Source organism: Anarhichas minor, unplaced genomic scaffold, assembly GCF_050575085.1.
Source record: "Anarhichas minor isolate MPS153535 unplaced genomic scaffold, ASM5057508v1 ptg000017l, whole genome shotgun sequence".
Classification (NCBI taxonomy): domain Eukaryota; kingdom Metazoa; phylum Chordata; class Actinopteri; order Perciformes; family Anarhichadidae; genus Anarhichas; species Anarhichas minor.
Window position 1 is genome coordinate 7270227 of NW_027466463.1, and position 133745 is coordinate 7403971.

A 133745-nucleotide genomic window follows, 5' to 3' on the forward strand; every position below is an offset into this window, starting at 1 on the left:
ACCGTGGGCACGTTCCTAGGAGCAACCCCTTTCATGCGTCACACAGTCATTTGATTTATTATACAGAGATGTTAATAAGTGCAGATTTAAAGTCTCATTTCTTTATATAATTGGCCCTTGTTGAGCTCCACTGTCCAATGTGAAAAGAAAATGCTGAATGCAGAGGCGGCTACACTGCATGCTGATTAGTGCTAAAGCGATGTACACCATGTTGTGCAGTGGGTTGTTACTGTAAATGAAGCTGTATTAAACAGTTACACCTCTCACTGTGTATATCACTTAAAAAAGTATTCACACTCCCCCGTTTTTCATGTTTTATTGCTTTACAACTTTGAGTCACAGTTCCGCAGAATATTACAGACTTTTTCCTGAACCAACAAAACATGATGTACTTTTTTTCCTAACTTTTCCTACACTTTGGTTGTGTAAGCTGAGGTAGTGACACAGATTGTCTTGGACATTTTGGGATCGTCCATCCATCTCTCTCATGTGTCCGCCTCCCTTTATACAGAATCTGATTCAAATAGACACAAACAGAACTAAGACGGGTAGAGTGAGAGACAGCTGTGTCTTCTTCCTCAGTGTCTGTGCCATGGTTGTCTGTTCGCATTCACTCACTCGACTCCCCTGAATAGTCTACCACGGGGGGGGGGGGGGGGGGGGGGGGCGTCAACCAGAAGGTGTCACTCAAAGAGATATCCGCTAAGAGCACAGCTCTTTTCCTCCTCATGCTGATGGACCGGTGGTTTTGGAGACTGAAAGGTGGAGGGAGGTAGAGAAAGAAACAGGATGAGAGAGCTTGTTGGCATGGTGATGTTTCTCCTCACGCCAAACTGAAGAGGAAGAAGACCGTCTACAACTGAGATGGCTTCCTTTACATGCAGCTTTGGTATAGACTGTGGAAACGGAGTGTTGAACACCATAAGCTCCAGGACTATTCCATTATTCGCTTACAATCGGGACTGAAAGTAACAATAGAGAAAAATGGATTAAATGCTCCGTCATTGTATTAATCAATACCACTCATTTATATGTGTGTGTGTGTGTGTGATATTAAGCTATAGCTAGCAGCCGCTAAACTAGAGATGTGAGGTTAGATATGGTGGACCAGTAATAATCTGGTCATCTCACTCTTTGGCAAAAAAGCCCCAAATTTTTTTTCCCAAAATCTCGAACTAGTTCTTTACGTAGATACGTATAAATAAATAAATAAATAAATGATGTATACATAATTTAGGGGGATTGCATCCTTGCGTGTTCTTTGTATTTTGCCTACAAAAAAATGCAATAAATAGTGTTTTGTAAAATGAGACTCGTCATATTTTTCCTTCTACAAACGGTGTTACGCAGAGGATGCACTCAAAGCTTCAAATGCTTTTCAGTCACATTTGACTAAAAGAGACATTTGAGTATATAATACGCATCCCTTCGATGTCTGTACGGAAGGGCTGCACAATATGAGGGAAATATGCAGCATGCAATAACGTTAAATACTGTAATACTTGCGATAAATAAACGGATGTACTGCTTGTTGAATTAAAAAAATTATAATGAAAGGAAATTATTTTGAAAATATTTTTATTTAACATATTGGACTGAACACAAAAGCAACCATTTAAAACTAAAATACTGATTGCTACATTTCTTTTTTTAATTTTCTTCCTTAAAATCAATTAAAACCAATCATCATCTCCTCATAAGGCCTTGCAATGACAAATCATGGTACTCACTGTAGGTGAAAATACAAACGTTTATTGACTTAAAGCTAGGGTAACACCTCTGTTGTGTCATTTCTGTGTAGTAAACAGTAATACTGAGTAGGACAGGATTCACGTGTGTGTAGGACAGGGCAGTTAGTGAGTGTGAACTGAAAACTCTTTTTCTATGTCTCCAGGATGCTGAGGGAGCAGTGGATCAGAGCCAAGTACGAGAGGAATGAGTTTGAGTTCATCGAAAAACAGGAGCCTTACTCTGCAGGTACCCGCATAGCGACATGTGTCACATTACTACACCTAGTGAAGACCCTCATCAGGGTCCACTCTGATGGAAATACGACACAGCCACACTACTGGAATGATTATTAATGGTCTCCTCTATGTAAAAACACTATTGAAGGAATAGTTTGCTAGGTTTCACGCCTGCACAAGCACACTAGTAGACAGAGTGTTTTTTTTAAAAGGATACAAATTGGAGGGTCTGTTGTCGTGCCAATCTTGTGTTTTTTACCGTTCGATGAGCAGAACCTTGAAAACACCTCGGACAAACATTTCCCAGTGGATGCCACTCGCTGGAATTCATGACACTAATTGTCACTGCCAGAGAAGAGAGGTGTGTGTGTTTGGTTGGTCATGTGTGTGTGTGTGTGTGTGTGTGTGTGTGGATGGGTTTGCAGTATTTTTGTGTAGGGTGGATGTGTGTGTCTCTGTGTCAACTAGTATACATTTCACGCTGTTAAGACGGAGCTTTGTGATTGGCTCGCAGTGACCTCATTCGTTTATTGTTACGGTGGAGAACCGTGCACACACACACACACACATAGATGCCATAGACCCCATAATGAGTAATGAAGAAAGGATGAATGCAGAAATAGAGATGACAGAATGACTCATATTATTGCATGTGTGTGTGTGTGTGTGTGTGTGTGTGTGTGGCTGAGATTGACTGTTGGCAGTTACACGGCCTCCACCGCGGCCAATGTTAATATTGATCCGGTATGCAAAGGATAGGAGGAAGAAAAAAAGAGTGTCGGGGAAGGAGATGAGGGTGGGGACAAGGAGGGCTATTGATCGATGAGGTAATGCCAGTGTAAGTGAACGTTTCATGTCAGAAAGTCACAGCCGCAGAGACACGCACACACACACACGTACACATGGATGGAGCGGAATGCAAAGGGCGAGAAGACAGAGGAGAGGTAATCAATGGCAGCGGGCATTTAATATGGAGAATGTTGCAGTAGAGGAAAGAAAGTATTATGATACCCAGATTTTTATTCTGGGTTTTTCTACGCAATCATTCGGGGGGGGGGGGGGGGGGGGGGAATGAATGAACTCCTCTCTCATCTCACACTCATCACTTTCAGTTGCAAGTTTTATTTTCGAGAATATGTGCTCCTTATAAATCACTCTGCATGTCAGCAGTGCGATCACCAGTCGGATGGCTAAAATGTATATCAGTCACCTCATTATGCTGAGTCATCTTCCGCCCATTAAGCCCCAAAAATAGATCGGGATTAGAAAGACAACACGTCAGAAATAGAAGGGAGAAGACAGAAAGGAGGCAGCGTATGCAGAGCTTGTTACCAAAAATAGACAGCATCACAGGCTATGAATAGCACGGCGCATCATTAACATGGAAAAGGATGTTCTTTGGTCTTTGGACACAAATAACATCCCTCTGTTTGCTGTCTCATGCTGCATCCCCTGCTAATGTCGTCCCTCTTTTGTCTGTTTGTGTGTTTTCTGTCTCCCCCGTCTCCTCTTTTTCTCCCGCGTCTTCTAAATGCAATTTCAAACGATATTTGATTTGTGCTTAAACGAAGTTTCATCTTACCACAAGCCAGTCACAACACCTCACTGTTACCGCTACAGACACCCTTCCTCTGTTTAATCTCTCCTCCAAAAACCTCAAACACTTTCTTTTTCTTTTTTCTCTTCCCTCACTCTCTGCCCAGGGTACAGAGAGGGGTTTCTATGGAAACGAGGAAGAGACAACGGTCAGTTCCTCAGCCGAAAGTTCATCCTGTCGGAGAGGGAGGGGGCGCTGAAATACTTCAACAAGCAGGACGTGAGCGAGACGATGCCGCTGATTTCAAAAGGGCTGTTTGAAAAACCATCAAGGCACGGGGTAACGAGTCCTGTTTGTTGTCTCCCTCCTATAGGCCAGGGATCCCAAGGCGCTGATGAAGATCGAGACCCTCAACGCCACCTTCCAACCGGCCAAGATTGGCAACCCCTGCGGCCTGCAGATCACCTACCTGAAAGACAACAGCACAAGGAACATCTTCGTCTACCACAGTGATGCTAAGGTACACCGTTCAAGCACAACAACTACAACGCTACTTCTTCATTTTAGTACTGTACACTAATACAGGGTGAGTAGTACAACATGCATGCTTTGCTCATCACACTTGGACTTGGAAATGTCACAAAGTGTTTGGGTAGTGACAGAGTTTGTGTTGTTTTGGCTCCGAGACAATGACTACTGGGGTGAACCGCTGACATTCAGCTTTAATTCAAAGGCGTCCACATCCACATTCAGGGAGGAGGGTGAGAATTGACTCGCTGTTCACAAATTGGAGGGCTTTGGGGAGGGAAAAAAAAGAGGCTGCGACTGCTGCAGTGTACACCAGTATGGACGCGAGTGACCTCAAACAGCCTTAAAGCTGAGACTCAGCACTTTAACCTTCATTTCATTTTAAGATCAAAGCAGAACGCGACAGAAAATGTGTCGCAGTCCTGCTTCATTCAGACCGCACCGTATCGTCTCACGTGAAGTATGTTGTTTTTGTTGCATTATTTTGGCTTTCGTTTTCTTAAATAGATTTGAATTTAATCATGAGAAAAGCCCCACGTCCCCCCTGTAGGGTTCGAGTGGACCTTCCCTCTCCCCGCTGTGCTCAGCTTGGTCCCTCCACGTGGGGAATGATGAAGCCAAATGTCAGCGCAGTACATGAGCTGACTGAAATACATACAAAGTATTTTACCATGTCTAGTGTGGGGGGGGGGGGGGGGGGGGGGGTCAGCAGCAAACCTTTGAATTATTTGCAAACACTATTACAACACTTGTAACACCCATAATTGCCATATCATTTCCTGGAAAGTTTCCTGGAAAGGATCATTTAGTGCTAATGATGGGGAAATAGAGACAGATGTTCTGAGCATTTACACTAACTACTCATTTATTTTGGTTTTTGAATAGATTTTATAAACAGTTTAAACATATATAGCCACGGGGCAACTGTGGCTAAGGCAGTATCAGAGGGTCGGCGGTTCAATCCCCGGCTCCGGCTCTGCTAGTCGCATGTCGATGTGTCCTTGAGCAAGACACTTAACCCCAAAATTGCTCCCGTAGTTGAGCCTACGGTGTAGAAATGTGATAGACTCTGAATTGTAAGTCGCTTTGGATAAAAGCGTCTGCTAAATGACTGTAATGTAATGTAATGTAATATATATATATCATATATATATTTAGAGAGAAAGAAAGAGAGAGTTAATGGGACAGAAACAGCGCTGCTCCCCCTGCTGGCGGACTGACGTTCCTGCAGGCTGTGACGGAGAAAGAGAGAGAGAGAGTTCACTGAGTTTCTTCAGTGTCACTGTGACTCTTCTTCTGTGGTGGAGTTATCGACAGCTCTGCAGCATCCACACAGCACAGATGCCTTTGACTACATCTCGCTGCTGCCTTCACTGGCATCGGGAGAGAGGGGGGGGGGGGGGGGGGGGGGGAACCCATCAGCATGACTTTTTCTGAGCCCAAAGCGCTTACCGTGGAAAGAAACTGTGCGCTTTCAAGCAGGACAGGTTGCCACTGAGGGGTGTGTTTGTTTTGTGCAGGAGATGATCGACTGGTTCAACGCTATCAGAGCGGCCAGGTTCCACTACCTACAGGTGGCCTTCCCTGGAGCGAGCGACGAGGAGGTGAGGATTTGTTAAAGGTGATCACGACGCATCATTGTGTTTCATATGACGTGCATGCTTTTACTTCATGTCTTCTGTCTTTTCTCCTCCAGCTGGTGCCCAAACTGACCCGAAACTTCATGAAGGAAGGATTCATGGAGAAAACAGGACCAAAGGTTTGTGCTGCCTGCAACCCCTCAACACTTTGAATAGCTGTGGATACATTTATTTGAGCTGTTCAAAGCTAAGCCATTCAAGTGGGGCTTCATTTTGGTCACACCTCTTACGACAAGTGACTCCCTGATTGTCTCTGTTGCTCTGCCGCAGCACACAGAGGGCTTCAAGAAGAGGTGGTTCACTATGGACGACAGGAGACTCATGTATTTCAAAGACCCTCTGGTAAGACGAGACCTCACCGTCCGTCCTTTTTTAGTTCCGACTGATCACCTGGTCTGTCCACAGGACGTCCCGTTCAATCCTCTCTGTCTGTCTCCCAGGACGCCTTCGCCCGGGGCGAGGTGTTCATCGGCAGCAAGGAGAACAGCTACACCGTCCTGTCCGGCCTGCCCTCCTCCACACAGGGCCACCACTGGAACAACGGCATCACCATCGTCACGCCGGACAGGAAGTTCCTGTTCGCCTGCGAGACCGAGGCCGAGCAACGGGATTGGATAGCTGCCTTCCAGAGGGTCATCAATCGGCCAATGAGGCCGCAGGAATACGCAGGTGCGGAACGTTTTTGCAATTCCGATCCTTTTTTAATGTTGCACTGTAGAGCAATGTTTTTAAGAGTGGGTCTCGCTTGGTTTGTATCTTGTAAAGCCCACGGTACAAACCAAGCATTATAGTGAGAAGCTTTTCATCTAAAAAAAAAAAACCCCAACATGCTCCCATATTTTAAGACAAATCGGCATCCACTTGAAAAAACTTTAAGCATGGCAGTGTGGGAACTTACGTCATCAGAACTCCATATTTGTAAAACTCCGAAACAATCTCCTTTTTAGTCATTTTTTTCTTTTTAGCTTCTTAACTTTTGAGCTGTAATCTCTGCTGTCTGCTGTTTGCTCCTCTCGCTGTTATTACACACGTGTCTGAGCTAACCGCCATCTCTCGACTCGCTCATAACCTCGCCTCCTCTGTCGACCCGAGACGTTCATTTTTTTTCATTTTGGCACAATGTCACAGTTTTTGTCTCAAGTTTCTCGACTCCGACAGAGCTTTAAGGATTCTCCTCCTGCTCTAAACAAGTGGGCAGTTCGTGTAATGGTATGTTATTTCAAACCACATGTTGGGATTCACGTAATGTTGCTTTAATGGAACTCGCTGTATTTCTGGAGAACAAGGCACTTATGTGGTGTGTAAAGCCCCAGTGGCCTAACGGACAAGGCACCAAAGCTAGGGATTGTGGGTTCGATACCCGTCTGGGGTGACAGAGTGTAAGGTGGTGCGGTGGAGGAAGAGTGCTGTTCATGACGTACCTGCCTCTCCCTGGCCCTGTATTATGTCACTTTCTTTTTCATCTCATGCATGTGTTGAACAGAAGCTATGATAACTGATAAGTTGTGAAAATGTAATGTTTGTCAATTCGTGATGGAGGTAATTAGAAGCGCTTTCCCCACTTTAAGACAACTTTGACTCCAGTGTTGCTCCTCCAACAACACATGCGTCTGTTGCTCTGTACACCAAAACATTTCTTTTGTGTGTCTTTGCAGTGGAGGCCCATTTCAAACACAAGCCTTGAAGACCGCAGGACGACCACAACTCAGCTGGACCAGCCCAGTCTCATTCAGATCCGAGACAACAACCCCAGTGTGTGAGCAGACACCATGGCTGGAGGGGGTGGGGTTTACGGGGGACAGGGGGGGGGGATTTGGAGATGAGAAAAGATGATGAAGAGGAAAAGACAGAGGGACTGGAGCCTATCTATGTGTGGAGAACTTGAACTCTTAACGGGGACCGAGGGCCCATCGTGGGGTTGAGACGTCGGCGAAAGGGTAGATGATGTCATCACTATTGCGCCTACCTAACCTTTGTGCTATACATTTATCACCATACCTTTACCTCTGCCATGTGGACCCTTTCCCTGCAACAACCCCCCCTCCCCCTCTCAGATTTCGTCTTGTGAATGGTTCATTCTCCCTGTAATCTAATGTAATTATGTATTCTAGAGTCATTTCACTGGTCGCTTAACAAAGACGATGCATTGTTAATTTATTGAATGTACAGTTTTGATGACAGTGGCTTACTGTGTGTGTGTGTGTGTGTATGTGTGTGGAATCGTGATGTTTTTCGTTGAGGACGCTGTGAGGTTTGAACCTCTGGCACTGAGACCCTGTTATAACCTGAAACCTACAAAGTGCTGTTAACAACAAATATGCATAAACAAAACACACACACACACACACACACACACACAGACACAGACACACACAGACACAAACTCTCAGTGATCACCGTAGCTGTTAACGTAGCTGGAGGTGGCTGATCTGCATCCGGGCAGGGTTCTTTAACGACCTCAACCTCGACAGCTGTTCTCTTATTTATTTGTACCGTCGACAGTTATCGCTGCTTTAAAAGGATTGTAATGTGACAGGATTGTAATTTATACAACACTTCTACTCTCCAACTGTTTTTATTTACATCGTGCATCTTGTTTTTTAAAGACACATTGTTGTGTTGACCCTTCGAATCACAGTGGCGGTTTGTTTCATCATGAACATCATAACATGAATACAGATGAACCTGAAATCAAGCGGCATGTGGAGTCTGATTTTTCTGCATATCGGTGTCATCTTTAAGGCTCCATACTGTACACATGTGATACTTTTTAACTCCAGGTAGGTTGATTATTCGGGTGTATTACAATTTGGGTCTAATTTCCATAATTTTGGCCCTCTAGTTAATTGTAACCAAACTGCAATTAATTTGGTTCAACACCAAAGCTGAAATAATTATAAATGATCCTTTATTAAAGTGTAAACCCTGTACTGTGCAGTTACGTGCATTTATCCAGCAGGTGGAGCTCTTCTGTTACTTCCAAATGGGAGTTCTCTCACCGGACAACACTTACACAGACAGGTGACAGGATTAGTTAATAAGGCATTGTGGTTAGATGAGGAGTGAACTCACTATCAACGTCTGCATTGAAAGGGGCTCCTATAACGTTGTCAGACTTACAATGGACAATCATTATTATAATCGACGCAGCAGGATCAGAGATATCGTTTGTCTTTTTCCACACATTCTTCTTCCCTGTCAAAGCCTGGCACCCGCATTACCCACAATGCAACTCAACCGCAGACAGAGGATCAGGTGTGTTATGCAAGTATAGCGCAAGCCTCAAGGTCACTTCTTTCTGATTTCAAACCACCAGGTTATTGTCTTTAAAAAAACAAAAAAACTTTTAGTCATCAAGACTTCAAGCATCTTCTGGAGTCACAAGTCTTTGTACAACTTTTTTTTTCCACACACACACACACACACACACATACGCTGTAGTCTCCAAAATATGTGTTATTTAATGCGCTTTAGAGGCGCTGGTAGGCATATAATCTATGCTATGCTAAACTAATCGCCTTCTGGCTCCGCCTCCATTGATTTTCTAATCAAACTCAGAAAAGGGAAGGATATAGGTGAAGTTCCCAACATGTTAAGCTATTATTATTTTTTATTTTAAGAAAAAAAGACGTGAATAAATAATAAAAGTCCACAAAGCAAAACTGCATCAGGTGCAGCGCTCCTGTGTTTTGTCTGTAAAGGCCCAGCTGTGTTCACATATTCTATGTCCCAGCAGATGGCGCTCATCAGTCACCCGCTCAACGAGATCACCACGTGTGGAGAGCGTGAGCTGGTCTGCTGGTGTAAAATGTCACCTGATGATCTCGCCACTCTTACACAAACGTCCACACTGCTGGCTCCGGGGCTCCTCGCGGAATTGCGCGGAAAGTCAATGTTGCCTCTGTCTGGCCCTTCTTGTTGACGTTGGCAACCATGGTTGTCGTGGTAAACTGCCCAGACAGTGAGGCACTGAGCTGAGGCAGGTGGGGGACCCACACAGGAAGTGTTTTAAAAGCGGTTGGGACAGCAGCCACCTTGTTTGTCCTGTAGATATTGTGGTCGGTGAGGTGCCGGCACGTGTAGCAAACATTCATGAATAGTAAAGCTGCTGCCTCAGGTTATTTCTTTTTTTTGGGGGGGGGGGGGGGGGGGGGTTCTATGTTCGAACCATTTGGGGATTACACGCTATTATGAGTTATTAGAGTGTTAACCCTTTAGATACATTTAAAAACAGTCCGACTGGATTCATGCCAACGAGTCAACGCTTTTTTTCTTCTTCTTCTTCATGTGTCATAAATCAAAGGAGCATTTCTTGTTATGGTGCGTGGAAACCCCAATCCAGCTGTCCCGTCCCGTCAGGGCCCCCGCAGACGACACCCCCCCCCCCCCCCCGACCGGAGCTGCGACTGTGAAATTAGCTTAATCTCCGCACAGGAAACCCAGCAGGAGCAGCTGCTGGGTTGGAAACCAACTGGTGATGCAGCAGGAGAGAGGGACAGGTCGGCGGCAGGAGCAAGAAGGTCCGATTTGAAACGTGTACTGTCTGCCGAGTGGTGGGACTCTTGACACGTGCATTCCTTTATTTTAGCGCCCCTGTAATGTTGAGCGCTTTTCTGATATATAACCGGGATGGGTAAACCATATACATGATCTCATAATACCGGCAAGACAAAGTGTTTGAGAGGTTGAACATGAGTTCCATTTCACCCCCAAAGAGGACTTAGACTTGGGTTTAGGTTCAGGTTATTAAGACTACATTTTATGGATTAATTAGAGAGCGGCTATAATTTGTATTTTTTTTAAATAATGTGTCAAATGACAATGTGAAAACAAAGGGGTCGCTCGTAGTGATGAACCCACAGAGAATGATCACATGCTGCCTGAGTGGTATCAAGCTTCCTATCTAAGTATCGGCACGAAAAGCATATATAAGTGTGTTTCCCAAAATGTCAAACAATTGCAATCTTTTTTTAATTTTTTTCATCAGATACCCTACATTGCTTAGAAGAAGACACAATCCCTCGGCCTCGATACGGTTCAATACAACTTCCTGCTGGCTCAGAACTCCTCACAGAATAATGCACACCCCTTTACATAATTCTGCCCAATAAAAGGAAAAAAAGAAAAAGGAACACATTCAGATTCAGTCAAAAATGCAACACAGTTGGCTTTGAACCCCATCGATGTGAAGGTGAGGGTAAAGAAGCACTTGTGCTCTTTCGGTGGAAAAAACTGCTCCTAAACCTGAGACGCCCCGTCTTAAATAGGTGCTGCTCACATACCAAAATCTCATTAGTGTGGAGTTCAGATGGAACCTTTTCGTGTCCAGTGCAGGTTTTTAAACGTCACGCCTCAGAAAAGAGAATCTTTGTTAATCTCATGAATTGCTTTCCATGGAAATGAACAAATGTAACTAATATATTGACGCACAATATGAAGCTTTGGCCCAACAGATATCAGCGCTGTCCTTCAGAAATCCACCTTCAGGAATGAACTCTTTCAAGTCATCAAATCTCTTCAAAGTCATGAAAGCGGCTACTGTTCTGCCCCGATCTGAGTAGTCATTAAAGTTTTTGTCCATATAACCAAACACTTGAGGGGGGGGGGGGTTTCTTCCTCTTCAAGGCCTGCTGAGTGTTGTGTAGATAGGCTGCTCCCAGCCAGAGGGAGGACTGTGTGGAGGCGGCGCCAAGGCCAGGCTGTTGATAAGCGGTGCGGAATAAGGCCTGCGAGAGGAGTGAAAGTACGGGTACTGATACAGACTGGCAGGGTACCCGGAGAAGGCGCTGTAGATACTGGAGCTCTGGAGGTCGGTGTAGTCGGATTGGTTGGCGGAGGATGAGGAGGGGGAAGCGGAGGAGCAAGCGGAGGAGCCGAGGGACGCGTACTCGGGTTGTGGCGGAGGCGGCGGAGTGGAGGAGGAGCTGCTGTAGTGACCCGGGCTCATCTGCTCGGTTTTAATCTGAAGTTTTTGGCCGGACGAGGACGATGGCGGCGTCCCAGTGGAAGTCCCACTCTTGGGTGTCCAAGTGGGGATGCTGTGGGAGTGGGAATGGATGCCGGGCGGGATGAAGGATCCCGGCGGGGGTTTGCCGTGTCCGTGGGCGCCGTCTGGTGGGGTCAGGAGAGCGGAGCCGTGGCTGTTGGGGGGGAGGTACTGGTCGAACTCGTGCACGTCGAATCCACCGATGGTGCTGATGACGTCGGTGCTGAGCTCTGACATGTCCACGTTGCTGAAGTCAATGTTCTGGCGGCCGGTGGGAGGGGCGGAGCCGGAGCTGCTGTCCAAGGGCCGCAGGCCCTCCTGTTTGTTCCCCATGTGGAGGTCGGTTTTAGGGGTTGTGGGAGGTGTTGGAGGTCCATGAGACTGACCTGGAAACCAAAACCAAAGGAAGCACCAATCAATATTCCCATACTGAAGCAATAAAGGTATAAAAAAAATTAAATAAGTGGCAACACATGCACTTTTAACAAGGGTAGTCATCTAACCTGTCCTGTCTGGTTGGTAATGATGGTGCACTTCCCCCGTGCCAGCCAGCCCGCCCCCCCCTGGTTCTGTTTTAAACAGGCTCAGCTGCTGCTGCTGCTGCTGCTGCTGCTGCTGGACCAGTCCGGGCTTACAGTCCCCCTGCCCGGGTTTGGTGGTCTTGCGTCTCCGAGGCTGGTACTTGTAGTCCGGATAGTCTTTCTTGTGCTGCATCCTCAGCCTCTCGGCCTCCTCAACGAAGGGACGCTTCTCTGTTTCAGAGAGGAGTCTGAGGAAGAGAGTCATCGGATTATTAAAAGGTCCTTTTAAACACCAGCAAGTGCAGAGGCCGTATGCGATACAGTACACGTCCCCATGTGGTCCGTGCTCACTGTTGGATTCTCTTGAAGACCAGACCGGAAAATGAGAAATAAGAATCATTCTTATGACTTCGTGACATTTTGTGCACATGTGCTCTTTACTCCACCACAATTCAGAGTACTTTTTACTCCACGATCTAACAGATCGAGACTTAACACACAAAACATATGATGAGCTAATACAGTTTGATGGATTGTTATCGATCAAACCACCCAAGTGTGTAAAAATAGTTAGAATCACTCTTATGCAACAACAGAAAAATGCTACATACACATCAATGCATCAATGATAATAATCCAAAAATAGGATATAGTATATCACATATAGGGTCTTATTTCTGTATTGTCAGTGCTGGTACTTTTGATACTTAAAGGGCACTTAGCTAATTATACTCACATACAGTTACTTCAGTAACGTTTTCAGTGCAAACTATGTTTTTTCATTTTTATTTTCATTAAAAAAAAAAAACACTCTCTGCATGCGTTCTAATTCTGCATCACTTTTTACAAGTACGTTCTCATACATGTTTTTTATTGCAGTTGTGCAAAATTTCGGCCAATTAGTGGGATAATTTCAATGCTTAATACCTTCATTAACACAGTTAGATGCATGGAATACTAAGTGCTCTTTAGTTGAAGTTGAGACTCTGTGGTGTAGATGCAGGACCCACCGCCACAGTTTGCCCAGCGTCTTGCTGAGCTCCGCGTTGTGCAGGTGAGGATACTGGTCCGCCAGCTTCCTCCGCGCCGCCTGCGCCCAAACCATGAACGCGTTCATCGGCCGTTTCACGCGGGGTTTGCTCTTCAGCCCTCTCTCCCCATGAGAGGGCACCGGTAAGAGCGACCAGTCGTAACCCTTCAGCACTTGCGACACGGCGTCGCGGATACAGAGGGGGAAGCGCTCAGCCTCCGCGCCGCTCTCCTTTTTTGGCGTAATCCCGGGCGGGCGCGCTGCCTCCCGCGCGTCGGACCCCGCCGGAGAGGTCGGCGACTCTGAATCCGCTTCATGCCGGGACACGGAGCTGTCGCTGCCTGCTGGACTGCAGGGGTGGTCTGTGAAGGACCTGCTCTCTTCCGTCATTCTTGGCGGGTAAAACGTTGCTTGGTGGCTCGATTCCCGAGGAACTCTCCAAGTGCGTATATGCGCACGGCTCCGCAGGAAGACTGTTTCACCCCGAAATCACGATATATCCCAAATATCTCGTCTTGAACTATTCCCTCTGCGTCCTCCACAGTTTGACCGGTCTATATTTTCCCTTTAGTACTTTCTTTTCTAGCCCACGTGCATCTCTCCACCCCTCGTGTCCCATTGGCCTTTGCAAAAGTTTACAACCACAGTTCCTCCTAGTTTACCATAACGGAGCAGGAGGAGTCGATATTATATTGAAAATTTAAAACAAAATTGTATGTTGGTTCGGATAGTAGCAATTCGACCTGGGTTTGATTTTCTCCACGTTCAGAGATAGAAAATGTGTACTTTGCTTAAGTATTTAAATGTTATGTTATTTTATGATAAACACTTCTAGGCCTACCTCACTACACTTAAGAGACAAATAATATACACGATTCTTCTAAATATACGTAGGCCTATATAGTTAGTAGCCTATACATTTATTTCTTTATTTGTTGTATTTCTTATATACAAAAGATGATCTCACAATGTATCATACATTGACACTGCAACAGGAGAGTATACATAAGTACTTTAAATTAGCTCCATCTTGAGCAAGTCTAACATAAAAATCCTGTCAATGCCTATTATTATTATCATTATATTATTTATTTATATTACAACAGACCCCGAAAGTAAGAGTTTTTCAATAATCCCATTTTTCTTCATTCTTCATCTCGTTTATTCAGTTATGATTTCAATTGCAAGAAATGCTAATAATGCCAATACTAATAATGATGATTTTATTATCTTTAAATGAATAGTAATAATAATTATTATTATTATAACACACTTCCGCGTAGTAGTAGTCACGTGACCGTGGAGCCCCGCAAACATGGCGGCCACCGGTGGCACTTGTGAGAGCTCCGTGAGGAAGAGACGTGTTGACAGCAGAAAGACGGAGTCAAAGTGTGCCGACAGCAGCGAGGAGCATGGAGCGGACAGCAGCGAGGACACGGAGGAAGAAAAGGGACCCCGCTCGTTACAGACTGGGACTTTCTGGCTCACTCGTATCGTGCTGCTGCGCTCCGTCGCCTTTATTTACTGTAAGCACGTTGACGTTTAACGTTACTGGTGGGGCGCTCATTAGCAGTGGGTCATTTCCGCTAAAGTCCACAAGAGATGCGGAGTCGTTATTTTAGTTATAGCTAGCTAGTAAATAAGTTAGCGCTTTGCTCGTATTCTCTTTTCAGGGTGCTGGTGTAGAAATGGTGGCTTACTATCTTCATTTGAAGCTGTCACCTGTCCCAATGTTCTGCAATGTTAAAAGTGCACCATTCGGTCTGTAGCACCAGTGTTAATTACCAGTGGTCATTTAGTGATGGAAGTGTTGCTTTTCATTAGCAATTAAATATATAATTTTTTTCCATTTTTTATTTAGGTAAAGTAGTAAAACCCCAGTGCAGAAGTCCTGCATTTACATTCACATGAAATAGTCTAAGAATGTTAGCATTCCTCCACCTCGTTTGGAGTATTCCTGTGCTCCCTGGCCAGCTGGAAGATGCAAATCCCTCCACGGTTTCCAAGGTTTGTCCTGCAGTCTCCTCCCAATCAATAATGCCCGGGGGCCCCTGAACGATATGCTGCCTGGGGTCTTACCTTTGTGGGCAAACCATCTCAACGCTCAGTGCAAATGAACTTCCTGTTCAGGAATCCCAGCAGCCCCCTGTTTCCATGACCTAGACAGATCAGTTATGTTTTGCATGGATAAAACCCCGTTCTCTGACTTGCTGTAGCTGATCTTCCACCCGACCACATCTCACCCACTCACTCAGCAGCAAATGATTACAGTGCTCGATCGGGAGTTACGGTCCAGTGAAGCCAGAATGACATCATCCACAAAACACAGCTCAATTTCTCTTAAATTTGACCCTTTTCTGACCTCAGATTTGCCTCAATACAGGAGAAGTGACCATGCATGAATTGAATGAATCATGGAATCTTATTTGTTTGTGTGTGTGCGCCCCCCCCCCCCCCCCCCCGTCTCCTCTCTTCTTTGCAGTGGTGGCGTTCAGCATCGCGTACAACCAGAACAAGCAGCTGATAGGCGAGCGCGGCCTAATGCCCTGCAAGAGCTACCTGAACAGCGTGAAGCGCTACGTGGGAGGAAGGATAGGCCCGGCCGCCTTCGCCTACACGCCCTCCGTCCTCTGGCTCTTAGACTGGAGCGACATGGATGCCAACCTGGATGGGATCGCCCTGGGGGGGATGGCGCTGTCTGCGTTCGTCCTCGTGACGGGAATGGCCAATATGGTGGTCATGGTCACGCTGTGGGTGCTTTACCACTCCCTGGTCAGCGTGGGACAGCTGTGGTGAGTCTGGGACGTGCACAAACATAAACTGGGATTATATGTGGATGACAAACTGTGTAACAAGAACTCTATGTATACAATTTTGCTAAATGAAATGGCCAGATTCAGCTTTCAAAAACCCATTTAAAGTCTTTAAACGTTGCACATTAATTATTTTTTTCTTTTGTTGCATGAAGGAGTGCATCAAAGTGTTAATTTATGCCAGACACACCCTTTTGTCAGAGTCTCCTGCCCACGTTGAACATACTAGAAAAGATGAACACGCAAAGTTGCTTTAATTGCCATAAATAAATGAGAATATTCTTGGGAGAATTGGTTTACCATAATAACTTTATTAGGTTATAAAATGTCAGATTTTTTTAATATTGCCGTGTCCTTTTTGTTTTCTTCTCTTTCTAGGTACTCCTTCGGTAAGTGATCAACACGGTCGGCACCAAGTGCCTCAAAGCTTTCAACCGTAACACAAAATCCAGGACCGCTTCCTTTCTTCCTCCACGTTAAATAGAAGTCGTGAAAGTAAGGGAAAGCATTTACGTGAGACACTCAGGTTTGGATACAATTTGAGTGTGTTTATAGAAACATATATACCGTATTTTCCGCACTATAAAGCGCACCGGATTATAAGGCGCACCTTCAATGAATGGCCTATTTTAGAACTGTTTTTATATATAGGGCGCACCGGATTATAAGGCGCATAGAATAGAATAGCGTCGTAAGCGTGTCTCTTGAAAGGTGCCATTTTGGGGTCTTTATACACACAAGTGGTGTTGAACTAGGAGTAAGCACAGTACTGGTGTTTACCGCGGTGCGGCTTTGTAGTTTACCAGTCGTACTGAAACATTTTGACATTTGACAGAGCGCCGTGTACAACCAGTATGGATCAACCAATTAACCAATTGATCCATATATAAGGCGCTCCGGATTACAAGGCGCACTGTCGTTTTTTGAGAAAATTAAAGGCTTTTAAGTGCGCCTTATAGTGCGGAAAATACGGTATGTATAAAATAAATCTATCCCATCCTATTATTTAATTCCAGTAGGGTTGTATGATTTTATTGGGAATTAACCTCAAAGATTAAAAATAAAAACAGCACAATCACAGCATGAATCTGCTTTATGCTTCTGACACTCTCAGCTTTCTCATGACTGTTCCCCAAATAGTTCACAGCCAGTTCTTTGGTTAAAACGCAGTCGCTGACAGTATGCTGATCTACTGATGTGCAGGCCAGTGCCTATTTACACAGTGAACCCAATAAACTCTCATGAACGCGATAATAAAGAGGGGGGGGGGGGGGCAGAAGGGAAAGACTTAAGAAAGTATAAATGGGAGGTTGTACGTAGGGCTCCGGCCCAGATAAGTGGCGAGGTCAGTGGCAGCTCTGTGATTGGCTAATGACACTTTGTAGTCAGAGACGCTGGGCCAATGTCTGTGGTTGGGGATTGTGGGCTTCTGTTTCTCTTTTTTAAAAACTCTCACTGTCTTCCACCCTCACTCCGTGTTTTCTTTTGGACCTATTATCACCCTGTAGCTGACAGTGCAGCTTTAAGTCTGCAGACTTAAGCTCCAACAATTGTTTCCAAGTCTAGACTAAAAACCAGAGGACATGTTTGTTTTGCTGTTGTGGACATTAGTCTCTGGAATAGCACGCTTTACAGAAATTGTGCAAGTTAAATAATCTTTACACAAGGTACCCATAATTCCTTCTGGGGCTTTCAACCATATAACATGGTCGTCATCAGCAGATGAAGTTTGCTCGGTTGTAATCAAACTGCAGATTTCAAACTTTCCATTCTGCTCATCACTTCTAGTGTGATTTCTTGCCAAGCTAGCAGCATGGCTGTAGGAATGGCAACGTTGCTCCGTTGGTCCAACACTTTTGGACCAGGCGGAAATATTTCAACAACTGTTTTAAAGATGGCAGTGGATCTCTATACAGACATTCATGGTCCCCAGAGGATGACGCCTACTGGTTCTGGTGATCCCTGACCTTTCATCTAGCGCCACCAGCAGGTCAAAGAGTTCAGTTATCATGTGAAATATCTCCACATCTACTAGATGGATCGGCGTAAAATCTTGCACAGACATTCATTGTTTCTACAGGATGTATCCTAATGACGTTGGTTTCTTTGTTTTTCCAGCGCCATCTAATTAGCAAATGCTAGCATGCTTCTATCAACCCTGCTAAACATCAGCATGTGCATTGCCATTGCAAGCACATTATCCTACTGACATGAGCATTTAGTTCTAAGGCAATAATGTTAACATACGCTAGTGCCACGTTTGTAATGATTAACAGTTTTAAGCAGCTCCAAGCAAAGTGTGCTGTGTAAAAAAAGCCCGTCCACCACTGTTTACCTTAGAATCAACCTGTTTATTTACAGTATATCATATTCTGCGCTGAGTTATGAACAACTCATAGCCAAAAAAAATGCATGTCTGCGGTTTAGCTTGAGTGTTCGGTGTGCAGCTAATAGCATTCAGCATCATTTACTCTGTGACAAATTGTCCCTTAGTCTAGAGGAAGTTTTACAAATGATGCTCTGATTATTTGTCCAGGCTGGGAGAGCCAGCTGTTGGAGACGGGATTTCTGGCCATTTTCCTGTGTCCGGTGTGGACTCTGTCCCAGGTCCCCCGCCGCTGCCCCCCCTCCCTCATCTGCATCTGGACCTTCAGATGGCTCATCGTTCGCATCATGCTGGGAGCTGTGAGTAAAGCCCTTTACAGTTACATACACAGGTAGGCTGCATCTCTCGGACTGAAACAAGAGACTGTTCTGATGCAATGATATCATTTTTGGATGATTTTTTTATTTTTTTTTTGCATAGAACTTCTCAAAGCAGCCGTTTAACTTGTCAAACACAATAACACACAATTGATTGGAGTTGACTCAGAACATGTCTTATTCCTAAAACCCATTCACTGCCACCAGCACCTCGACTAACACATTTCCTGTGGGGAGACCCAGCACAGACATTAATAATAGTCCAGTCTAAACAGAAAGGCATGTACTTTATACACACACACATGCACACAAACGCATACCTGAATACATCCAGCAAGCCAACATGGAGAAATAAAGCCAGTTTGCAACAGTTTAATTCTCTTGGGCATTTCAGTGTTTGTCCTCCTGACTTCAGATCGTTTCTTTTGGAGCAGTGCTTTGCTACAAAACACTGCCAGTATTTAGAAATCCAACCCAGATATATGGTCGGCTGAACAACATGTCTGGTTGTTTGACAGTCTCCATGGTGAATTTTAGACCACCGACTTGGTTTGATCTGCCAATCACTGCAGCCGCCACAAATCCAGCAGGGTTTTTCCTACAAGGACCACGAGGAGAGCTGAAAACACAAGCGGAACCACCTCAGCCCTGTTTGACTGGAGAGACCGAATTTCTGTCAGCAAGATGCAAATTCAGTGAGAGTTTAGTTGTAAAGTTAGAAAGCCCCCATAGTCACCTCGACTATGGTATGCTGGACTGCATTGTATGTTGTAAAGGGTGGAAGGAAACGTTGAGTCGACAAAAATGATGAACTAAAAGAGTTCTTGGCCGATAACATAATACTTTTGTTCCCAGAAATATTCAGCAGATTTTGGAACGGAAATCTACATGTATACATATTAACGTATGTTTCTGTTTATTTAAAATTAGAAGCTTTAAACTCAATTAGACAGTAACAGCAGCTGAACACAATTCTCTCTCTATATATATATACATATATATGTATATATATATAAATATCAGCTTCTTGAATGTCAAAACATGCAGCTTTTTCATGTCTTGCATTACCATAAATTGAATTATGTTTGTCAGCCAAAACAAGATATTTAACATCACCTTGGGCTCCAGGAAATTATGAATAAACTAACTTATATTTTCGATACTATAACGTATTAATTGAGAGAATAGTTGACGATACAAAATAATCTTTTGTCGTAGTCCTAGTGCACGCAGTATGTCTGCTGTTTCAGCATAACATTCACTTCATCTGTTCATTACCGTTGGCTGCTATCTTACTTGTTTCCTAATTTGAATTGAACCCAACGTTATACTTGACGAGATATTGCATTACAATGCAAGTTCTGCTTGTGTTTATTTTAGATTTTTGAATGTTTGAATGGGTTCATCTCCTCCAGTGGAGATGATGTCCTCGCATCTTCCCCTTATCCTTTTAACCAGCTGTTGAAATAATTCAACACAAATGCTAAAAATATGCATTAATGAGATGCTGTTGTGGAAAAGTATCCCATTAATATCGAAGGAATCAAAGGCTCCTGTTTCCTTGGTTACCTTCGATAATAAACTCTGCTAAGCTAGATAAAGCACCACCTCATATAAGAATGAATTGGCTCACCAGAACAGCACTTCCAACACACACACACACACACAGTATTGGCACAGCAGGTTGCCCAAACATAACAATTTCCAACATGTGGCTGCAAAAATAGAATAAAAATATCTGCTGACCATATGTTATTCTAAGCAAGAGTCTTCACATAGCTGTATTTGCTAATTAATAGGTGAATTGGTGTCCCCACTAGTATAGCTGAATGTGTTCGTATGTCATGTGACTTGTGTTGGGACATTAAGCAGCTGCCGTGATTTGTGCTGCAGCAGCTTGTTTGCATCATCAGCCTGTCCGGCTAATCGGGCGATAAACTATGAAAAAGTGTAGCTAATGTGGTTTTATAGGACCGTGGTGGATTACAGTAAATATTCTGAAATATTATTAATCATGTTTACATTAGGGCAGAGCGGAAAAGTAGTGCAGATGGATATGCAGCCCTATAGACCTTCTTTTTTTTTTTTTTTTTTTTATATATTGGCTTGAGGTTTCAGTGGACGTCAATGTAGCAATAACCCTTTAAGATGTGGTTCCGCTATTTAATTATTGTGCTGGGGTGATAGATTTTCGTGTGCTTGTTTACAGGCTCCCCAGCCTCTCACCATCTGTCCATGTCACTGAAGTTCTTCATCATATTAAAGCCTCTCAGTCTACTCAATGGGACTTAGTGCTACAGTGAATTAATTGTCCCAGTAAAGCCCTAACAAATATAATAATGGAAGCATCTTATTTGACCTGTTCTCGTCTTTTGCTGTATTCCATTTACCTGTTAGGAATGACTTCACATGTGAGTTGACTGCGTCCCAGGAGCTACAACAAGTCGTAAAGTGTTATGGGGTTTGCTCCAGCCAGGTTAGCCATTGTTAGCAATAACAGTTGATACTAACGCAGTTGTACAGTTGACACAAACACTGTAGCAACATGCCCACAGAAAGAAGTTGGACAGTACTGACTGACTGATCTAATGAGATGCAAGATGAGACAAAAGTGCTAATTAACAGCATAATACTGTAGCTTTTATACTGTTGATGCGCTTAGCGGCCGTTGGTAGGGTTCACCCTAGTCGGAAATCTGACTTCAGGTGGTTTTCCAGTTGAAATCTCGTCAATCTCAAATGGAACAAAGCATATTTACCTGGGGTTCATTTCTAACATGCCGCCAAAAGTTTTACAACAGGCTGAATTAATTAAAACAAATCACCTATTTTTACTTGCTAGCCGTTTACTGATAGCATAGCATTTGCTAGGAGAAAAAACATTTTAGGAAATATGCTTGTATGCTTTTTCATGATCACATAAGAAGGCACATATCAATTTAATCTTTGTTCATCTGGTACAAAGATATGTCCAGAACGTGGTTAGCATCGTTTTAGCTTAGCACAAAGATTGGAAGTGGGGGAGAACTGCTAGCCTTGCTGGGTTAGGGTGTTTAGTGTTTATTACTGTGACTGGTTTAGCATTCATTTTCCCTTACTGAAAACCTAATCGATGAATCATGTTGTTTAATAGATAATAAAGCCTGTGAATATGGGCTTCTTGATGTTTTAACTAATCACAGAATGAGTTGCCTGAGGACATTTCTTGTGAAGAAACAGTTAAATGATTAACTTCTCTGGTTTTCTGCTAATGTTTACGAGCTTCCTGTTTAAAGCGCTAACGCTGATATTTTGAATTGGATTACACATTTCACTGCTGGCAGAAACATCTGCATTAAACACTCCATCAGTCGGAAATGCCACGCTAGGTGTGGAGTTCGGGGTGTTAACTGGGATTAGAGTAGGCGTGTGAATGTGTTTTGTGAGTGCGGATTGGATTGATTTTGGGATTACGGGTGTTGCTGGCGTACTAACTCGTCCGGGGTGTTGGCAGACAACTGTCCGACTGGAATAGACTGGTGTGTCTTGACTAATATGATAAATATCTGGAGTGACCGTGACTTTGAGGTACACGTGTAGTTGATGATGAGGTCCTGTGGTGCTGGTTTACTGCTGCAGCACAATGCCTCTCACCTGTTTAGAAAAATATAGTGTTCCTCTTTTTAACCTATGAGAAGTTACAAGGAACAGTCTGGTAAATAACTGGCATATAAAGATAAGCGTTTTGTTTCATGGTTGCTCTAATGTGATTATACTTTCAAAGATGAATTATCTGGAATACTAAAACCAGAGTGAACAGGATAACAGCTTGAATAAAACATCCTTTCCTTCCTCCATTTGTCTTCCTCTCCTATGTTTTGAAATACAAAATCTAAATGGATTTCCTAAACCACAAAAAAAAACATCAAATGATCTGAAATGATTACAGTTAATCTGACGTAACTAAACCAACTGATTTTGTGGCCACTTGGGTGCAGCAGAAACAAGCTGCAAACACAACTTTGACATATTATCACCTTTAGGGTTGATATGGTGAACATGTTAGGAAACAGGTGCTTATTTTCACACCCATCTGAGGTGAAGAAACATTAGCATTCGTGTTTTGCCGATAACGGCTGTCTACTTTGGCTGAAAACGCAGATGGGAGCTGTGAGAATGAAGAAAAACAATGAAGTTACGGGTCGCAAAACCAAAACAATGAGCTGAAAAACGCTAAAACACACTAAACTCAACGTTATGGGTTTCTTTTTGCTGGATACCGGGAGATTTACTTTGCATGATTGGCCAACGCTGTGTTAGCATTCCGTTGCCATAACATGAGCTAGCTTCTCTTAGTCCGGATGGTTGGGTAGTTTTTATTTGGCTTGTAGATCTGAAGGTCCCGTACATTGAACATGGGCATTTTCAAATTTAAATTATTTTAATTGCTGTTGCAAACACGGGATCAATGCCCGTAATGGGTGCAATCTGTCAAGGTTCTTTGACCTTTTTGTGTCTCCTAATTCGTAAGGATTGATGTCATTCCCTACCTTCAGTGATAGCACTCCTTTGCTTCTCTATATATGGGCTGTTGATGGACAATTCACAAGAAAGACCGGTGACAGATAATGACAGGCCAACGTTTTTTTCCCTACGGATGGCAAAACCATGACCTGCTCTAGTCTGCTGCTGAATCTACACACGCTATCCTCCAAAAAAATGGCAGCGCTGCTGCTCGATTTCCATTCCCGAAGTCTCCGTTTGCCCGGAAGACAGAACTTGTGATCTTTACCTCACTTGTTCTGGAAGTCGAATCACTTCTCACTGTGAATTATTGGTATGTCATGCTGACAGAATTTGTCATGGCCTCTTTCAGTGATGAACATTGAGAATTTACCTCTTTTTTTTTTCCTCTTCTAGCAACCGGTTTGTATATATTTTAGAGTATCAAATTAGTGTGGACAAGTATTTGTTACTCTCTTAATATAAATCTCAGCGTTCTTCCTGGAAATTTGCTAAACCTCCGTCAGTAATCCTTTCCCCCAGAGCTCTGGGCTCTGTTCATGTCGCAGGTCTGTCAGCTTGTAATTGTTGACATTTCAGGGTCTCATGACTGAATTGGATTATCAGCAACATCTACGGCCAGCAGCTGCTGCAGTCAACAGCCAAGCTCATAATCAGGGTGAAATGTTTTTTGTAAATCTGGTTAGAGGAGTTAGCAGATGATTTATTCTGCATTCCGTACGGCCGGCTGATGTGTCAATATTGACGGTCTCGTGTCCTGGATAGCTTTATTTAGTTCATTTGGTGAAAAACAGGCTGGGAGCCGAGGACACATTCAGTGTTTGCCAATAAATTCCGTGATAATAATGGGGGTAATTACCTGTGTCATCTACCTCAGTTAGTGATTTCATTCAAGTCCCCAAAATGAAGACAGACCTGGAGCTACAGAAGCATTTCTCTTCAGATTTTTAGAAAGTGTTCAGATCCTAACACCCTGTATAGTATTTAGTGCTTATTGCCTATCTGTGTGTACCTCTCTGTCAGTGGGACAGAGTGCTACTGGGTGCTGAAGGCCAGAGCACCTCATGATGTGTTCAGACAGCAAGCTGATTCAATTTGTTCTTGCAGATTTGGTCTTTAAGGCAGACTGTCCACTTTGTAGCGTGCAGGTGATCAGAGTATCAGAATAGTCTTCCCTCAACGACAAAGAAAAGATTATCTTTCCTATGTGACCGCAGGATTAACCCTTATCACTGATGAGGGCTGCTAGATTTATAGCACTTGTTGTCATTAAACAGTTTGTCATTAAATTGTTTCAGTACCGTGAGACAACGTTTTGGCTCTATATTTGATAGTCTAGGACTCCAAGAAAGAAAGCATGGAGAGGAAAGGAGTACAGCCGTTGGTGGAGAAGTGAGAACGAGCAGACGTCTTGCATTTGCGGAATCCCATTGTCAGCTATTGGATTGTATTTCATTTCTAAATGCAAGAATGTTGACTGTAAAATTGTTGACGTTGTGCATGATTAGGCCCTGACCTTCGTGAACCATAAACTGTTTGTATGTTTTCTGTCTTCTTCAGGGTCTCATCAAAATCCGAGGCGACAACTGCTGGAGAGACCTCACCTGCATGGACTACCACTACGAGGTGCGTGCACTGTTTCATGCTATCGAGTTAGCCAGACAAATGCAGTACGTGAAGCAGATGACCGCTCTCCATCTGCCGCGGCCGCAGCTATGAACTGATTAAGCTGACCAACCTTTTCGTCAGCTGTTCAGGCTTTCCTATGAGAAGCCTGAAAGATCTTTCGTGCTTTCCACGGAAAAGGAAACCAAATTTGTAGTTGTTCACTTGCCAGTCGCTTACTCAGCAGTTCGGCGAGGTAGTGTTCAGTGGGTTTATCTGCGCTTTCTTTGGCTGAAAACAGCTGCTGCCAGAAATGACACCGATGAGAGCGGTGAGACTCAACCAAAACCGCAAAGTCGTGGGCTGTAAAATTAAAAAACAATGAGCTGATAGATGTTGAAACGCTCCATATAGAACTGCAGAGTAATATTCTCCTTTTCTTTGAGTTCATCACTGCAAGCGACACCTTTCACAATAGACTTTGTCATCTGGCCAAATATTGACATACAAGTATTGATTAGAGCTGCGCTAAGATGTACTTAGTCCAACAAAGCTTTAACATTTTATGAGCAGGGTGGTTATCGTGAGTCACAAAGGAAATAAGAGTAGCTGAACTTTACTGAAGGTAGAATATCAAGGCTGCTTGTTGACTTTTGGGAAATGCAGTGCAGTAAATACCAGACATCGATGAGCCATGAGCACCAAAGATTCCTAAATAACTTAGAAGATGACTCTCTAAATTTCCCAAAAGCCCTGTTTTCATTGACAATCGCAACATCTTAAGACTGATCCAGATATGCAGAACATATTGTGCCACAGCTGTGTCTCCTCAATCAGACTAACCACACCAGGGCAACACATTACAGTAACCACGCTGTCGTGGGTTTCAATAAAACGGCCTCGTATGCGGACCGCGAGGTTGTGCAAATCCCACTGTTACCGAAGCCGCAGAGGCAGGCAGGCGGGCCGGCTTCTGTAATTAACACAGACGGGAATACGCTGTCTACGCTCTACAATGTAGATACTCGCACAGTCTGGAATTCAATGGGCATGGAAGATGGACTGCAATACAATGGCTCCTGTGGGTCTGCATATCTGGTGCCGCTGGAGATTATGGAAACTTGGATTACTTAAAGAAGGGAATCGGGAAAGACATGCCTCATTATATGAACTGTTGCAGTCAGGGTTTCTGCCTTTCCATTTATTTGGTTTGCTGGTACACTGCATTGTAAATCTACTGCAATTCAGTGAGTCACAAAGCCGGTACATTTGCTTTGTTTTAAGGGATTATAAACTGGGGTTTCTCAACAATTTGATGACCGAGTGTCAATTTAGGGAGCCAGTGTATGATTGAGGGCCGAGCAACTATGTTATAAGCAAAAGAAACGGATACTTCTGCTTAGCTTTGCAGGTATTTGGTCATAAACCAAAGTATTGGATGAACAGAAATTTGATGATGGCGGTAGATGGAAGGTCAAGGGGTCAAAGTTTTTACAATTTATCCTCATTCATGTCACGGCAATCCATCCAGTAGTTGTTGAGATATGTCAATATTTTAAAAAAACACCTCCTGGTGGTGCTGGAGGAAGAGTCAGGATCATCAAGGTCAGTAAGATTCATTGTAAGGGGGGCATACATGTCTGTACAAAATGTGATGCCAACCCATGTAATAGATGTTGAGATATTTCACAGGGTCACCAAAGTCATGACAATTTATCCTCTTGAGTTTCATTAACTTTAATATCTGTCGCAAATTTCATGCATCCTGTACTTGTCGAGACATTAAAACAGAAAAATGTCAACCTCATGCTGTCGCTAGAAAAAAAAAGTGATCACCAAAGTCAGTGGGGTTCATCCTCTGGGGACCATGAATGTCTGAGGACATTAAAAGTCCTCTCTGAAACCAGCCTAAATGACTGTAAGGCAGAGCGACCCACTGTAATTATGCAGTGGTGAAGGAATCTCTGGGGCACATCGAGTCTTTCAGTGAAAGTTTACTCAATAAAACAAAACGTAACTGATGCATTCATTCCAAATTCCAATGGCTAAAAGGAACCAAAGACCTAATTGTGTTGTCTATGTTGTTCATGTTTAAAATGGAGCAGCAGTGGTTAGTGGTCAGCATTACCACTAACTTACTTGATGTAATATAATGAGGAGAATCATGTGTAACATCAAAACATAAGCTGGATATGTTCACATGTAAGTCAGTATGGTGTGGCTTTCAATGTACTCTACTGTGATTTATATACATATCTGTGTCTCATGCCTGTGTGTGTGTGTGTGTGTCGTGCTTTGCTTTATTGTGTCCTTGTGCACGTCTGTCCTACTTGTAATCCAGCTATACAGCAGTAGGCGTCTACAGGGTTTTGCCCTTTATTACACATTCAGCAGATTAGCATGTCCACTTTACAAATGGAAGTCAAATACTACATTTCAACATTTACCCTCATCCTTGAATTGCCGTGCGTGGCCACATTTACTTCCAAAAGCCACATAACGTGGCCATCACGTTCAGCTCAACTACGAATTCACCTCTGAAATGCGAAGGCGATTCTTTTTAACTGCACGCTGACAGGTGTTTAGAATGCAGAGAAATGTTGTGTGTTTCGAAGATGTTGTCGCCTGACAAATCGTATTTCATGATGGACCTTATTCCATGCTGGGTCAGTTTCTCCGACCTCAACTGTCAACGGCATTGGGGGTAATGCAGATTTACAGGCACCCACACACACACACACACACATATACGGAGAGCCGGAAGCCGCTGGCGCCAGGTGAGGCGTTATTAACCCCCTTCTGACACACTGCTCTCTTTCAGATCCCCTCCTGCGTTGGGTGTGTTTCGGCACAGGCGGCGTTTTGTTTGCTTGGGTTTGTTTGTTGTAGTGCAGCTAGCTCGCGGGCCAGGTGGGGGTTGTTTGGTCGCCTGTGGTTGCAGGCTCCTTGCCCTTAAATTTCCAGGGGTGGTTCGGTGAGCTACAGGTTAAATACCCCCCCCACCTCGCCATTTCTTTTTCTTCCATTCCATAAAAAACAATTAGAGTACAGACTAGTGTGCCAGTGTCTTGTTTTCTTTTCCACACCACCTATTTCTGTGCCGTATTTATTTTTCACCACCTCACCGGACACTATTTGCATGTCCAGCTATTACACGGTTTGCGTGCGACCGCCTCTCTCACACACACACACACGTAATCATACGTACACTGCACAGCTCTGTGCGAGGGTTTTTTGTATGTGTGTGTGTGTGTGTGTGTGTGTGTGTGTGTAGGTCGGGTTGCCTTCATTTACATAAAGTTCCACCTATATTTAGACATGGAAATGTTTCCTCTCTCCATCCTGGGCTCAGGCAATATTTCATCGCCAAAGTAAAGCTGAGAAAACGTGCATTTTTTAAGCAGTAGAAGAAGTCCACGTTTAATAAAATGTTTGGAACAGGTTTTAAACTTTTATGCATACATGCATGGAACTAAAACCCTCGGATTGAAGGACATGATATTAACAAACTCCTCATTTTCTGACACTTGCTGCTACAAAGGGCCATCTCTGGCACCAGCAGAAGCTTAAAGATAGTCTGGGTTTTGCATTTCTCTCCTCTGACTGTCCTCCATGTTCATTCTCTTTCCCTCCGTCTCCCAGACCCAGCCAGTTCCCAACCCCATGTCCTACTACCTGCACCGCTCCCCGTGGTGGATCCATCGTTTCGAGACGCTCTCCAACCACCTCATCGAGCTCATCTTCCCGCTCTTCACCTTCTTGGGCAGGAGGATGCGAATGTTCAACGGAGCAGTCCAGATCCTGTTCCAGGTAACTCGCACTTTTCACCCATTCGCCGTCAATGACGGCGTCTTGTGAGGGAAAGCCTGTATTTCTACAGAGCCAGACATTGGATTGAGAGTTTTACTGCTCTGCCTTTTGGACGTCTTCGTTCTTGCTTTAGGACCAGTCATAGCATTAAATGTTAATACATTAAACATGTTTACTGGCTGATTAAAGGAGATGTTTTATTACATTTAACCATTTTTTAAATTGAATTATGTGTCGCTGTGCACTTACATTTAACGTGCTCATCATGTGCAGTGGGTGTGAGAGCTCATGTTGTTGTAGTTGACTTTGCATGGCTCAAAATAAGTCGGTACCTAACTTGCCTCATACTGCTAAAGTGATGCAATGCAATGAATCCACCAGTTATTTTGTTGTGATGTTTTCTGTACCACCTGTGTGTCTCTCCACTCGGCCTTGTCTCTTGTGCTATAGGTGGTTCTGATAGTGAGTGGGAACCTGAGTTTCCTTAACTGGCTGACCATTGTTCCCAGTCTGGCCTGTTTTGATGACGCATCGCTGGGCTTCTTGTTTTACTCTGGAGGTGGAGCCAAGAGGACAGTGCTCGAGTTGCAGAACGAGGCTTCAGCTGGACGCAACCCCAAACCCACCAAAGGTACTCACGAAACAACCTGAGGCCAAAAGTAGGGAGACAACTCCTCAAAATAACGCACATGTCTGTCCTAGCTTTAGGACTCCTAGATGTTATTAGTGTGAGAGTAATTCACAAAGCAAAGTGGCCATTTAAAGCGATAGTTCAGCTTGTTTTGTAGTGGGATTGTGTCACTCTTTCACCAGCACGTAAGCTAAGCAATGTGCTGTTCCAGCAAAACATATTTCAGCCACCTAAAAAAAAAAATCAGTTTAAGTGTAGAATCACTGCTTTACCTCGCCATCAGACGGCCCTTTGCTCTGTTCAAAGCCACGGGACTCCTTTGACAAAAACAGAATTTTTTGCTGGTGTACCGCTGCCTCGATCGGTGAGTTAGTTAGTGTTATTGTTTGACTTTGGTGTTTTGAAGGGTCAGTTCAGATTCACCAAAGTCCCAAAATAACACAACCTAACTAACGGATCGAGGCAGTTCCATTAGCAACTTCATGGAAGCAACATGAAAGTTGCCACTAGCAACTTCCATGTTCTGCGACGTAAAAATGACTGTTTTTGTCAAAGGAGCCTTGTGGCTTTTGAAGAGGGCATAGATAACGGCTTCCCCATCGGAAGAACTGTCCGACGGCAAGGTTAAGTGGTGTAAATATTCTAAACATAGTCTACACTTAAACTGATATTAACTTTTCTTTTTTTTCAATTTATTTTTAGCCAGCGTTTGTCAATACCAGCCGTCCCGTGATCCAACAGCTCAAACCCCTTCCACCGAGGGAGTGTTGAAGTCATCACTTATACATATACGCACACAGACTTACACGCTTAATAGCACTAATTCTGTTCACATGCACGCAAACCAGCCAGACACTGACACACGTATGTCGCCTTGATGTAAGCTGTAATTTCTGTTTTTCCCCTGAGCCCCTCAGTCTCATTTTGAAATGGTGGACTGGAAACGTGAGATGGAATGTTTCTCTAATAGTCAACAAAGTAAACAAAATGCTGTAGTACCTTCTTCAGGCAAAACAAGACCTGCAATTTTGTTCAATTTGTCTCAGAGCAGTGTCTAGACAGAGTGTGATGACTAATGTTGCAGTTTGTCCATTGATTCATGCTATTCCACTCTTTGTATTTGTGCGTGTGTGTGTGTGTGTGTGTGTGTACGTACATACTATATGCATTACAGGTATGTTGATACGCCGGGTGGTGAACATCTCTTTGGGCGTTCTGATTGGCTGCCTGAGCATTCCGGTGGTGATGAACCTGTTTAGTTCCAGGCAGGTGATGAACACGTCCTTCGACCCGCTGCGCATCGTCAACACCTACGGGGCCTTTGGCAGGTACGGGACGCTCAGGTTCATGAGGTTGGACTAGGTATCTGTGGATCGGCCTGAAAAGCAGCTGAAATGAATGTTATATATTATTTTTCTAGATTAGTGAGATTATTATCTCATTATTCTAAGAAAAGTCTTCTCTTGTTTCTCTGAATTGAAGAGAATAATATCTCAGAATTCTGAGAAAAAGGTTTTCATGGAAGAACCCCTCCCCACCCAAAGCTAAGAAAAATTAGTGTGGGGGGATGCAACAAACTGCAGCTCTGAGGATGGAGATCAGACCATTATGCCACATTCCTGCTGCCATTACACACGTCCTTTTACACATTTGAAAATTGTGCACGTAAAGGCATCTGCACTTTTAAATGCTGTCCTACATGTCTACAGTCTTGCATACGTACACATCCACTCTGCAGCCTTCTACCCACTTCCCCTCGGTTTATGAAGCGTTTAGTGTTGTTTTACAAATCGGCGTCCGTACTTTAACCGAATTCCTCCCCAAACATCTGTCCAGCATCACCAAGGAACGGACCGAGGTGATTTTCCAGGGCACTCTGAGCCGGGACCCCAAGGACCCTGAGGCGCTGTGGGAGGAGTACCAGTTCCTGTGTAAGCCGGGGGACGTTTACCGGCGGCCATGCGTCCTATCACCGTACCACTACCGGCTGGACTGGCTCATGTGGTTTGCTGCCTTCCAGGTGAGACACTGCGGGAGTTGATGTGCGGAGTGAATTCTACCACCGGCCTAAAAATCAAAGTCACTTGGCTGTATTTTTGTACGTGGACATAGGATTTGGCTGATATTAGTGCCAAAACGGATGCCATTAATCAGTACCTTTTTAGATGTAAGATTTCCATTTCAAAAAACACCCTGTTGCCTCTGATAATATGAAGTTAACTAGGAAAAAACACAAATAGAGGAATGAGTTTAGCTGGTCTATCATCCTATGTGGCATTAAGCGTGTCAAGCCACTAGGGGGCAGTAGTGTCAGGTACTAAAAATAAGGAGACTTTTGGAATAGTCAGTCTATCTGTTTTTCTCTGTTTCTTATCTTCTGTCAGTCTCCATCTGTCAGTTTATTTATCCTCAGAGACTCTTACCACGCCCTCCGTCTCTCCCTGCCTCCTTAAATCCACATCTTTCACACCCTGTGTCTCCTCTGTGGCTCACTTCCTTTCCTTTAACACCTTGTCTCCGTGTTTCCGTGCAGACCTACGAGCAGAGTGAGTGGGTGATCCACATAGCGGGACGTCTGCTGTCCAACGACAGCGCGGTCCTCTCGCTGCTCGACCGCAACCCCTTCCAAGGCAGAGACACTCCCAGGTAAAGCCAGAGCACACAGTCGCAGCGAAAAGATCCTTCTGCAGAGCATAAAGCACTTCATGTCCACATCAACCTCACCTCAGCAAACATTTGTCCTATTTGTGATCAAGCTCTGGTTTGCTACCTGTTGTTAAATGTTGGCAGCAATCAAATGACAAACTCATACTGCTCATGAGTTATTCTCTGTGCTATAGCGCCCTCTGGTGAAGCAATGAGCACATAGTCCCTCTTTTGCTCCTGTACAAAAACTGAAATAAGTAGCTGAATTTGTTAGGACAATATGCTGTCTACCTATAGTTAGAAATATTAATAATAGTGTCATCATTTGTCCTGAGAGGGAAAAAAAACTGGCTTCAATGAGACCAGATGATGATGGTTGCAATGCCTTTTTGTTTCACGGGACACCACTCCTCTCCGTGTCCTCCTCCTCCTCAGGTGGGTTCGAGGGGAACATTTCAGGTACAAGTTCAGCCAGCCGGGCAGCAGCAGCGCGGCTGAGGGGAAGTGGTGGCTGAGAAAACACATCGGAGCCTACTTCCCTCCCGTGGACCTGGAAGGACTGAGAGGCTACTTCCAGTCCCGGAGCTGGCCCCACCCGCACATAGCGCCAGGCAGGAGCTAGAGCCATGACGCCTGACTACAGTATCAGGGGAGGGGGGGTGGACCTGAGGTCTGCAGTGGTTGAGGTTGGAGAGAGAGGTCGTATTCAGTGCGGTGTCGCTGGTGTGGAACACAGGTTTAAAGGACCACGGATGCCATCAGGTGTTTTTTTTTTCCATATGTCATGAAGAACTGCTTCATAAAACCTAATATTTACTCAAATAATGTGATGCTTTTCAAGGTTTCATTAAAGGAATGAATCCATGAATCACAAATGCATTACTGCCCCGTGTATCTCACAAAAACAATGTGAGTATTGAATGTGACTTGACTAACGTTTCAACATTAAAGCTGCTTCAATTTAAATTGTGATTTCCCTTCAACCTTTCCCCTCCGATGAGTGTCACCTCGCATTGACCCGCTCAGCTGGGGTTTAGACAGGGCTACGTTAGCCGCTGCTAGCACAACACGCACACCACATTTTCAATGAGGTGACAGAACGTGTGGAACAAAGAAGAAAAGATCTTTAGTCTTCGTGAGTCTATGTTTTTAGCCGTTCAATGCTAAATTGGAGGAATACTCTTTTGATGGAACGTTCCAGACGTCGACTTTCACCAGGTGCACTCAGTCTGTTCCACCTTTTCCTCACATCAAGCCTCACCTGTCCCTCATCAGCCCCGCTGTGTTCATACACTGGCCTCTCTTCCTTTGACACATTGTCCGTTGTGCCGCTGCAGCATCCTGCCTCTATTCTTGTGTGCTTGCCTTTTTCATGATTCCTGCCCTCTTCTGTTTTCTGGATTTCTTTACCCTCACAGACTGTTTACTGTCTTCCAAGTTGAGATCAGTTGCAATTGAGGGTGTATTTAGTTCAATAAGTGGGACTTTACCCTCACAACTCAAACTGGATCATAAAGGGATCATTTACATCAAAGGTGAAACTGATTTCACGAGTAGACACTAGTGTACTCAAATGTCACGTTTCCATATCTTTGAGCTTTTTGATGCCCGACAGGCTGTTGACATCCAGATATTTATCAATTGTCTCTGAAATGGCTTTACAAAGGGAATTTGTCTCACCAGCACTATTTATACCAACCAATCTCTAATCATCACAAGTACTGATATTTAGATTAAATATAATCAGTCCTAGGCAGATGTGTCTGGAATCAGGTGAGTATATTTGACAATAAAGCTCATTTAAATGAGAAGGTTTGAGTTGATTATGAAGAAAAAACAATCAGAAATTAAAAATAAAAGGAAAAGAATGTGTACGAAATGTTTTCATTAACATGGAGTTCTAGTGACGGGAGGAGGACACTGGATGGTGCCTTTCTCCAGCTCATTCACCTATCTGGGCTTTGTGGTTCACTGCCGCATTCATCACTGCTCCTCAAAGTTAACCGACCTGCACTGAGTCTGGTGTTGTGTACGTCCCTTCTGTCCGTTATGCCAATAACATTTTACCCAGCAAAACCATATATATTTGTCCCAAATAAGGTCCAAATATTAATGTGTCTGCAAATATATGGAAACATTTTGAATATTTGTCTTCCTAATTTATCAAACCCTCCTCTGACTCGTGAATGTCTCTGATTTGATATTGTTCTACCAATGGGTGCTTGCTGGCTTAAAGGAGCCACGTGTAGCGTTTAGTAGGGATCTATTGGCAGAAATGGAATATATAAATGCATGTTTTGTGTTATCACCGGAAATGGAGCGGCTCAGCGTCATGGAATCCGCCATGTTTCTACAGTAGCCCAGAATGGACAAACCAAACACTGGCTCCAGACAGGGCCATTTGCGTTTTCACATCAGCCGCACGGGAGAAGTTTCCATTGGTTGCAATGTGCAACCCCACCGATATCACTGTCGCCAAATCCCACACACATGATTATTTCTTAATGTGTTTATTGATTCAATATTGAACTCTAGGGCTCCGTGATCATATGAAGTGAAAAATGATCCGAAGGGTAAACAAACAGGGCTAGGTTCCGATCACTATCATCAGTGGTGGATGGGTGTGCGTGGTCCTCAGTGTTGTTTCGACGATGCAGCGCTCTCACAGTATGGGCTTTTTTTAATAGCCTCCTCATCAAACGTCTCTGCGTCCCGTTTGTTGTGCTCCCCGCCTTCGGACTGCAGATACATTTCCCCCGCAGAATCGCTTTTCGCAGCTTTCGTGTGACTTTGATGGTTGACTTACAGATCACGCACGCCGGATCACCATTTTCCCTGTTTTCCTCCGAGATAATATTAAAAGTGTGGGCGGCAGCAGTGCTCAGAGACTGGTTTGATCACAGCCATCAAAGACAAATCGACAAGTCAGTCATCCGCCCAATGGCTGCTGGTTGTACAGGGCAGCGCTCAGGTGTGGAGGCTTCTAACTAAAGGGGGGATTGTTGCAGAAGAAGACGCTCCAGTGAGTCACCAGTGCAGTGGACAGACCGTCCTCTGTTCGTGGTTGCGTGGTTTTCTGTTAAAATGTAAAGTCGGTGCCTTCCACAAGAGGTTGGGCTCTAAATTAAAAGAAGTTTTTTTTTTTTTCCCTTTAAACCTGCAATAACATTTGTTTGGCCACTTGGAGACAGGAAACTCGACACTGACATATGTTCACCGTTTTATGTTAATGCAGCGAACTTCTTAGTGAACGGTTTCTTCTTTCCAGAGGTAATAATATAGCAGCAAACAGCTATTTGCTTTGTAAACACTGTTAGCGCCGCTGGCTGCTCAGCCGTTGCCATGTTTAGGGCCGTGTGGAGGTACTAACGAATGCGTTAGATTCCGTAATGAGGCTTTAGCACATTTGATATTCGTGTAAAGCATGCACCTGTTGGCCACACTGGAAACACTCCAATGATCTTTAAAGGCCCTCATTTTACAGCACGCCTGCCTGCTGAACGTCTGCTGCACTTGTGCACCGTTACCCAGAAGGCAGAGGGAGCAGTCTGGATATTGAGGACTAGAGAGTAATGCAGCATTGTATTTCAAACTGTCTGGAGAAAATGCAAAGCTTCCCATTTACACGCTGACACACAGACCTGCGCCTTTAAAAGAAAAATACACCCCAACACTAGAAATGAAATTGTTTTCTATTATACTGCATAACTCAGTTTTTACATAATAGATTGGGCAGTGATGGGATCTACATACCAGCCGCCAGACAGTATATTTTGAAACATGGAGATTGTCAGCTGATATTTATTTGGATTTAGAATAATTATACATATTTACTGTCTACCAATCGTTGATTATCATCAAAACTGTGGTATCAGAAATGTCACATCGTCAGTTGAGTGTTCTTATCCCCAGCTTAGAGAGACAGTATTTTTTGGGGGGGTATTAACTGATTGTAAAACATTGTTGTAAAAGTATATTATTTCCGTTTTAGGGTGGATTTTCCCTATAAACGCACTGAAACAACCATGCCTGCATGCGCTCCCAACATCACAATACGAGAGAGGGAGGAGTGAGAGCTGTTTACATTGGGAACCAGATTTATAGTCATCCAGCTGCACCACCGGGACAACAGCTGTTTCGAGTTCTAGCCAGTATTTGTCCGTTAAACCGTCTCCAATTTACGCTTTACGCACAGTCATGATTTTGACGCACAGGTGAACTTATTTCGCCTCGACCACAACTCCGAAAAGGAAAGGTGTTTTGAGAACGTCTCGTGCGTTTCGAACTCTCCTCCTCACTCTCCCATCGGAGCCGAACAGGTTGTCGGAGCCATGTCCAGGAAGAAGGCAGTGAAAGGCAAAGGGAGCTCCAGGAGCCCCAAGGCGTCGCCGGGCAGCGGGAGGACGGGGAAAGGTCTGGCCGCCGCCGCCGCTCCGTCTTCCGGACTGGTTTATCCCAGCAGACCGTCCATCAGCAACAGCGGAGAGTTTTACGACGTCGCCTTCAAGGTGAGCGGACAGCTCGGGCTTAAGTGAGAGGTTCTGCGAGGGTGCGTTCAATCAAGTAATCAATTAGTAAATGAACCGCAGGTGATAGGTTAGAAGCGGCCAATGACAACAACACTTTCAATTCACGCCTTTAAAAGCAAGTCGAATCCCAGTTGATACATGTTCGAAGTTGAAATTCTACTTATTTTGCAGGGTAGTTTCCATAATTTAAATGTGTGCGCGCGTGTGTGTGTGTGTGTGTGTGTGTGTGTGTGTGTGTGGAGCTGAATTCGAAGTAAATGATTAAAGCAAGGTGCGTTAGGTTTCATAATTAGTTGTCCTCTTTTGTAAACACGTTGTGAACGTTTTCAGGGACGTGTGAGACCAAGAGAAAAGAAAAGAAAATGCCTATAGCTCCATGAAAAGTTTGACGTGATAATAACAAAAAAACGTGCTCATGGTACGTCAATATGTTGAACAAGTGTCATGATTTTGACTGAGAAAGTAAAAATTTGGACTTAAGTATCTTATAATATTATAGTTGTGTTGCACTGAATTCAAATTGGACACATTATTTCATAATTGTGTCTTATATTGTGACTTTATGTATATAATGGGACTCAACATGCATGATTTGTATTCTTTATTCTGCATAGCTTTCTGCTTTCACCTCCATAAATGTGCCTGTGCAGCACTATGTGTATACTTTAACCATTATTTCCCACCGATGGCACAGTCCCAAAATGAATGATAAAGCACATTGTTTTGTCCCATGTTCAGTCTCAAAACTGTAGAATACAGTGAGGTACACTGTGTCTCTACTCTGGTCCCTGCAGATGCAAAAGTTTAGGAACCGCAGCTGTATTGTGCAACAGGAACATTACGTGCTCCACAGCTATAATCCGGTGCAATAACACAATGAGATGGTGCAGAGTGTTTTCTGTTATGCATGAGATCAATTAGCCCTACCAGCAGCACAGGAGGTGGGCTGTTTTGTGCTTTTTGGTTTTGTAGCAGTGGACATGGGGACAAAACATCTGGCTGATTCTCCACTCTCCCAAAATGCATCAGCCAATTTCAGCTTTTTTTTTTTTTTAACAAACAAATACATTTTCAGGACTTAAAATGTGTATATATATAAAGGAAAATGATCATAAATAAAAGTAATCATTTACTTGATGGAATGCAAAAAAATACACACTTTATGTCTCTGCAGGGATTTTATAAAACCATACTGTGGCTAACAGGTCTTTTAATGATCCAAAACTGCCAAATATTTTCTTGCATTTTCACTTTTTATATTCAACAAATGAACTGATAATAAAAATAATCATTTGTTGCCGCCCTATTGGCTGTATAGCAGCGACACAAAGAGTATAATCCCCCCCCCCAATAAAAGTGTCAGATGGACATGACGAAGACTAATGCTAATCTGCATCGTGCATATGCAAATCAAAACTTTCATCATGTGGGTGGCAGCTGGTATTAATTCTGCACCCTGATTAACAACTGCTCCGGTATGACAGGCCTGCCAAAATCACTGCTCCGTGTCACAGTACCACCTCTGCTCATGGCAACTATTAAACCTCCAAACCAGAGCCTATTGATGCAATAGATAGATACTGCCGACGTATCGACTGGCACAAAAGAGAACAGAGTCTTGTGTTGTCTGATGGCAGAAAAAAGGAAAGCAAACAAACTCTGGGTCCCACCTCTCTCTCTCCCATTGGTCTGTACAATCTGCTCTCTCCCACTGCACTGAGTGTGACGCTCTGTTTCATCTGTAGATGGGAGTTTGGAGAGTGTGTGTGTGTGTGTGTGTGTGTGTGTGTTGAGTTTCCTTAACACTCCTGTGTATTTGTAGATAAGTTGTCACCTGAGCTGTGTCCTTCCCCCTATGTCAAATACCCACACACACACACACACACACTCACAGGACTTTGACTTGTAACATCCGAGCCATTCTCTTCCTCTCCTGTCTGTCTGTCTGTCTGTCTGTGTCTCAGGTGATGCTGGTGGGGGATTCAGGTGTTGGGAAGACCTGTCTGCTGGTTCGCTTCAAAGATGGAGCCTTTCTAGCCGGGAGCTTCATCTCCACTGTGGGCATTGACTTCAGGGTAAGGACACACACACACACACACACACACACACACGGTCAGAGGAAACGTGTCCCAATCCGCGCAAGTGTAAAAGAATCACACACGTGAATGTGTCAGAGTGTCATCCGAGTACGCTAGCTTACATGCAAACGTGGAGCAGCATGATTTTAGGATGCCCAGGACGCTGTAACACTGGCTCCAAGCCACTGCTGTAGGTAGGGGTGGGTGATATATCCAGCATACTCGCTGTATTGCGGCTTGTTCTACGCTGGATGTAGTAAGGGACTCTATCACGACCACAGAGTACAAATCATGTCTCAGGCACAAAAAGAAGTGAGCACGTGTGTGGAGTGTGTTTTTGTCTCTGGAGGGATCGGAGACAAAGTGTTTGTACTGTATGTGTTGAGTCTGGAAACAGTACTGTCAGCCTCCACTTCGAAAGAAGACAGTCAAACTACCCTTCATGTTGTTTTGCGGAACAACGAAGGTGATAGGCAATCTCACAATCATTCAATAGTCAATAATAAATACATAAACACTATGAATACATATTAAACAATAAAGAAGATAATTCAACAAAAAATACTGCCTGCAAACTGTATTTCAGAGAGAAAAGAAAATCGAGGACAAATTGTGGGAATAGTTGATCAAACTTAATGAGAAAGATGTCCAGAGAAGAATTTCACTTTTAAAATGGTAGCTGACCTCCTTCAGACAAGAGGACATTCTGATATGGAATTTCAAAATGAAAGCCCTCCAAAAATGTCACATACGAGCTGTGTTCCCTCACGAACTGCAGGAAGGATCAGAGGGAGAGAAATGGTCTGTGGCCACCACCTGAAAAACCATTCGCCTTTTTTGGGCAGATGTCTTGCTGTTGCCTCTCCTGTCCACCTCTTCTCGCTTTCATTTTGCACCAAAGCGAGTGAAATTGATGGACAGATCGAGATCATAGAGGTGATGATTAAGTGTTCCCTTAATTTTGAGCAGTGTATATCGTATGTCGAGCCATATCCTAAACATATCAAAATATTATCCATATCGCCCAGCGCTAATTGTAGGTAGTAAGCTAGTTAGCCTGATATACAAACATTTGCAGCTTATATTCGAGTAGATTCACCTTTTGCACTTTTGTTTTGGAGTTGTTAAATAAAGATGAATGACCCTCCACATCATTGTGATGGCGAGTATCGCTCCATGTTCCGTGAGCCATAAAGATTAAGTGAGGCCAACAGGGCAAATTGACAACACTGGTGCTTCCCTACTCTAATAAGACAGACCGTGCAGCTGCAACAACTGAGCATTAAAAGTCTATAAACTGGCTCCCTTCCTTTGTCTCCGCGCTCATAAGGAGGTGACTTGTGAGGTGTTTAAACCCTGCCGGCGACCCCACATCTCCCCAATGGGACAGGACACACTTTCAACTGAATCAAGCTAAATTAAAAAGGTAATTTAAAGTGAGGTTATTTATTGACGCTCTAATCCTTCGTTTACTCCCAATGGCTGACCCATTCTCTGCCTATTGTGCCCTGTGGGGGAATTCCAACGAAGGTTACGGTGCCGTTAAAAACAGCTTTACTTTAACAGGACCACACCGTTATTCACTAAAGAATTCAGAAGAGTCTTTTTATAGGCAATCAACGTCAAAACAAATAGTCAAAATATCTTTCATCTGTGTACATGGAGCAACGTTTTTGCAAACTTTGCATGAAGAACTGCTCATTATCACGTCCTTAAACAAACGGAGTGTATTGAGCATGCACATCCAACATCTTTTTACAGGCATCGGGACAAAAGACTTTATTGTTCACCTGCCAAAGCTCAGTGTCTGTGAAATGCTACTTCATTAAATGTGTTGGAAGCTGTTGGTGTCATGCGGGGCTGCTTTGTCTTGTTTCTGCCCTCATTATCACTCCTCCGGTCCACCGTGGGACCGTCCTCCCTGGTGCAATACTGAAAGGTGACACTATGAGCAGATTTCTGTGATGAATAATTGATTTGGTCATTTCACAGCCACAGCATACATAACTGTAATCACACATTTTCTTTGTCGTTTTCTCTATTTTCCAGCGTACAATTAGGTCAGCACTCGCATACACACGTTTGTACTTCTATACTTGTAAGTCCCTTAATATTTTGCGCCAGACACTTTTGTGTATTTCGCTTTGTTGTTCAGACTTATATGAGACGATTCATGTCACTTTCATGTCTGTATGATAGATATGAAACTAGAGCCATTATACTGTAAATTTAGCTTAGCATAAAACAGGCTAAATTGGGTCTGACCCCCCCCCCCCCCCCTCTCTTCATTCATAACGCTCACATGTTCTAAATCAACATTTGAATGCTGATCAACTTTTCTTTTTCTTTCAACGATTTTTAATATCTAAAGTGTTGTAAAGTCAAAATGTATTGGAAAAAAAAATAGATGTAATCATTTCCATAATCTCCAACATGTTTTAATCTCTGGTTTAATTCATGTTACGCCAAAAACACACTTATGATTTTTTTTTAAGAGACTAAAGACAACTCCTTTGCCCCTTGGGCCTTACTATGTGCCCAGATTACACAGCGTGTAACGAGCAGCAGTGGAGTTGGACACGATCTAAATGCACTTCAGGCCATGGTCTATTGATCGTTTAAATAGGGCCCATAGGGTGTTAATTAGTGGACTTTCGAGGTCCTTCTGTTTCCAGTCTTTATACTAAAGCGAACCATCTCCTGCTTTTAGCTTCATATTCAGCCTGCAGATCTAAAAGGTTTAAAATATAACAAGGTTTCTTAAAAAGATAGATATACACGAGAGAGCACACACGCACGCACACACACACACACACACACACACACACACACACACACACACAGTCACACTGTGCTTCCTCAAGCTGGCTTCCCTTTAATCTCCTGCTTTTGCACATATCTCCTTTAATGTCTGTGCAACAGATCTGTTGGTTGAAAGAGTTTTATTTTTAGAAACTCTTGGGCCACTGAGACTGCAGAACGCCGTCGCAGTCTTTTGAAATCGGTCTGCTTCGTCAGCTTACTTAACATACGATCAGGACATCATGCACGTAGACATGAAAAGGATCTGCACGGTGAACACTTCAGTAGCGGCTTTGTTTTTGTAATAATGATATAGTTTTACTTTTTTTTTTTTATGTTACCCACCTTGAGAGAGACGACGTGTGATGGAAACGTTGACGAGCTGCAGCCAGCTTCATGGGTGCTTGACCAGAGGGCAAAAACCCCCCGAAAGTAAATTTCTGTTATTCGTTCTGTTCGGGGATATTTGAGGAGATGTAATTCATTTTTCGGCGGTGCATTCGTAGCCTGCAGCCCACACAGTGTATCTTTGAGCTTAATTAAAATGGAGGGGAAAAAACACTTTTATCTGAAGTGCAATGTTCATATAGATAATATGTCACAAAGTAAACATCAAGAAAAGGCTTATTTGTTGCTTAAAGCCGGCGGGCAGGGTTGTAGAGAACATCAGGATGTACGTATAACTTTTGTTTTTCAAAGTTAAGTATGGACAGTCTCCGCTTACTCTTCTCTCTGTTGTTAAATTACTTTGTCAGTAGTTTTTATAGGTACTTTTGTCTGACTGTGTGAGAAGCTAAAGCTGCAAAGTTCTGACTAAAATGTACAAATTGTACTAAAGTACAAAATCCTATCAGTTGTGGAACAAAACAAGCTTGTTGTCCGTTCACACATCGACCAGAGTACCCCGACTCTTCGGCCTTGTAGGAAATAAACGCACCTCCAGCCTGATTTCTCACAGTGTGGACATGGTGTCAGACTAAATTGCCGGAGCTGTTGTGTCCGTAGGGTGCTGATGTTGCATTTTTTTTTAAAGATAGCAGCAGACATACTGGGACAGAAACGCTGAAAAATATCTGCAATATGCTGCTCTTTAGCTATAAGTTAATTTTGCTGCCGCATTAAGAACCTGCATCGTTTGCAACGTTGGGAATGCGCAGCAGTGTGACCGTTTACACTTGATAACAATATTTCTTGGGGGAAGAGTTCAACTTCCCTTCAGCTTGCTTTTGTTCATCTATTTATATTCCTCCTGACTCTTTCCAGTCCGTCCCTTTGAGTAGTTTGTTAGAATCTCTGTTGAGTCTCCACCTGATTAGAATAGCGGGGTGTGTTTCTGCTTCTCGTCCCCCACTGTCCGTGACGTGTGCATTTAATTATGTGTGCTACCTCTCATTTCCCTTTCATCACCTATTCACTCCGCTCGAAGTGATGCAGCACAGCACCGGGCCGCTTGATCATTAAACAAACGGCTCGCACTGACGCACATGGTTTGTGTGTGTGTGTGGCCTGTCAGAGCATGACGGGAGGATCCTATTGACCGCCCTTTACAACTAATTGCCATGTGGCTCGGTTATTTTTTTTTTTTGTGTGCGTGTATGTATGTGTGTGTGTGTGTGTGTGTGTGCGCTAAAACTTGCGACCTACTCTGTCAGCAGTAACAGCTTTGGGAAAACATCCTCACTCAGAATATTTAGGGTTTTGTTGTTTCAAATTCCTGCAATAACATGGCCCATTAGCATTAGCGGAATGAGTTTAAGGGTTCAGCATGTTGGTTTTAAACATCAGTAAATATGCACACATTGCATAGTCAGCCTTTATGGTGCAATTTAGATTTGGAGAAAAAATATGCTGTTTTGCTTTATGGCTCAAAACGAGTTATTCCTCCAGAGCAAATGGAGCTAAACTTTTGAGTGCGATGCCAGATGGCGGAAGGAGCGAGCGGATAATAAAGAAATCTCTTCTCAACATGTTTATCCTCTTCGGTAAAGACAAAGAGGAAGAACCAGCAGTGACAAGCTGCTCTGGGAATGATCAGAAAACGTCACATTTCTCACAAGACGATGATTCATTTGAGGTCTACAAGTTTAGTTTAGTAGCTTATTGATTTTGAAAGGCGGTGAATTTAGTTGCCCTAAATTGTTCCCGTGTTGCATTCTTACTGTTAAAATGTTGCAAGGAACATGAAGCAACAGTGTGTTCATGGGAAATGTGTTAATTTCAGAGCTGGCAATCCTACTGGTGCAAGCCATGGTCTTGATAATTAAATCCATTATTTCGATTTTTAGAAATAATATCTTCACTACGTGCTTCCTGCTTGGATCACTTTTTTCCCTCTCGGCCCCCCGGCCCCCCCACATCAACAGGGATCCTTGTACCAACCTGTACCTGCACGCATGTACATCTGTAATTCTACACATTTTTGATGCAAGCGTACGAAGTGTACTCGGCACATGTGTGTGCCTGTTAGAATGGGGCGGCCTTGATATGCTGATGGTCAGACCCCCAATCAGGCAGCAGAGGACTGATGATGATGATGATGATTGCAGTCCCTCCGTGGCTCTTCAGGCTCCCAGATGTCGTCCATCGATCCTGGAACGCTTTTTATTTTTTTATTGTGGCTGTGAATCTTAACTGTCCCGGTAATGACTGTAGCTCTGCAGTCAGATTGCAGGCAAATCGAATGATTTCTTTCAAAACGTCGGTCCGCTCGACTGTCCGCTTTGTAATTTACCGCTGACCTCACTGGACAACAGTGATTGCCACGGTAACGATGCACAGGTACTCCCCAAAGGCACATTTTTTTCCCTGCCCACTACATGGAAGTTAGTCTACATCATGCAAGCACTGCAACGTTCACACTCAAACAGACACAGATTGGATCTGTAATTCACACACACACACACACACACACACACACACACACACACACACACACACACACACACACACACAGTGGAAATGCTCTTCTGTCATCAGCTCCATATTGTTCAGTCGGTGTATTAGTCAGTGTGGGATGAATCGTTGGCCTCGCTGTGCATCCATGTTTTACGTACCTGTATCTTTGGTCTTTGTGTCTCTTACCAGGATACACTCACGCAGCACCGAGTTCGTTGACGTAACTTTCGTCAGCCGTCCTGAGAGCTATCGGCGCTCACGTCCGTTAGCTGCAGACGGATGCATTCAGTTCACTAATAACACGAGCACGTTCAGTTACGCACAACACTCTCACTTAATATTAATGAAATATAATCACGACGTTCAAAAGTTGCATTGGAAGTTGGAGAAGTGTTCAGTGTTGGTGGAGGTTGAGTTTTTAATCCATCATCATTTACCTTCAATTGAACTTGCTCTAAATTGGGACGTCAAGCGTCACTTAAAAACCACCAATCAAAGAATAAAAGCACAGAATGGATCGTCAGCATCACGGCTGTCAGAAAGCCTCCCGCCGGTCTGCACCGCACTGCTCGCTCCACTCTTGCGGTGTCGGCTGAAAATCAGCCATATGCAGATGCACTTCAGTATTCATGAATCAGCAAAATGATGAAACACACTCGCGCTAATAGGCCGCCACAGGAAAAACAACACCAGGAACAGTTCAAAGTCAAAGCCACATTTTTCTCTACTCTTACATAACCCATCATCCCACTTCCCTTTCCCTTCATTCCTGATCATCTTTGCTGCGGGGTTTTCATTTACATTGCTCGGTAAAATATGCTTGTTATGTAATATGATGCAGTGAAGTGGACCTGAAGACCTGAACACCGGGCGACAGACACACATTTGACAAAAAGCACACACAGAGGCAGGCGTTGGTCTGCTTGTTTTTTTTTTACCGTTTTTCCCTTTTTTCGTCACACGACTCCTCAAGTGCTTGTTGGGTTCCCAGGAGACGGTTGTTATGGAGCAGTAGCCATGACAACGATGCAAAGCAACGACTGCGTGGAAACGGCTTCGACCAGATTCTGCTGGTTCGACCTGGCCAGATGGCTTTCAGGCTTTTCTCGAAGCTTCAGGGTTGGCTGACGTCCTCAGCCGGGGTCGGGGGGGGTGGGGCAGGTTTGGTTGGCGTTGCAGAACACAGAGAGCACCGTGACCGAAATCTGCATTTGGTGAAGAATTTACAGATTTTTTGGGGATTTTGTGCCGGTGTTCGTTCAGGGCAGGTTTGGGCTCATCCATCGCTTTGCTTCACACTCTCACAGTTCAGTGCGCCCAGAATTTGGGAGCATTCCAGTTCAATCACAGTCCTCCGCTGAAGGCCGACAGAACATCTCCACAGGAGCATGTCAGGGGTTAAAGTGTCGATCAGTGCGCCACTAAAGAGTTCTGTCTGTGACTGAACATGCTGGGATAGTTGGTGAACAACATGAATCGCACATAGTGAGCTGCTTAGAATTAGATATTCGTAAAAAAATTCCTGGCATTTGAAGCAGCCATGCAGGAAGATAGAATTTACATGAAACATATTTTAACACTTGTTGAGTTGTGTTTGTGTCCAGCTGAAGGAAATGTCTAAATAGAAATGTTCTCCAGCTAGTTGTTCATTTTACCGGTCTGCTGTTTGCTGCTGAGCAGGAAGCGCTCGGTGAGGTTCCCAGAGGTCGCCCGATAGGGGAGTTTTATGGCCGATACAGTAACGGTAGTTTGGAACACCTGTAGCTCATTAATTGGCCAATACCTACCAAAAGTCAGTCAGTTGGCACCTGGGCCACGCCTCCATAACATTTTGAGTAACCGTAGTAGCTGTTTACTACTCTTGCTAGCAGAGACAGGAACAACTCAACGCAGCCTTAAACTAGTGAAGTACGGTTAAGATGAGCCAATTAAAACGGCTCGATTGAGGTCAAAGATCATGTTCGTGGCTGAATTGTTAAAAGCCCAGCGGTAGTATGACATGGGATAGGATTGTACGCCGGACCAACCTCCACACGTCTTCTTCCTCCTCTATTAACACATCAGTTCCTCGCATTAGCACTGAAGCTGCCACTCAGAAGACTAAACATTATGAGAATCATCCTGCTTCCTCCTCATAGAGTTAGAGAAAAACAAATGCACATCTGGTAGCTTCCCAATTCAATTACACACATCCATGCCTTGCTAAAGCGCACCACAACTGTTGAATTGTTGAAGCAGAGGACCACACTTTCCCCATACACATTCTCTCTGCAGCTGCATGGATCCAAAGTGGCATCTGGGGGTCTCTCATGCCCCCTGGGAGTTTCTATTTATTTGTATTGGCTTCGTGCGCTGTTTGATCAAGTCGTTCTAATGTCTTTTTATAAATAAATCTGAATTTAACTTAGAGGAGTCTGCCGCTGCCCCTCAGGTTACTGTCGTCACTTGTGAAGATGACATTTATAATTAGAAATTTTTAAAGTAAGGAGGCCGTGATGGGAAATAAATCAAAAGAATTGCTTTCCTATTCAACAACAACAACGGCGTGTCGTCTGGCACTCGCTCTGCTCAAAGATGACGGATGATGTTTCCGTGCGTGAGCTTGTTTCCTTTAGTGTGTGAGTGAATTAGTGAAAGACGGATGGACAGAAAAGAGGTTGTTGTTAACAAACTCCTTCATTCGAAGCTGTGAGGAAAGAATTTGTCTCGGTCTGTAATTTATCACCGTAATGAGGAATCACAACACAGCTGTATTCACTCTTGTTCTCTCCATTCTCTCCATACTTCAAGTGAAAGTATAGATAGATATGGATAACATACAAATATTTGAAGATGAATTATAAAGCTGCATGAATGAAGAAAATCCTGCACGCTGCTGTTGGAAAACACGACTCGCAATTCCTTTTCACCAACATTTGGGTGCCAAGTGCACCTTTACACATTCTGTTTTACCATTATGATGCCCTGAGCTGTAAGCACTATTGTATTCTGGGTAATAGCTGGTGACTGGAAGGTTGCCAGTTGGAGTCCAGTTTGGTGTTTTTGTGTTTTGTGCAGTTGCATTTGTGTTAAAACAAGATAGGACAATTCCTTAGGGGAACATCCAGGGGAAGAACAGCACTGATCAATTTGACCTTTCATGAGGCCACATAATATTTAGAGGATTACGTTGACTAAGCCCAAAAGTAAAAGTATGCACACCACACCAGCAGACCCCAAAGCGTGAATCGGCACATAAAAATCATGCATATTCATAAACTTCCAAAAACAGATGTTTCAGGCGTCAAAATTCAGAAAAGCAGGAATGCGGTTTCATAAATCAGCAGACTTTATTGTGTCGCGCTCAGAGTATCCTGATTAATTGGACACAAAATATGGTGTACTTGGATTGAAAGTCGCCACCATTAAGTGCTTTCAGTGAGACAGGGAATACCAAAAACAATATGTATTATTTATATACTGTTCTTATTTAAATAAAGAGAGGAAGCGATTGTGTGTGTTGCCACTCGCTCCCGCCCTTTTCATGTCATAGATCAAACTCCTTCATATTTAATCCTGTAATTAATGTGGCGGTAGGGTGAGGGGGTACCGAGGTGATCAATTCATGCTCCTGCGAGGCGTCTCCTGTGGAAATAATCTATTCAACGCTCAGCCAACCCTAATGAATCAACTCTAATCCCACTACAGTGATACTCACAAATCAGGGCTGAAGACGGCGGTGGAGTTGTATTTCGATTTCGATTCTGAAGCTGGCTCAGCTTTCATTTTAATTTCACTCTTCCACAATAGGAGAGCACAGTGTGTACCTTCTCCCTCTCTCTCTCTCTCTCTCTCTCTCTCACACACACACACACACACACACACACACACACACACACGAGCATTCACAAAGTTCAAAAGGGGTCATTTGTAGGAAACTAATTTCACATTTTAGTCATGCCCGCAAAATACTAAATTTAAATCAGCGAACAAACTACGATGTATTATTAAGTAGTGTATAGTTACTATTAAGTAGATAACTTTAAAATGAGCTCCATCTTTACTATGTGCAACATTATAGTAACTAACACATAAATGCATCAAAACGTCTGGATAATATATCTTACTTTGAAATGGGACATTCTGTAAAAATTACTACTTTTACTTTTGGTACTTTTCAGTATATTTTGATGCTAATACTCTCGCTAATACTTTTTATTGAATAATATTTTGAATGCCAGACTTTTACTTGTAACAGAGTACTTGTACACCGTGGTATCACTTTTACTTTAATAAAAGACATAAATACTTCTTCCACCATTGTGCTCTAGTTAACAATTTAGTCATAAACACATTGGTTGTATAGATATGAATGGCGATGACACAGCAAAACGGCCATACCCACAAAGCATGGTAAATGAGACGGCACAATGTGTTCGCTACAGCGCATGTCTCAGTTTTCATAAACTGAGTAAACGGCATGTTGAATCAATGTTGTTGTAGCATTCTGGGAATTTATGGCTTTATTACAATTTCACTTTCTAATTGAATTGTAAGCTGTTGTTCACCAAACAAATTCATTTCTTATAACCAGGAGCTCCACGTCAGGATATGACGTTCTTAAGGGTTCTGATCCGAAGATGAAAGCAGGAAATAGCCTCTCACGGAATATTTAAAGAGTAGTTGACATTGACTAAAAGGATGAGAACAGCATGTTGGAAGGATGACGAGACATTATTGCCTCTTACTCTATCACGTAATAATAAGACATTGTATAGTCTATGCAATGCTGGGTTGGGCATTATAGAACAGTATCCTCTTCTAAACTACTGTTTTGTCAAGGAGAAGAAAAAAAAAGCATTGTAACCTTAAATTTGAACATGGTCTTGTAAACTAAATGGTACAGACCTCACATGGTAACACATGCAGGTACGTCTTCACAGCTGTGGATGAGTGGAAGCAAAGCGCTCAGGAGGAAGAGGAAAAGGTATTTTTGACTGAACAATGAGGACTGGAGCTCAAAGCTCTGACAAGCTCATCAACATGCTGCCGAAAATAGTTCAGCTCTGTGTTGTAGCTATTTCAAGGCTAATCCAACGCAGAACTCTGTCAGTGCTCTCTGCAAATCTCTGTTTCGGTGACAGCAGCGTCATATTTACCCTTCAATTTATGTTACACGGGAAAAATCTTTTTTTATTGTTGAATTTTATAGTAGAGTGGAAGTAGCACTGTGCCTCAGTGAAGATATGATGAGTACTGTCCAAACATACACAGTTGAACTACAATCAGAACTTTAGCATTTCTTGTCACGATGGCGTTTGTTTAATTTCACCTTGAATTTAGTTTCTGTCCTTCTGAGCAACTTCTGCAGTATTATTTCAGCCAAAATATACTTAACAGTAACTCTGGGCCACAGTTACAAATACTTTATTATTTGGTTTGTCGGAAGGTTCATCCCAATCTATTCTGATAATCACTGCAAAATGTATTGTGCTGCTATTTGAGTTTTGGAGTATTAATTCGACAAAGCAAGCTATTTGAAGACATGACCGTTTCTTTCTGACCTTTGAACACTTATCCAACTAACATAATGAAATTATGATAAAGAAAATAATTGTAAAATTGCAGCCCTAATTATGATTTCTTGACTTTTAGTAGAATCCCATTGAGATGATGTGAACATTTTGTGTCATCATTTTACAAAAGTATGTAATCCACAATTTAATTACAAACAAACAAAAGGAGAACGTTTTATTGACATTTTGAGCTTGTCTGATTTGTCTGACACTAGAACACAGTTCATCGCATGAAATATCAATTTGAGTATTAAAAGATTTATGTTGCATTTGCTTTTTTTTTTATATGCTAACTGAAATTATTGTGCAAACATCTGCAGTGAACTGGAGAGTGTGCTGGGCTATAGTCAGGTCCAGTGACTCCCGGCTAGTTGCCAGGCATCTAATCTAATCCGGACCAAGAAACTGTCTGGCACAGAACCTTCCAGCAAATAGCGATTTGACTAATTTCACTTCAAAAATGTCTCACCTTTCCTTGAACTATCCGCCTATCCTTACCCTATCCATATTAACACAAATTGAATGAAACCACATTTGTACAGGCACACAGTGAGGTCATGCTGGAGTAGTGATTAAGGACAGAACGGACCGTCTGAAATAAAAGCTCAAAGGACTTGTTTGAACTATTGTTAAAGGACCTCGGGAGGTTCCTTGGTGAACTTCAGAAGCCCTTGTCGTGTTTTAAATAACATTGAAGTGCTATTTAAAAAAGAAACACATTTCAAGCTCAACTCAAAGTGTGCATGTGTGTGTAATGCTATTCTGGCAACTCCTTTATCAACACTGACCCTGGAGAGTGAGGGATGAACTGCAGAGGGGGGGGGGGGGGGGGGGGGGGCAGCAGCACATACTGTCCTCAAGAAAGCAATGAACTGCACGACTGCACACACAGAATAAAGGTTTTCTGATGCCCAAGACACCGTTTCCATCCTCTGTCCTTTCATATCTTCACTTCCTTCAGCACATTTTCCTCTCTATATACACTTTCAGTCTTTTAAGCTGTATCTCTCTTTCTTTCTCTCTCTCCCGTTCCATCCTCTGCTTGTTCCATCTTCCGAAACTGCGATGACAATTGTCGGCACTGCTCAGTAATCACGATAATCAAACTCTGGTCTCCAAGAAAATAAAGGCGATGAAGAGAGAGGATGAAGTAAGACAACAACTGCCAAGATGTACTACTTGGTAAAATCTCATTTACGCTCCAGCTTTTGATTATCTGGCGCAAACACTTTGCCTCCTACACATACGAGCAAGCAGGACTGCATCTAGAAAACAGCAGCCTTTAGAAAACTCCCTCATCGTCGTCAGGACGCAGAGATGCACAGTGACTATATATCAAGCTGTCAGCCCCTACCCACTTTACTTAACAATATCAAAGCCTCGACGCTTTCGCTGTAATATCACACAGTGCTCCTCGAATACTAACAGAGCTTTCACACTGTGTCCTTTAAATACGGAGAGATAACACTCAGAAGAAGTTTTAAAACCCAGTAAGACTTATTGGCAGAGTGCGACATGCCCTAATAGGATTCCCAGCCTATTGTTGGGATTATATTATCATGTCTTGGCAAGGCTTGAGTGGTTTACAAGGGCATTACATGCTGTACACTAAAATAAGGGGTTCTATTGAGTTCTAATGCCCAGACTGAGAGCCAAGCATCTTAGGGTACCTTGGAGAAAAAGGGTACTGTACACATGCATGCGCATACATCAAGGAACCCACCTATGGCCTTAAATTTAAAAAAAATTCAATATATTATAATTTATAAGGAGAATACTTAGCCTTGGACAACAAAGAAACAAATATCATTCACCATTGCAATGTTATTTTTAAAACGCTCTCTGCCAAGAAACAATGAGAATGACAATGCACGGTGGACAATCAATATTTTTGCGTTACTTTGTTGAACAGACCAGACCTAGGATACATAAAAAGTAACAATATTTGAGAGCTCGCCTTTAATTTCTCAAATGAGGCTTTTCTGGGGAGCTCAAGACTCTCTCAGGGGAGCAGCCCCCCTCCCCCCCCCCCCCCCCCCCCCCATAGCTCCCTTGTACCCTGCGTAAAAATAAGATATTTCCCTCAGGAGTAGGTGGAGACCAAAATAGAGATAAAATGAGAGTGAATATTGGACTCATTTGCAAAGTGGAAAACGCATACAGGATACTACCAAGAATGGTGTGATACAGCTCATCACAAAGCACAAAAACATATTGCTCTTTGTCTTTGAATGGACTTTGCTATTACCATAATTGTTGTAATGAAGGCCCATAAAATAGTGCTTGCTAATAAAATTAGCATGGATGGAATATCATGATTTAATTCCCCCTTCAGATTTTTCACTGCAGCAGGGAGTGATTTCCACTGGGAACCTGTGTAAAAGCAGAGGTTAGGGCAATGTTAACGCTCTCTCCAGAGATGGAAAGAGAAGACAAGCAAGACGGACCAAGCCTTAAAGTGGACAAGTCAAACTCAGCTTGGTTGGCTGCCCCCGATCTTTAAATCTTCGCTGAGAGTTTTGACAGTGAGACAAAGAGGGAAAGAGAAGGAGAGAACCCCCCCCCCCCATGGGTCTGAAGCTATCCAACCCGTAAGCCAGACTTCTCGGAGACAGCCAGAGAGCAGTATCTCATATTAGGAAGCTAGTCCACAGAGGGAATAGTCCGCGTAAGGAGGGGTACGACTTGGGTTGTTAAATGGGAAGTGAAGGATGAAGAAGACGGTAAGGTGAGGGTCTTGTCTCATGAGTTTGATGTGCGAACAGGAACACAAGGCTAAATATGTCACAGAGATATATCACAGAGGTCAGGCCAAAGCACAGCATGAGGTAACGCAAATCTAGGGATAGGGAGAAGGAGGGAGAAGCTGGGGGTTATGAAAAGACAAACACAGGAAAGAAGTAGATGGAGAAAGAGAACAAGTGGGAAAGAAAGAGAGCCACACAGGGTGACAAATCCAGGATTAGCTGGTCTTATTGCCAGATGCAGGGTGTGAGCCATTCTCTGCCAAACCACTGTAACATGAGTGGAGAGGAGGAGGGGGGGGGACTGGGGCTTGGTCTGGGAAGGCTCAATGTGTGTGTACATGGGGTAGGTGTGTTGTTTTACTGTGTTAATGGCTAGTGCGTTGTAGCCTATTGGACCAGCCTTTTTGTCTGTCAATTTGGACAACAGACAGTTGATAAATGCTCTGTTTAATCTACAGTAATTATTCAAATGTACCACTCACTTGGCTGCCATAGCGTTTATTTAAATTTACCCTTAAAAGACATTCAAATACTTTACAGTAATATTTGCCAACAGATAATCTCTGAGTGTGATTCAAGAACATCTCAACAGCAAGGCCTTTTAGCTGTATACAGAACAAATTTGACCCGAGTCAATTGTTGCACTGCTATACACAATCTTCCAGTTAATGATAAACCAGAAGACAAATCCATTTATACGTGTGACTTTCAGGTGATATCGTTCCTCTGAATGTTATTCTAAGGGCAGAAAATGGTACGTAGAAGGTATTGCTGAAACATCTAAACCATTGGTATTCCTTTCCACTGTGGACATGTAGGCGTCATTAGCGTCCTTTTCTGCACTTGCCAATTATCTTCCATCTCACCTTTTAACTCTAAATTATATCAAATAGCCTGTTTTGTGTTTTGGTTGTGTCTATTGTTTTGTTTACGGCATTTGATATGAATCAATGCACTCTTAATTTGTTAAAGTTACATCAAACTTTGCAATGTCTTTGATATTATTAATAGATCAAATGAATATTTGTAAGAGTTCTGTCATAGTTGTAAGAGTAAAGTATCACCATCTCTATGGTTCTTCTCAGCTCTACTGAGCTTTTTAGCATCTTTAAGCTACTGTTGTTTGTTTTAAGTCCTGCATTTTTACCGTTTTGGCTCATCAATCCCCCCAAAAATCTCTGATGAACCCATTGTACGTTACCTGTCCAGCATCAATCCATAAACAGACAAAGTTAGCAACTCACTGGTGAACACAGTGGAGCATTTAGCAGCTAAAGAGTCACATATTTCCCTTAGCAGTTGGTGGAGACCAAAACAAAGCCAAAAGCAGATATTGGACACAAACCCATGAATGCTCATGTTGATCTGTATAATCTGGAGATGTGAACACTGGTAACTGTTTGCGAACACTTTATGAGGTGATGTCAGTTTGTAGCTTGTTTCCCTGCCTCCAAGTGGCCAATAAAAAAGTAAATGAAAGCTGTTTTTTGAGTATTTAAAGGCTTTTCTAATACTTTTGTAGGAATACTTTGCTACTTGCCATACTGAGTGTGTAGTCTTATACCTCCGATTGCAGTCGTAACTTCTGAGTGAAGGTTTTGCCATTTGTGTTTGAATCGGCAAAGAACTGGTGGCACTTAACGATAAGGTAATACTATAATTGTATGAGCTTTGTTGCGTTAATTAAGCAGTTAAGAGAACAAAGATCCCAATCAAAATCAGCAGGGTGTATTAGGCTTATAACGGTGTGTAAGAAACCAGAGATTCATTGATTTCATTTTGCTCTCGACAGTTAAAGAGGTCCTTCATTAACTATATTTCGGTGCAGGGCCGGCTGCTTTGACAGATGGGAAAAGTGTGTGTTCATGCTACAGTGCTTTATTTGAACCCAAGGCCAGCGAGAGGAAATTACTTTCTTTTATTTCTAAACTTTTGATTTCAGTAACCCCTATAGAGGACATCCGTCATTGTCACACACGTTGCTACAGTAGTTTCTGTATTCATCTCTCGTTAAACCACTCAAGGTTTTCTCTTCATTTGTCTTTGCCTGAGCCCTCATTTCCTTCCCTCAAAACTTGAAGAGCTAGCATGCCTAAATAATGAACTCTCATTAAGTCGGCACTAATTAGACAGTGTTAGACACTGTTGAGATATGCATGGGTAATGTGAAGGTGTTTGTGTGTCTTAAAAGCTTTTTGATAGAGTTTGCTGGCAGTTTCACTGTTTTCCTCCCGGTAGTGAAGTAGAAGCCATGAAGGGAGAAAACTAACAGCAACTAGAAACCACATGCTGACACTTTTTGTTTAATGTGTCTGTAAAGTTTGTCAGATCTGCTGCTTTGCCAGAAAGGCACCTGGCTGTTTTTCTATGCTATATATTTATTTGACAGCTCATCGTTGAAGTTCTAACCCTCTGGCTTCGCTCATCAGAGTTTATGATTATTTTGAGTTAATTCAAATAAAATAACATAGGTGGGTTTATTACAATTTAGGGCTTTTTTTATTTTCATGCTTTGGACCCTATTCCCATCAGTACTAATCACACTGTGCGCTAATTGCACAGATCTTGCAACGCAGCAACATTGCTAAAAAGTAATCAGCGAGGGCAGGAAACATGAAAAGGCAGATGGCCTGTCAGCTTTTAAATAAAGAAAATGTATCCGCCATATATACATATATCTTTTAAGTCATTTTTAAAACAAAATGACAAAATTCTTTGTTTTTTTCATTTATTTTGGTATTTTTGACTGTCAACATCAATTTGGGACCAATTAATGTAATTTAGACCAATTAATAGATGAAAAGAGAAAATAAGCAGCAGATTAATTATAATATAAAATAAGTGTTGGTTACAGTTTGCATTGGGGTGTGGGAGCTGCTTCTCGTGCACAATACTGCTGAATGAACGCATCCAATGTACAGTCGATGCTGATAGAGGACTTAAAAGAATGGTTCAACATTTTGGGAATTACTCTTGTTCACTTATTTGCCGATAGTTGATCATGAGAAAAGAGATACTAGTATCATGTTTGTAAGGTAAATATAAAGCTGGAGCCAGCAGCTGGTTAGCTTAGCTTAGCATGTAGAAGCAGCTAGCCTCCTGTACCTTCGTCCAAAGGTAATAAAATCCACATACCAGCACCTCTAAAGCTCACTAATTAACATCTCATTTTATTCAATCTGTACAAACACCGATGTGTAAAAATGATACGCTGTAGTTTAACAGGGGTTTGTGTGCGGGACTATTTCTCGGCCTGGCACAGCCACTTTCTGGAGTTTCCTCTAGTTGCCTGGCAACCTCACTGTGACAGCAAGACTCCGGGTGCCGATGAGCCGTTTCGCGATGGAGCCGGTGTGGACAAGGTGTCCTTAAATCTGCCACACTGCTCCTGACCTCAAGATGTTTCTCCGTCGTCGCTCCTTGTGTTGGTCTTTGTTGTTGTGACACTTTAGCGCACTTGGTTGTGGCACATCTGATGTGTCAGAGAGGCCGACACACACGGTGCCACAGCATTAGTGCAGCATTTGTAATGGATCGATCGATACCAGCGAGTCAACTGATATTAGCCTACTCCGTCGGTTGTTGATATTTCTGGTGTTCAAACCTCACTGCGGGCACTCTGTTGTGGATGGCTGAATACATGTTACACTGTAGCAGCAACTGTTCCAATGTTTCCCTTTACTGTTATACAAAGCATGTTATGGATATGATAATAACATCATATGGTAAAACGTGACATTATCAACAGTTTCAGGTAATTCTTTCCTTTAAAAAGAAATTTGAATGACTTCTTATGGGTCCTGATTACCCATATGTATTCAAAGTAAGTGCTGGTCAGGCAGCCTGATTGACAGTTAGCTTAGAGCTGTTTGATGCTTAAAGCTGCTGATGAATATTGATGGACTTTTGTCAATAGCTCAACATTGTGTGGTTATTTTTTTAAAGATCCTTTTATTGTTGCATGTTAACCTTTATTTAACAGAGGACAGCGTGGAAATGTGGACGTTGCGGTAATGTGGCGTGTGTGTTTATTCTCAGCCCGTATATCTGTGTGTGCTGTCTTGTTGTCCCTGTAACTATCAAGTGCTTTTGTCTTTGTGTTTAAATAATTGTTCAGTATGTGTGGCTGTCGCCGAATATGTGTGCGTCGGTCTTCCTTACTGTCGTTTGCACGTACATTAGTGTATTTGTGTGTGTGTGTGCGCGCAAGTGAGATGCAATGTGTGGGTGTCTACTCTGCACAGCACCCAAGAAAATTCAATTCAGTCTGTCAAAGCCCATTCCACGATCTTCCACTTAACTGCCTCCATGGTTATCAGCTAACACACACACACACACCTTCGAAATTATGACTTCAGACCTTTTTGTGTCCGCTTTCAGCATTGATTCTCTCAGCTCCCGATTGAAGCTTGTTCTTTTATTTTTGGGACGAAGTGCCAAAGGGCAATGCGCGCAGCGTTCAGAAGACATTTAAACCAAACACTGCATGATAGAGTGTCTGCATGGCGGCTTTGGGCCCAAAAAAAGTGGTTTGAAGTTTGCAGGGCTTAAACCTGTTTCATGCTTGCTGTGATCAGCGCAGCTCCCGGCTCCCAGCTGACATTGGGCGAAAGGCAAGGTTCACACTGGACAGGTCACCAGACTGTAGAGACAGACAACCATTCACGCTCACATTCACACCTACGGGCAATTTAGAGTCATCAATTACTCTTTGGACTCTGGGAGGAAGCCGGAGAACCCGGAGAAAACGGGTAGAACACGGGGAGAACACGCAAACTCCACAAAGAAGGGCCGTCCAGCCCGGGAATCTGCTGTGAGGTGACAGTTCGAGCCACTACACCACCATGCAGCCCTAATTTGTAACAGTGCTTTCTATTTTATAAGCTTATCATATATTTTGTATGACCTGTAAAATTATAAACTAGTTAATATGTAGCTTTTAGATAAAAGAAGTGGAGTAAAGAGTTTAATAATTGCCTCTGAAATGTAGTAAATGTTAACGTTTAGCGTAAAATAGGCATAATCAAGTATAGTACAAGCACCTCTGAAAGGCTTAAATTGAGGCGACAACTCAATGAGCTACAATCCTCAATGAATCCTTTTCATTGTAATGAGCTGACTCGCTTTGACCCACATTAGTGTAATCTAATTAGGATGTGGTTCAAGGTGTAGGCTGGACCGCAGTCATCCTTGAGCTCACACTTAACTCTCTGTGTTTTTGTCAGCTTGTTATTATCTGAGTTGGGTGGATGTTCTTCCAAAAATGACCCTGGAAGACTGTAGTTTTCTGGTGTAACAGATGTCTGTTGATATTGTAGATGGGGAGAGAAAGAGAGAGAAGCTCTCAAAATCACACACAGTAATCTCTTTATTTTCAACCTTTAATGTGTTTGAATTTCTTATTATTATTTTTTAAACTCAGACGTCCTCTCAGCTGGTCTCTACTTTTATTACTTTGGTTATTGAGCAGCTCTGGCAGACCTCGTTATTAATATAAGGGGCTCGTGACGAGAGGGAGAGTAAAAACAGACGAAGTAAGTGAAGAGGTCGAGGGTACAATGAGAAAAAGAGTGGGGATAAGAGAGAAAATGAGATGGAAGTGGAGCATCGGGTTATTGAAAAATCATTATCGAGCAGCAATGCAGGTTGCTGCTTATATGAGAGGGCAATAGTAAGAGGCCGGGGATGTCTGTGTGGGAAATCCAGCTGGAGGTATGAGTCTTCACAAAGTTTGAATTTTAACTTTGATTTAAGTTCCTAGTGATGACAAGTGTGTGAGTTGTTTGTGCATGCAAAGATGGAATTCCACCATTTTCAGAAGCACTGGACAAAGACGGTGGGACCTGGGCCCGGATTTATCCAACATCTCAGTATTTGTGCTGAAAATTAAACTTGGGCTTAAAATACTCATATTTCAGAGTTTAACATAAGAGTTATTTATGAAGACCTTTACACTTACTCTCATGGCTCAGGACTAGTCCTTGGAAAGAGGGTGACATCACTGATTTAAGACACTCAAAGCCGCAGAGCAGAAATTGAGATGATGCTTTGTAATTTGTTTTTTTTTGACAGCTGCATTTGAAATATTGTATTTACAGAAAAAGGTACCAATTTTGAATGTGTTTGTTTTATGTATACAGGCAAATAATGAAAGTAACTTGATTTTTGATAAATAGCTTACATATCATTATGATATTTACTCGTCATTTGCAGAACAGCTTTTAACTTAAAACTAGCAAGCAACTCAATTGGCCTTAAAAAAATGAGCTTTACTCCGCTGCATTAGATTATGCTGGTCTCTAGCTGTATGGATTTTGTGGGAACTCTTATGAGCTGCAGATTTTATTTATGGACAAACTGTAACCGACTAACTGCCATGAGACTACTTCACAAAGCGAGACGTGAGCTGTCCAATCGTCCCCGTCTCTGTTGGCTCGCTAACATGCCTTCACCTGATTGACTTGACAGTAGACATTTTCTGAAACCAAAATAGTTTTCATGTCGGCTCCATGGGAAGAACTCTAGTGTTGGTATGCAGGCTTGTTGATTCATTGATTTCATTTCCCCGCCCCATATAGCGAGTGCATCTGCCTGTTGGGAGACTGGGACCCTTGATCAATCAATGTAGATACAAAGACCAGGAATTGGTGTACGAAATTTCAACGCAACCCATCAAATGTTTGTTGACATATTTCAGTCTGGGCCAGAAGACAGACATTGCCATTCCTAGAGCCACTCACTACCATCGCTAACAATATATCTGTCAACTATTTTCACTCTGCCATCAGCACTTACAGCAATGGATACATATTTAAACTATGATTTATATAAATGCAGCTTGTGGAAATGAATAGATCTGTGTTATCTGAGGCGCATTAAGAATTATCAAAGATTGACTCTCACTCGCCAAATTGTTGGTATTGACACACAATCGACTTCTAACAGGTTAGGACTAGTTTTTATATCAGAAGTACAATAAGAGTCATTTCCTGGGCGAATGAAGTTAATATTTTTTACAATTTTAGGGCTATTCAGGACTGGATTCCTGCTCTGAGACGCCCACATCTTTGTTTTGTGTGTGTGTGGGGGTTTATGTCTACATGAGTACAGGTGTGTTGGTTCACATATGTGTCCTTGTATGTAAAACAAATGCCCAGCCTCTTGTTTGTTTTTCCAGGTCAGCAACACAGTAGGTATGAGCCTTTAGATTCAGTGTAAATGCCACATTAAGCTGGAGATCACTATTAGTTTTAATGTGTAACGGTTTATGTTGTTGTAAGTCAAATCAAACTTTATTTACAGGTTGCCTATGTCAAACAGGAATTAAAAAAAATATTCGAAGACAACACAAATCATATGAGGAGGTCTCTGATCTCAAGTATAACGAGAAAAATATAACACATGGAGCATTATTTCCTGTAATTTGTTAATTTCTACACAAAGCCTTCTCCTATCTTCATCTGCTCCTCACAGAGAGCTGACAGATGTCACATCAAAGCTGAAACATTCTGCCGGATGGTGTTGTGTGGACTCACAGTTATATAAACACCCAGCCTACACACAGTGCCGCTAACATCTTTACGCCGGTGTAACGTACAACACTAGTAACACTTTTGTGTCGCTGTAGCGCTCCATCATCGACCCCTGTTAGCCCTGCTTCCATCAGACTTCAACACAGACATCTCAGTTGACTCCTACATAAAAAGAACCCACAAAAACCTGCGTAATTCAACAAACTACCAGTGAGTCAGAATAGTAACCATTTCTGGTCACTTATAATGGCCCTGAAATATCCGCTCCTAGCAGCTGAATAGCAAATGGTTTTGGAATGGCTGCACCTGTAAATCTCACCCAGTGTTTCATTTGCTTTTCAACTTCAGCTTCCTCTTTTTTCATTACACATATGGGTAATGAACAACGTGGTTATTATATCTAGTTATATGGGAAAAAATGAAATTATTGTATCAGATCCCCCGATAAGTTCCCCAATGAAGAATCAGGTCAGTTGAACCCAGGAAATAGTTGTTGCCCAATGTGCTGGCTGTGAGTAATGCTTCCTTGGTGGTAGTTCAGGGTTTAAGTGTTAAGCGGGTCTTTTTCTTGACCTGTGCTCTCCTCAGACACTTCTATCGGACACATATTCCCTCTTTGGGAGACAGTCAGACATGGGATGTTGTGAGGGCCTGGTTGTAGCACACTATGAGGTCAGCAAGGCTAAGACTAAGTGGCTTTAACCTCCTGGCCCCATTGGGGAAGAGACTGCAAAATTGGTGGCCTGCAGTTTTGGTCTGACCCATGGTCATGGCCTTGTAGTTGATTGATGGAAGGGAATTCAAGCACTCAGTTCAGACCACTGAACACTGCAGCCCTGTAATAAAAAAGCCAAAGGGCTGTGTTGGTATGGGCGTGTGTTCAGGTCCCGGTGAGATGTAAAAGGATCGTAGTAGTAAGTCAAATGCAAAAACACTTCAAAGCAGTTTACAATTTGATGAGGAAGTATTTTGCAGCTCTGGAAAGTTATGACGACAACGACAGATATTTTATTTAGTAGAAATATGCCGTTCACGTTACGAAGTGATCCAGCTGGAATTGTGCTTGCACGTATTAAGTCCTCCACATTAAATGACAAAATGTGTTTTTGTCCTCGCCCTCTCGAGGGACAAAGAGGCTTTTTCTGATCTGTCGTCAGGACGACAGACATTGTCAGTACCTTCCAAAAAAAAATCTTGTTTTATGATACGAGTGGTGCGGTTAAGGTTTGGTCAAGTTAAGGCACAAAAACTACTCATGGTTTGGATTAAAGTTACTTTAGTTAAAGGGAAGCTTCGTTGTCACGGTTGTAATACCAAACGCTTGGTTAAGGTTCGAAGACGAGCTTGATTAGAGAAACCAGGGTTGACGGTCTGCCGGAAAATTAAACCAACAGAGGTTTCCTGTGTTGAAGTCCAATATTTTGTCGACTCATGATTCCAACGGCTGCTTGAGGGCTTTGTCACTTGAATGCAAACTTGCCATTTTGGGGCACTTGCTGGAACAGTTGATACTGTCCTCTGCTTGGGAAGAAAGTCTCCTGTTTTATCAAAAGTCAACTTTTTTGTTGGAGAACCCTTAATGCTGTTGCACTCAGCGGCCTTTGCGGAGTGACTGTGATTTTCAAGCAGGGCTGTTGTCCGTCTGAAAGCAACCTTAGGCTTATAGGCTATAAGCTTATAGAGAACAATTAAAAAAAACGTTATGCATTGCAACTCTTGAGTTTTGGTGCTGGGTTAGGCTAGAACAGCCATTGATGGAGCCATCCTTCTTACATGTAATAACATGTATTTCATTGAGCTGCTCAGAAATGAGGGAGTGTCTCAGATTGCTACAGTAATTAACGTTATAATCTGTAACCCTCTCTCCACATCCATCATAAAAGACTTCTGCTGAGCTTCTATGGGCATAGACTTTTCTGCGCTGCAAAACCTAATTGTTTGTTTCCAGAGGCTGCCCTTGGGCAGTTACTCTTTCAAGGCTTATATTGCAGTAAACATGCAGCAAATGCTTCTTCGAAGATGTTAAGTGTTTCCCCATTTGTAAGGTAAACCAACTGTAATTCACTTTGCCCCATGCAATATGGATGAAATGCATTAAGAATGAGGGAAAGTACATTGCCTGCGATTGGGCCAATTGCTCAAGGCTTCAAACCCACCAACACACCCTCTGGATCTACAATTTGATTTGAAGGCAGAGAACTGGATGCAAACCAAAAGGAACTTTTGGTGCAGGTGATGCATCTTTCAACAGGGTGACCAAATAATTTAGGCTTTATTTGCTCTTGTGATTGCCTTATTTTCACACGCACACTCTGTGCCGAGCCACTTGCCTGCAGAGTCGCTCCAGCCTATGATTTGGTACTCCGTTTTAATATAGTCCACCTCAACCTAGCCAGCAGTTATTCAATTCAGTTTGATGGAATGCAATTTTGCGTGTTACGTGCGTGTATGTTGACATGCTTTTTAACGTAGACTGCCTCCCACTGTACCCTCCTCCTACTATATTCAGCTGCTTTCTATCACGAGGTCACTTGCTTTCTTTCATGCTGAGGTCTTCTTTTTGCCTGACCTGCCCACTGTGGTTAGGTGGGTTTGAGAGGAGATGCCACCTCAATTAAAAAAAAAAAAAGGCTTTTTCAACTGCGAGTGAAAAGCAATCATAACTTCAATTTCTCTGCTGAGTATGGGCCAACAGATCAGGTGTCTCCAGACCCCAAAAGGATTTCATCTGGGATTTTGATGCAGTTGTCTGACCAACCTTCACTTTTGGAGAGAGTGAACTATAAACTTCAATTCATGTCACATTCATCTTACTTGTTGTAACGGGTTCTTCACTTAGAGAAAAAAAAAAGACTTCCTTCCATCCATCCATTATCCGTAACCACTTATCCTATTCAGGGTCGCAGGGGGGCTGGACAGGAATGGACTATTGGTCAGCTTGTTAACACTCAACTCTAAGAGAAAATGCTAAGCCTTTTTACCATAGTTTCTGTTCCCAAGATGTGCACACTGTATCCTCGGCACTGGTGTCAGGGTATATGAGTATGAGAGCAACTTAAGTACAAGATCTGCAAAAAAGTATTCGCATTAATGGGTCCAGGGGGGGACAAACATGCAGACGTTTTAAACTGTTGAGTCATTTGAGTGTGGATAACACAGTGGTTAACCTCCAGGTCTGAAAAGGGAGGCCATTGCGGAAGTGACCTAAACTTGCATTCTTTCTACAGGCCAGCAGGGGGCGACTCCTCTTGTTGCCAAACGAAGTCCGATCGTATAGAAGACTATGAGAAACTTACTCTACTTCTCACTTGATTTACTACCTCAGTAATCATTTTAAACATAAGTTTATGGTCTTAATCTCTAGTTTTAAGTCTTCTTCAACACAGCATGATGTTCATTTAGTAAATTATGGTCCCAGTAAAATAGACCATAAAGCAGAGTATGCTTTAGGATGGGGCTACCTTGTGATTGACAGGTCAGAGTTGTCGTTGTTTTCGTCTTACCACTTTAACCCTTTCACAGTGTGTTTTCAGTTCATAAAAAGTGATTGTAACATTTTGGTTGCCTAGGAATGTGTTCATTCAGCGTTCGATTGTACTAAGTTCCACCTTCTTGTATCACTTCTAATTGCAAAAAGCGAAGATTGGTGACAGCCAACAACTAAGATGGCGACGGCCAAAAGGCCAAACTAGAGACCTCAAAACAGCAGTCTACAGACCATTGGTTGTCGTCACTGTGAATACATCCACTTCTTATATACAGCCTGCGAGATACCATGTACTTTAGATTTTTTTTAAAATGTGTCTTTATAGTTGTGCATGTTAATTGTAGGACTAGAAAAGAAAGCAACCTCCAAACTGTTAAGATGGCGAGTATCACTCTAACTTGAACTTGATTCTGCGTACGTAGTTCCCCCGAGATCTTCATCCTCTGCCCAACAGAGACCTCAGAGCATGTGACTGAATTGCAAATCTCTGGTCTAATCCTCCAAGGAACAGTGTATGCAGCGTTAGCATCTGCATGCAGAAATTCTGCCATGCTGATCTGCTTCATCCTGAGAGGCAGATATCGGATGACTGTCAGGATAAAGCAAATCTATAATGCGTCCAGGGATCATCATCCTCATCAAGGCACAGACGCAGGCAGCAACAGCATCCCAGCAAGCCAGTAACGGACAGCGATGTGCGTCGGATTTCACAACAGGACAACAAAACGCGTTTAAAATGCAGAGACACACGTGTTCCGCGCTTGCACCAGTTTGAACCTGTCTCTCTGTGAAAACACAGGGATGTTGATATTCCCACCGGGTCCTGACCGAGGCTTTGTGCTCATCAATCTTGTTTGCCAATCGCATCAGATGCCGTGTAATGATAGATGGCAAAGTTAGGTCTGCCCTCTATTTGGTAAAATAGATTAGCTGCTTCAACTGGTGACCGTCAAGTTGGTGTCATTTTGAAAAGGTCCATACGACCAATTATTTTCCCCATGAAAAGATATCACAGAGGTATTGGAATGCTTGTGTGTGTGTGTGTGTGTGTGTGTGTGTGTGTGTGTGTGTGTGTGTGTGTGTGTGTGTGTGTGTGTGTGTGTGTGTGTGTGTGTGTGTGTGTGTGTGTGTGTGTGTGTGTGTGTGTGTGTGTGTGTGTGTGTGTGTGTGTGTGCGTGCGTGCGTGCGTGCGTGCGTGCGTGCGTGCGTGCGTGCGTGCGTGGCAGCTACGGTGTTGGTAAATGATGCAACTCCCTGAAACAAAGGTCTTCCTCAAAACAAAAGGTGTGTGTGTGTGTGTTCATTTGCATAGAACCCTAGACAGTAAGCTATATCCTTTCCAAACTCTATTTCCTTTAGAAAAGAGTGTTCCCCGTCGGCAGCCCTTGAAAGCATCGTTATTTTATCTGGTTCTGATGCCTCTGTGATGTTTTGAATAGCTGTTTTTAATCATCTGTGTCAAGTGTCTTTATCACTTTTCTGTTCCTGTTCCCTTGCTTTCTAAAGTTTCTAAAGTTTTTTTTAATCATGTTTTCTTTTCTCTTTCAGAATAAAGTAATGAGCATTGATGCCGTGAAGGTCAAACTGCAGGTAAGAACAATATATCTCTTTGAATCTTTTTGTCTTCATCGGCTTTCATTTAGTCAAAGTTATGAACTTGTGCGTTCTTTTTTGAAAAACAAATCACCAGCGACTGTTTCCCATGGCACACATACCTCCCATACATCTACACTGCCTGCCGTGGGAGAGCCAAGACGAAGGAAACGATGACTTAATGAGGCCTGAGTTAATCTCTATCAGTCAATTAGCCCGCTGCTCTGCCTGACTGAAGACACGAGGGGGAATAACAGACTTTCCATCAGATTACCAGGCCTGGAAGTTATCAGCAAGAGACAGAGAGAGATGCCGGTGAATCCTCGTCGTTCAAAAACAGCATTAGATACTGTCTGATGGGTTTTTCACCTCTATTACACAATGCTCGTGCTCTCGCTCTCTGCATCTTCCTCATCTTTAATGGATCTGTGTTCATCCATCAGTCATATCTGTCGAATGTGATATTTCAGCTGATTTCCCAGGAACGAGTTGAATGAAAGTTGCAGGCACATTTTTTAGCTTCTTAGAAATTGTGAAACAGAAATTAAATTAGAACATTACAGCAGAGTCCTGCACAGGTCCAGTTTTGCTCCACTATGTTCACCAGATAATCACTAACAGAACAGGTTGCACACTGTGGATTTAGCTGAACATTTTCAGTTGCCTGCTTCATCTGGAAACCAATGAGGGCATCAAAGAGTCGAAATATTAAAGTTGAGGGTCGTGAAACCAAAACAATGAGCTCAAAGATGCTAAAACTGTCCGTAGAGCTGAGGAGACCTGCAGAGCTGTGTGACGTGATAAAATAATCTGCATCAGCACTGCAGCATCTGCATTTTTTTGGGAAAATGTCCTCTTTACCATTTGCTAGCCATGTTTTATGCCTTTGTCCTTGACTTTGTTTTAGGACGCATTCTCTTAGGATGATTTAATTAATTGTAAAGTTGTACTAACTGTAATATTCTGTCTTAAATGATTCCCAGATTAGAACAAATGACCTGAATTTAAATGTAAAATGTGACAAAGATCCTGTGAGAAAGGGGAAGGGAGAGAGAAATAGCGTGTAGCTTAAAGGAATACAATGCAACAAAGCACAGGTGTTAGTTGCAGTGTTGTAAGTACGATAAGGAAAAATGTAAGGTCAGTGTTGTTTTGGTCTACTTGGCTGCTGAGCTTACATTCTTACATTGTGTATGTTCAACACACACTGTCAAATATTTTCCTTACACTGTTGATTTCTCACCTTTTTTATTTTTGAAAGGCTAAACAAAGGCAACACCTCCCATGTTAAATGCCAAGTCACTCAAACTCAGTCTCCATACACACCTCTTTAGCCAGCCCGTTCTCACTCCAAACTCATCAAATCCAATACGGCAACTTGGTCAGAGGCCTTACCTGTCAAACGATGACGCTCTACATGGTTGTAATTATAGAGCGCTGCAGGAGTTAGTCCTAAAACATGGAAATAAGTCAGCATTTTTGCAGCTCTAGTTCCCTCAAAGTCAATGGTTTTTTTTAATGGGTTTTGGGTATATGCCTGAAATAAGGTCTTTGCCTCACAAAGATTTCAACATTTTGTTCTACGATATAAAATACGCCAGTAAATACCCCTTATTATCATTAGGCCTACGGAAACGTTTCTGTGTTGCGTACGTAACGTAGCCTTCTTAACTACGTAACAAACGTACTTATTTTAACCCAAAACACAATCTATAAGAATAAAAGAATATGTTTTGAAAGGTGTATGCATGTAATTGACACATGCCAAACTGAGGGGTACCTAGAGCATCATAGCTTAGAGACTAAAAACTGCTGTATTTGACGAGTTGGAAGTGAGAAAGGTGCTTCAGCATGTCTAGAAATGGGTTGTTACCGTTGCTAATTGCTCGGACAATGCCATTGTAGCAAATCAAATAACAGCTGGTTCACAGAGACATGCTCAATGTCATGGTGACTGATGGTGATGATGATGATAAAGATGTCCTCTTGTTTTTCCTTTTTAGATTTGGGACACTGCTGGACAGGAGCGTTTCCGGAGTGTCACACACGCTTACTACCGCGATGCTAACGGTAGGATTCCTCTGTGTTGGTTTCTGTGAGCCTCTTTGATTGTGACTGACATCCTCCCCTCTACTCTCTACTTCCTCCTGACACCGCCAAGCTGCTTCGACTTATGTCTCACATCTCTTGTTTACTTCAAACGTGTGATTGACATCGACAGTCTCGCTGTTGCTGCCTCTTTCCTGTTGGGATAGCAAAATAAACACCCAAGTTGCAACTGATTTGATGTGTGTGTGTGTGTGTGTGTGTGTGTGTGTGTGTGTGTGTGTGTGTGTGTGTGTGTGTGTGTGTGTGTGTGTGTGTGTGTGTGTGTGTGTGTGTGTGTGTGTGTGTGTGTGTGTGTGTGTGTGTGTGTGTGTGTGTGTGTGTGTGTGTGCAGGCAGGCAGGCAGGCAGGCATACACCAGAGGCTCTGTGAAGTGCAGGTTCCCTTAAGCGAGAAAGGCTAACCACTGGGTGGGAAAATGAGCCTGCCTCTCACACAGCGGGGGGGGGGGGGGGGGGGGGGATGTACAGCTATGAGCTATTCCCGTGTGTCTGTGTGAGTATGTGTGTGTGCGTGTGTAGCAGCAATATCATAAAACAACCCCGCTGAGTACAGATAGCAGTGTGCCTCAGGGCCAACCTCAATGAGCAGGTGTTGTGGAACACACACACACACACACACACGCTGCTGTAGCTACATGTATTATCTCAAACACGAAAACCATTCGGCTGCATACAAAATAGCATCGTAACGGATGGTTTTATCTTTATGTATGAGCGTGTGTGTCTGCATGTGTGTGTGTGTGTACATGTTTGTGTTTAAATGGGTATGCACATGTATAGAATGTGTTTTCACGTTATCTGTAACTGCAGTGTGTGTGTGTGTGTGTGTGAGTGAGTGTAGCTGGCCAGTTGCCCGGTGTTATTCCGTTCTGTCAACAGTTTACCCTCGGTGATCTTTAACAAGGCACCCAGGGAGCCCCGAACCAGCTCCTCCGATTTGTCCGTCTGTTACTGACTTTTAAATAATGCCCATTCGGTCTGACGGGCAGGACCAGGGGAGGAGAAGCAGCCCCAATGCAGCTATCACGAAAGCAGTCAATTCCTGTGAACTAATGGATGGGTTTGTCCGTGACTCCGACATTGAAATGTAAAGATCCGACAGTCAGAGGGCTCTGGCGCGTTTCTCAGCATCGACAGGTAGACGTGAGCGAGTCCGATGTCTTGAAAAAAAGACAAAGCGATTGCTGTGCCTCGACATTAAATCTATATTCCAAAGCATGACACATCCATTTTGGAAACAAACACTGCCAAAAATTCATCATTTAAATACTTGCAAGGAGGTTAAAGTCCGTAGTTATTATTAGTAAATTATTCATCGATCCATGCGAGTGTGTGGCATGGTGCAGTTTTTCCCTCACTAATTATGTAGATTCAAGTTTTTCTTGGTATTTATCATTCTTTTTCATCTCCACTTGAAACAATAGCCGAGCGAGTACTCTCCGTTCTCTCTGCCACCGAACGGCTCCACCGCCATCTGCTATTAGTTGAGAAAAAGATCTGAGTGAAAAAGTGTCCACAAGTCTCAATGACAATGTCAAGTGAGCGGCCTGCCAGCAACAGGAACGTCTCCAGACTGCCGGTGATGTCACGACTCAAGCTAAAAAAGCATATTCTTCAAATGAGTCATAACTCGTAGTCCTTTCTTATGAATACACGTCTGCTTAGCGGGCTCTTTCTCTCGGTTGGAGGCGGATGTAAACACAGCATATTTCATAAGTCATACCTGGCATGAATCATCTGATGCAGAGAGCGAGTATAATAAAAACACCGCAGTGCAGAAAGTCTGGCAGCAAAGATACATGTTTGGCTATTTAAGAAGTTTCTTGGCAATTCCAGCTTCCTCAAATCTTTATCTTGTTATTAATATTAGTAATATTAACACTTAACATAACCTGTTAATCGCTCAGATCTTGAAATGCTAAAACAAAGTCATGAGGGGGCAAGCAGGAGAAGTCCATCACGCAAGTGTTAAGACAAAAGTCAAAAACCAAAGCAAATGTCAAAATGACTATCCACGCTGTTTGTTGTAAATGTTCATCAAAGGTTCCACGCCGAGTTTGTGATGTAACTTTGACCTAATTAGGTCATACATTGTGCACACACTCACTTTTCCTGTTCAGTGAGGGCTGACCTACGACACACAGCTGTAGGATTATAAAGAGCAAGATAGTCCGCTCAGCGTCGCATGCGAAACTAAAAAGAAACGTTGACGTTGATGTCGCGTGAGTCGATTGTGTTGTGAGTCACATGAGTCATTCGTCAAGTTAACGTCAACCACGCTCTTTTTCCTAAACCTAATTTAGTGGTTTTGTTGCCTAAACCTAACTTCCTGTGAAGTTTATTTTGAAAAGACACTATGCATGAGTGGAAACTGCAGCTGACAAACTCGGAAGCGTTCAAATGTTACAGTTAATGTAAAAAGCATTTAATGATATCCCAAATTGATACTTTGCCCTAAACCAGCTATTGCAGCTACTATTTTATTCCAGCTTTGGCCCCAATCTCTGCTGTCATCAAACCCTTAATGAGAAAGCAAGACGATCCAGACAGTGAATGCAAATAAGCTGGTTGTTGGTCCATCTGGTGTACAGGGCGCCACGAAGGTCCAGAACCCCCCCCCCCCCCCTTCTCCAGTGGAGCTGACAGTTTGCCATTCCAACAGCATGGAGCCAAACCACAGGCTGTTAAAAAAGAGGAAAAGCAGACCCAGTGGGGGAGACAGGTAATGAAGGGGAACAGACGGGAAAGGGAGGGACAGAGATGTAAAATAAGAGAGAGGATATTGAGAGATTGAGTGGGACAAGGTAAAAGATGAAGGAAATATTATGAAAGATACATTTTATCTATCAAATCACTAAAGGAAACATGTTCAAATATGCAAACCACCTGTCTTTAGCTCTCCAGGCTGGCTGAGGCTGGGAGCCAAAAAACAAAAACAAAAAGCAACTGCTGGACGAATCCCCCAACGTACAGAGAAAGAGAGCAGGAGACATTATAGGGTGGAGAGAAATCATTATAGAGCTTTCAATGGAAGCTCGCCCTGTAATGAAGTGGCATTCGGCCTCAATAGAAGGCTGCACCCTATAAAGAGTACAGAGGAGTTCAAGGTTGTCAAGAGCGCTCTCAGGTAAAAGAAGAGCGTGAGCAGCTTTAATCCAGCCCCTTCATGCACTTATCCTTCATGACCAATGATGTGCTACTTAATGTGTGTTCCTTAAAGTATAGTTTTGAAACAATTTTATTTCTAAGGAATCACCAAGTGAACAGCCTGTCTCCACCATCCCCTCTGTGAGAGCAGTCACTTTCTGACATAGATACACCACATGTTCAAGGGATGGACCTTTCAGCTTGAAATTAAACTCCTCTAATGTCCTTTTACCATTACCATTATCGCAGGAAATTAAAAAAACATGATGAATGTTAAGAAACCGAGTTAATACATTTCACAGCACAAGTAATGGCTGCCTTACACGTGAATGCTTCAAATGGTGGTGTATAGGATTAAAAGGGTTCTGTGTATCTCAGAACGAGGAGCTTTGGCTGCTTTGTTTCCCTATTAATGGCCTCCATCGGAGTCGGCATCCGACTCCCTCTCCCTTAGATAGCTTCAGTTCCACCAGCGTCTGTAACTCAGTGGATATCCTCACAGAGGGTTTCTTTTATCCTATTTTGAAAAAGAAAGGGGAGGTATTCCTTGAGGTTTTCTGTCTATATTCTCAGCCAAGTGGGGATTCGAACCGCTCATTAATTTCTTCGAAGTGAAACTATAAAGGAAGTGTTGTTTTTCAAGTTAGGCAGGTGCATAGGAAAGTCACCCTACCTTAAGTTGTTGATTATTCTAGACCGAGACAAAACAGCAATCGATAACGATTCTACAACTACAGCTCCCAGGTCGTTTGGCTAGTGTGCGGTGGCTAAGACTCGTGGGTGTCGTATAAGGCTGCAACGGTTTGCGTATTCATGCTGAACCGTCGTGGTACGGGGGTCGCGGCAGAATACATTGTATGTAGATTGACACAATACAAATTAATATAGGTCACATGTAGCCCACAGCTAACAGAATCCATGGCAATTAATCATCCTGATAACGTTCCGCAAAGCATTATGGGAGCTGTGGTCCCAAAACCAAGTTAGACTCCTAGTCGATTTCAAACCGATCACCAGGGGCTGGTAAAACCAGGCGGTTGTGCTGTGTCCAGGTACTTCACACGTAATGGGCAGCGCTCTACTAATAATAGCTACTCACCTCTTGCTTCGACCTGTTGTCGACTCTGAACGCCACAAAGCCACCGACATGGCGGAAATGAGCAAAGGACAGGAGAAGATAGAAAAGTCGTGACAAATGGCGACTGTGGGTCTCACAGTGACTACATCAACTGCATATCGAATCAGTGTCATTACCTCATTATGTCGCCGCTCTGCTCTGCCTCATCCCATGCTGCCTGTATCATCTTTTATTCCCTCTATTCCATCTTCTTGGGTCAGTACTTTCATCACTAATGAGCGACTGGAAGGCCTTAATCGGCGGCAGCGGAGGATTGTGGGGGCGAAGCCTGTCCCCTCTGAGGCGGGAGGATGGACAGCGGCAGAGGAGAGCTGAGCGGAGGGGTGAGGGAAAGTGATGGAAAAGAAGAGATGGAGGGAAGAGGAAAAGGGAAGGAGGGAGATGGATGGAGAAGAGGGATTGGAAACAAAACATTGGCGGTATTGCTCCACTAGCCGTGAGCTGTGCGATCCGTCATCGAGCTCTCTCTGTGTCTTTTTCATGCGCACACAGACACACGCGCCTTTCTAGCTTCCTGCTTATTAAAACGGACGTGCAAGGTCAGAGAGAAAGGCATTTTTGAGGGTTTATTCTCTGGCATCTGTGTGAAGTGAGCTGAGAGGAGGTGTGTGTGCACGCTAATGTATCTCCCTGCTTCTACTCCCCATTGAGCTAATTGTCCATACAGTATAATATCCGTCTCACTTAATCGCCTTCAAGTATTGATCCAGCTATCATATTCCGCATGCTTTAGCTGTTCATTTCAGTTCAGTTCTCTTGAACGTTTATCCAAAAAGGACTGGCTTCAAACATTAAGCTGTCACTACGCCTCGCGAGTTTAGTAAACGCTTGTCGTCGGGATTGAGCCGCCCCCTTTCTAAGATGGAGGCCGTAGAGTGGAGCCCTGCGGGCCGTGCTTAGCTGGGAGAAGAGGTAGAAATGACAACTGCTGCTGGAGCTGTCACAGGAATAATGAAGGTGATGGAAGGACGGGGACGCCGGTAGCAATTTCCGATGCACACTCTCGTTTTGTCATACAGCGACATCAATGCTGGGGCAGCAACTTGCCTGAGGGGATAAAGCGAAACTCATCAGTCAGATATCACACACACACAAACACTGGCTTTTCATTAGTAGATGTACTGTGGAGCAAGGTGTGTTTTTCATTTTCAAGGTACTAATGGAGCAGACGAGGGACTTTTGGTTCTTAGCTGCTGTTTGCAAGTTGATAGAAGTATTCTGGCAGCAGTTTTAATGCCCATGTGAGTCGATCTGCAAAAGTCACCTCTAAACCCCAACTCTATGTTTGTCACAATAGGGAACTTCTCTCAAACTGCAGAAGAAGCACTCGTATGCTTTACTAAAAAATACTGTGACGAACTGTTGTAGCTTACAGTGGAAGGGCTATCAATAAGACAGACAAAAAGTACTGCATTTCATTTTTTACTGAAGTAAAAGTACATAAGTATTGTCAGCTAAAAGTACTTTAAGGATTAGTTAGCCATAGACATTTTGGGAAATATACTTACTTGCTTTCTTTATGAAAGCTACCACTGCATGCTAAATATGAAGGTGCCAGCAGGTGATTAGCATCGAGTGGCACAAATAATAGAAGCAGCGTGAAACAGCTACCCTGGCTCTGTTTTCAGAAATGCCTCTGTAAAAACTGCAAGCTTTGTCTTTTTTTTTTTACAGGGAGTTTCATGCTGGCATAAGAGATGCAGCGATTGCAATTTTGACCCTCCGATTTTGATTTTAAGAACTATATTTGACGTCAAGCCTCCAGACTTTCTTCACCACCATCCCCGAAAAATAATTTCCCGAAGTCAGTGTTAACTGTGAAAAATTCTCTTAGAGTCTCCAGTGCTGATTACCCGACAACGTCAAGGTAATGACAAGACTCCAGGAAGTCACTGCGCCCGTCCAAGGAATAATGTCTCTCATAAGCCTCCATAAAATTAGAGCATGTCCTTTTTACACTTCGGTTTTTGTTTGTTTTAAACAAACAACACAGGGCATATAAATTAGGGAGCTTCAAAAGCTCTGATAGGTCAATTATTTAATTATTTAACCTTTTTTAATCTCTTGCCCCCTGCTCTCAGTCTTTATGCTATTAAGCTAAGATAACCATCACTTGGCTTTGGCTTCATATGTAGCGGACAGACATGAAAGTGATATCGCTCCTCTCATCCAACCATCCATATTTCCCAATGAATGTAGCTATTGGAAAGAGCTTTTTCACCCTGGAGATTTAGCGAAATAGAAATTTAAAGCAGCGAAATGGAAATAACTATATAACTATATTCCACATTTTGTGTGATTTCTTGTTAATCTGTGATATTGTTTTTGCCTGTAATACTCCTTTGGTTTAGGATGCATGCCATCACTCCCTCTCTCTATGCTGTCAGCCCGTCATATAAAGGTAGAAACTGGCTGATACTGTGCTGCGTGTTGTCGTTAAGTACTTCTGGACCACATGATTTTAGCGTCAGTAAAACCCAAAGTCACAAAACCCAAGGTGTTTTGCAGGCCTATGTGTATTTAATATTTATATGTGTATGCCTGCCATGTTATTTATTTGACGTACATTGATGGGAAGCAGAGCAGCCAAGGTCAGCCAGTGATTATTTACACAGATTATCATCTTAAAGATGATGGATGGCAGTGCTCTTTATGGATCACTTCACTCCATCAAACTGCAACCCTTCCTGCTCAGAGCTTCCTGCAGGTGCTTTGATCGTCAAGGGAGTCGTGGCTCACAAAGTCATATCCTGTAGGCGTCAATGTGTGTAGTGTTGGTGTGCTGGAGGGTTACATGTGGGTTGAAAGTTTTGTTGTTCCGTTTCCAGGAACATGGAGCACAAAACACCGTATCAAACAAAAATATAAATACAAGTTTTTCACTGCCCATGACAACTACTTTTGTTAATTGTAATAAACAATGTTACTGTCATTTTAATACCATTTGTTGCATCTAATCTAATAAATAATAGAATAGAATAATACAAGTACAACCTTTCAAAGAGCAATACACTTTTAATTCTTGAGACATTTGAATGTGAAAGAAATATAAAAAAATTCGAGGTAAACAAAACACGCATGTAAACACAACGGCCAATTGTTTGGGCCGAATGACATGATTGGATGCCTGATTGGACTGACTGCCTGCGCTTATTCTGCCCGTGCAGTCATTGCACATCACCACAAGAGGCTAGCTTGACATCTGTGAGTACTAACAATAGTCATGTTTGTTGTTTATGTTCACATTGATATGTTTACGTTTTTAATGATAATATTGGGGGTGTGGCTTTGGAGGGAGGCCGAAAGTGATCGGTGTTTCCTACTTGGCCGCTTTCTCACTCGATTTAGCGACTTTTTGAGCTAGTGCTGCCAGCTACTTTCATTGGAAAAGAGTTGGCAACACTGAGCTGGGTTTTGGGTTTGATATTTTTTTATAATCTACTTTACGCTGGTTTCTCCACTGTCAACTACCAAACAACCTGGCCTTAAGCGGTTTGGTTCTGCCGCCTTTGCTTATCGCAGAACAGCCACTAGTAGCACAATTGGTTGCGTTTCAGGAAAACGCATCTCGTTTGTTGCAGTGCTGCTTTTGATCATAAGAAAAAAAGTTTTATATATATATATATATTTATTAAAACAGCCATTATTACTAAATTCTAGAGGAATGCACTTTATATTCTCCGTCAGCCTCTTTCATTAGCATATTCTTTTGTCATGATGGTCTCGTCTCTCCGTTTCCTGGTGAGGTTAAAAGGCCGATCCATCAATATGTCTATCTCCCTTTGCACGGTTAATGTTACTCACCTTCTTGTCTCTGCCTGTCTGCATCACCTGCAGTCCTTCTCTCACCATCACCGCCTTCTATATTCTTCTGTCTCTCCCTCTGCCCTTGGGCTTGACTTCTTCCGTCTTTCAAAGTACTGTCTGTCTGTCCTGTACGTTCTGCTTTGCAACCACAATGCAACTGCCTGCAATGACGAAACCCTCTGCGTCTCCACTGCTGTGGAAAGGTTCCCTAGCATTGTCTAGCTTGTACGACGTAATTGGATTAGGGGAGGGTGAAAGACAGCAACTCCTTGTGGTTTACTCAGATTTTCTGGTGAGTGATAAACACAAGAGCCCACGCGAGAGGAAATGAACTCATGGGGCAGGTCTTCTCTCTCTCTCTCTCTCTCTCTCCCTCCCTCCCTCCCTCTGTCTCTTTTTCTTTACTCAATGTGTTTTCTCAGTTTGACACAGCCGGGCCACGCTCACGGTGATAACAACTCATTAAACACCCTTCACGGACTTGTCTGGCTGGAAGAAACAAACAAATGGAGGGCTTAATCCAAAATAGATTGGTGAAAATGCGGCCACGGTTGAGGGGTGGAGAGGACCGAGAGGGAAGAGGAAGTATACGTAGGGGTTAGAAAACTGTGTTGGAATGAGGACGGGGAGTGATGTCAGTAAAGGAGAAGATGGTGCCGTGGATGTAATTAGCTTAGGGCTAATCATCCCGAGTGAAAGTTGATCCAGCTGAGAAGATGAGTTACAATTGCCCTGGTAGGTGTAATGAGTTTTTCTGTCTGACAGAGCTTTATGATGCACGCCCTCCAGCTTGTGCTGAAAAACATCTGAGGTGATATTATTCTGCATGGCAGCGTGGTGCACTTGGAGGTAATTAGAATTCACATGGGTGGTTAATGTGTGATACTAATGCTGTGTTCAATGGTAGTGCTCAGCACTTTGCTCAGCTAGCAGTTTTTCTTTCAAAGGTCAAACAACAGGACATGTCGTGCTTTTGATGTATTTAACACATTTACATCATTTGTTGCAAATTTGCGACTAAAGAGTGGCCCAGTTCTGAGCAAAAACTGTTTTATGGTATGAAATAATGGCATGAAATAATCCGAACAGGGCATACATTCCCCAACGCTCCACCAGCTCTAAATCGGCATCAAAATACCCACAGTGCTCGACAAAGATAGGATACATGTGTCTTACAATGTAAATAAATCTTGGGGCTGCACCAAGATCTGAATATGCACCAAAAGACAAGTCCACATATATAAATCACAAAAACGTTTGTGCCTTCCAAAACCTTAATAAAATGAACATTACAGCAAAGATTCATCAACAGATTTCTGATCTGTCACCTCAGTGTTAAGGTTTGGTCAGATTTAAGCAACCGAAACTACCTCAACAGTCTTAACACGAGATCCATGCAGTAGTTGTTCCAGAGCTTTCTATCGGATCACCACATATTTGCCCATTTGTCATGGAATTGTAGAAACTCTAATTTCCTGTCCTCTGAGCACTTGAAGGACTTCAAGAGTGAAAGTCCATTCGTGACCTTTGAAACAACAGTTGACAAAACAATCTCACAACAATCTCACAACAATGCCCATTGAGTATCTGTAGCTACTTACAGGTAGGGAAAGGTCATGGTAATGGATCAAAGAAACCAATGCTGACGTTTGGCACGAGACAGGATGCATTCAGATGTCTTACCAGACCTCGGTAGGTCTTCATCTCTGCTCTTAAGGCTTGCAGCTTGAGGCTACATTTCCCACTTTTAGCATAGCACACCAGCTTTTCATCAAATTTGTCTTTAAAAAAACTGTCCATTGTGACTAAGTTATATCATGCAATCCAAAATATGTCTTTGAACCAATGACCGATCCTGAGGTTTTTCTGGTGAGGATAGTCACCTATGGCCTAACTAAATCTTACATCTTTTAATTTTGAAGATTTCTTGCGAATACAAATTTTGAGATCTTAGCTCCGAGTGTCTTTTGCTTTTATGGGGGTACTGACCTTCCTTTCTTGCATTGTAGACCATAATGGCAAATGGGAAAGGGCTTGAAATCACACTCCCAGTACTGCAGTATTTACCATAAGTAACTAACATTACTATTTGTAAGCAAAATCTCATAAAAACAGCATGTTACAGAAAACCGTCCTGAAGAGGCTTCTTTCATTTTGTTGATTATTGTTTTGGCATGCTGCTGTCTTTACTGTGTAGGCGACATTGATACTGTAGGCGTGAAATAACATCAGCAATCAATGCAAATTTTTGTTTGTCATTGCTAATAGATACAGTAACTCTGTTGCTGGATGAAAAGCTTTTCATATAACGACAAGGAGACTGAAAAGAAATGGCTTCACAGGTTTGCTGCTTGTGACAAACTCTGGCAGAGATGAAAGACAGAATTACAGAGCATGTTATTTAACGGGCTAAGGATGAAAAGCAAATGATGCTGTGAAAGATAATTGGAATGAGAATACAGGAAGACTTCTCTTGTTATGTTGTGTGATGCCATGATTCATCACAACCTTGAGCCATGTTCACTTACATGTTTTCCATTTCATTCTCAGGTCCTCGCGCTCTTCTCACTCTTCGTCAAGCTTTATGATATTCCCACAGCAGCGTGGCACTGACACTGGTTATGATCAGTGTTTGTTAAATTAGTCACTGTGGCTATTCGGGAATATGTAAAGTATGGATTGATAATCGCCAGCATGTTGCACATGTGCATTCTATCATCGGTTGCTAATGACTCTCTAAATCAGATCACTGATTGTGGTTGGAACAGTCAGGTACAGGAACATTGCTAATGTTTTTACTTCTCTCTTTCCTCAGCTCTCCTCCTCCTCTATGACGTCACCAACAAAGCATCCTTCGACAACATCCGGGTAAGAACAACCACACTCGGACTTGTCTGTTCACCACGTATCCCCCCTTTATTCCCTTCTTTGATAGAACTGCAGTTATTTAATGTTGATTCATTTATACCACACCTCCGGGTGTCCACGAGTCCCTGCCTCAAGTCAAGGAGTTAAAGTACTGTATTGATGTCTTCTCCATGTGTGAGAGTAAAATGGAGCATGAGGTCGACAGATAGGTTTGTGCGTTAGCAGTAATGTACACGTTGGACCAGACCGTTGAACTCAAAGCGATCAATCTACTTTCCGACCCCACCTATGGTCATGAGCTTTTGGCAGTGACCGAGCGGCCAAAATTAGTTTCCTCCCTAGTTCGGCTGGGCTCAACCCTAAGGCCGGGTAAGGAGCTTGGAATAGATCCGCTTCTCCCTTTGCATTGAAAGGAGCGAGTTGAGGTGGTCCGCACATGCGATAAGGGTGCGCTGGAGGGATTATATGTATCATCTGGTTTGGGTAAGCCTTGGGATCCCAGAGGAAGAGCTGGAAGACGTTGCTGGGGAGAGGGATGTCTTGGCTGGGGATGCACCGAGTCAGCTCTTTCAGTCCTGATACCTGGGCTTTGGGTATCGGCCAATACAGAGTACCAGTCTGATACCAGTGTTAAATTAATAAGCTCTTTGCCTGGGATCATTTTTTAGCAATCCAATACCAGAGCGGCCCATTACACTGATACCCGATCCAGCTGTTTGGGTCAGTGTCCGTGCATCTCTTGTCTGGACTATCCATATAAGAGGCGGAAAATTGAATGTAGTGGCTATTTTGTACATTAACAATGTTCAGGACTATTTCCACTCTTTATACCAGCAATACCTTGTCTGGTTGCCTGAATTGAGAGGGTGCAATGATTCATGGGTCCTTGCAATCACTGAAAGAACAATTTCAAGAACAACAACAACAAAAGAACAACGACAATACCTAGTGCTACATACTCATTCATTGCCCCTCTAATATGTAGATGACGGTGCAGGTGAATGGTTTGAGAGCTCTGTAGATTCATGTTGTCTGACACAAATTGTAGGTTAGTATAATTCTTTGGACAACAAGACCATCAATCCTATGCTGCATAATGTTGAATGATTCCCCCTCATGTAAACAAAGCAGAAACATAAATTATTTTGCACAAGTTAGGATAGTGCTCACACTGAAAGTCTTTCTTCCACTGGACGTGCAGTTGAATACAAAAGTTCTCCAAGTGATGCGTAGAGGTCCCCCTGTGCTCGTACTCGCAGCAGGGTTCGGATGATGAACGATGACCCCAGTGGCAACAAATGATTATAGATACTTTTTCCTCAAATGGAGCCATCTCTTTGTAGTTGCAGCATGTCTCTGCTCCTACTGTGATTTTCCGGCCATCTCCTGCCCCATTTGGTGCCTCGTCCTATGTCTGCGCATTACTCTCCTTTGATTAACACAGAGTGAAGTTAAAGGCAGAATATGGCCATTACAAGAGTGTGTTTCTCACGCATAAAGGAGAGTAATGGCTCCATATCTGGAGACTGTGTGTGTGTGTGTGTGTGTGTGTGTGTGTGTGTGTGTGTGTGTGTGTGTGTTGCACAACTCTTCCCCATTAAACCAAACATATTACGCTGTTTTACCCTCATCACGATGGTGTCTAGGGTTGTTTACCACCAACCTTTTAAGATATGCTCTACCGAGTCCAACCTTTCATCTTAAACCATCAATGGGTGAAAAAGTTGAATCTTAATTTTTCCAACACAAAGCAACAAAGTCTGTATTTTTTTCAACTTACTTTTTTAGAACTCATATTGTTTCAGTAATTATCTTCCATCTGGTATTATTTCTGGATCAACCTTAACTTTTAGCCTCCCACCTTAGAGACGGATGCATGATTTTGTTCAAAATGTGTGAGCAAATTTGGAAAGATCCATGAATCGTAGTTTAAAACAAATTCCCTACATTTCCACACCGCTTAACCTCTTGGATTAAGTCAAGAAACAGCCACCTGCGCTAGTCCAGATTGGTTGGGTACCCTGAAAAGAGCAGACTCTTTGATACGGCACCATCGGGAATGTCCCATTTCTTCAGCCAAATCCTGTCCGATTAGCGAGCTAACGTTTGTTAGGCTGGTTTTGCAAAGTTGTCATTGACTTGCAAATTGGTTCCGATACAGCTAATTCAATGTTTGGCTGGAATCAGCGTGCCAGGCAGGTTCATTCAACACACGCAAGCCTATCTTCTTCTATGTTCTACTTCAGTCCATGATGCAATTAGTATCATGTTTCTTACCTTTGTTAACTGTCAAGTATAGATCGACAGTATGTGATTGACAGTCATAAGCTTATTTCTAAAAAGACAGAAAGTAGGGTAGCAAAACTGTAACTTCCAAAAGTTGAATAATGGGAATGCATTTGCTCTACTTGCTCCATTGCTCAGGAGCCTTTCTGCATTGCTACTAATGTTAAAATATATATAAAATAACAGCCTTACAATAGAACAAATATGTCTCATGGTTTAAGACAGTCTGTCACGGTACTGGGTGGAACAACAAATTGTCCTATGACCTCCTCTTTAAATGTATATCATTTCATAAATGGGTCCTTGTCCTGGATGCACTAAACTGTATTGTTTTCCAGTATTTTCAGCTGGCTGCTTCTCTGTATGGGAGGAGTCTAAAAGAGGGTGACTCGCTTTGTCCCACAGCCACAAATCAGGTCATGGGTCTCTGTGTGGAAGTGTTCCTAAAAACCCACAGGAGCATCTCCTATCACACTGCCAGGTATTGGCACAGGAACAGAAGGAGTGTTGATAGTTTTAAATCAGAAAACGTGTTCAAACTGGAACTGGGGATGGAACTAAATGAAGTGATGTATAGGTGGAGCATGTACCTGTGGCACACACACGGTTCGCTCATCGATTTTTTTGCTTAATTTGAATTCATGAAGCAACAGCACCCTACTTACTCTCTGTATTGCCTGTGTATTACTGCACATCTCAAATATCAGAATCTGGGCTCAGATAATAAATCTTCCTTTATCCGACATGATTTTTCCCCTCCAATGTCCCTTTGATCATTTGTCTTCGTTATTTGTAGTATTTATCATATCCTCTACATGTATAAAGCACTTCAATTCGAATTACAACTGAAGGGCAGATCGAGCAGGCCTACTATGTGCAAACACACACACACACACACACACACACACACACACCTTAATGTGGGTACATTGTGTAAGGTGAACTCAAAACATTTTCTCAAGTACCGTACTTATTGCATAATTCTAGGTATTTGTAGTTTAAATATTTATTTTCTACGTTACTATCAAACTTTTGAAGTGAAAAATAAGTAACTGACCCGGACCGTGGTCTGCCTATTAGTGACTCCTGGTGTAGAGGCTATACATGTGGCACACACAGTTCTCACCGTGTACATGTGTGTATCTGCACACACTGATATCTCCCACAGTGTAAATCCATTAGCAGCAGAGCCTCTGGGCGGAAGGCCGGAGAGCATTTGGATGATAAAGAGATGGAGACACTGTGCCCAGTGGTTTCCATCACTCATCCCTCTCTTCTTCTGCCTCCCATGTGTTTCGTTTGCTCTTTCACCTCTCTCTTCACTGCCCACACCGTCTGTGACCATGACCACTACTTCTTTCTATCTGCCCCTTTTCTCTGCCTCCATGTTTCTTCTCACAAGTCCAGTTTCTTTTCTTTGCTTAACATTCTATATATATTTTTTTAAGACCAGTACCTTCGCAGGGATTCTGATAAATGCGTATCGTCGTCATAAAAGTATGGAGGGAACAAAAACAATCCATAATCATCCTGCAGTTGGCTTCCGAATTCCCCGTTCAGGCGTGTACCTTCTTACGTAAATGTGCTGCTAATTGAACATGTAGGTCTTACGTATGAATAAGCCCTGAGTCGCTACTACATGGTCGCAATGAGAATTCCATTAGGTTGGAACTGAATCTTTCGAGAGTAACGCAATGGCTGCTTCCACACAGAGAGAGGTTGGATACGCGTCTCGTTCTGCCTTTTTAAGAGCACAAAAAAAAAATCTATTCTCATTTTGCTCCAATTGCGTCACGATCAATTTGCAGCATTGCTGGCAGTAAAGAGAATGAATTAGTGACGTTCAATACGATACATGAAAGGCTTAAGGGGATGAGGTCTCCATCTCCGCTTCTCTTCATGTGACAGTTACTGTATGTTGTCCTGTCACAAGAAAGAAAGAAAGAAAACTATCTATAGAGCAGCACACTGGAAACATTTCAAGGCTTCATTCCAGATGCACATGCAATGCACACACACACACACATACGCCTCATGAACCTCTATCATTACTGTAGTAAAACATAATGCCCTGCATGATTGTACAATCTGTAACAACCTTCGGGTTCCTCATTGGTCGAGGACATTTTTTTGTGAGTTTTTAGCACCAGTACGGCAATCACTTCCACCGTCATCGACAACATTTTTGATTGGACCTTGATTGTCTCCCATTGTGGCTCCCATAATGGTCGGATTCAAATTAAGGCTTGGGTAGTTTCTTTTTTTTTATTTGCAAAAATGTCATAATAAGCTTTCAGCATATTGTTATTCAAGTGGTACGCTTGGTAGGCTGTTTTCTGGAAAAGGCAAAAAACACATTCCTTAGCCGCTCCCACCAGATGAGCATGGGCACATGCATGCGCTTCATACAGTAACCTGTACGAGTACTAGTGCAGCTATTCATTTCAAACATCATGCCGATAGTGGTTGTGATATAGATGCGGTCTATCTCTTTTTTGTAAACTTTGGGCCTGTAAAGCCCTTTGAGATGACGTCATCAAAAAACTGACAGAGGAAGAGAAAAAATGTTTTGCTAACCGTAGCCGCCATAGCCGTGCCGTAGCGGTGAGCTCACGCATAGGGCAAAACTACTAGAGAGGAAGAGAAAAAATGTTGCTAATAGTTTAGCCTTCTGCTAACCGTAGCCGTGAGCTAAAAAAAAAACACTTCGCCGATATTGTCAAACTCCTTTAGATAAGTCCCTCTTCCTTTTTTGGGTGGCTGTGCAGTGTAGGAATAGCAACATATCTTGCACGACATTCCACCGTTAAATCACGCTTTCGCCATCTGAAGGGACTAAAGTCCATCACGGGCTACATTTTCCAAAGCTTAAAACCAGCGTAAAGAGGAGGTGCAGCAGTATCGCTTTCTCTCAGACCACTTCAGTTACAATATGCTGAAAGGTTGCTATGGAATTTTTGGTCAATGACTCCAAAAAAGAGAGCGCAGATCATGTAATTTATTGACATGATGATAATTGCAAAAAAATCATCTGGATAGTTTTTTCTAGATTGTTTTTTCCCCATGTTGCAATATTCATTTTGCATGTATTATTGCATGCATGTAAATATAGTGTTCATTTGTCAGGAGCCTGGTGCCTTTAAACTCCAGAAGAACCTCATATCAGGGCTTTACAGCTGCTGCTTTGGCTCCATGTTGGCTTGAGACAACTCACTCACACGCCAAACACACACATGAATATATGCAGCGGCACACACACACACATACACACATACACACATACACACACAGGTTTTATTGGTATCGAACCAGCACGCTTGGGAGGCCACAGAGAAAAATCATTAAATTACTGACGGCCTTTTCACAGCAGGAAGGCTTTGTTGTTCAAAAGATTCCCACAACAAGTAAAGTAAAAATCTATTTGATGTACACTCGGGGTCAGCTGGCGCATGGCCAGCTGAATATTTAGAGGGAGAAAGCAATGGAGCAGACTGTAGCGACCGGATTTACAGCCTCCTTGTTCAAATATGATCAGTGGAGATTTTTATCTTTTAGTCTGTTACATTTGCCACGTGTTCTTGCAACTCAGGTGGTGACAAATATACTGCAAACCCATCTGTATGTTTTACATCCAATGTTCTCCTGAAAAATATTTACATCAATCAAAGATAAGGATGTAACAGGCAGATCTCTCTTTTGCAATGATGATATGGAGGAAAAACAAGTGTCAACATGTGGGGTCGTGGTTAACCGGAAGTGTCACCAAAAGACACAGCGTAATAGCTGTGGTAAGATTTGCGCAGATTATTCTGCTAATTATGACAAGTGTGTCACCCGGTCCATCCTGTCCATTCTGTGATTAGATTAAGGTGGTGAAAGACAAAAGTCAATGTTACGTCACATCCAGTTCATTCTCGTGAATGTGATATCTCAGGAATACCTTGATGAAATATCTCTAATTTTGACATAGTTGTCCACCTAGACTTAGGGATGAACTGATCAGATTCCAACGGTCAAAGTCACTGTGTCCTCAACTTCATCCCAATCAAGTGTTGTCCCGGTAAGCCTTGACCAAATTTCATCTAATTTGGCACAAACGTCCCCGTTGGACTCAAGGATGATCTGATTAGATTTTGGTGGTCAAAGGTCAAGATCACTGTGACCTCTCAAAACACGTTTTTCTCCATGATTCAAGAATTCATGTGCTAAGTATGACAATATCATACGAATGTCTCAGAGGATAAAGTGATGAAGTGAATGAGTGAAGACATTTTGGGCAGACATGGGTTTAATCTGCAACATGAGGGGTTGGCAGGAGGCATACAAACATGAGGCGGTCATTTCCATCAATCGACAGACCGAACAATCACCGGCACTAAAAACACTTCAGACTTACATACTGTATCAACATGTTAGTATTCCATTAAGGTAGACTTGAAAAAAATTAATCCTTCAAAGAATGCATGTATTGTTACAAATCAGATCCACACACATTGATCATCTGTATGGTCCAACCCATTCTCACTCCCAACTCTTCAAACACCGACATTTGCTCAGTGGCCCTCACGCTTCAAACTATGATGCCCTAGCATCCCTTTTGGATGAGTCGGGGACAGCGTGTCTGCTCGTTACATGTAAAAAAATATTTCCAACGTAGAAATCCTTAGTTTTTAAGGATTACTAAGTTCTTGGTTAGGCTTAGAAAAAGATCATGGTTTTGGGTTAAAATAACTGTTTGTTCCGTAAAATAGCTACGCTTGTTACATTTCACATTTCATATTTTTATCTTTAAATTGTGTCTGATACTATTGCACTTTTATTGTCATGCACCAATCACCGAGCCAAATTCCTTGCATGTGCAAACATACTTGGCAATAAAGCGTTTCTGATTCTGATAACTTGTTATTAAGTCAATGTTGCCTTGGTTTCACATGGGACATAAACTTTTAATATGTATCACAGTAAATTAGACTGGGGGGGGGGGGGGGGGGGGGCTGGCTTCCCAAAATAAAGGAAGAAAAACAATCATTTTCCAGCACAGCTTCTCTAATACTAACATAGGCGAGGAATCTCAGTGCCAGTTTGCCTAATTGAGCTGCAGGGACACCAAAAATAATTTGGGGCGAACAACGAAAAGCAATTTAAAGAAACACTCTCCAGCTCTCGGCTTATTGAACTAAATCAAATAATGTTTGTCCTTCCAGCTCCCTCCTCTCTCTGCCTTTCTGTCAGTCTCTCTTTTTGACTCACGAGCATGTTTGTTTTATTTTCTCCATCTACCACGCGACATCCCGCCAGCCCTCACACTTTGTCTCACTTTCTTCTTCTCTGTTTATTTGTCATGCTTTCTCCCTTCTGTCAAGGCTCTAAATCCAAGCTAGTTTTGTTTTCTTCTCTCTCTTCTCCAACCCTAAGTAACGGCTTTCGCGACAGCATTTCTTTTTCATTTCTAGCCAGTTTACTTAAAATCGTTGCCCGCGTCGGCCACCGCTTCTCAGACAGGAGTGAGAAAACAGGCTTGAAAGAGCCGACGAGTGTCTCGTGAATATGTAGAAGACGAGGAGCGGGAGATTAGGATGTGATTTGTGCTCGTTGGATGCTAATTGGTTATTTAGTCTTTCGGGGGATTTGTCAGAAACTTGAATGGCTCCATCTGTAGTTGAGTTATTGCAGTATGTTAAGGACCTGAAAAGAGTCCTCACACATTCACACTCATGCATGTGATATTGCCCTAAAACCAAGGATGTCAAAAACATTTTATTTGGGCCAAATACAGCCCGAATTTTAAAGTGGGCCAGAGCAGTGAAAACATTGTATGATAACCTATAAAAAAAATCAACAACTACAAATTTCCCTCCCTTTCTTTTAGTGTAAATAATTACAATTACATTCTAAAAACGTTCCCAATTATTGAACAATCCATTACAAAAAAAACAGATGACGAACGGCCTGAGATGTCTCGCTGATCTCTTGGCTACGATTAAAAACGGACCGCTGTTTCCTCAAACCTGCCAACAATTCATTCATCATCTCTGTCCTCAGTTGTCATTGCAAGTTCTGTGTCTTTAAGCACTGAAAGGTGCTTCGAACCCTCCGGCTTCCTATTTACCTCTGTGAAGAAATAGGAACCGGTCCATTGTTCTGCATGAACAGTAGCCTTGACAGTGTTGTTTCACTATAGCCTGTAGGTAAGCCAGTAGGATCTATAAGAGCGCATCAAACACGGGGCCTGCTGCTCTTATTAGGACAGCACGAAATCCAGTGGACAAATAGGAATAGCAGTGCATTGTATTGGAAAAACTGAAAATAATGACTTCACACTCCTTTTGGCGAACCGGTTCTGGCACTCGGGCCACTTTGACAGCGCTGCCCTAAACTCCGACTCACAGTGATCTTCACATCAGACGCGTGCCAGCTATCACACGGAATCCAAATCACAACACTACTCATATTTGCAGGTGTGGTACGCCCCAAAATGATGGATATTCTCATATATTAAGCTGAATGCACATTTTCATCATTATATCATATTTGAAATACAGGTGACACATTATTTTATCCTCATATGTAGTGAAAAATGCTATCTAATTATGAAGAAGCAGATACAGACACCTCTAGATATGCAGCCACCACAATGCGGTCATTTTCTGTTACCAGAGTAAAGTCTTGCGGGCTGTTTGCGAAGTTTGTTTACAGTACTTTGTACGGTATTGTTATTGATAGTTTATAACTTCATAGAACAAAAGACGTACTCGTTTAAGGGAAATGTTAATATTGTAGCTCTGGCCTGAGGGTTTCATACTGAAGATAATTGAGATTCTGCGGAGTGTTTAGGAGTCTGGTTTCATGTAAGGAAGCTAAATGTAGCTTGCTTTAACCGCGACCCCGAACACACGCATGTAAAACAAACCACACACACCGAGACTGAGAGTGCAGCAGGCTAATAAGTGTCAGACTGTTCTGCCTCGCTCTGAAGTAGGGAACGATCTCTTCTTCTCTGCCTTTTCATCTTCCTCTCCTTGTTCCTCCTCAGAGGCGGAGTGCATCCGACTTGAGAATAATGTTATTTTTTTTACATTTCAAGCTTTAGTTATTAATCTCTCAGTTTGAGGGAAAGCTTGCTGTATATCTGAGGTTTATTCCCACCAAGTGAGAATAAAGGTGTTTACCAAACCCGCTATGTCTTTCCCCGGTGGCAACTTTATTCTATCTACTGACCAGCAGGGGGCGACTCCTCTGGTTGCAAAATAAAGTCTGATTGTATCGAAGTCTATGAGAAAATGACTCTACTTCTCTCTTGATTTATTACCTCAGTAAACATTGTAAACATCAGTTTATGGTCTCAATCTCTAGTTTCAAGTCTTCTTCAATACAACAAGATGTTCATTTAGTAAGTTATGGTCCATTCAGAGTCAAATAGACCATAAAGCAGGGAATGCTTTAGGGCGGGGCTACTGTGAATGACAGGTTGCTGCCGCTACCAGAGCCGTATACGGCGTCTCTACGTCACTCTTCTGCATTCCAAATATGGTAACTTCTGTTTTTTAGTTGCAAAAAAAACAACATGGCGACGGCCGGTATACCAGATGGTGAAGGCGAAATCGCCGAACTCGAGGCTTCAAAACGCACAAACCAATGGGTGACGTTACGATGACTATGTCCACGTCTTACATGCAGTCTATGGTCTTTCCTGAAACCTACACTCGGTACACCTCACTGTGTACAACTGATCATTTATATGTGAAGGATCACAAGCCCATAACTACACATCACTTCCTAACTGTAAGTGGAGATGTTTATTCACCAACTTTTCTTTTTCGTGCTGGTTCAAATGTGTTGTTAAAATTCTGTAATGACCGTCAATAGGAAACCATATTTCCAGTTGATCAGTCACATCTGGCCGATACCTGATCCAGTTAACGAGGTCAGTATTGGCGCTGGTACTGATCCAGTATATCCAATCACTGTCTTTAGTTGGTTTGGACTTCCGGGAAGTGCATCCTCAACATTTCCTGAAGCAAAACAACTCGAGTCTTCTGGTTACATTAACAACACTGGTGCCATTGGTTAGAGGCGTTTCATCATTGTTCCACATAAATGATGTTTTGGCTTTTTGTAGGTTAAGCATCTGAATGGTGTATAGCATGTATATGTTAAACCCAAACTTCCAGGAACATGGCTGGTCTGTGATGCTATTTTGGTATAGTGGCCACTATACTTGGCAATGCATGATCATGTGATGCACACTGGCCCAAAAGACCATTTGCCATACACAATCATCACTAAAGGAAGGACAAAAAAAACAAACCATGAAAAAAACATTCCCTAGCATCACAAACACCCTGAATGACTATTTGTTTTATTATATGATCTATCCAATAGATTCTGACAAATTTGTATCTGTATCAGTATAGTTATGTGTTATGTGTGAGGGCAGCCACCAGGAAGTCAGTCATCTCAGCTAGAGGAAGTCTCTAATGAGCATGCTCACAACTGAATAAGCCAAAGGTGGACTCCAGTGCTCTGCAGGAGCCCGCTGAAAGGCCCTCATTCTTTTTTTGCCAAATGCATCCAGTGAGCATCTTATATTGGAATGAACTGAGCTCCATCTTGTAACGCTTCATCAAGTTCTCTGAATACGTCCATAATCAAAACAAAAGGCGACAGGCCTTTTGTTTTGTCTGTATGGCCACAAGCTGGCAGCGTCAACATGCACCACCGTCCTACTTTCCCAGTTTTGACATGTGTCACTACATCAGAATAGCAGCGCTTTTGTCACTGTCACTCGTTGGATTGGCACATCCCAGCTACTGGATCTTGACGAAGGGCATCAAATGATGCAATGCTGCTCGATGCAATGCTGCTCGATGCAATGCTGCTCGATGCAGCCAGTGTGTGTGTGTGTGTGTGTGTTGCATTCATCATTGCAATGGGGATAAAGTGCCCAACCTATCATCATCCAGCTGATGAAATTATTCACAAAGTTTTGCAAAGCTCAACTACCAACTTCTCCGCACATCACGTACACACAAAAATAATTTTAAAATCAGTGATTGGATGATTCCCACAGCAATGCACCTTGGGAGTCACATCTGACTTCCGTCGTTAAATGTAAATATCACAGGACACTTGTCAGGATAACCTAAACACATTTTGTTTACTTGTTTAATTAAAGTGTTCCAGCAGTTGACCGATTCTGCCGTTTGTTTTGGGGAGAGCAGTCTCGTTTTATGTTGCACGGCAGCTGGATTCTGTCAGAACACGGACCAATCGACGTCCTGTGAGGAGTTACAGGCAGCTACGGGCCTGGCTCCGGTGCGTGTGAGACGCCACGGAGAGGTGACCATTCTGAACAACAATGGCGGCTCCTGAAGAGATTAGCGTAGATGCTGCATCAGTTATATGATAACTGGAGAGCAGAGAAATGAATAGTGACACTCTGACGGTCGGATACAAAGCAAATACGACGACGCAAAGTCGGTTCGGTTTTCCATCTTGTATTTGAAGCAAAGGCAACTAACTGTAGTTGTGATTGCGTGTGATTGTGTGTTTTGCCAGAGGGATTCTGTAATGACCCTCATGTAACCAGACTCCTCTTCATTGTATTTGTCTTATTGCAATGAGTTTAGAGCTGCCGTCCCTTCTTGACAGTAAGAGTTAATTTCCCAGTTGCTGATGGACATAAAGAGGTCTTACCACAGTTGAAAGTAGTGTTCAGACTTGAGCTAGTTTTGACTGAAAGCAATAGATATTTTGTGGAATGATTCCTCTTTGAGATGTAGCAGCTTCAGATCTGCATGCGCAGGGTTTGCTACAGAGTGTGTGTATTAGTGTGGGGTCTCTGCATGTGTTTATGTGTGTGAATGATGGTCCCATCGCTCACCTGCCTGCAGCGTTGCTTCCAGCCTGCACCGCGGATCTCTCTCTGCTCGGCTCGACACCCAGCAGCTCATCTCAGCGGACCAAACCCAGATTCACACAACTGACTGCATCCGAACTTCTCTGTCTGCATCTTTTTTTACCTTCATTTATATTCGAACACTTACAGATTTCTTTGAACTATATCTTGCTGAAATACGACTAAACATTTCACTGTGACAGATGTTATTTTCATTAGGTTGATATAGGAAAGATCTAATTAGGTTGCATTAGAAAATCTCGTTTTGGTTCGAGACGCCGTTATAAGCTCTGAAAAAAAATAGTAAGTGGACCTTTAGTCATACTATCCTCTCCCTTTCTTGCTCAAAATACAAAAAATCACCGTGATGATGTAATAGTAATGTAATGCTTTCTTGGCCTGGGCTTGAGATTTTTAAGTCAAATCCTGCATTTCAAACTTCAAAAACCAAGTAAATATTACTTCATGGAAAATGTATTTATTTCCATATTTGTTTAATTATAAACTTGTATTACCTTTACCACAAAAAGTGCGATTTTATGTTTGCATGTGTACAAAGTAAAATACTTTTTATAAGGTGCAATATACGAGATTGGGAGTATTTCTATTGCCTCGCAAAGGCTGAGCCGGCGGCTCGCAGCTAACGGTGCTGACAGCGCTAACAGCGCTAACTACGGCAAACGTGCTGACTGAGCTGATGGTGTTTACCTCTGGGGGAGCCCGAGGGTGGGTGCTACGCCTCTGGGACAGTGGCGACGGGACAGTTTCATTCAACATTTAGTTGTGTTTTAACTTATTCTTATATGTCAGGAGTTGATAATGTGAATAAACGGTAAGTCTGTTTTGATATTGTCTTTGGGTCCTCTCAATGGTTTTAATTGCAAATTTTACTGTTGCTGTAAAAACACCATGTGTCTGAAGGGCTTTACTTGGCATTTATAAGACTGTTGTTGTTTGTAGTTGTGACCAGTATTTTCACAGTGATAACATAGACGTGGGTTTTGTTTTGCAATTATCCCAGCGATTTCCCAGTAAGCAGCTGTTGCTTTGTGATTTGACGGTCTGTGTAAACTTTAAGCTTTTTGCCGTCGTGAGCCCATTTTTCTGTTTATTTGACTGTGCAGATAAGCGGCAAGATTCTCAGCACTTTGCACCTGTGTGTAGTCCGCCTACTAGTCCAGTCACATTGCAGCCACAAGCAAGTTAGATGTTGCTGCTGCACATTGTGAGTGTGTGTTTTTGCATCTGTCATTGTATGTAAGGGCCTGCCGAGCCTGAACTGGAGCATAGCAGAAGAAATTCATCTGGAGGCAGAGTTTCAGAGACATCAGACCATGGGAATTGCTGATAAAAACAAGCAAAAGAAGCATGAATCCTTCACAAACTTTATAAACAACAGTAATCCTATTTCTACACTCACATGGCTCCAATCATTTTAGGGCTCTGATCATCTTTTAACAGGTTAAATCATCTGTAAAATATCACAAATAACATCAAATAACATTCATACCAGAGACCAAAGTAATGTATTAAAAAGCTCTATTGATAATATTGTATTCAACTAACAATAACAAAAAACTGTGAGACCAAAAGTCAACATCGACTTACTTCAACTAAATATTTTACGAAACATAACCAAGTAGTTTTATTGCATTTTTGGTTTGTTTGAATTATTAACGGTAATCACGTGTTTACAACTGTAATTCAGGAGAAAATATGTTTCCTTCGCAGCCTAATTGAGAATGCAGTTTAGTTGTATGGGAAGTGATTGTCATTTGCCTAAAAGCAATACTCACACAAAGAACAAACTAATATTCCCACAACAGAGAGCAGTTAGCCAAATATTTACAGCAGATATCTAACAGGACTGTATGGCGGAGAGGTTAAACATCCCACAGTGCTGACGTAATACAAGTCATCTGTGACAGAGGGTGGCTTCAAAAGTGTCTCTCACTCCCCAGGACATACAGTGCATGGACTGTAATCTGTACAACTGCTCCTGGTAGTTAGCGGTGTTGGAGGTTTAAGAAGTCTCCTCTCTCAGTCTCCTCAGCCAGGGAAGCGTGGCGTTGACCTCTCCCTGTCACAGCTGGTATCCACACGCAGTCCTGCTGAAACACAGACAATGCTGTTACTATTGATTGGCACTGTAACGCCCCTCTTCTCCTCTCAGCACACAAGAAAGGAAATCAATCGGAAGTGAATCAGGGCGAAAGGCACCCGGGCATCTACAATTAGATCTTCTGCAAACTTTGAAAAGTGTTGTGCATCATCTTCATGTACAGTACAACATATTTCTCATAAACACGTATCTGTATCTGCACCAGCATGAGGAGTACTACCCGTACTACTAGTAGCTGTATAGTGTCATCCATGGCCCGAACTTTCTAAAGAACAGCTGGTGGTATCATAAGGGGTATCTTAGCTGGAGCTTGAAGAAAACCGTTTTAATGGAAAGCACTTTGAAAGATGTGATTTTTCCACCTCCGCCCTCCTCATTGGAGGACGATCTTTATTTATTCTGTTACATTTCTTGTTCCTTCTCTTCTACTCTAATCGTGTGGCTGAACCTAAATGATTAAAATCATTGAAAACGAATGCTTCATTAATGTTGACCAAAAGAAGAGCAAGCCTCTACGTTCATGTTAATTATTCCAGTTGATCCCATCAGTTTATCACCATCCCTGCAGCATATGTCTTGTACTTTTATCATTCCTACTGATATTTTACAACCGGTTCAGTTATTCTCCATGTTAGTGTTGAAAATAATTATTGCTTCCAAGGAGGATGTCCGTGCTCAACACCGTTGGATCCTAACTTTTAAAATCACCCATGGACACAGTTTGCATGTTCAATATAGCATTCTTCTCCATATAGCAGTGGATTTGGAGATTGTAGTGCTTACCAGTGATTCCAGCATTCAGGCCGCTGTGGTCCTCAGTCTGGTGTGAACGTTTAGCTTTTGGCTTTAGAACACTGCTGTAAATGATTTCCTCATTAGCTGTAAAGGGCCCATGGCATTGGTGTGAATGAGTCATCAGTTTTGCTATTTGTTTTGCCATGGATGTTTTTTCTGGAACCGGTGGTGGAATTTTGCGCGGCCGAGCGGTCACCCCCGCCCCCTCTTCGTCCCCCCCGCCAAAGACGTCGTCGGACTCGTCCAAAAGGGTGAGCGGGCGGAGGTGCATGTCGCGGAGCTTCTCGAGGGTCACCACAGGCAGAGGGGTCGCCAGGGACCTGAGGAAGGCCGAGGAGTCGGAGTGGCGGCGACGGGGTGGTTTGGGTCTGAGAGGGGGTTTGTTTTCATGACGGGGGTCCGGATTAGCGGCGTCGACTGATCGTGAGTTAATAGCAGGACTAGATCCGGGTTCAGGGAGGACGACTGGGAGGGGAATCTGCAGAGACAGCCTGTTGGTGCGAGCCCGGGGGGACGTGGAGCTGGACTTGGGACGCAGCTTCCAACCTAGAGGGTCGTGGCCGGTGATGACAGATGTCTGGACAGGAGGAGGAGAGGAGCAGGAAGAAGTGGAGGACGACGAGGAAGAGGAGGATGAGCCGAAGACCCCGAAGGGGGGGCAGGAGTAACGTTTGAGTGAATGATGGGATGCAGCGTGGGGTCGGAGGACAGACACTCCGTGCTGAGGAGGCTGCGGCTCCTTCTTGTCCTTCTTCACAGTTATGACGGGCGAGGTCCCACACTTGCCAAAGTCGTGTGACCACCGCCGCTGATGAGAACGTGGCGTCACGTTAGAGACGGAGACTGTTGAGGAAGAGCGCGCTCTGGGCTCCTGGCTGCGTGTTGTGTCATGTCCCGGTCCTGGTCTGTTCTTGCAGTCTCTGTTCTGTGCACTGAGGCTCATGTGATTAGCTTCGGACACTTTTTCACTCAGCTGGCCACACTGAGCGTTGCTGCCATTGGCACAGGCTGGGATAGCACCGCCATTAATAGCAACGGAGCGTTTATTCATCTCCCTTGAAGTGTTGGTCAGGTCTTGCGAACCTGTGAAGTCAAACATGTAGAACATGAGAGGACGGAGGGGGGTCGCGGTCGGGATGTTTCAGTTTTGAAAAGAGGAACAGGAAACGCCCATCTCGACTTCTCACATTAAGTTTCATAACCAAGAGATACTAGCTGCAGTGTGGATTTATAAAATAATGTTGTTGATCAACTGAAAACCACCTGTTTAAATATGAAAGGTATTTATGACATTTATATAGTTATTCAACTATTGTTAAGCTTTTACCTAAAATGCTGTACTATTGTAACTGGAACAAGTAACTCAGTTGTGTTCTTTATACAGCTTCAAGTTTGCTAACTTTAACAACGGAACAATATGAGGTCAGCATACCAGACCAAGTCAAGCTTTTGCAGCAGTGCATTTTTTTAATATTCAATTTTAATGTTAATCATGAATTCTGCTTTTTACTTGAGGGATTGTGTTATTTCAATTACAGTCTTGCTTAAAATGATGAATAAAGAGGTTCGATTAAACTACTACTGTGTTGCAAACACCAATAAACATTCTAACCAAATAACTGAACATAAACTCTGAACACAGTCGGTAACCTAAAACGTAGTACTTTAAAAGCCTCAAATTATTATACCTAAACACAGAGGAATGAACACTGACATGTTTACAATGTGATTATAAAAATATAAAACATTGTTTACCTGCAGAGCTGTGTGGATCTTACTTCTCATCCAAACGGGACTCGTTTCTTTCTCACATGTCTTTGTTAATATCACTCTCATCTCTGTATTTCCCCACCCAGGGACCCACTAGCATCTGACCACAGCTTCCTTAAACCAACACCCAGAAGAAAGTCCACACACACACACACACACACACACACACTCACACACGTGCACACACACTAGTCAAGGTTGATTGATTAACTGTTTTCACAACTGCATGAAGTAAGAGCAGTATGGGAAAGTAGATATTGGGTCATGAGAGACACATCTCACATATGAACAGTAGATATTCAACCTGTAGCCAGTTCTGTAAAGTGCTTATGATTTTGGAGACCCCCCCCTGTAGCATGATCATTAGGTTGACATTTGTGGTTTTGAGTGAACTGTGGTACAGACATTTGTTCACACTTCCACGTCCAGATACTTACAAAACTAACTCTCCCATCAGAGTCAGATGTACGTTTTGTTTGGTGCTATTTAGCAAAGTTAGCAAAATTAGCAGGCTAGCACGCTAAGCTGAGACGGTTAACGAGGTAAACATGATACCTGCTAAAGACCAGTGTGTTGGAAAAGCCTGGATGTGTGTGGCAAGAAGTTCCGATGTGAGCTTCCTGGACATACTCAACCTCCCCCAACATGCATTGCGGCTCTTTAGATTGTTATTACCTTGAGTGGAAGATGTTGATTGTGATTTGTGAGGATACATTTTTATTAAACGGTAGTAGAGGGCCAGTGACGTGGTGATCGATACAGTCATGTGATGCAGAGAAGACACATTGCTTTAGGTGTACTTCAGTGTTAACAGTCTGCTGGTAATATTTTTTTGGTTCATTTTATATTCAAACTTTATTTAGTTTCTTTTACCAAAAGTAATATTAATACCAGCTTGGTCACTAAAAATGCAAAATCTCTTTTCAATTTCTGAACTGGCAGCCCACCCTCGTGACACGACCTTCTTCATGTTGAAACTTTATTTAAACAGGGGGCTTATCTGTTTTTGAAGAAACCCCCAAAGTTCGGAGAGCTGTAGCAACTATGCAAATTAGGACGTGACATTTCCTGGTGACCTCTGCTAACACTATCTGTAATTGGTTTGATGGAACTCTGTTTCTCTTGGCATTATGTTGCACTTATGTCACATTTCGAAGTTGTTTGGATGTTTTCTGACGGCTAAAAAGTAAGCACCCAGCAAAACTCATCTTGACTCAGCAATAGGCCCTTTCGAAACCCATGGCCGTAACATTCTGTCTCCCCCGTCTGTCTCCCTTTGTACACCAAGTCAAAGTGTCAATCAGAAGCTGCACCACGGCTGTTAATCTGACTGCGTGTCAAGAGCTGTCACATGCGGACCAACACATTACACGTGTCCTCCTCCCACACACCGTATGACTTCTAACGCTCCGCGTCGACAGCGAGCCTTTTGAAGTTTGATCACTTTGGGGCGCAAAAGCCGCGTTCCCGCTTTCACTTCCCCATAATCCGCCCACAGGCCGCCGAGATCTTTCGAGGCCTGTGTGAGTAATTGGCAGGTTGGCGCGTTGCCGGGAGTCGTGGGCTTCTAGGTGAGGGCTCCGGTACATTAATCTCTGTGTAATGAAGTGAGGTAAACCCCCGGGGAGGGAGCGCAGAGTACTGTAAACCTGTAGACGAGAGAAGGGATTACAGCTGATCCGAGCATTATTCGCCCGATGATACACTCGCAGTGAGATGGAGGGAGGCAGGAGGAAATGTGTGCGCACTGTGCAGTACGTGTGTGAGTGTGAGAGAGGCCTCGCCTTTCTCTCGCTGTTTCACTCGATAGCAATGAAATATATTTACCTCTACCGCCGGTACGAAGCGATCAATATGTGCTTATTGATGCTTGACATGTTAACAGCAGCTGTCTGCCCAGCTGGCCCTCTCTAAGGTTAGGTTACATTTCTTCTGTAGATCACATCACTGTTAAAAAAAAACCATGCTGGGAACTTTTCAATTAAGTTCGCTCTTTCAGAAATTGCTGTAAAAGATTAGCTTTCTTCCCACGATCTTAGACAAAAAGTTACACATTTGGATGTCTTCTTATATACAACTGCAATACTGATGAAATGTCCCATTGTGTTCTGTCATAACCTTCCTGTTCTCCTCCCTCAAACACAAGAGGTGCTCTGACACAACCTTTCTGTTGCATAAGCTCTCCATTTCATTACACCTACCTTCATCTTCTTCTCACTCTTATCCAGGGCTTAGCAGCGGAATCTATGTCCGTTACAATATCCCGTCAACCCCCAAAAAAAACAGGCAGGCTAAAAAAAAAGTTAATACGAATCCTGTGATCCTTCGTGGCTCATTATTTAGTATCTTCACTCTCTGAAAATGAATTTCACTGCCCAAAAGAACTTTTCAGGTTTTTCCACGTGCAACGGTTGAAAGCGAGATTGGATTTAGATTTCAACACACACAAAAGTACACTCACACAATACAGTATCTGCTGAGAGTATGTTGAGGGAAGTAATTACCATCACTGAAATGATTTCCATAATCATCTGGGTTTATTAGAGACATGAAAGTAGGGAAGCTTCTCGGCTTTAATGCAAATTAGTGCAGCCTGCATTAACAATCCTATTCTAATAATGGCTCATGGTCATCGTGACGAGACACAACCACAGTGATAAGCTACATGTTTCGTATTCTGGGGGGATCGGAGCTTTATATACATAGAGAGTAAATCCTGTTTCTGGTAGAAACCAGAAGGTTTTTCCACATGTACCCTGCCCTTCCACTTTTTGATTGTGTTAACTGTAATCAGTGTGCTGGAATATTTGATGAGATTAGATGAAATATCAGCTGGCAGTTAAGACTGACCTGTCCAATACTAATCCGATCTGGAACGACTGCCACCATTTCTCACTCTCCTTATTTTAGCTCCATTCATCACCTTGTGAAAGTCCGTTTCTTAGCTGCTCCCGCTGCATTTCCAAAGTTCGCACAGCCGTTGTGTGAATTGAAACGCTCTTTGTATCAACGCAAAGTGAACTAAACGATGAGATCTCTGAGGAGACTGCGTGTGAGTATCAGAGTATCGAAGACCCCCAGAGACATGAAGTGCTTTTTAACAAAGCCAGATAATGGAGAGCCAAGACACTACTGGCCTGTAATTGGAAGAAGACGGATGGTTAGAGATGCAGGAGGAGAGAAGAGCGATGAAGAGGGGATCTGGAGGGAGCATAAGATGGATGGCAGCCAGTGAACAATAAATGTATCTTTTGTCTTTCTCCATCTCTCCATCTCTGCGGATCCATCCATCTCCTCTCTCAACACTTTCTCCAATCCCTCCCTCGTATCATCCCTATCTCTTTTTTCCCTTCCCGCTTTGGATCGCTTCACCACTCTGTGGCCTCTCTCCGTCTCCAGGCATGGCTGACAGAGATCCATGAGTACGGTCAGCAGGACGTGGTCGTCATGCTGCTGGGCAACAAGGTGAGACCTTGTTGCCAACACTGGGATATGGATGGACAGATGGACCCAATAGAGGGAGGGATGGGGACGATCATGAAGGGGGGTATGGCGGGAGCTGGAGTGGATTTATGGATGTGTGTGGAGAGAGAGAAAGAGATGTACAAAACGACTTTGGAGTTGTTACTGGTCATTTCAACAGATCCTGTTGGAGAAGTGACAGTAAAATCTAATTATCTTAACTTAACTCATCAATTAATGACATTTTTTGTTAACAATAAATCAAATGGCTATGTGTAATGCAAACAGAGCCCAACCAAAGAGATGTATCACACAGCTCTGCAGTCCCACTCAGTTCTACAGAGCTTAGCATCTTTTAGCTTTTTGTTTTCGAATGCGCTGTTTCGATTCACTCTCACCGCTCTCGTCCACTTTGGTTGTGGCCTCAGGAGGCAGCTGTTTTCAGTGCAAAAGCTCTGATTAATTCAGTATACTCAACCCGCCCAGTGCCAAATGAATGCAACTAGTTGTTGAACACTGTGGAGTGTTTAGCTAAAAAGCTAGCTAAAGCTATCGAGCCAGGTATTTCTCTCAGGAGTTGGTGGAGACCAAAACCGAGCTCAAGAAAGAGTAAATTAACCTACATTTTTCAGGTAGCCAGAAATACAACTCCAAATATTTGCGAATGTTTCTCTCTGTCTGTTGAAATTGTAAATAAGGCAACTGTTTGCACGTTTTGTAAGGCGATACAATGTCAGATGTAGTATTTGTTTGGCTTGTTACGGAGCTGCCCTGCATCCAAGTGAACCAAAATAAGTGATTAATGCAGTCAACGTCTTATACATCTTATTTCTTTGAAATAACACAAAGTGATGTTACACATGTATATGTCAAACATGGACGACAAACTTCTATGAATTCCCTCATTAAACAGTCTGTGCGTGTGAATGACACTTTCTAACTTGATAGTGTGCGTCCATTGTTTTCCAGGTCGACTCCACGCATGACAGGATGGTGAAGCGAGAGGAGGGAGAGAAACTGGCAAAGGTGAGCTTCCTAGTACACACACACACACACACACACAACACACACAATGCACACATTCACATTCAATTTGACACATGTAACAAGGATAAAAGACATACTGTGCTCTGAAACTCCCCCCATGTAGCTGCTGTGTCTTGATCAGTGTGTGCAATTACGTATTCATGGAGGCACATAGTGTTGTTATTGTTTGGAATAAATGACGGGGGCTTGCTAACTTAATTTTCCACGCCATGTTTCGCTCAGATAAGCTCTGAGAGGCGTGTTAGAGTAAATATGAAGAGAAGAGAGAAAAGCACTGCAGCTGTCAAGGTGGAGACACACACAGCGGGAATATTGACATGTTTACACACACACACACACACAGACTCAGACATAATGGGATTGCTATACCTGGGAGCATCTTTCATCGACAACACATTGTGTTCATTTTCTTTCTTATAAGTTACAACAAAGAGGGGAGACATTTATTTTTCAAAGCCAGAAACATCAACACCCATCAAAATGATTGTTGAATTATTGGCATCGACCTAAACCTAAATTAATCTAAAACCTGATTCTTCTTTCGGTGTCAGACACACAAGAGTGCCAAGTCCACATCACTGAACTCTCTCACACACACACACACACACACACACACACACACACACACACACACATCCCTGATAACAGATGTTTCTCTGTGCAGGAGTTTGGAGTGCCCTTCATGGAGACGAGTGCTAAATCTGGACTGAATGTGGAGCTGGCCTTCACTGCAGTGGCCAAGTGAGTCACACACAAACACAAAACACCACAGCATGAAGGAACGAACACACAATGGCAGAGCACACAAACTCTCAAAAGTTCCCAAGTGATGAAAACTAGAACAGTACCTGCCTTTGCTTTCACCGTTGCCATCATCTCACGGTAGCTATAAGCTGATAGCAACAGGTGTCATTTCGGCAGACAAAATCCATCTGTTACACGAGAGAAACCTGCTTTCGTTTACTTCGGTGTGAAATCAAAAAAATCCATTGTTTAAAAAATATATTTCTGAGTGGAAACCATCGTAACAATTGTGCACTTGTGCCGTGCTAGAATGGGAAAACGTGACCTTTGGAGGATGGGAATTATGAGTTTTAAGTAGGTACATGAATGTGTTGCATTTTTGTGAACCTGCTTTTTTCCTGAACACTGATATTAAACTGATATTAGAATGAATTGCTGCTCTAGACATGATGTGGAGAAAAGTACTTTTTTAATAATAATAATGAACTTCCAATAATCTGTTCCCACCGCCAACTCGTTAATGGCAGCTCGTTAATGGCAGCTCGGTCAGTGACGCTACATGTCAAACTATGATGCTCTAGGTGGCCGCAGTTATGGTGGGAGTAAAGGAGGAGGTCAGGTGACCACGGTATAAAGAGCGATAGTAAACACAGGACTTTCACTCGGGAGACCCTGTTCAAGTCCCGTGTGAAACCAAAAGGCAACCTTGCCCTATTTTAAGTTACGTAAGTAAAGTTAGTAGAAGTGGTTACTTACTTATCTTAACCACAAACCGAAACTTAGTTATTTATACCTAGTTATTTCCTGTGAACACATATCATTTTTAAATAATGCATGTGACAAGCGGTTGAGTCAAACAACCCACCCAAACCCCTCGTGCAGTAAACCTGTTACCTGTTAGAACTTCTCTTGGTGAGAACATCAGCCTACACGCATTTGTGTGAAGTTATTTGAGGTCTTTTATGTTCATTTACTCTGGTAATGATAGATGGATGACAGGAGGGTCATTTATTTTTGACATAATATACATTTGTAGTTGTTCCCTGCAGGGATGGTATCTTAAGCATTCAAATAGAAAGAGACAGAAATGATAAATCCAGCTGTTATTATGAGATTACTATCCAAACCAAAAGTGTGTAAGACATCCGATAGTTTCTTCCATTATTTCCATCTCCTGTTTCTTTATAACGAGGATGCTATTTTAACTCTGTGTCTCACTTAAATGTGTGGTGTCGGACAGTTTGTGTGGGAGTTGTTTTACATTCATAGCCTCGTTATGGCAACAGGCTGGCATTGTGAGGTGATGCCAAGAATAGTGTGACAGTCTGGCACACAGCACCATGCAGATATGGAAAATGAGACCAGCGCTGTCCTCTAGCTCATGTTAACACCGTTTCACTTTTTGCATCCTCCTCTTTTTTTTTTTTTTGCCTGCTCGCTCCAAACTTCTCCATCCCCTCTCATCCCTCACTCTTCTACCCCATCGTGCTTTAGTCCATTTCACTTTGTGAGTGCTTTATTTGCATAAAACACACCAGTGCTTTGTGCTAACTAAAAGCCTCAAAAAACGGATTAAAAAAAACATCATTATCACCTGGAAACCGTGATAATGATGCTTGTCAACAACAATGGTCTGTTGTCACACTATTCATGAATTGACTACAGTGACGTAAGCATCATGCATCTATTTATATGCTTTAATTGTTCTTTGTAAATTCTTTTTTTTTCTTCCTCACTTGTTTTTGTTGCTTGGATTTTGATTGTTTTTTACAGTGAAAGAGAATCCAGGTTTATTAATGTTCTATACAGAGGTCAACAGGTCACCACTCTGTTGGCTCTAATGAGCTAATTAAGACTGCAACATTGAGTTTTCCTTGATGTCGATTTGAAGGAAAAGTTCCACAAGTTCTGGCTGTTGCTTCATATCTGACGGACTGATATGAGAGTCATGAACATCTTCTTTTCTTACTTTGGACAATCACTGTATTTTCTAAAATTTCAAACTAATTGTGGAAAAAAAAAAACATAAAATATGTTTTGTGATCTTTACTGTACGTGTGTGGACGCGATGTCTCTGGAACGCCTTGAGGGAGTTTCATTACATCTGGCACGAGCATCCACTTGAACTCAAGGATGAGTTGATTTGGTGCTCAAAGGTCACTGTGACCTCACAAAACATGTTTTTGGCCATAACTCAAGAATGTATCTGCTAATTATGTCAAATTCATACACGTATTTAATCGGATAAAATTATAACTTCATGACATTTTGGACAGACATTGATGTAAACTGCAACCTGACTGGTTGATGGTAGCATACAACCGCGAGGCGGTAATTCTAGTACCATCTGTCAGGAAACACGAACCCAAGCGCTTGAACCAGACAAATAAAGATGATGAAACAGGACAGCAATTAATGACAATTTTTGAAGCTGATTGCAAAGACAGCAGCATAATTCAGACATATTTCCTCTTGCTACAAGCATCCAACTGTAAAATCAGATGGTCGTGTCAGGCCATCCTGGAGTTCATCAACCAAACACTGTTTTGAAATGACCGACTTACCACAAACTGATACAGTAGATATCTGGATCAAGTTTCCAAGAGCTGAAATAAATGGAACAATTTGGATTTTCACGTTCTGTTAGGAGGTATTTCACTGCCGCGTTCACCAATGGGGGAAAATGTGATATTTCTGTGACAAGGAAAACCACGAAAACAGCTCTGCTCTGTCGCCACCTGTCAGTAGCAGAGTTAGCGCAGCCTCATGTTTCCACTGTCTCTCTCTTTCAGAGAACTGAAGCACAGGACCATGAAGGAGCCCGATGAGCCAAAGTTTCAGCTGCAGCAGTACGTCGACAAAGAAATGAGGACTGCCGGCTGCTGCCACTCGTAGACCATATCCTCATGCCTGTTGGCGTGTGTGTGTGACAGAGAGAGAGAGAGAGAACAGGTACATTCCAATAAAGTAGTAATTAATCCGGTGTGTCTGGGAATTATCATGCAATTCTCAGTGTTTGTAATATTTCTATCAGTGGTGATATGGCCAGTATGCTCTCTCTCCCAACCCACCTATCCTCTGCAACTGTGAATGTAATATAACTCCGATACATGCTTGCACATACACATGCATGTACACACACGGACACACTCGTATACGGCTATGTTTGTAAATCTACTTCATAGCTCGGTCAATCCATTTTATTCATGAGTGGGATGTACATATTATAAATGTGAATTTAATTTGGTGCCCTGAAGCTTTGTAGTTTGTAAATGCCGTCTTGTTGAAACAGAAGAATACAAATATGTTGAACATCAAATCAATCTGAAAGTAAATAGAAATGAATAGATCTAATGAACATATTTGTACAGATACAATATTGTAAGCTGCCAAATGGCACTGTGTGCCGTTGTGTACAGGATATCACATGATAATGTTTTTTGTGGTCATTATACTATTTATTTTGAGCTCTTTACCTTTTATACGCAGATTGTTCTGTGAAGCATTTTAGCATTAAGAACCTCCCTCCGAAATTTTAGACGATATTAAATATAAAAAACTAGATCGTCAGCAAAGAGGCGGAGTCTACTCTGACTTTTACAGATTCACTCGTTTTGATTCACCCTTGAAGTGCCATGACCAGCTGTTATCACGACCAATAGTATGCTTCAGACAGGGCAAGATGGGCAAACTGCAACGACCTGCACGTTGTGAAATGGTAGCAGTTTTTAACACGTGGTTAACAATGTGAATTGTAACAAAAGTATGTGATTCAAGATTCAAGCAACAAAACTGCTTTAGGTTTAGGAAAAGGTCATGGTTCGGGTTAAAATAAGTATTATGGTGATGTAACTAAAGTAATAAACATAAGATAAGTATGTAGTATGTTACGTATATTGCATATGTTACGTAAGTTGCATAACCTAAAATAAGTCAATGTGTTGACACAAACACTCCTGGGTGAAAGTCCTGTGTTTGTTTGACCCATCCCTCCACACGACCTCCGCCCAATAAGCAGACTTTATACTCTTTATACTACGACTGACCGTCTCCGTCGCTCCCGTCATAATTACTACGACCACCAAACAATTATGAACCTCCGGTAATCCAGTTTACAAAGGATGATAACAGCCTACTGAGCCAATTAGGAGGTTGAGGAGGGCAATGCCACCTTACTTCTATTGTTCTGATGACAACCGTTAACGGCCATTTAATCGGCTGATAATATTCAAAGTGGCTGGCAGATTTGGGGTGAAATCAGTTACATGCTTCATTGCAAGAGGAGAGTGCTATTTCTTTCAAAGAAATCACTCCCAGCATGCTCATTCTTGAGAAAAGTGCAGGAGACAAATAACATCGTTTTTGTGACACAAAGCAACAGGGTACATGTAAAATCTGGTTTAAATGGGATTCTTTTTTTAATATTATATTGATCGTATAAGGTTCATTCTTGACTTTGGAAACAGAAGTTGGGGGAAAGAAAAATATTGTTTTAAGGTCCACTTACAGCACTGGCTTTTCATGGAGCTTTTCGTCACATCTCACTCTCTTCATCGGCACATGGAGTCTTCTGATGAAGTCGGGATTGACTCGGTCAGCTTTAACATACTGTAACTTGGCAATATTGATTTATTAAATATTCAACAGATGAAGACCAAGAGATGTGGCTGAAAGCTGCAGATAAAGCTAGTGAGTGGACTTAGTTGAATAATGCTGGTTTGAGATAGAGGTTCTATATAACATCTCTTATCCTCCACTTTTTGTAAGTATACTTTGAATTTTCAACTATACAGAATATTGTATAAATGTTAATGTTAAACAACAGATGTTTAGATTTTTTGTTCCTCTACTTCGCCAGGCTTGATTTCAATGCTTAAAAATGTTCAAAGCAAGATAAAATACACATGAACACAGCCGATATGCAAAGTGCCAGCCTTATTTCAATCATGATCAGAAAATGTAAAAAAGTGAATCTCGTAGAAGTGTTTCGAATTTGTGAAACCTAGAGGAAGGTTTGACCGAACCTCTTTCTCACTTGTTTTTCCCTCCGGGGGTTTTGTAATAGCTTACCTGTTGTTGCGTAGAGATGTACCAATTCTTATTGGCTCTTTGATGAACTATGGCATTCCACGGGCATTGTTATCTTTTTTTGTGAAACGTTTTATCACAGATGGTTTCATTCTGCCTTCTGTTCGTGTTGGAAATATAAATTGTACCATGAAATACTATAAATACAATTACATTTGCTTTCAATGAGTGGTTACACTTCATCTTGATATCCAGATTTTACAATAGATTTTCAGTATGAATCATAGTAAACTTGTTATCTGTATACTGTATCTTCACTCAAATGATTTGTATCGTATCAATCTCCAGTGTTCGCAAATAAAGAATCAAATCAACAGTGAATGACTTCTTCTTGCCTGCAGACGACCAGCGTGGGTCTACACCGCCGCTATGTGGCAGAGTCCTGTTATTGCTACATGGACAGTGGCTGGTTAGATATGTCTGACCATCTCTTTACATTGCCTTGGAACATTTAATCCGGTTGGTGTTGCTTTTACGGCTACACACGCTCTCAACACATGACCCGTTTTGCTCCCCTCACCTTCTTTTCTTTTTTTGTCCAAGCTCTGGTACCCCCTTATGGTCTCAGGTCCGGAATAGACTTAACCTGGAACCCTTTGAAGGCCCCCTTTTGTTGGACATACCATAACAGCGACTGCACTGACTCCGGATCAGCAGAGACCAGAAGAGTGGCTTCTACTGGTCAGCAAGTCTTACCATCAGCACTGGGACAAGAATCGTGTGCCTTGAATACAGGTGGGTATGTTAAACATACAGGAAGAAGTTAAATGTGTCTCTTCTTTTCTTTGTTTACAATTTCAAACCATATTAATCATTCAGTATTTGACGTAGTTTGTGCCTGCATCCAGCTTTCTGTTGACCTTTTGAATATGTGATTCTTCAATACCGCATTAAATATGACTTCATGGATATAGTACATACAGTACACTGGACGTATAAACTTTCATTTCCACACAGGTTTAGTTATTTATAACCAAAGCAAGTGAATGGAACACCTGAAGACAGCATGCCACACAAAGGACAATACAGCCAAAGAGTCCTGTTCAGACAAAATGACTCAAAACTAAAAACACTGAAGTCCATGCACATAAAAAAACAACCTAAAAAAAACAAAACAATGTACGCATTTATGTCACTTTTTACTACCTCTGCTCTTAATGGACCAGTTTGTAGGATTTAGTGGCATCTAGTGGTGAGGTTGCATCTTGCAACCAACTGAATATAATCAATATTATATTGTATATTAGAAAAATGATATTCCATTTCTGCCAGAAGATCCCCTTTAATCCTACACACTACTCCTTTAAGTAGCAGCTCTGTTGTATATATCTTCATTGATTTGATAGTTTTCACCTCAGTAATAAAACAAAGTATCTGAAAGGCTGCTGAGACAGAATGAAGTGTCAGATGAAATGTTGTAGTTGATGTGCCCTGTAATTAACTGTTCAGTCTTCTGCTATTTAAGTGTTACTTCATCCTGTGAAGCAGCCAGTAAGATCATGTGTGGACATAGAAATGTTTATGATACCTGAAACTTCATTATGCAAGTAGGTGGGAGGGAGAGTGGAGACTGTGAGGCCAGGCCAAACTAACCTCGGGGCAAGATGTGTAGCAGTGTGGGTGTGGAACATTGGGAGTAAAAAACATTTAAAAAAATAACGGTTTTCTTTCGACTCAGATATAACACTGCAAGTGCAGGAACATTTTAACCTGAGAGCCTCTCTTCATTGGTCAATACCTAATCCACCATGACGTTCTGTAACAGGGCAGAAGAAAGGGGGGGAGGAGGAGGAGGAGGAAGAGGAGGAGAAGGACCAACAGCAGGTCAACACAGTATGACACAAACAAATGTCATACAGGTGAGCAAGAGAACATCATGACCCGCTGCCGGAAGTGAAGATAGATTTATATATATTTTTATTTTTATTTTTAATTTTAATTTATTTGCACATTTTAACACTGAAAAGAATCATGAAGCTTTAATCAGTGGGGTCTGCAGACCCAACATGACCATCTCAGTATACAATGTTTTCAGCCACGCTAGCAGCTCGGACATTCGTGCAAAACACACCAAAGCTTTTGCATGTATTTAAAAAAAAATAAAAAATGACTACTGTAGATAACAGTGTAAATACATTTAAATCCTACTAAATATGACCTCATAATATCTAATACTACCCCCTCACGACGAGAAATTAATTCTAATACACGAAGCAGGCCACTCAAATTCATCATCTCTAGTGACGTAGTGCAATACAGAACAATGCATTTTCATATGACATTTTTTAAATATGTTTCTAAAAAGCCCAGATTTACTAGAAAAACACTTTGTTGCAAAATAAAAAAGTCCCCCTCCACTCCGAAACGTGTTCTGCTCTTTGTTACATTATCTGGAGTTTCTCTGTGCTTAAATCTCAGTTCAGCTCGTGCTGGCAGGTATTTTGTGACACAAGTGCGATGTGGAACCTTGGAAACTCCAGTGAACACTGACAATGGACTTTGTAAACATAGATGTGTGTTCTGTGCATGCATACTGCACTGCTGTTGCATGTTACGCACAACATGTTATGAACAATTTAGATCTAATTTCGGAGAAATCTGCAGGCTCAGATGAATAACGCCATAACATCATATCATTTCAAATGAGTACAAATGTATTCCATGTTCATTAAGATAGATTAGGATTCTAGGATCCTTCAATATGCTTTGAGATGCCCCAAGAACCTCCACTAACCAACTATTAGGAGTCTTATCTTGAGCTCAGTTTTCTACACTGTTAACACAGTCATTTGAATGAGGTTGATTTTCTTCAGGCTTTCAGTTTAGACCAATTTGCCCACAACTTGATGGAAATGAAGACATAATTAATCTTAATAGCGTTCCTGTCCATTTTGGCTCAATCTAGTGTTCTCTTTCTGTTACTGTGTCCCTCGCTGCGAGGGGAAAATACTTTTCCGTGCATACGCGATCGACAGGCCTCTCACTCGGACTCTGACTAATAGTTATTCCAATTTCCTTAAAACGTCCCAGCCTGGAACAGTATGACAATGACGCCCACAAACATCTCCCCCCTCTCTCTCTCTCTCTCTCTCTCTCTCTCCTGTATACGACATTCAATGGCACTCATTAGAAGGTGGGCCTGACCTGAATTAGTGTTCACAATGGGTCATGGAACACTGACTTTAATTAGAGATGAGTGGCAGGCATGCTGACCTGATCTTCTATGGCAACCGCGCTGCAACTAGACGAAGCTTGAAAGTATTTCAAGTGTGAGTGATTGATCATTCACTTCATCAGCCACATTTCCCAAGCTGTAATAAACCTCACATGTACATGTTGCTTAATGAATAACAATCTCATGCGATCACACATACATATCAATCTTCCACAATGCAAAGCAGAAATTAAGTTTTCACACTCATGACCAGGCAGTGGTGGTAGGTAGCCAAGTACATTTACTGTACTTAAGTACACGTTTGAGGTACTCTTGTCATGCCACTTTCATACTTATATATTGTACTTCTTCTCCACCACCGCTACATGTATCTGACAGCTGTACAATATAATAGTTCCTCAAATATAATTATAAATTACACCACTCAACAATACATAGGCCTACAAGTGCAGCTAAATGATTAGCCAGTCATCTTTCATGTGATAAAATGTCCCGTTTCCAGCTCCTCAAATGTGAGGACTTTCTGTGTTTACTGAGTAATTTTACATCTAATACTACAAATATTTGTACTTAGTATTTTATACATTGTGATGCAGAGTGATATTCGTACTTTAACTTACGTAAAGGATCAGAATACTTCTTCCACCGCTGTGATCAGATCAACAGTGGCCCTCTGCAGTCAAACTGGGTCAAGCTGCAATGCCTTCTATGCTCAACAGGGGTCAGACTTGTATCACAGATTTGCTGTGTAGCCACAGGCAGCACTTGTGTTGTTCACTAAAGACTGAACTGATGTAAGAAATGAGGAGGAAAAAAAAAAACAAGGAAGGGGCTGCATTCAACTTTGTGTTTAACATTTTTAAGATTAACTGTTTTTTGAAACAGCTAAATGGGTCCTACAGTGTGATTACATCCTCTGGTGTCTCTGGTGATTTTCATGCGTTCCAGCCTGGAACCTTACATCAATTTGCTCAGAATTAGCCCCACGGTCATTTTAATTATTGCAAATGGGTTATATAATTTGCACCATTACCATACAATATCTTGCATTAGCTTCTCTCGTGGCCACGTAATGTATACAATCGAGCAGGTGATGTGTTACGTCGCGCTTAAGTAATGATGACGGGTCACGTGTAGACTCGTTTCACAACCTAAAGATTGGGGATCATTGTTGTGGACCGATCTTGTCACAATATCTAGTTTTGAGAGTTGTATTATCTTGATTCATATTGTGCTCACAAGGTGCATTTTCATAGATAATGCTGTGATTAATTAAATTATCACAATCAAACTGACACAAAGGGAGCCTGGGGGCACTTTTTTAAAATTTGATTTCCATCCACAGAAACAAAGAGGCAGGCGATAGAGAATGAGTCCAGGGGTGACCATGCTGTGCGAATATGTGTAAATGTGTGCAATGGTGTGAATAAGTAAATAATAGACGGTCATAGTTGCTAACAGAGGCCCTCATATGACTTAGGGCCATCTGTTACATGTGCCATTAACCCGACCTGAGGGCACCATAACCCTGATGGCTCTCCTGTAGTCTCATCCATCATGAGTTGCCAAGCAGTCCACTCTATTGCACTAAAGGGGCCAGGAACCCCAAACAAAGCCATGTGGTGCATGTGTGTGTGTGTGTGGAAATGCTGATTCCTCGGAGGAGGAGGACCACGGTCAACACAGTCCGGCACGAACAAATGTCATACAGGTGAGCAAGAGAAAAGGTGCCTTAAAGGTACCTTAAAGGTGCAATATCTGAGATTAGGAGCATTCTCGATTGCCTCTCAACGGCTCTCAACATGGCGACGGTGAGCCACGGTAAATATTGCTAATGGCGCTAACAGCGCAAACTACACCAAAAGTGTTGACAGAGCGAACAGTGTTCACTCGAGGGGGCACTGGAGGGTGGGGGATCTGCTTTCGCCACGACGCTGTCGGTCGGGATGGCGTTGTCAGCTTTAAACGCTGTATGAGAGCAGTGCAGAGCAGGGCCGTGAGCTAGCCAGTGCTGGCCGGTAACATGCACTAAAAGCACGCACGGCCGCCCCGGCTATAAATCAACAGGGCAAGGATAAGCTCGGATAACAGCACACATAGATGGAGAGTGACTTCATTCTCTGCTCAGGTAGACATTACTCCCCTATATCTTTACAAAGACAAAAGTTGTTTGATGCTATAGCAATGTTCAGAATCTAAAATACAGCTCATTTAAGTGCTCCGCACTAACTGTGCTCACTCGCACAGCAACTGAGCTGTGCTGTTTTGAAAAAGATGCCTATTCACAGTGTGTGAAGTAGCCTGGAGCAGTAACACGACATGTAACACCACCAGACAAAGATCTGAGCTATTTATAGGACGAGACAGTGAACAGAGAATGAGTAATGGGGAGGATGGTGGTCTTTTTGTTCTTTTTTTTGGGGTTTGTTGCTGTCGTTGTCTGTGTCTACGTCTGTCTGTCTGTCTCCTCCTGAGTCACTGGACCTTATTGCAATGACAGACAGTGAAGTCAGCAGCATGATTACTGTCTGATGTTACAATAATGAAAGGCACTGCATCCCGTGAGGATTAAACTAGCGACCGCCCAGGTTCATTTTCATTGTTGTTATTATCTCTACATTGTCCTAACAGTGCTTTTAAGTCATATCACGATGTGCCAGGGGGCGTCTGTAGTGCATAGAATGCAATTGTGTGCGCTACAGATGAATTTCTAAGGCATATTTCCACATTATATATAATTTTTTACGGTGTCATTTTTTTGCTGTATCTATCATGTTCGCAACCTCACTGGGTCATGTCACATCATGTTATCAATTGGATTGGACTGGAAGGCACTGAACAAGACTGGATTGGATTAGGTCGTACTGGATTGGACTGGATTTCATTTGATTGGATAAGTGAAGAATGATCTGCACGGCTTGACTGAACTGGTTTGGGATGAATTAGACGGGTCTGGACTACGCTATAGACTGTATTGAATTTGATTGGACCAGACTAGGATTCACTGGACTGGACTGGACCAGACTGATTTTAACTAGATTAAAGTGGACTGGGTCAGTAGATTGGGTTAGATTGGACTGGACCTGATTGGAATGGATTTGAATAGACCGGATTGGCCCGCTATGGACTTGACCCGATTTGGTTAGATTGGAACAGACCGAAATGAACAGGACATAATGTTTGATTAGACTTGAATACTAGACTGCACTGGATTGGACTGGATTAGATCGGACTGGATTGCATTGCACTGGAAATGAACTGGGCGTGATTGTATTAGAGTGGAATGGACTGAACAGGACTGGTTTGGACTAGATTGGGATGAATTGTACTAGATTGGTCTAGTCCTGGGTGGATTACATTTTACAGGACTGTGATCGGGTTTGGTTAGATTAGAGGACTAAAGAGGGCTAGAATGGATTAGGCCAGACTGGATTGGACCATATTGGACTGTAAATAATTTGACCTGTCTGGGATTGATTGGATTAGATTGTACTGGGGGGGGACTGAGTGGACTGGATTCGTAGAACAAACAGACTGTCCAACGCAGAATAAAAAGGGCACAAAGATAATAGAGATAGCTGTACAAATATAATAATAGTTAAGTTACAATTTGATCTGTGAAATGTAATGGATAGAATATGATAAATCCTTGCTCTGTCATTGTTTTACAGTGTATGACATGGGTTTCCCATATTTCTGTTGTGGTGACGACTGGCCTTCCAGCAATGCAGTCCCATTAAGATAAGCCTCCTTTCCACTCAGCCGAAGAACGTCAACAAACAGTGAGCAGAACCTCCCGCTGCGACACACACATTACACACACAGGCTCTGCCCGGTTTGTTTGCTTTCCTGTGGAGTAGTCAGGATGGGCCGCGTGTAACTACTGCACTGTGTTCATTCACATTTAACACAAGGACCGATGGAGGGGGCAGGGCGTGCATGGAAAGCAAGGTGAGAGATAAAAATGCAGGCAAGAGGAAAACATGTTAGTGTGACACACAAACATTCCTCCCTCCCAACCTCTGCCTCTATCCACGAGACACTGAGCCACTGATAACACAAAACACACAAATGATGACCTTTCATTCGTTACATTATATACACAAACACTGCTAAATTTGCTAACCAGCAAGGGAACATGCTTTGGAAACTATCGCACAGCTAGCTTGCTAGCTTGCTAGCTCGCCGCTATCTGGTCATAACCAGTTAGGATAGTTTATTCAAGAGACATACCATCAACTGTCTCATTGCAGTCTGCAAACCATAAACCATGTATCCTCTGCTCATTACTACTCTGAGCAGGGTTGTTTGAAATCGGATTGTGCAACATAACTAATGAGCAATGAAAGCATCCTCTGTTATGGACAATGTGACTCCTTAAAACCCTCACAGATCACCACTGTCACAACAGTTTGCTTAAGGCCAACAGTGCAAGTGGATTTTGACAGGAAAGGCACATGGATGTTTTTAGAAGAGGTGGTTACAAGGCTGCAAATTTGCCCCACTTATAAACTGTGGTATTGCATATATATCATTTGGAGAACTGCTGACAGGACAAACAAACTAAAATGTGACTGTAGTATGAATTTCAACCCGTCATCCCAAAATAAAATCTCGCATTTACAGCATGGCGGAAAAGACAGAAAGCTCGCTTTTTTTGGCATATACACTGGGCGAGCAATTTCTTTTTGAATGGATTAGCGCCATCTTTGAGTCCCATATCCAGTTTTTATAATGTAAATAAGAACTAGATAAGAATGATTGCAAGAAAATATTGACTTTGCCTCCGTAAGCGACTCCTCCCTGCAAAGGGTAGGATGGACTTAGACAAAGCCGTGCTATAAACAGGTATAGCTTCAATTTCTCCAATTAACTTATATTGTGGCTGAATCCAAATATTTCCACTGTTGGTCCTACGGACTGGGCCCATTTGTCTGTTTTAGTGTGATGTGTTGGAACTGCTTACTGTCATCGTATCAAGTCTGTAAGGGCACTGGCCATTGAAATGCACTAAATGTGCAATAAGGATGCCATAAATATGACCAATGGCAGTAATCTTGACCGTGTAATCCAACTAAATATATACAATATGTGACAAATTGTGTAGAACAATTCAGCAAAAAGCTAAAAAGCCCCTGCTGAGTACAGCTCTTTGCACTCTGGACCTTATGAATACAAGTTAGTTAAGTCTGCAAGTGCAGGTAATTCTCCACATTTGATTTTAGCCTATCTTTTTTTGGCTGGACCGCAGCAATCCAGCCCCATAAACGCATAAATCTGTCCCTGATTTACTGACTGAGCGAATAAGTCACACCATTGGCTGGTTCAGTGTTGGAATTTCCCCATTGAGGATTTATGGACGCAGGTTAGTTACCTCACTTTCTGGCAGATAAGGGTGTATCTGTGTATGTGCACGGGGTTGCATCGGTGATTGACGAGAGAAGGTTGAATGTTGTAACTGTAATCCCATATCAAAATATCTGCAGATGTTTGGACTCTTTGGGTTCATTTTTCACCGTGTGCAGTCTCTGCTGCTACTTTAAAGCAGTGGTTCTCAACCACTTCGAGTCGTGACCCCCCCCAAATAATCAGGTTGGTGTTCGCAACCATCTAGTGACCCCGAAAGAATTACTTGGCTGCTGTAAAAGGAGGGTAGCATGACTGTGGCAGCAGGCTTGAGAGTGATTATGCCATCGTGGGGCCTCAATCCCGCAGTCATTTCAAAAGGGAAAGCGCACTCTGTAAGTGGGGAGATGATGGGGCATGATTTTAATGGACAGTATTTTTAGCCCTGCGATTGATGAGGATACATTGTCTGCATTTGTAAATCGATTTGGTCCCATGATGACTGTGGAGTCATGATGCATCTTTGTCCGAAACTGATGAGGGAGAAGGCGGAGGAGTGATTGCTGGTGTATCTACTGGGATGAATGTAACTTAAAAAAGGTATTACTGAATAGATGTGCTAATGCTTTTTTCCCCATTGCTTTGTGGTGAGAACAAACTTGATCTAGTTGTCTTCGCCCATTTCAGTATATTTTAATTCATTCACAGCCTTTGTCAATATGAACCAGATCAGCTATTTTTCATCCTCTGTTGTGTTGTTTTCTTTTTTGTTAGCATGCTAACACACCAAACAATGATAGTGAACATGGTAATCACTAAGATCTGCATGTTAGCATTGTGCTATTTAACATTGAGCTGAAAATAAAGCTGTACAGAGCTTTAGACTAACATACAAACAAGAAGGCAGTTAAATTGTCCAAACAAAAGTCTTAATTGGCACAACATGCTCTCATAATTACCGCTGTAGTTTTGCTCATTTACTCAATGAATCCAGTCCAAATTGTGTATTTGAAGTATTTTCCAACAGGAAGTAGCACAACTTCAGAGCCCTCTCTACCTGCTTTCCAAAAGTAAAGTAAAAAAACAAAAAACACCACCGACAGCCTCATGACTAAGCAGCTAAAGTTAGCCCAGGAGAAAGACTAAGGTGATCCATCCAGTATGGAACAATGTCTTACAGTCGTGCACAGGCAAGTTAGGTGCATTCATCACTCACAATGCAGCTCAAGTTAGACGTGGACAGCCTCGGGACTGTGTTGAAATATAAGTCACAGACTGGAATAAATAGTTGTTTGTAGACGTGCACGGCATGCAGACTAGAATCTCATCAGCCTGGGTTTGCCAAAGGTCCGCTGGGGCCTTTTATTTCACCAATGACCTTTTAGATGAATTCCCAGAGGTGCATTTTGGGAAGTTGTCCCACATCAATATGAACAACACAAGCTCAGAAGCATCACAAATCCAGTTTGATTTAGTTGATTGTTTGTTGGAAAGTTGCCGGTTTGAATTCCTGAGAATATACCAACTTTTCATGCCACTTTGGAGTGCTTATTTGAAGTTATGAGGTTCTCCTTATCTTTAGATGCGTCACACAAGTTCTTGGAAAGCAAGCTGTGTTGTGAGAGTGTAGCAATGGGTGAGAGTTCTGACGGAGACAAGTGGCCTTCGGAGAAGGAGTTTAGCCAAACATAATTTACAAGGAAACAGTCATGGTCTGAAGGAAGAGGAGAGCGTAGGCCTAGGCCTGGCCTTAATGGCCTTAAAGAGTAGACCTAATTACAAAGGAATCATGAGCAATAGAAAGTTGTTGTACACTCAGTAATAATAAAGGCCACATCCATCCAGTCCAATTGACTAAAGCAACAGAGAAGGAAATTGGAAAACTAAAGCATACCAAATTGCTTAGTAATAGAAGGATTCTAATCTAGCAAGAAGGGGTTCTGTAATCAGGTTACCTTGATGGTGGAAAGATAACGCCGCACGTAACAGGAATGTCATCACAGTTGGAAGGAGTGATTTCAAACGTAGCCCTGGAAATATCCACGGAAGAGGTGAAGAAAGAGATCCAAGGTGGAAAGTTGATAGAGGCCTAACGACTCCAAGCTAAGAATAGTGGTGTCAAGTCTGATGGATTGTCAGTCTTGATAAAAAAAAAAAGTAAATATCATGTCAAACATACTCTTAAAATGCCATTAAATAGTATGTATAAAAGTAGGTCATGGAAGTCAAAGTATAGTGTGTAGATAAAGTTATGAAAAGTCATTCTATAATATTTTGAATTTCACATTTTCGAAGTACTATATTTTTTTACCTTACTCACAATCCAATTTATTACTTGAGAATTTTTCAATATACTATGCTATGACTTTTTTAGGACTTTTATGACATTCTAAAATATGACCTTTTTTGACATGCAAGAACTATGACTTTTAATGAATTATTTTCGGCATGCAATTCTATGATTTTTGTTCATCTCCTAAACTAAAACTTTTTTTTGAATTACTTTACTATGCATTTTTTGGCATACTTCACCATAGCTGTTTTATGATATTTTGTGACATACTTAAATATTACTTTTTAGACATTTTAGACTCACAAAACTATGTTTTTACTACTGTTTTAGACATACTATATGATGACTTTTTATTCAAACTTTACAATCACTTTGTTGTCACACTATGCTTCAACTTTTTTCATATACTGAACTATGGCTTTTTAGTGGCTTTTTTGACATCCAAAACTATGACTTTTAATTACTTATTTCGACGTGTGTGTGTGCGTGTGTGTGCGTGTTTTGTATGTATATGTGTGTCCCACTGTGTTGGAGTCTGTCCTGACCACTGTCAGCAGGCAGTTGGCTGACAAGGGAGGGTCGTCAACTTGATTAAGCTCACTCACCTGGGCCTTCTAGATTAAAAAGCTGGTGCTCGTTAACTCATCTTCCCACAGCTTGACGTTCACCCTGCATTACCCTTCTTTTGGTTTTGCACCTCCACAGCACACATGCCAAACATACACTGCTTCCATCACTGACTTTGCTGATCGGCACACTCCATTGTTTGCTTTGTGATAACGGTAGCTTAATAAATTGTGTTGGTGTTAAGTATAACCTTGTATGGATGTGGGACCTGTGTACACGCAGGTAGTCCAAGCAGGGGAAGCGGTCCAGCACCTGGAAGGGCAGGGAGTGTGATGTGTCCCTCTGTGTCCTGACAAATAGACAGTTTTGAGGTTCTACATGCATGATTATAAAAGAAGATCAGCCGGACCAAAATGAGGTTCACAATAGCTTAGACCTGGGTTCATCATAATTTCTGCATGGTTCAAGCTTATGACTTTTATGCTCACAATATGAACCCCTTATTAGATCGGAAAGCGTCACTTCGGGCCTGCTTTGGAACAGCAGATGGCAGGGAAGATGTAGATATTATGACTCAAGCTGCAAGACAGTTTGAATTTTGGACATGCCAGATATCCATCCAATTGTCGGACAGGCAACAGGCGATGATACCAACCCCCTCAAACTGAACACCAAACAGCAAGAGATCTGGCAGAAATTTTGGCCAATTTTAAAACGTATCGTCAGCGACCAATTCCGGGATAAAGTCTGGCATATAGAGACTCACAGAAGGCATCCATGAGTTTGTGTTATGTGGTCAAAAATCACACCCAACTTTCCCCTTACTATATGTGATAAGAGCACAAAGTCATTATGTGTCCCTTAGGACATCTCAAGTGAGTATCAATAAAACAGGAGATTGCCGTGACTTTATCCGAATTTGTACAAAGCACACTCGCACACACACACATTCACGCACAGTGTGGATGTCACTGTGTTCTAAGTAACCTGAGTCAGTGAGGGATTACCCTGTGAGAACACAGTAAACCTGTTCACCAAGAACACGACACTGCAGTGATTCATGTATCCATCACTCCGCTGAATATACAGCCCATATTTCCTTACGGAGTTTCCAGCAGTCAGCCATTGCATCATGGCAGAGTCTCGTTTCGAGGGATCACCGAGTACGGAACACTCGAACAAGAAAGCGATCGTTTCCCTCCACCTGTTTCTGGCTGCTGTCAGTCTGCATCTGCTGCACTTTTGAATATAAAGAATGTCTACCTGATGGGGGACTGGATTTACATTTTTTTTAAATGTGGAACAAACTGATCGTCCTTAAACTACTGACCAATTCCATACAATAAATACAAAAATAATTCTCACTTAAATATGAAATATTATGTCTGTTGTTTTGGGACTGAAATGCTAAAATGATTAAAAAGGTATTGTTAACTGAATGGCTAAAATAGCTTTGTTTTGCATTTTTTAGCAGTCAAACAGATACAAAAATTTGCAAAAATCAAGCTCCCCTTCATGCAGGGTCATACATGAGACATCCAAAGTAGAAGGGAGCCTCAGATTGTCACGTCCAAGGGGCAGATCAGAGACTCAATCGCAGACACAGACACAGGAGACAAGGCAGGTGAGTAGGATGAGTGCAATCAGGGGAAACACACACACACACACACACACACACACACACACAGAGACACAGGGGGCAAAGCCTAAACCGTGACACAGATACCTCACAAAATGATACGATGTATATCTTGTGAGAGCAGAATGTTCTCAGATCTTGTTGGCACTACACAAGGATCCTATTTCCAGAAGTTAAAGCTGTTCTTATTAATGTTGTTCATGTATGCAAAGGATGAAATGACTTTATGCAATGAGAGAGAATTATCATCCAACACTGAGGTTTGTTGAAGCCTTTAGGCACCTTTCATGTCATTGTTTTTATTTTACGATCTGCAACTTTTGGTTTGCTCTCAAGCTCTCATCGGTGCTTTTTCTAGCATTCAGGAAGCACCTGTTTTGGGCAAAATCAGCTACAAAAAAAACCCTCCGTAAACTACCGGTGCAGCATCGAACAGTAGACAGACAAAAATAGCAATTAGCAGCATAATGTAGCATTAAGCGGCTAAAAATCCTGATATTTCCCTCAGGAGTTGGTGGAAAAAAGGAGAGTGAATATTGGACTTGTTTGTTTTTGTCCAACTATGACGCTCAACAGACCCCTCTGCCGTCGGTTTTGGACGTATCAGCGACGGCGTGTCAGTTTCAAAATAAACTTGTGTGTTCACATGCATTGACTCTTTTTTCAAAATAAACGACTTGGGTTAGAATGAGTATGTTTGTTACGCGTTAGTACAAAACAAGTTCAAAAATGACGAAACAAAAAGCCTTGTTTGTTCTGAGAAAAAAAATGATTTCCCAATAAGATTACTTTCAGGAGAATTTAAGTTTTTCAATTAGCTATGAATAACGAATTCTAAGTTTATTCCAGGGAATCTCCAAACTTTGAATTGCATGCTTCAAGTTTTGTAAGAGCTGATCACAATACCCTTTCAAAATCTTAGTAAAGGCCATTGGTCTCTTTGGCACCGCATATTGATTGGCATAATGATAATGACTTCGCCCTTTCTTTGTTTGTCTCTCAGCAGAATACCTCAGAAAATCATTTTTGGTCAACAGTTTGGTCTTAGTCCAAAGGATTTCCTATCAGACTTTGACGGTCAGGACGAGGTCACAATGATAACCACTTAAAGAGGCGAGGATGCGCCTCAAAAGCCCCAGGTTGTGTGGTACATTTAAGTGAAATATATTGATATTGTATTGTTAAATTTTTCTACAAACGGGACATAGTGTTCAGCAGTGTATGCATATCATCTACACAGTTGTGTTTCTGTCAACTGTGATTTGAACGGTAAAATCTGTTTATTAATAAGATGACAGGATTTGAATGAAATCACTTGAATTTGTGCTTTTATTTCAGACTGGACATTCTGTCACTGGTTGGAACAAAATAACATCAACAAAAAAAGCGTTCTCTGACAAAACAGCAAAATCAAACACCGCTGTCCTCACCATTGCCATGGCAACGGGGTGCATATCGTTAAAGCAGCATGGTGCTAACATTTAGATGACAACTAAATGTGAGCGCATGAGCGACTTACAATTCATGTGGTGACTAAACGTGTGCATACTGACCACTTTCTCTTTCTACCTCACTCTTTCCACTGCACACTGTAACTCACTGATAGCTCTGGGAAGAATGGTCAGTAGTGATGGGGAGGATGGAGGGCGGCTGATTCTTAAATATTCTCTCTCTCTCTCTCTCTCTCTCTCTCTCTCTCTCTCTCTCTCTCTGTGTGTGTGTGCCCATTATCTCTCTTTTTTTAAACCCTCAACCATTTCTTTCTCCGGACTGTCAGTTCTAGATCGTGGTGTCTTTTCCACTCACGGACAAATCATGAATAATGCTTTTCCAATCACGTACTTCCATGCAAATGAGGCTTATCTTGTCTAATCATGTGCTATGAGTTCCCGTGTTAATGCCAGAACGACTGAGGCTATATGTTGACTGCATCTGTCCATTCCTCAAATGGGTGAACAAGAAGCAATTCGTAAAGCGCTTTGTCCAGTAAGGTAGAAAAGCTCATCGTAAATGCAGTCCATTTACCATGTTTGGGGCGAGGATGTGGAGTGTGTGATAAATAATTCAACAGGATCAAAACATCTTATTTCTGACTCTAACTCCACTCTTAAAACCCCGGAAAAAAAACAGTATTTACGCTTTGGATTTTCATTATTGTCAACTTGAAATGTCATTAGATCATCAGGACTCACTTCCTTTAAAGATGCCATCATTGGGTGATCTGAATGAGCTAAAATGTAATTTAACAGCACAAGTAGAGAAGAGTCAAAGTAATGTCACCCAGCAGTATAGCAAGTCAGCTAACATTAGCCACCATAAGCTACTGATCATACCAGAGAAGTATGTCTGCAGCAGCAAAACCTCTAAGGGACTTTATCCGTTCATGTATGAAGCCATACTTTAAGCAGCTGTAGTGTTGTGTATATCTTTTTTCCCTCTTGTGACAAAGCAGGATTATGGATTGAAGACATGTGAATGAAAGGTTAGGTCAACGAACGAATAACCAGGTCGACAGGCACGAATATTTGGGTTTCCGCAGGATTTACTGCAAACCATACAGTGAGAGAACTGAAAAGAAAAGGGACGAGTGTAGCTCAGAAAGAGATCTATTTTTTTGGATCTTCAAATGCCAAAACGAAGACGTCAAACTGAGTGAGCACGTGTCCGAAACCAAGCTATCATAGTTCATCATAGTTGCCAAGAGATAGAAATACACGTGTGCACAGATCACCACAGATAGTATTATTACATTGCCTGCACACAAAAGTATACCAGACATATAATATTCACAAAAATACACCCACACAGTGAAGGTGTTGAAAGTGCTGTGTTCTGTAATTGCACCCAATGTTCCCACACTGATGGAGAGTAATAAGGAGATTTTATATGAGAACATTTGGTGCCCAAATGCAGCACTGAATACAGGGAATCAGATGGTACAATGGTACAATAGTTTGTGCACTATAGACTTCCACTGTAGAGTCAGTGCATTTGACATATGTAAAATATTAGCCTTGTCATGTCCGCCGCTTCTGCTGTGATCGTAAGGTCAGATTCATGATGGCAGCAAAACACACGAGACAGACCGAAAAGCATTCATCTGTTTGGGAAAATAGTCCCGAAACCTATGCAGAACGCACGGTGGTAGTTTGATGCATGCGATTAGTAATCGCAGTTCACAAGCGCGAGTTCCTCCCCGTCACTTGCCGACATGTGCTGAAGTTAGCACAACAAGCGGATTGCCGCCCGAGTCGCCGACTCTATGGCGAGCCTGCGATGTGTCGCCGTTGAGCGACCGTTGAGGGCGTGTGAATGGAAACGCATAGAACATTCCCAGATGTGCCGGTCACCGGAACGAGGGAAACGCAACCTGTATTTTGTGTTTTCAATTTCATAGCCGAAGACATCCTTTCAGTTTGTATTCCCTCTTGTGACCTGTTGCCTTTTGGGAAAGTGTTTGTTCAGTGTTTGTGTTCAAAATGTTCCTTATTTTTATAATAGTAATAGTTTACCAAAGTTGCCAGTCGGCAGAATGCCACCTCAGTCCCTAGAAAGACTGAGGAGAATGTGTAAATGAACAGATTTATAATATCACTGCCCCACATCGTGCTCAATATATATGACTATAACATGTGTTTATTCAGCTAAATGAATGTGCTGATATTCTTACGGATATCTTATTCTTATTCTTATTCCAGCCTCGTTCTCTCAGCTACAATCCTGAGTATGAAAGTATGCCTGCGTCCCGCTTTGAATATATTCTTTTATTTATTTCTTGTCTCCTGCGTTTCACACCACCGGTGTTGCGTCTCAAAGTATAAAGCTAAAATATTGTCACACACGCCATAATTTACCCAAGGGGATGAATAAATTATCTTCTGCTCTATTATAATAAAAGACTGCATCTCAGCATCACATTAACTTCCACAAATGTAATTATATTCAGAAGTACTTGTACCCTGGGTGCGGCAGTGATAGTATTATTATTAAGTAATCACTCACACGGTCTGCGATCATTTGCAAGCTGTCCTTTTAATTTAGCAGCTGCAACTGTGTTGCTTTCAGCCTGGATGGTGTGTTTAACTACTTCGTATTTTTTTTAAATTACAGTTTGTTCCTCTTGTAAAATATGCCGCTCTGCTGACAGCAGACTTGTCCATGTTTGTGATTGGTCATAGGCTGCAAACACCGGCCTTTTATGTGAACACGCTCACAGCCAGATAGAGATACCCTGGGTTGACTTACCCAGTTGGTAACCACTGTCGTAGGACCGTTTAGCAGGATCGCAGCTGTTAGGGTTAGTTAAGCCAGATCACCAAAAGATACCCTGGGTGTGTTGAACTCGTAGTAGTAGTAGAAGTATAGGCCTCTGGTCCGGGCAGGATTTTGCTCGGTCTCCTCTGGACTCCTATGGACATTAAGCTCTAAATTTAGTCAGGAAGACGATTCTTTGGCCTGTAGTTTTTTTCTCTCACACACTGCCAATATAAAAAAATGACAATAAAAGCCGTTCTCATCAGCTGGTCACATCTATCCAATAGCACACCGACACACCTACATTGTTAGCCTATCACCTTGCAGCTGTCTCTTTTAAATAAGACCCTCTCTAGTACGGTCATTCTGCTTCTGCACGTGCTCCTTCTCCCCAACAGCGCCCAGACTTCACGGATTCATCAGCTTCATCATCATCATGTATCTTTCTACTGCTCAGGGCAGACGCCCCTCGATTAAACATCTCCCTGTAGACTGTCAATTCTTAATTATCACACATCATCCGATATAATAAATAATTGACTTTACTTCATTCACTCGTCTCTCCGGATTGAAATAGCGTCACTCTATAGTTAATAGTCAACAATGAGCGTTACAGATTATCAGCTGAGGGAATAGTTATGCAAACTTGTTAAACAGTAACTTTACATGAGTAATGCCACCGAATGAAGCCGTGCAATACCAGCAGCACAAACTGTGTGCATCAAGTTGCGTTTTTAAGGATCCGCTGGAAGCATTTGAGGACAGCGACGGCCTTGTTGAGTGTACTTTCGAAACTTTGGAATTAATGAGAGCATATTGTTAAGCATCAGAGACGGAGCATTCACCTGGCAGGTGTGGGTGTTCTCATCAGCACTGTGATTCCCTCCGCTTTATGCAACAAGAACTCACCGGTGATGGCGAGAGTACCATCCTGTTTCCCTTCAAGGTCTACAGTAATGTTTGTCTGCGCCTTGTGAGACTCAAATTGTTTCCTGCCTAAAGTTTCACATCTAGGAATATAAAGTCTCGTTGGTAGAGATGTGTTTCATTAAGGATGAACGTCTGTTTTGTTCGAATTTGCTGACAAAATCCCAAAGATTATCTCACAGCATACTAGCGGCCCCAGACCGAGCCTGCATAAAATGTTCTTGTACGGCCACATGTAATTTCTCATCCTGAATATATTATAAAGAGAATAAATAAAGAACAAGTAAGTAAATAAAACATTTAAAGATATATAAAGACAAATTGATAAAATACATACTGGAAATGTTGGAAATATACGGTAAGTTATGTGTCAAAAAAGAATAAAGGGAACAGTGACATTAAGATGGTCTAACACTCAAGTTCAAGTGTTGTTAGAGATGATCGATTTGGTGACTGGTGCAGACAGGAAGTTGTTCACAGCAATTGCAGCTCAGGCCGCTACCTTTCTGAAACCAGCATTGGGAGATGTTGAGCAAGGTTAAATCTGATTGGAAATCCACCTATGTGTTTCTGTCCTGTACGCACAACTGCCCAATTCTCATAGAACTACAGTTACCTGTAGTAGACAATATGTGATTTTTCAATTTAGCCTTCGACTTCTGTGTCCACTCAGGTGTTGCAAAGAATAAACGGAGTCTGTTTTACTCAAAGCTGCTGACTAAATGGATATGAAAAGTGACACAACATAGTCTACCAAGAAGTCGACACTGAGCTTGCATAAAATGTTCTTATGCTGCCACATGTCATTTGTCGTCCTTAAGACCCTTCCCTTTTGCTCTTATTTGAATGGGTCTTCATGCTGAGAATCTTAACAAGCCTCTGGGTTTAAATACAAATTGTTACATAAACTCCTCAGACGCCAGTCTAATTTCCTCCAATAAAAGTAACAAAGCATCAAGGGACTATATGGCAACAGATGACCGCTGTATCATCGATGATTTGTGGTGGTTGTTACTTCACAATACATGACACACACATGCCTAATCCTATCCCTCTGTAAATATCACATTGACATGATTGTAATCAAATCTGTTTTGTACAGTAAACTGTTCAGTGAGCCTGTCACTTTAAGGTTATAATAATATAATCTCTGCAGAGATTATAAAATAATATAAATTAAGTTTTAGATACTATTCATGGTCTGTATTTCTTAATATCTATTCAATATTTACATTTTGTAATTAGCTCTCTAGACCAGAGGTCTTCAACAGGGGGTCCGCGGCCCCTAGGGGGTCTGCGGAGGTATTGCAGGATGTCCGCGAAATCTTTGGTTGATTAGACAATTTAAAAAAAAAAAAAGATTCTTTTTTTTTTTCTCTAAACATGAATCTGTCCATTATTTTAATAGTTCAGTATTGTATGAAAGATAACAGGTATCTTTATGCATGGCAGTGGCACTAATAAGCCATCACTCATTTTCGTTTACACATTTATGTTTAATAAAAACATCAATTTGAATAGCTTGTATGCATGATTATCATGCAATTGACAGACAATGTTGATATTGGCATTGGTATCAGCTGACAAGGTATGTTTATAAATGGCAGTGGCACGGCCACCCTACTCACTGTGCCTTGCACATGTTTAAAATAAAAACATGAATATATGAACCTGTGTATTATTTGAATAGCTTAGTATTGAATGCACAATAAAGAGGTATGTTTATACACAATTTTATACAATATATATAGTCGGGGGTCCCTGCTCCATCTCTCTATCAGTTTGGGGATCCTTGGCCTGAAAAACGTTGAAGACCCCTGCTCTAGACAGTAGTTTCCAGTGCTGGTGGCGGAGTCCGCCATTTCCTTGCTGGATTCAAATGACCTACCTACACATGAGGGATTCACAGGAAACAATATATGCATACAATCAAGTGCCACCCTTTGTTATTTTACCTCATTCATATCAGCCTCACTCTTTACAGTTCAGCTGTATCAGAGCATTATTGCTCAAACACAGCCGTGTTAAACCCCCACTTGCTGTTTACTGCCGGTCACAACCAAAACAACAAGGACTGAAAATCCTACTGATTATAACTTTGAAGTCGTACTCCACTGAAAATCTATGTTTTGAACAGTCACTCGTGTTTGGATTTTAACGGTGGCTCAGAAATGTTTGTCGCATGTTCTTTTACAGAGCGTGCCCGTTTGGATTCACATCAGTTATAATCAATTCCAGCAGTGGCCGGACGGAGTGGTTTGACCGAGAAAAACAACCAAAAAGTACCCAAATATCCAGCAAATTGCCTCAAACTGTTCATCAGTATGCTCAGTGTGTTTCAAACTCGATTTCTGCTCTCACGCTCTCGCTACGAATCAAATCATTTGCATGTAAATTAGATGAATTCACAGGAATTTGCTCATAGATGCATTCTTTATGCGGCTCTCGATAAGCCGGCAGCTCCGCACACCTCCTTTTCCCTCCAGAAATGTGGCTCCACGGTCAACAAGTGTGTCTGCCATTCCCACGATAAGCACACGACACGCATATTCACTAAACAACTGCTGACGTAGGTAAGTATCATACATTTTGCTTTTAGCAGTCATATGGTTGCAAACTAATTTCACGGGGAGGATCGGCACTGTTGTTGCATGTCAAACAGTTTGTGTAATGTCTTTGCATAAACGAGACAAAGTGTATGTTTGTATGTGGATGTCACAGTGGCCTGATCCAGGGCAAGAGTTGAAGGTGTGTGTGTGTGTGTGTGTGTGTGTGTGTGTGTGTGTGTGTGTGTGTGTGTGTGTGTGTGTGTGTGTGTGTGTGTGTGTGTGTGTGTGTGTGTGTGTGTGTGTGTGTGTGTGGGGTGTAGTTCTAGACCTAGTTCATTCGCAGGTCCATGGGAGCCAGTGAGTGTATTTTGTAATGTGTGCTAGAAAAAGAGAGGAGGGAGGTAGCAGGAGGAAGAGACTGGCTGGAAGAGAGTCAGCGCTTCAATGTGTGAGTGGAAACGTCAGCGAGTTAGCGAGGGGAATAGAGGAATGAGGGAAATGATATTTTACGTGTTCATTTTGGTATACGTTTGTTCATCACAGACCGGGCTAACTCCCCCGGCAAACACCGAGCGGCCAACTGATTGAACATTGCCGCTCTGTGCCCGCTGTGACTCATCCTCAGACAGGCAGCCAAAATGAAAGGCCTCTTTGCGAGCAGCCTCCGTCACTGCGACAGAGGCCTCTGGTTGACAGACTCATAAAATGACTGTGATCAAATTAGAAAGCCAGGTTAATCTCCTCCGATGGGCGGAATGAAGAGAGCCTTCCACAGAGAGATGACGCATGTTTCTTGGTGGCGTGGTGGCGAGGGAAAGATGAGAAAGTTGAAGCCTCTTCTTCTGTCACATTCGGTCTTAATGGGGGAATATATTCCATTGTGTAACCGCAAGGTGTCACCTTTAACATATTCAATGTGAGACTGTCGTTAAAGACTTCATGAAGCTGGCGTCATTTTTGGCGTCAGGACTGCAGCAAGAATAACTGCAATCCAAAGTATATTTATAGTTCATTAATGGTTGAATCATGATTTATTAAATATGCAGAAGACTGTTACTTTGACTTTCTGTTCGTGTTTGATGGAAATGGCCTTTTCAGCGACGGCCTACGACTGGCGCTTGCAGGCATTTTTTTTTTTTTTGGATCACGTTAATGATCTTACATTGTTGTCATTTCCCATCAATCTGCTGCGACAATCACGCGGCAGTCGTCGGCTGTATCAATCTAGGGCGACAGGGCCGCTCTCTGTTTACGTGCAGCGCTCAATGGCTTCTCGCCTCATTTGCCACTAATGGCGGGGGAGGGAGGAGAGGGGACAGCTTACGGGAGGGTAAGATGGAAAGAGGTTAGGAGAGCTGTAGGGGGAGAAGTTAAATGGTGTGATGAATTAGCAAAGGGTTTCAGAAACGAGAGGGAAGGTGGAGGAAAGAGATGATGAAGAAAGGTGTCAGTATGCGTCGAATTAGGTCTTAGGTTGTCCCGCCACATTATAAAGTCAAAAGACCCCGCTGGAAGGCAGAACAAAACAAATTGCTGTCGTAAAGAGGGACAAGATGTGAAGAATGGTACAAATGGGGATAGTGGCATACACTTTCGGACAGTGTCTTCTTTATTGAGTTGGACTTGAATGGATGTATTCATGTCTTTCTTATGCAAATTACTGTTTTGTTGTCTTTACTGTCCTGTTGATGCAGTTGCCATGCACCTGTCACTTTGACTTCCTTGTGTATTTGCTCTCTGTTTACGGTTTTATGGGAGGAGGGCTACTTAAAAATAGATAAATAAATGCATTTAGCTGTCACCGCATAACTGCTTGTTTACTTGCCAACTGGAAAGAGGATGAGTTTGCAGCACGTGCGTCCACCCCCTGTACTAAAACAACAACAACGTCCGTTACTACACAGCATAAGCTTGATATGCGTAACCCAATGACGCCCCTGGATTACAAGAAACCCCCGAATACATATACACTATCAATTCATCTTGTTGGCAATTATTACTGTAAGTTACAGTGACTAGTACGTAGGCATCAATGTGTTCTTTGCGTAAGTTAAGTGGCGAAAATGAGCTATTTGTGTAAATTACAGCTGGAGGGACAACACAATGTAGCAAATCAGAGGATGGGTTGTACAGCACCAAATAGTGATGAGTTTGAGGATCATCATCCGTGCTAATTCAGTTGAGCTGACGGCACCAGTTTATAGCGACATAAACAAGAGGGTGATCTCCATTATTTCCCTTGATACATTTGCTGTGCTTATCAATTTCCTGCCCTGCGTTATTTGACTCATCCCTATTGAGATGTATTGCACTGGTCTGACACTGTGTAATGAACTGGCCAACAGGGTCCAGCTCATCAAGCCAAAAGCTCATAATGGTACAGGGAAAAGAGACGAGAAAGAAGATGCAGCACAGATCAGTTCTCATAACTGGTTGCAGATGGACGGATGGGTGGATTATTGGATGGGTTGATGAGTGGATGGATGAATAGATTATTGTGAACAGGGTAAATGGAGAGATGGATGGATAAGGAGCAGGGAAATTGATTTATGATGCTAAATTTGGCTCATGAATGGAAGGGCTGATTTCCTTTTTACAGCACAGTTGTGCAGAGTGGAAGCCTTGGTATATCATTTTTTTTGGAGGCCAAGCTGCCCTGGAGACAAAAGTAATCTCATGGTCAATGTCAAACCTCAGGCAGATCCAATGACCCATAGTTTCATTTAGTATATTAGACTGAAGCCCCGGGAAACCAAAATATGTGTTGTAAGAGCTAGGAGGGACAATTACACCTTTTATGAGTTTTGAACAGATGAGTTTCATTATATATATATAATGATGAAAGTCAGCTTGTTCTGGCATTGATTTGGTTGATTTTTAAAGCAGTGTTCAATGATCTTTTTGGCTGCTTGAAGGAAATGCAGGACACGCTATCACAGTTGTTGCACATCCAGCAGATATGTTCTCTCTGTTCACCTGAGCAATGAATGTCCAATAGTTACTAAGATAGTTCAATGTTGACTTGACATGAACGGCAGTCTCCTGGGTAACAGTTCCATGTTTGATTGATCAGTCCAACTTACCCTCCAAGCCACCCTTAGTGCTCTTTCTCTAATAATGACACGGATGGGTTTACACTGGAGTTGGTTGAAAGCCGGGTGCGTCTCATACAGACACTAAAGGGTGCACGGGTGAGTCGGTACCAGATGCTGAGGGCTACTGACCTAACTTCGGTGTTTGACGAGTTGGGGGTGAGAATAGGTTGGCTAAAATGCTTCATATAGTGGAGGGGAATTGCAGAGTCAGGTGATAATTCCCTGTGGAAAGAGTGACCCCTGTCACATTACAAAAAGTTATTTAAAAAAAGCAGTATTCCTTGTATCTATCTGTTCATTTTCTACTCGAGATCCCAGCATGCCTCTGTTAAAAGGAAGGAGAAATTTGTCTGTGGGAAGGCTACGGACACACACTTTAAAGCAATATAATGTTTCTAATGACAATGTTTCCAATGTGAGTTTCAGCCCATTGTTGAGCTGCCTGACCTACACCTACGGTTTCGGTTCACCCTCATTGCTCTCTTTGTGTCGTTTTTGGCTGCAGCAGACATATGCTTTCAACAAAAAAGCTCTCTAAGCCCACCTACCTGGCACTAAACTACAGACCAATACAGCTTGTGACTATAGCTAGTGAACAGAGTGGAGCATTTAGCAGCTAATGAACCATATGTTTCTTTTAGGGGTTGGTAGAGACAATAAACGGAGCTAAAAGAGAGTAAATACTGGACCACACATTCCTCAGGTGGCCAGAGACACGTCTGGAAATCAATACCAATGTTGCTCCATGTCCTTTGGATGTGTAAACAAGCAACTGTTTGCCGTATCGACTTAAAAGGTGATGATGACATGTCAATGCTGTGTTCACGACATCCTCTGCCCCCAAAAATAATTACAACATTATTTCAGATATGAGAACAAAAAGTCTGTTTTCATATAGTTGAGTACAGTTCTTCTTCATCTTTTGTTCTGGCCAAAGATGTCGAGTGGACGATTACATTAACACCCTCAGGACATTCTCCTGTCTGCTGCTATTGCTGGCAGCACAGCAATGTTCTATGTGGGTGTCTGGCGTTGCCTCATCCTACAGACTGTCTGCAGTACAGACAGACCGAACAAGAATTCACACTGGAAAAAGACAAACAGAGGAGATGGCATGTGGTTCTCTGCACCTGCACCATAAATGTTTCAGCCATCAGATGATCAGACTCCCCTTTACAGACATGGCCACTCTACACTATAAAACCATGGAGGTTTTTGCATGCAATTTAAATATAAAAAAAGAAAGCTGAGACTCTTGTGGATTCAAAGGGCCCACCTGTATTCATGTGTGTTGACGTTAGTTCTCATAGGAGCCCTTTTATTGTTGTGAGTAGTGCAGCCTTAATGTGGTAAATTTGAGGGATTTTTGACCATTTGTGTACATTTTCGAATGGTCAAAAAACGGTTACAAATGGTATCAACCCAACATTTGCTGCAACAACTTATGAGACATAAGTGAGCATGGGGATGACATCATATACCTCCATCATAATGTTCGAAGCCCTTTTACACTTCAACATCAACTTTCACCTCAACGAAACACAATGTTGACAACAGATTTATGACTCGAAAAACTTGACACACGCCGCTGAGCTGCATCTCAGATGAAAATAAAATGAACGTGAACGTGTGTCTGCATGTGCGCTGTGTGAGTGTTGTGACCAATTACCATTCACCGCTTTGTCTCTCACATTGGGGCGTTCACAGGAGCACATGTGTGTTCCTTTAATAACGTCAGGCTTATTTTTCATCTGTCTCTGATGATTCAATGCTTTCACAGGGACAGAGGGATGGTGGGAAAGCAAACGTGGAGACTTCCGCTGGTTGTTGTTTTTACCCCCCTCTGACTGTAAACAGGAGAGGGAGCTGGAGGAAATGATGCTGCTGGGCTGCTGTTTTGATAGATAGTGTTTACCTGTGTGTTGACCGTGTCTATGCCGCCTGTGTTTATAATGTGGGCTTGTGTTTTCATATGTTTTTCCACAACCTACAAGCCTAATAAGAGTTTGGCAATTTGTGAATGTTTTGCACCAATTGCATACGAAAGTGAAGAACTATAAATACAATATGTAATACGCATCTGTGACATGCCTCATGTACAGTATATCTGAAGCCAGATAGGCGTACTGAAGCTCCAGTCCGATAAGTTTGAGCCTTGGTGGGTGAAGTGTTGGGCCAAGACACACATACTAAAGACTTTGGTCCTAATTGATTTGTGGGAATGTGATTTATGGCTCCTTGAGCAGCTATACTTTCCATCATATCATGTTAAACACCATTTTTGATAACTGACAGTCAGCGCTAGCCTCTGTGACAAGCACATTGCATTTCCTGTGAATGCTTCACAATACAAGCCACAACCTGCTTTGCCAGTTTAGAGCTCCTGCAACCGCTGCTCTTCGTTGTGTATTGTTCGGGACCAAAACAAAGTGTTGCTCTCTCCTCTGCACATGTCCAAGACGAATTACTTTGATGATAAACCTGCTGAAGCGGTGACCGGATCCGTGCACTAATGTAGAACTTAACAGGCGGGTCCTACTGCAAACTCCACCTGGAGTGCAGAATCAAGTCGAATTGATTGACAGACTGTTTACTCATGACAGCCTCTTGACAATGGCTTAGATGTGTTTGTAGCGCAGAGAAAGGTCGTACATGAGAGATCAACAGTCTTTTGTTTTTTCCTCTGCTTGTTTGGTCCTCCTCTATTTTTTTCTATTTCAATAATATTCTGTATCAATAGCCTGTGCAATTACATTCTGTGATACTCCAGTGCACGCGTGTGTGCTTGATAGTGTGTATGAAAGCACAACCCACACGGCTCCCTGTCTATTCCACGGAAAAGTAAACACAGTCAGCTGTGTGAATGTTTAACTGGACCGCATGTGGAAATGGGTGCGTTTGTGTGCGCCCTGCAAACTGAGCAGACACTGTTTGGAACTGACATTTGATTGTACAGTGTGTGTGTGTCCTTGTGTCCTTGTGTCCTTGTGCAGGCAACTAACAAATGTAATGTTCACCATTATTGCTTTAGGTCATGCATGGACAAATAAACACATCAAGGAGTGATTCATCGCATAATATGGGATTACATTGATCATCTGAGGTAGAATTTCTTCCTCTTCTTCTATAATAGTAACACCCCCAGAACCGTGTTCACAGAATGGAGGTCAGATGTCAGGAACAATGATTGCCGTCATGCCCACAATAAACAGCAATGAAGGAGCCTCTCTACAAGTCATACATGCAGTGTGAAAAAACAAATAGTTGCAGGTGGTAAGAGGGAGGCGAGCTGTTACCGCTGCGGCGGGATCAACAATGACTTCCTTTGTCAACTGTCACGCAACATATTTCTCTATGCTGGCCTGTCTTTTATGAGTCCTTTTTTTATGTAACTCTCCTCGTAATGCATATTCCATTCATGGCATCTGAATGCAATCCAAGAGGGATTTCGTCTAATTGGGATGATGACACCGGGAGGAGATGACGTTACCCCAAAACAGATACTTCAATGAAGTCCATCCACGCCCGCACCATTTTTACACTAAGGTGTTTGTACGAATTAAACAAATAAGATACAACACGTTAATTGGTGAGCTTTAGTGGCGCTGCTTTGCTGCATCTTTATGCTAAGCTAAGCCAACCAGCTGCTAGCTGTTGCCCAGTATACCGTACAAACATGAGAACAGTGTTAATCTTCTCCTCTAGAATATAGGATATGAGAGAGAAAGTGAAGATCACAGGAGAGGAAAAAGTAGAGGAGAGGAAATAAGCTGACAAGGTGAAGGGCAGAGAGAGAGATGAAAGGAGAAAGACTTGACCAGAAATAGGAAGAGGACAATGAGAGCGGAAAAGTGGAGACAGCAAATAATGGTAGGCTAATGAGGTGGGGGAAGGAAATGAATAGAATATAGAGAACACTCAAAAGAACGAGACATGAGGCGGGATAAAGGAAAAACAAGGGCAGAAACGGAGGAAAGAAAGAAAAACAGGCAAGGGGGAAAAGGAGATGGAAAAGAGACCAGAGAAAATGAGGGATGAGAAGAAAAGAGGAGCGAAATGGAGAGAAGAGAAAAGTGAAGAGAAAAGAAGTAGATGAGACGTGAAAAGAAAAGAGCAGAAGAGAGGAGGAACAGAATGAGAAAAATGATACTGTATACACACACACACATACACAATTTACAGATGTAAACAAGCCTTTGAAAACAACAATTCACAGTTCATGTCTCCGGATCAAAAGACCTGTCAATCAACTTAAGAATCCTGGGATTTTTTTATTCATATTTATTAACACTGCATAACAGATTCAGTCTTTGGTTTTGATTTTATGTCAATAAATTGTGATGATTGAAAAGATGTCTCATAATTTTAATGCTGGAGGGGGGGGGGGGGGGTCGTCTTCTACTCACGCATGCAAGCTTTAAACAGCCTTAATATTGTCAGACAGCAGATGTCTCTGTAAAGCAAGACTATTCATTTACTACAA

The 133745-nt window shown here is 42.5% G+C and overlaps 5 protein-coding genes across 7 annotated transcripts in view; 3 read left to right on the forward strand and 2 right to left on the reverse strand.

Annotated features, from left to right (window-relative positions):
- The window catches only part of LOC142951385 (arf-GAP with dual PH domain-containing protein 1-like), an 8464-nt gene extending 1108 nt beyond the window's left edge, over positions 1–7356 (forward strand). The window contains exons 2-9 of the mRNA XM_076092894.1: positions 1895–1977; positions 3671–3783; positions 3878–4024; positions 5553–5636; positions 5729–5791; positions 5943–6014; positions 6113–6341; positions 7328–7356. Coding sequence (XP_075949009.1) covers positions 1895–1977; positions 3671–3783; positions 3878–4024; positions 5553–5636; positions 5729–5791; positions 5943–6014; positions 6113–6341; positions 7328–7356 — 820 coding nt within the window. The remainder of the gene's footprint in view (positions 1–1894; positions 1978–3670; positions 3784–3877; positions 4025–5552; positions 5637–5728; positions 5792–5942; positions 6015–6112; positions 6342–7327) is intronic.
- A 3268-nt stretch (positions 7357–10624) lies between these two features.
- Positions 10625–13810, reverse strand: sox8a (SRY-box transcription factor 8a). Its single transcript, XM_076093440.1, has 3 exons — positions 13190–13810; positions 12162–12427; positions 10625–12044 (listed from the first exon to the last, which is right to left on the reverse strand). The coding sequence occupies exons 1-3, from the start codon at positions 13597–13599 to the stop codon at positions 11293–11295; spliced, it is 1428 nt and encodes a 475-aa protein (XP_075949555.1). The 5' UTR covers positions 13600–13810; the 3' UTR covers positions 10625–11292.
- A 688-nt stretch (positions 13811–14498) lies between these two features.
- On the forward strand, positions 14499–32576 carry lmf1 (lipase maturation factor 1). 2 transcript variants are annotated; one of them, XM_076093178.1, is made up of 11 exons: positions 14499–14735; positions 15692–16001; positions 16401–16411; positions 18559–18707; positions 24788–24853; positions 28475–28642; positions 29093–29273; positions 30448–30601; positions 31110–31293; positions 31807–31919; positions 32355–32576. In XM_076093178.1, the coding sequence occupies exons 1-11, from the start codon at positions 14525–14527 to the stop codon at positions 32539–32541; spliced, it is 1734 nt and encodes a 577-aa protein (XP_075949293.1). In that variant the 5' UTR covers positions 14499–14524; the 3' UTR covers positions 32542–32576. The 2 variants fall into 2 exon arrangements, with proteins under 2 accessions (XP_075949293.1, XP_075949294.1); XM_076093179.1 differs by lacking the exon at positions 14499–14735 and adding an exon at positions 14827–15216.
- rab26 (RAB26, member RAS oncogene family) lies at positions 32575–105733 on the forward strand. Its single transcript, XM_076093182.1, has 9 exons — positions 32575–36427; positions 38413–38523; positions 65093–65134; positions 67141–67207; positions 78153–78205; positions 98476–98541; positions 99508–99564; positions 100250–100326; positions 103122–105733. The coding sequence occupies exons 1-9, from the start codon at positions 36251–36253 to the stop codon at positions 103222–103224; spliced, it is 753 nt and encodes a 250-aa protein (XP_075949297.1). The 5' UTR covers positions 32575–36250; the 3' UTR covers positions 103225–105733.
- Positions 91761–95197, reverse strand: LOC142951556 (uncharacterized). Of its 2 annotated transcripts, none has more exons than XM_076093181.1 (3): positions 95062–95197; positions 93295–94389; positions 91761–92497 (listed from the first exon to the last, which is right to left on the reverse strand). In XM_076093181.1, exons 2-3 carry the CDS (start codon positions 94355–94357, stop codon positions 92439–92441), a joined length of 1122 nt encoding a protein of 373 aa, XP_075949296.1. In that variant the 5' UTR covers positions 94358–94389; positions 95062–95197; the 3' UTR covers positions 91761–92438. The 2 variants fall into 2 exon arrangements, with proteins under 2 accessions (XP_075949296.1, XP_075949295.1); XM_076093180.1 differs by having other exon boundaries at positions 91761–92500.
- Positions 105734–133745: the final 28012 nt, after the last annotated feature.

Bases quoted from the DNA above. Each gene is read 5' to 3' on its own strand.
- LOC142951556 (XM_076093180.1), bottom strand. From the start codon at position 94,357: ATGAATAAACGCTCCGTTGCTATTAATGGCGGTGCTATCCCAGCCTGT. The intron at 92,501-93,294 runs GTAAGCACTACA...TCTGTGTTTCAG, and splicing joins CCTGAATGCTGGAATCACTG to CAGGACTGCGTGTGGATACC.
- rab26 (XM_076093182.1), top strand. From the start codon at position 36,251: ATGTCCAGGAAGAAGGCAGTGAAAGGCAAAGGGAGCTCCAGGAGCCCC. The intron at 67,208-78,152 runs GTAGGATTCCTC...CTCTTTCCTCAG, and splicing joins TTACTACCGCGATGCTAACG to CTCTCCTCCTCCTCTATGAC. The intron at 100,327-103,121 runs GTGAGTCACACA...TCTCTCTTTCAG, and splicing joins GCCTTCACTGCAGTGGCCAA to AGAACTGAAGCACAGGACCA.
- sox8a (XM_076093440.1), bottom strand. From the start codon at position 13,599: ATGACGGAAGAGAGCAGGTCCTTCACAGACCACCCCTGCAGTCCAGCA. The intron at 12,428-13,189 runs GTGGGTCCTGCA...TCTCTTCCTCAG, and splicing joins ACGCTGGGCAAACTGTGGCG to ACTCCTCTCTGAAACAGAGA. The intron at 12,045-12,161 runs GTTAGATGACTA...TTTGGTTTCCAG, and splicing joins TTACCAACCAGACAGGACAG to GTCAGTCTCATGGACCTCCA.
- lmf1 (XM_076093178.1), top strand. From the start codon at position 14,525: ATGGCGGCCACCGGTGGCACTTGTGAGAGCTCCGTGAGGAAGAGACGT. The intron at 14,736-15,691 runs GTAAGCACGTTG...TCTTCTTTGCAG, and splicing joins CTCCGTCGCCTTTATTTACT to TGGTGGCGTTCAGCATCGCG. The intron at 31,294-31,806 runs GTGAGACACTGC...GTTTCCGTGCAG, and splicing joins TGTGGTTTGCTGCCTTCCAG to ACCTACGAGCAGAGTGAGTG.